This window comes from Lonchura striata, chromosome 4, assembly GCF_050655825.1.
Source record: "Lonchura striata isolate lonStrDom1 chromosome 4, ASM5065582v1, whole genome shotgun sequence".
In the NCBI taxonomy this organism is placed as follows: domain Eukaryota; kingdom Metazoa; phylum Chordata; class Aves; order Passeriformes; family Estrildidae; genus Lonchura; species Lonchura striata.
In genome coordinates this window covers 50,033,382-50,171,467 of record NC_140706.1, presented here as the reverse complement: position 1 = coordinate 50,171,467, position 138,086 = coordinate 50,033,382, and the positions used below count along the sequence as shown (strand labels likewise).

The 138,086-nt window shown below is 42.9% G+C and overlaps 8 protein-coding genes and 2 long non-coding RNA genes across 18 annotated transcripts; 4 read left to right on the top strand and 6 right to left on the bottom strand.

Moving 5' to 3' along the window:
• Positions 1–6,473: 6,473 nt before the first annotated feature.
• METAP1 (methionyl aminopeptidase 1) lies at positions 6,474–33,267 on the top strand. Its single transcript, XM_021550290.3, has 11 exons — positions 6,474–6,609; positions 16,437–16,488; positions 18,504–18,616; positions 19,984–20,044; positions 21,229–21,320; positions 22,037–22,120; positions 23,782–23,920; positions 26,194–26,325; positions 28,742–28,885; positions 30,972–31,037; positions 31,204–33,267. The coding sequence occupies exons 1-11, from the start codon at positions 6,490–6,492 to the stop codon at positions 31,362–31,364; spliced, it is 1,164 nt and encodes a 387-aa protein (XP_021405965.1). The 5' UTR covers positions 6,474–6,489; the 3' UTR covers positions 31,365–33,267.
• A 2,600-nt stretch (positions 33,268–35,867) lies between these two features.
• LOC110481579 (alcohol dehydrogenase class-3) lies at positions 35,868–45,841 on the bottom strand. Of its 2 annotated transcripts, XM_021550293.2 has the most exons (9): positions 45,811–45,841; positions 43,134–43,235; positions 42,117–42,258; positions 41,429–41,516; positions 40,456–40,675; positions 38,968–39,228; positions 38,134–38,269; positions 37,137–37,275; positions 35,868–36,172 (listed from the first exon to the last, which is right to left on the bottom strand). In XM_021550293.2, exons 1-9 carry the CDS (start codon positions 45,820–45,822, stop codon positions 36,148–36,150), a joined length of 1,125 nt encoding a protein of 374 aa, XP_021405968.1. In that variant the 5' UTR covers positions 45,823–45,841; the 3' UTR covers positions 35,868–36,147. The 2 variants fall into 2 exon arrangements, with proteins under 2 accessions (XP_021405968.1, XP_021405969.1); XM_021550294.2 differs by lacking the exon at positions 37,137–37,275.
• LOC146767633 (uncharacterized) lies at positions 45,029–57,042 on the top strand. The gene is made up of 3 exons (XM_085579063.1): positions 45,029–46,494; positions 47,356–47,409; positions 56,903–57,042. The coding sequence occupies exon 1, from the start codon at positions 45,161–45,163 to the stop codon at positions 46,241–46,243; it is 1,083 nt and encodes a 360-aa protein (XP_085435189.1). The 5' UTR covers positions 45,029–45,160; the 3' UTR covers positions 46,244–46,494; positions 47,356–47,409; positions 56,903–57,042.
• On the bottom strand, positions 50,412–54,727 carry LOC110481580 (alcohol dehydrogenase 1). Of its 2 annotated transcripts, XM_021550295.4 has the most exons (9): positions 54,435–54,727; positions 53,426–53,527; positions 53,080–53,221; positions 52,675–52,762; positions 52,343–52,562; positions 51,945–52,205; positions 51,527–51,656; positions 51,070–51,208; positions 50,412–50,659 (listed from the first exon to the last, which is right to left on the bottom strand). In XM_021550295.4, the coding sequence occupies exons 1-9, from the start codon at positions 54,450–54,452 to the stop codon at positions 50,635–50,637; spliced, it is 1,125 nt and encodes a 374-aa protein (XP_021405970.2). In that variant the 5' UTR covers positions 54,453–54,727; the 3' UTR covers positions 50,412–50,634. The 2 variants fall into 2 exon arrangements, with proteins under 2 accessions (XP_021405970.2, XP_085435185.1); XM_085579059.1 differs by having other exon boundaries at positions 51,070–51,656.
• On the bottom strand, positions 55,103–56,004 carry LOC146767634 (uncharacterized). The gene is made up of 2 exons (XR_014955180.1): positions 55,866–56,004; positions 55,103–55,307 (listed from the first exon to the last, which is right to left on the bottom strand). It is a non-coding gene; the product is annotated as an uncharacterized LOC146767634 (long non-coding RNA).
• A 7,620-nt stretch (positions 57,043–64,662) lies between the features above and the next one.
• LOC110481578 (alcohol dehydrogenase 1) lies at positions 64,663–76,210 on the bottom strand. 2 transcript variants are annotated; one of them, XM_031504701.3, is made up of 9 exons: positions 75,835–76,210; positions 72,580–72,681; positions 71,259–71,397; positions 69,087–69,174; positions 68,759–68,978; positions 67,803–68,063; positions 67,187–67,322; positions 65,786–65,924; positions 64,663–64,849 (listed from the first exon to the last, which is right to left on the bottom strand). In XM_031504701.3, exons 1-9 carry the CDS (start codon positions 76,132–76,134, stop codon positions 64,825–64,827), a joined length of 1,410 nt encoding a protein of 469 aa, XP_031360561.2. In that variant the 5' UTR covers positions 76,135–76,210; the 3' UTR covers positions 64,663–64,824. The 2 variants fall into 2 exon arrangements, with proteins under 2 accessions (XP_031360561.2, XP_021405966.1); XM_021550291.4 differs by lacking the exon at positions 75,835–76,210 and adding an exon at positions 75,592–75,737.
• LOC110481582 (uncharacterized) lies at positions 68,866–83,832 on the top strand. The gene is made up of 4 exons (XR_002467271.4): positions 68,866–69,005; positions 72,658–72,842; positions 83,357–83,459; positions 83,594–83,832. It is a non-coding gene; the product is annotated as an uncharacterized LOC110481582 (long non-coding RNA).
• On the bottom strand, positions 81,786–90,117 carry TRMT10A (tRNA methyltransferase 10A). Of its 6 annotated transcripts, none has more exons than XM_021550288.2 (8): positions 90,088–90,117; positions 88,685–88,980; positions 87,547–87,709; positions 87,046–87,117; positions 86,551–86,625; positions 85,441–85,590; positions 84,775–84,880; positions 81,786–83,482 (listed from the first exon to the last, which is right to left on the bottom strand). In XM_021550288.2, the coding sequence occupies exons 2-8, from the start codon at positions 88,903–88,905 to the stop codon at positions 83,316–83,318; spliced, it is 954 nt and encodes a 317-aa protein (XP_021405963.1). In that variant the 5' UTR covers positions 88,906–88,980; positions 90,088–90,117; the 3' UTR covers positions 81,786–83,315. The 6 variants fall into 6 exon arrangements, with proteins under 6 accessions (XP_021405963.1, XP_021405964.1, XP_021405962.3 ...); XM_021550289.2 differs by having other exon boundaries at positions 88,685–88,947; XM_021550287.4 differs by having other exon boundaries at positions 88,685–88,947; positions 89,626–90,112.
• A 3,794-nt stretch (positions 90,118–93,911) lies between these two features.
• On the top strand, positions 93,912–120,828 carry MTTP (microsomal triglyceride transfer protein). The gene is made up of 18 exons (XM_021550285.3): positions 93,912–94,103; positions 98,384–98,571; positions 99,137–99,280; positions 101,787–101,894; positions 102,645–102,761; positions 103,785–103,924; positions 104,796–104,946; positions 108,242–108,399; positions 109,260–109,428; positions 110,018–110,125; positions 111,008–111,220; positions 112,223–112,434; positions 113,046–113,143; positions 113,245–113,366; positions 113,662–113,889; positions 117,645–117,769; positions 118,129–118,299; positions 119,203–120,828. The coding sequence occupies exons 1-18, from the start codon at positions 94,043–94,045 to the stop codon at positions 119,369–119,371; spliced, it is 2,682 nt and encodes an 893-aa protein (XP_021405960.2). The 5' UTR covers positions 93,912–94,042; the 3' UTR covers positions 119,372–120,828.
• A 2,786-nt stretch (positions 120,829–123,614) lies between these two features.
• Positions 123,615–136,070, bottom strand: C4H4orf54 (chromosome 4 C4orf54 homolog). The gene is made up of 2 exons (XM_031504616.3): positions 131,583–136,070; positions 123,615–127,135 (listed from the first exon to the last, which is right to left on the bottom strand). Exon 1 carries the CDS (start codon positions 136,068–136,070, stop codon positions 131,592–131,594), a length of 4,479 nt encoding a protein of 1,492 aa, XP_031360476.2. The 3' UTR covers positions 123,615–127,135; positions 131,583–131,591.
• Between the last annotated feature and the right edge of the window lie 2,016 nt (positions 136,071–138,086).

Here is a 138,086-nt window from a genome sequence, read left to right as displayed (position 1 = left end):
AACATAATCTCTGAAATTTGTACATTCAGAAAGTACATGAAGAAGCAGGGTTTTTTTTACTGGTTTTTTTTTTTTGGTTTTTTTTTTTTTTTTGTTGGGTTTTTTTTTGTTTGGTCTTTTTTCCCAGCATATATATCTATATCTATAGATATGGATATAGATATAGTTCATTTTACCTATTCTGCAAAATTTGATTTCTGGTAATTCTTTATAGACGGTTTGATGCAAAACAGTAATTAATAAATCTTCCTATTTATTTGCCTACTATGCTGCCATATGGATCTTATATTCCACTTTACTTGCTTGGCAGACATGTACATTCTTTGACTACCTGTTCTAATCATGCTTTTAAGGTTCTTAACATAAATAATCAATCCAAAATCATCTTCTTCCCTGATAGTTTTTTTTCATCTTTTTCTGTGTTTAACTTTGTATTTTTATTCTCAAACAGCAAAGTGTACAGTCACACATTTTACAGCCTTGAACATCATTTTACTGAGAAGATCTATAAGTGCGTATTAACCACCAAATTGTATTGAATGTCATATAGCATTTGGCTATTTCATTTCTCTCATGCAAGGCAAGGAGAACAGCATGAAGCCCTCTATAAGTCAGCTATGCTTATTAACAGTTCTTAATTAGCTAGGTGAATATAGCACAGCTGAGCTCAGAACATGGCCTACCTCATTGCCACACAAATGGGAAGCAAGCACGTGTTGTGGTTTGGGATATGCTTTCCTTTGATTTGTTGAGTTTTGGAGGCAAAAAGCCTCTAAAGATTATATCAGAAGTTATCCAACAACTTACAGTAGCAAAGATACGATATAACACACATAGTAGACCAGATGCTCAGAAGTGATGTGGCTGCCTTGCAAGTGGTATAATCTTCAAACTAAAAGGTGATTTAAGATGGAAGGCAAAGAGGTATCACAGATATAGCCAGAAAATCCCACCTTTTGAAGTCATAGTGGAGCAAAGAAGGGGCTGAAGTAAAGAAATGCTGAGTATCTCGTCTTCAGCAGTCCTTCAGGGATTTATCAGTTTCCAGTGTGAATCTAGCTAGTGCTGGGAACATCTCCAATGTGCATCTCCAAGTCAGAGGTGTGTAGGTATGAGCTCGAATTGATCTGCACACTTATATCTCAGTGATTTGAATGAAATAATACTTTTGAATCATCATGTTGTATGTGATTAAAAAGCTGATAATCTAAATTTAATTTTGAAACCTGAAAATAAAAATAATTTTTAATGTCACACAGTATTGTCCATGGTATCTAAAGTGGAAATAAAACACTGATTTTATTTTACTACTGTTAAGTCTATTTTATGGCCCTTTGATGACACAAACTAAACTAAATCTCTTTGGATATCAATAACATTCCTGTTGAATTCAGTTTAATTCTTTGGGCCAGAACTTCACTCCATGACTTCTACTTTTTCTGTAGCAAAGAATAAAATTGTTCTAATCTCCAGACATATTCATGGATTCTTTCAAATATTTCCAGCAATAGAGTTTTTCCCTTTAAGGCTTGCAACTTACTGGTTAAATAGGAATGCTTTTTATAAAAACACCTTTTTTTTTTTTTTTTTTTTACAAAAATGCAGCTTGTTTCCCTTTGATCTTGTCCCATGATAAAACAATCAGTTTCATAGCCATACATTGGAAATTGCTAAAATTTTTGGATACCAGAAGAGTGTTCTTGAATGCACAGAGAGCCATTCTTACATCACAGTGCAAATTTGATGCCCTGTATTAAATACAGACTCTGCAAGAGGCATAAACTTGAACAATCAAATCAAAACAAAACAAAAGAATGCAGGATCTTCCTTTTCACCACAACTAAAGCTTGCTTGGAATTAGCTTTGAGTAAGGCTGCTCCAGCCTGGATTGTGGCTGGAGTGGGCCTTTCAGTAGTTTAGTTTGTATCTGTACCAATGGAGGGGATAAAAGTAATGCAGGGGCTTAAAATACATTGCAACCTCTTTTGACTTAAGAGAATTGGACAGAACTTGAAATCCCGCATGATTTTTCCTTAAAGAGAAAAAAATGGAGGCATGTATTTCTTTAGTGCAACTCTGTTCATACACAAAAGATGTTTACAATGATTTTCCCCCCTATGCTCTTAGTATTTTGCTTTGAGCACAGGTTTGTCTTTTCCTCTGGGTAATGCTTCCTATAGGGCTGTTTTCCATTCACTTTTTGAGGTAGTGCTTTTGTGGCCATCTTTGAGGTGCTTGTGATGGGTTTGCGATTTCTGTTTTTGGCAGACAGACATGCACAACCTACATAACTGTTGCATTTGGTATGAGAAACTCACTAAGTGCCTGTACCATCTGGACAAGCCACAGCAGGGCACATTTGCATGTGGTCTGGCTCCTGGGTGGCATTTTTGCATTGTTTCAGCCCTCCCTAGACAAAGAGGCATTTAATTGTGTCTTCGATGAGCCTGAACAGGAGACAGCTACCAAGAGCTTCATTGGGAAAGGGAGACTGCCCAGCCCCCACTGCTGCAATGTAGAGAAGCAAAGCAAGGAGGGGGACCCATGCTAAGGTGCTCTCTTAATTAAGTAATGTCAAATTCAGTGGCCATTTTCTCCCTAAGCAGCAGCTGTCTCAGCTGCCAGCTGCTCTCGCTTTTCTGCGGCTGCTCTCTGACCCATGAGACATGGCTGACCTCCCCTTTTGCCCTCTTTGCTGCCCTCACATACTCCCAGCCTTGCATCACTTTGGAGGAGTTGGGAGGACAGCAGTGGACACAAATCAAGCATCATGAATGGGCTATAAAATATGTGACTCACGCCCCTCTCTGTGCGTTGGTCTGTAACACAGGGGGACAGGCAGCCAGAAAGGGATGTGAAAAGCCTGACAGAAAAAACACCTCTGCTCAGGTAAGGTAATAGCAAAGGTCAGTGAACTTCCCTGGTGAGAATGAGTGTGCCACCAGATAATGGGAAATGGCAGTGGATAGACCTCCAGGATGGAGGAGTCAGTTCACTTTGTAAATAAGAACATCAAGGCCAAATTGGAAAACAAAAACATTGAAATACCACAGAAACCACATAATTTTTTTATATGGGGAGATGACGTAGGGCTGTTTAAAAACCATTTCAACAGCAAACCCTAGGCCAAATCTTTCAGGGTTTGTTATTCTAGTCTGATCTGCCATTGCAGTCTGTGTTTCTTTCAAAGACTGCAGAGGACAAGTACACATGTTTGCGAATTCCTCAATTAGGGGGCTTGCTGTTCTTTAAATTACACATATATTTAAATTGTTTAATTAATACATGCATCTTTGGCTGTTCTAAGGAAGCAGGGAAACAGCATGCCTTTAATTTGCACTTCAGAAATACAGCAAATAAATGAAATCGAATTACAGCAGGAACCCTGTCTACTAGGTAGAGCAGGAGTCCTCTTTTTTCCTTACATGCCTCCTTGTTGACCGCTACAAAATTAGCACAAGCATATACTGACATTGTCCCAGTAAGGATGAAAGACAAAAATAGAAATACATTGTGAATTTCTATTCAGATGTGAATTTGAATGTGAATTAGATGCTCATAAAATTTAGTAAAGTATCCTAAATTATTAATAACGATTGGACTGAAATCTCATCAAGAAGCAAATGATGACATTTGAGCAGAAGACACTGAAACTAGATCAGCCAGTATATTTCAGTTTTTTATACCATGTCAGTGACAACACATACTTGCAAACCCTGCTTAACCAGGTAAATGATGTCTGCAACTCCTTAGGGTTCCTTAAATGGAACAAAGAGGCAACTGAAGTGTATGAAGGTACCTGTCTTGCTTTGCTTGGTTTGTTTGTTACTTGGAAAAGCAGCACTGATTTTTCACAGCACGGTACCTGATAGCAGATGGGTCATTAAGGAGTGATTCTGCCCATTCCATAACATTTTCCTTTAAGAAGGTTAGAATAAGCACTTAATGATGTGTCCTTTAAAGATATTTCATTATGTTGGTTGGCAGTTTGTTGCCTATCTTCAGAATTTGGACATAAATACTGTCACAGCATGAGCTGCATGAATCAGAACACACCTATTTTCACTTGTTTAAGAAAATAATTATTGTAATCTTTGTGTTTTGCAGGCACCCTAGAAACATTCCTAGTTTGCTCTGACAGTGAATTCATGCTTTCTACAAATGGTAGGCTGATAGAAGTATTATCAGTACTGGAGAAATGAAGGTGAGAACTGTCAGAAACACAGGTGTCCACCTGCAATTACACTTTAGTAATAGCATGGCATCAAATTCCTTTGGTTGATTTGCCATGATAAGTGAAACAGCTCATCACACAGCAAACCTGGATCATGCACTTTATCTGCTGCCCTTGTCCTATGGACACTACTTAGTCACTTTTTGCCAATTAATGCTATCATAATGCATCAAGTAGATTTATATGAATACACTTATTCTGAAAAAATAGGATGTTTGCTTTTCGGTTCTGGGAAAGCAGAAATTTTCACCTAACCTCTAGTCTAGGAGATTAGCTGAAGCTAGGAGATAAAGATTTTTTTTAAATTATTGATATTCTTTATTAAAGATGAGGACAGAAGACCATGGGGAATAAGACAGTTGCAGAAAATACTGAGATTATAGTTTGGATTTTGAATCACACTTTCTGGGGAGTCATCTGGATGCTGGGAAATCAGGAGAATATTTTGTGTACTAATATCAGAATAAGGATTGGTGTAGGTTAATTCCAGTTAATGGCACTGAAGTAGAAAGAAAAACAGAATCTCATCCTGCAAAACTGAAATCATAGTCTGTACTTGCCAGCAGTGGGAAGACAGCTGAAATTCAAACAAGGAGTGGGATCCCAGTACTAATGGCTGGATCTTGCAGATAGATGCTCTGAAGTGTTTTGCAGCTATTCTCCCACCTAATAGGCATCTCCCCATGCTCTTTTTACTGGTTCATGCTTATTGACATGAACCAGTAAAAAGCATCTTGCACAGATACTACATTAGAGATGTTTTAGCACATAGGATAGTGATCCTCTGTGATACTGTTGAGGCTGCACCTCAAATCCCATGTTCACTTCTGAGCCCCTCACTACAAGACGGACATTCAGGTGCTGGAGCAAGCCAGAGAAGGGCAATGGAGCAGAGGAAGGAGCACAGCTCTGGTGAGAGGCAGTTGAAGGAACTGGGGGTGTTTAGTCTGGTGAAAAGGAAGCTCAGGGAGGATCTTATTTTTCTCTATAACTGCCTGAAAGGAGGCTGTAAGCCAAGTGGGGGCTGGTCTCTTCTCCCAGGTAACAAGTGACAGGATAAGAGGAAATGGCCTCAGGTTGTGCCAAGGGAGGTTTAGATTGGATATTAGGAAAATTTTTCTTCATGGAAAGGGCTGTTAAGCATTAGAACAGGCTGCCCAGGGAGGTGGTAGAGTCACCATCCCTGGAAATGTTCAAAAAACATGGGTATGGTACTTGAGGATGTGGTTTGGTGGTCACCATGGTGGTGGAGCAACATTGACAGTTGGACTTGACGATCCTAAAGGTCTTTTCCATCCTTAACAACTCTATGATTCTGCATTGATGCTGAGTTTGACAACACCCAGAGAACGTAAGCACAGTCATCTTGCAGGCACAGGTATCTTTTTTCACTCTCTAACCCATGCAAATGGAAGAAATATAATATGTACATTAATCACATTTATTTTTATGACAGATCATTGGTTTCTAGTCTCTCTCTTTCCAGGAAGACAATCAGCATCTTTCATGTGACAATGCCACCTTGACTCTGCAGCCTATTTTTCTAATTTTAGTTACTGCCTTACTGAATATTGAATTTGTGATGGTTTTACCTGGGCTAAAAATAGAGCAAAAGAATTGTCATAAACCACACAGACAGACCTACATACCACAGCCCACACTCCATAATGAAGAAGATATACCTGGAAAATTTCTTGTACAGCCTCGCAGATGAAAACTACGGGAAGTTCTTCACGGAATCAGTTAGGGTTGGATGGGACCTCTGGAGATCAGCCAGGCAGGTCACCCGGAGCAGGTGACACAGGAGTGCGTCCATGTGGGTCTGGAATGTCTCCAGGGAGGGAGAGTCCATGACCTCCCTGGGCAGCCTGTTATATAATGAGCCTGGGCAGACTCATTATAAAGAACTTCTTCCTCATGTTGAGATGAAACTTCTTGTGCTTTAGTTTATGGCCGTTAACTCCTCATCCCGTCACTGGGCACCATCCTCCTGACACCTATGAGACATTTATGAGATCCCGTCTCTGTTCTCTGGGCTAAACACCCTTCACTGTGAGGGAGGGGAGGGCTGGCACACGCCGCCCAGGGAAGCTGTGGCCGGCAGCGCTCCGGCCCGGCTCGCATGTGGCTCTGAGCCCGCGGCGCCTCCCGCCGCTGCCGCTGCCGCTGCCGCCCCTCCCTCCGTCCCGCTCTCCGCCCGCCCCAGCCGGCGGCAGCTCCGGGCGGCGGCTCCTCCCCCGTGGCCGCCCGGCAGCATGGCGGCGGCGGTGGAGACCCGCCGAGTCTGCGAGACCGCCGGCTGCAGCAGCGAGGCCAAGCTGCAGTGCCCCACCTGCCTCAAGCTGGGCATCCAGGGCTCCTACTTCTGCTCCCAGGTGAGGCTCCCCGCGGCCCAGCCCCTGGCGTGCGGCGCCCGCAGGATCCAGCTCCCCGCGCCGGCTCCCGGCCGCCCGGGCCCGGCCCGGCTCTGCCCGGCTCTGCCCGCTCCCGGCCGGCCCGGGGCAGCAGCGCCCGGCCGGGCAGCCCGCACCGAGTTCGCCCTCGGTGGCTGGAGCCGGGGAGCGGGCTGGCGGCGGGGCAGCAGCCCCGTTTCGCCCCGTGGCCGCGGGCGATGCGGGACCTCAGCGGCACTAAAGCGCAGCGAGGCTCGTGAGAGGGTGCACGGATGTTCTGTGCCTGAAGGTGTGGGTGGTCCCTGTGCTCCCCTCAAAAATAAAGGCTTAGTGAGACAAAGTGAGGACGTGCTCATCACGTTCCAGCGGGTGTGTTTCTCTGCCGGCGTCAACTCTGGAGTTGCTCGCTTTGATAGACGAGGGGAGACTTGTTGCTCTGAAAACAGATTTTCTTTAAGTTATGAGTTTCTGTGAAAATTACTTGATACTCTTCCTTTTTTTATTATTATTCCTTTTGCATTCCTAACTTTTTCTTTTTTTCCCCACTATGTCCTTTGATGTTCTGCTATGAGGGTGCCAAACAGGAAGGTTCAGGTTAGGCCACATGTCATAGGGCAGTCAGCTCCCACATATAAATGTGAGAATTGAACCTGTACTGTGGGCCACAGTGGTAACAGAGTGTGGTCCTTCAATAGAAGGAGCTGTCTGATGAGTGTTGAGTGCGTTTTTTGTTTTGGTCTTGTTTGGTTTTTATTACTAACTTTCAAAATGTACACTGAAATACATAGCCTAATCCTTTGAACTTTTTGATAATTCTATCAAAATCAGTGAGGATGCATGTGTTTAGTTCAGAGATCAACACTGGCTTTCCGTGTCACAATTGTAATTCAGAGTAAAGTCACTGAGCTTTTGTGGATAAACATAAAAAAATAATTCAGTCACTTCAGCTAGATTAATTTATTAATTGGGAAGGAATTTTTTTCTGAGTCAGGATGTAAGCTGATAGTTATGGTTTGCATAGGACTGAGGGAAAATTTCCCACGTGCTTGTGACACACCCACTGCACAGTTTCTGGTACTTTCCCCTGAAGGCTCTGTGCCCTATCCTGGGAGTCTGTGCCAAATTAGAGCAACTGCAAATCAGTATTGTTCTGACAATGCTGTATCTCTAGTTCCCACATGGTGCTTGTGGTTAACTTCTAGGATTTGCTCTGAGTTTCACATTTGCTCTGAGTGTTTTGACATGTCTGATATAAAATCATCGTAAATGCTTCATTGGTATATACAAATACTGGTTGGTGATGACCAAAACATTTGTTAAGAGAACAAGCAGGCCAATGTGAAGAGTTCCATTTGCAGCTTCACTCCCTTCTTCCCATCTCTAACTCCGCTAATTCCATATGGGATGCAGAGATTTTTGTTTTCTATATACTGAGTTAATTATTTGGAAATATCTGCTGCTCTTGTTAGGAAAAAAGGGAATTGCTGTAAATACTTCCTGGCTTGTTAAAGTAGGATGCTGGATAACTGACTACATGCTTGTAAAGCTGTCCTGCTTAGAAAATGAATAGGCAGGAATCCCAGTCAGCTCATTTCTGAGTGACTTGGGGCATGCTGTGCCTTGCTGTGCCAATCAGGAATGTGGGTAAGCACACTGAAGGTGCTTTGGAGGTTTTGGGGCAACCTGTTACAGAGGAGGACATTAGTGGCAGCATGTTATAAAGATGTGCAAGAAATGTCATGCACAGAGAGAAGAGTCCCCATGTTCATCCTGTAGCAAGGACCCTTAGCCTCTCCCAATACCCTGGGTGGGGCCCAGCATGGATGGAACTGTGCCGAGGCTCCAGCTCTCCTTGTCACCTGCTGTGTGCCATGGAGCAGACTTGCTGCAGTCCTGCCCCGGTGTCTGGCAAGCACAGTCAGGAGGGTAGGTGAGATGCTGCTGATAACCTGGCTGCCTCTTCAAATAAGCACATGGCAGGTGAAGGACTCTTATTTTCTCTGAACTTCCAGCAAGTTTCAGCTGACAGCAGTGGACTGGTTAGCATCAGTGAAACTTTTCTGGAGTTCTCTCTTTGGTGGCTTTCTTTCCATTCTGGTCTTATATGCATAAATACCTCCTAGATAAGCTAGTGAGTGGACCTAGGATGTTATTCCACCTCACACCACAGCCTGTGTTGTAGCTGGCTTGGTGCTATTCCCTACGTCTAAGGATGCATGCTTCTACCCTTTCCCTTAGTCTGTCCCTGATTCCTTGGTGAGCCATTTCTAAGGTCTTCAGAGTTTTCTTTTAAATGGAGGAAAAGCAGTGCATTAAGTGTTTCGGGGTTTTTTGCTGGTTTAGCACTGCAGGGTCATGAAACACTTCAGGAGTGTGCTGCTGAAGAGCAAGCTTGCCCACTGTGGCCCAGTTTAGCCCAGTCATAAAGTCAGCCTGTCCTTATGGAATGCACTGGTGTTAGCCAGGTGTGTGGGTGCTTCCTTTGGGCTGAGGGTAGATTAGGAGACACAAGCTGTCTGGCATCTCCTTGACAGATAAAAGCATCTGTATGTGCATGGACACTGGGTAATTAATCTGTTTGGAAGTCTACAATGGCTTTTTCAAATAGCCAAAACTCCAATCAGAGCTAAAACCAAGTTTGTAGGAATTTCTTTTCTCTAGTGCTAAGATTAAACAACCAAAAATTGTGAACTGCAGTAGGATGGTAACCATGTGAAGCCATATGTTTGGATTATAAGTTACTAACCTATCATTTGCTAACAAAAAATTGATATAGGACTGAAAGGTATAGGAGGTATAGGAAGTATAGGGCTGAGAATCCCAATGTAATGTGAAGATTGATTAAAAATTATTTTTCATGACTTCACATAGAGGATTGAAGTGAACTTTCCAAGTAGATTGCATCAAGACAATGATTTCCCTGGTGGATTTACCATTTGTGTTTATCCTTTCCTGGAGAAAAGGTGTTATTCTTCCCTGTTTGCCATGAAAACGTATGCCTCAACAACATGCCCTGGAAATGCTTAGGCTGGAGTAATTTAACATTCTCTGAGATTTCTCTGAGCCAGCACTGTTTCCTCTTTGGCTATTGGGCACCTTGGAAACTGGGTACAGCTGCTAAATAATAGTTGTGCTTGTGGGTCATGGATGGAAAGGGGGCCATGTGGCCGGGTTCTGGCCGAGCAGGGAGGTTTTGAACTGGTCATGGAGACAAGGTAAAAATGTGGTTTAGCAGCAGAGAAGCTCTTGAGGTGGTGTGTTGAACCCTGGCTTGTTTTTTCCCTTTCACTCCAAGGTGTAACAAGATGGTCTGTTCTGTTGAGGGATTCCGTCTGCTGTTAACCCTTAGTAATATTTTAGGCTAGTTAATCAAGTTCTCTTACTACCAGCTGCCTTTTTTCACTATCTTGTTTTATTTTCTTTAGAGACTTACTGCAGTGTTGTGTGTGTTTATCATCTTATGGTAAGATACAGTAATTCAGTCTATCTTCTGAATGTAGAAATCACACAGATGTCCAGCATCACATCTCAGGTGTAGAGTTTCTCTTGCTAAGATGAATTTGTTATTGTGAAATCTGCCTTACAGGTACAGTCACTTGTGTGTACATTGTGCATAGTATACAGAAAGAGTTTGTGTTTAAGAAGACAATTTGCATTTCTTTTATGTCTTCTACAAGTGGCTGAAGGATAAAGAAGTGGAGAATAGTGACTGTTCTTGAGATCTCCAGTTACCATTTTTATATGAGCCTTCTAATTGTGAATGATTCACTTATTAGTAATTTTGTATTGCTTTCCTGAAAAGCTTCCTCTTTCATGCTACTTATATAAGTGTCTTGGACAAAACAGAATAGCTTTGCTGTGGTGTGGACTAGACACTGGTACAGGGCCATTTCTCCAGCCAAATTCAACTTCTTTGTCTGAAGTCAGTGGCCTTTGCTATTTTTGTTTCTCTGAGAGTGGTGGCCATGGGTTGTATCCTAATAGTAGTTGTAACTTACGAAGTGTTACCCCTTCCTGTTTTGTGTGCCCTTGTGTTGTCAGCCCCAGGTGTATGAAGTGGTCTGGTTATGGAGTCAGAAGTGAGGACTGGGGTTATCTGGTGACTGCCATGTCACCAGTGTTTTAGGTCACCACGTCAGTGGTGTTTTAGGTGTTTGAAGGGGTAGCAGTTTCTCTGAACTGTACAGTCAGGGGCAGTGTCTCTCTTGCACTGGTGGGTGCCTCCCAATATCTCGTGATACCTCTTGATATCTGGGGTGGGGTATGACTTGTTCAGTTCCAGCAACAGGAAAGAAATGCTGTTTTGTTCTCTCAGTGAGTTTATATACAATTTACTGCTTTGAGTTTATATACAATTTACTGCTTTCTGCAAGGCACATTTTCACTGACACTCAGCCCTGGGCCCTTGACAGCTTAGGATTTTCATGGTGACAGTAATTTGTGAAAAATTGTGGACCTGAAGAGAAGAATGTTGTGCCATCTCCTGCTTTGCTGTTTCCTTTCACTGTCAATGTGCTATGGATGGGGAGCAGGGAGCAATAGACCTGTAGGAAACTATTTTTTGTCCTCTCTCACATCAGACCATAGGACATCAGTGCAGTGTTTTGTCCTTGGTTCACTGTTCTTTGTGCCTGAAATAGGCTGAAACCAGCTGCTTGGATTCAACTGCAACACATAGGAGTTTCCTCAGGCATAAATGGCACTCAACTGATACCATCGTCTAGAAAATCAGATTTCCTTCGTCAGGAAGCTGACATTCTCAATTGCCTATAAATCACCATGAATACCCGTGTCTGAGGTAAGCACCTGATTGTTGGTGAGATATGAAAGCTGAGCCCTCATGACTTTCTGAAAGGAGAACTTCAAAACTCCTGTAGGCAGACTTGCTGAGCTGGTATTCCATGTACTGACAGGATAGTCCAGTTGGAATTCCTCTGGTCCATTGTTCCTTCACTACTCTCTAAAATCAGTTGTGTATTTCTGTAAATCTGAAGAGCTGCAAAAGCCTTCAAAGGAAGGGCTTGGTCATGAGGGACCCAGGGGTCTCAGGGTAAGATGAGGTCTTAGATGAAGGAGTAAATCCATCTGCTGACACCAAGATTCTGCATGTAGGTACTGCCTTGGCTTTGAAAATCCATATTCTGAAAAGACATATTCAACTCTTCTGAAAAACTGACTATTCATGTATGCTGCTTAGGCTACTTTGGGAATTTTCTACAGAGTTTTTCAGACTGGAGGCTGTCTGGGAGCTTGTACTGCCCTAGAAGGATTTCAGCATGCTGAAAAGAATCAACTGTTTCATTTAACATCAAATGTATTAACACCTTAACATACATGTACTTATGGATAAAATGTGAGTTAATCTATACTGTATTTAATATATATATATAACTGATAGCCTGGTATTAAGCTAAATGTTGTACTTCAGAGGTTTTTTTTGGTCTTCTGTTTTGCATACCTTTAAGGTATTTGGTTAAAAATGAGTTCTCATTATGCAAAATTACATGGTCTCAGGTTAAGCCCCAGACACTTTTACATTCTAAAGGACATTTGTAAATTCTGTGAAAAAGATTGCTCAGAGTATTTTTAACTGCAGTGTGCTGCTTGGCACTTGCAGTTTGTCCGTTGCAGATCAGGGTATATATTATGACATCCAAAGAGACAGTCTGTCCTCACAGTCTTGATTCCGACTTCTTTTTTTTTTTCTGTAAAGTAGATGTTTTTTGAAATTCATTGCAGTGGCTCTAAATGATGACCATAGAAAATGGATGGGGTAATTCTGTGGAAGTTGGACACAAGTTGGCGTGCTGACAGAGGGGTAGCCAGAGCTAACTTGGAAGTGAGCCTTTCCCATGCAATGGTAGTTCAGAAACAGTCTGTCAGCATATCTTGAATTCTGTGCTGTGGTGCCTGTGTAGCTTCCTGGCCTGGCTTGGAAGGGACCTTAAACACCATCTAGTTCCAACCCCCTGCCACGGGCAGGGACACCTTCCACTAGACCAGGTTGTTCAGAGCCATGTCCATCTTGGCTGTGAGCACATCCAGGGATGTGACATCCATGTGTCTGGGTAGCTTATTTAAATCTAGTTTGTTATATCTGTGCTATACAGAGGTTTGTAGTGTAGTAATATCCTAATCTTGAGCATCCTTTTTTCCTGTGGAATTTGCAATTTGCTGTACTTTTCCACCTCTTAATCAGATTGTATGCATACATGAACTGAACAAATAAGAAGCTTTCTGTTATTATTGTAAAAATGACAATAAACATAGCAGAGTTTTTTTTTTCCCTAATTAATTCAATAACTATTTTAAAGGGCTTTGTTCTTTCAATGATTGATTAAAAAAAAACCCTTGAGGAATTTGGTGGTGATCAGTGTGTTCATAGTGAAAGTGAACCATGCTATAAAACAAATGCTGCTATGCCACATGATTCTCTTGATATTGGGTGAGTCCTTAAGGTAAAAATAATTTTCAGAAATAACACAGCTTCTACAAGGAGATCCAACAGGAATATTTTCAAATGGTAATGCTGGTTGTGCCTTTGGTTACCTTTTGATATATTCTGATGAACACCGGGTTGAACTTGTCTCTAAACACAAAACCTGTGGGATTGGCTTAAGAATGTTCTAAAGCCAGAAATGTTGTAGAAGGTTTCAATATAGTGACAGCCTCTGTCTAGAATACACATTGATATTTTTCTTACCGATATAATAGTTGTACCCAGGATTGCCCTAAACAAGTAAAGGATTACTTCTCTGCCTTTTTTTTTTTTGTCATGCATTTGACCTCTCTTCTTGTACAGTCCTCTTCAGTGTTTCCACATGCAATAGGTGAGAAAGCGGGGGATGTTAATATCAGGCATGCTAATGGGATAATGTAGTGCTTGAAATGAAACCCAGGAAGTCCTCCAAGGAACTTGAAGCCAAATTCATATTGTTCCTGTGTACTTTCCCCCTGAAGGTATTTAATGTTTTAATATATACCCATGCAGTATTACCTGTTCCTTTTTTCACTGTATCTGGAAAAACAAAATCTTTATTTTCTTCATTTTAATATTAAAAGTCACCTTGGGTATTTTTCCCTGGATTTTGTTTATTTAATCATTGAAAATTTTCTATCCTGACCTGAGTAGGGCATAGGAACACAGAAGAATTGTTAAGAGACAGGAATGGTGATAGCCAGATTGAAGTAGATGTGTCAGGAGAAGGCTCAGTGAAAAGCATAATTTTCTCCAGCAAAGACTCCAAAAAGTGGCCCAGATGGAGAGAAAGAGGAGGTTTCTTCCATAGCTTGTCAGGAAGTCTGCAGTATAGAAGGTGAGGGTGTTTGCAATGTGCAGTGGTACTTTGGGAGTGCTTTGTTGCCAGAGCTATGATTCTCCACCCTGTGAGATGACAGCTGCCATATTTTTATGTGGAACTGCCAAGGCAGAGCTCTGCAGTCATGTGCAGCAGGTTGTTGAATATAAATAATTTGTATGTACCCGGTAAGTCCAGAGCTCACAGGAAGCGTATGACTGATCCTACACAAAATAGATGGGCTGTAGGTGGATGTGCAGCATGTCTTTAGAGTGCCTTCCAGAAGTGTCAGACCAAGGCAGAGAGACTGATGGATTGAACAGTGCTTTTGTAACAGCCCCTGCTCACAAAAAACACTTTGGATGTACCGTGTGTGCCTGTTGCAGTTGATGGATGTGCACATGGTGCAGGTGTCTGGGTTGTGTCAGGCCACAGCAGCTTTGGAGCTGTGTCCCAGGAGTTCTGGCAGAGCTACTGCTCCTCTGGAGATAGAGGGCAAGTAAAATCTGGGAAACATGTTTGGGAAAACTTAGGCATATGGCAGCCTTATGCAGAATCATCTTAGGTTGTCCACAGCTGCAGGAAATAAAAAGCCAAAAAGGAGCCTCTCAAGTTATGCTACTGTCCCTGGTGCTGTGTTTGCCCAGGTTTTTCTGGTTAAGAGCCAACAGCTGTTGATGTAGGACAAATCAAGGGCATTGGAGAACATCCCCCAAAGTTTCATGGGAAAGCAGAGAATGAATTACAGTCAGTAATTGCCACAGCTGATGTATGTATTCCTTCCCCAAATACTCCTTTATATTCAAAAAAGTGGATTCTAGGTTTGCAGACTTGGTAGCTGCTCTAAGTCCTTAGCTGCTTAGTCCTTCTTTTATGCTTCAGAACAAAGACCTCGTGTTTGAAAGGGGATTAAAACCTTACTGGTTCTTCCGGTGTCCTTGAAATAGCGTTTTTAGAATTTTTTTATTACTTTTTTTTCCCTAAAGTAGGCCTCAGTTAAAACCTCTTCCTTTTCTCCCAGCTCCCCAGCAGAGACCATTGCAGTGCAAAGGTCTGTGTGTGTGTGTGTGCAGTGGGTTGTATAAATGTGACAGTAAAACCTTGGGCTGCTGTTGGAAGTGACATCCTCTTCAGTCACGGGAAGTGTTGGTTCCAGAGCTCCTGGCAGTGCAGTCACTCCTGCTGTGTGAGGTGGCACAGCACAACGAGCAGCTGGTTCTGGTCATGAGGGGTGCAGCACACACACAGCAGGGTCTCTGTGATTGTAGGTGTGCTTGTGCACTCACTGTACTGTGTGTTTGTGGGTGCACTTTGGTACTTACTGGTTGCAAGACTAGTGAGGGAGGAGGGAGAACGTGGCTCAACAGGAACAGACTGCTCAGAGCACTCAAGAGCAACCCTGAAGCAAGGGTAGAATGTTACAAGCTGGGCTCAGTTTGCAGACGTGTTGTCTTGGACTGGTTGAGTGTTGTATACTTTAGGTTGAATCAGTTGTTGGCTCTGGATGGTAGTTTTACAGTGATGATTCAGCATTAGTATTGTTTCTCCTGAAAAAAACAGTTTGCTTCCTGCCTCTTTCTTCAGAAATTCAGCTGTAATTGTCAGTGATTGGAATTAGCAATTTCTTAATTGATGTTTTGAGTGCGCATAGGCATTGATTTAGAATTTCTGCTACAAACCCAAGTAATTTGCTAATTAGCACCTTAAAGGATCACCTTTAATGCTGCCTTCTGCCATTTTTCTACTTAAATCTCTTTTCTTTCATGTCTTTTCTTCATCTTAGTCCTTCTTTATTGTCCAGCTGCTAGTCATTTCCATCGCCCTTTTGCTGATTCTTTGTTCCTTGCATGAGCTGCTCTATTTGTGCTTGGGAAGAAAAGACCAAACTCCTCCACTCCAAGCCACTCTTTGTTTTGATTTCCATTTCAACTTTCTCAATATTGCTTTTTCAATTTCCTATTTTCACTCGGTAGCTCTCATTTCCGCCCTTTAGTCTAGTTCATTAGTTCCCCTGTGGTTGTGCTAATTGGCCTCTGTTGCTTTCCTGTGCTGGAGCAGGAGGCAGAAGGGATGCAATTAGCAGGAGGAGATGGCTTGTAGGAGTTAAGGGAAGACCTTGCTGCTCACTGCAGCACTGTAAGATCAGGTACAGAGATAAGACTCTGCTTCAGTCAACCTGCAGCCACCATGGTGTTTAGTTACTCATTGAAATGATAAGGAGTCAATAATACATGGGATTATGTCAGTGTATTTCACTGCCATAGGTGTTGTCTGTTTGGCTGTGCTTTTTCTGCCTATTCTGATTCATAAACTTCTGAATGCTATGTTTTCTATTGCTAAGACTAGCAGTTACCAGCAGCATTTACTGCATATTGCTGCAAGGGTTAATAAAAACAGTTTTCCAGTTTTCTTTTAAAATACATTTGCTTCTCTATTTTGTCAGCTTGACATGTCTGTCCATGTAAATACTGCTTAAAACATGTATTTATACATTTTTGTTTGCAATTCTAGGAATGCTTTAAGGGAAGCTGGGCCACTCACAAGTTACTACACAAGAAAGCAAGTAAGTACATTACTTTTTAAAATGCATTTTCATAGTTCTTTGAATTTGTTTTGTCCTGTGCAGTGAGCTCCAGATGTCCCTTCCAACCTCTACTGCTCTGTGCTTCTCTGCCCAGGAATGGTATTGGGTTTTTTTTCCAAGATAACTGGCACTGGGTGATGCATATCTGAAATTTTGTCTGGTTCTCAACAATCTGAAGCTCTATGTAAAATTTCAGAGGCAGAGGTTCACAGAAGTGTTTGTTTCTGTTCACTTTTCTATTTACATGAATTATTGCTTGAATTGCATTGCCAGGTATATGAACACAGAAAGAGGGATGCTGAAATAAAGGGCAAGGAGAATAATAAATCACTGTTGTAAGGCAGTGTTCCTTCATAGCATTTTGATGTCTAATGCAGTCAAAGGCAGTACAGTGGGAAAGGTTCTTGCAAAGTCTTTGTGATTAGACACTTGCTGGAACACAAGTGAGTCAGAGTGCAGCTGTTCTGTACATTTTTGGGGAAAAAAGGCAGAATGCTTGTGTACATGCTGCAGCCACTGATAGAGGATGTATCATAGCCAGGATTTTGCTGAGTTCAGTTCAAGGTAATAAGAGTATATGTGTGCCCTAGTGACAGCTGGTAGCTCTAGCATAGAAGCTGAGCTACCATAGTGAAACTATGGGTTTTCACTACTCAGATAAGGCAGAATCTACCAGGAGGCTGGTAGATTCTGCCTTATGAGTAGTGAAAACCCATAGTTTAAAACTAAAGAGAGAGCAGACCTCAGTTCTGCCCCCTTGCCTCCTCTCTGCCACCACCCTGGCTATCTTCATTAAGGCTTGCTGGAAAGGGAGGTAGGATTAAAAAGAGATATGGCAGAAACTCACATCCTCAAATAATTTACCTCCTTTCCTAAAACCCAACAAAGATTCTTTTTCCATGATAAATATTGCATGGTAAATAGGTTGGAGTAGTACAGATAATTACAAATGTTTTCCTTCTTTCTGCATTACCAGTTTAGGGATCTAATAGTTCACACTTGCATTCTGCATCCTATTAATTTGTGTGAATATGAACAGCTTTGGACTTCTAAATTGTTATTTCTCAGTTTCATCTGAACTGAATGTCATTTGAACAGATGTCTCAAATGTCAGCCACAGAAGCTCTGAGGAATTGCCATTAGGGCTTGCAATGGCAGACCTTTTGCTACCTCTTCATCCTTCTGAGATAGCAAAACAGAAAACAAACAAGTTATCCGGTTATGAGTTAAAGATTAATGTTACCATGCTCTTTCTTCACCCTTGCCTTCTCTTTCTGAATAAGTACTTTTCCTTTTGGTATTGCTCAGGATCTGCTTGTTTCAATCCTTTATGTAAACACTTTCAGTTTGCCCTCATAGGAATGTGTTATTTGTGAGTCATCAGACCACGTCAGACTTGAATTTCACAAGTTTGGGACCATCTCCTAAGGTGTGAGCACTGCTTCTCCTGAACTGCAGAAGTGGCAGGACCTGCACTCTCTCCATCAGTTCTGGAGGGGTAGCAGCCTCCATGTGTTGAACCTGACAGTAGGATGGCATCCCTTCCACCTTTGGATGGTCTCCTTCCCACCTCAGGTTATTTCAGTCACTGGGTGCTAAGGGAGATCACAAAAAAGGAATGTTGCCCTGCAGTGCAGGGATGTTAATTGAAGGGATAGTGAGTGCCTCTGTAGAAACAGGCTTTTTTCCCAGGAATGAAAACAAGCACTGCGTTATAAAACTACAAATGAAGAACAACTTAATTATTACACTTCCTTTGTGCATTCAGTCCTGACATTGCCCAGTTTGCTGTTGAATAGGGTAGGAAGAATGTGAATTTGGAATGGACAATACAAAATGATAACTGCTACTTGCATATATCAGTATCTGAAATGCCAGGAATCAGATCTAGATTTATGTACTTCTAAGTCACTTTCTAGACCCCACAGTTCTCATTCTTAGTAGGACAGATGTTGCTGCTGCAACTTTTTTCCCCCTTTTTCTTATTTTTTCAGAAGATGAAAAAGCTAAGCGTGAAGTTTCCTCCTGGAGCCTGGAAGGTGATGTTAACACAAATCCCTGGTCTGGTTATCGATACACTGGGAAACTCAGGCCACACTATCCACTGGTAAGCAAGAGGTGCCACTACTCCTGCACTGCTATGTTCTGTAGCAACTAATGGACCACTCCTGACTTGATGATCTCCCACATTTTTGCTGAGAGAGGAGAGTGTCTTGATCTGAACCTGATGGCAAAGACATGCACGGCTGTCCTTATTGTGGTTCATTTTAGTTTAACTTGTTCTGTCTCCTGGTATATTTATAATTAAGGGAGTGCCTGTGAGCATCAGTAACAGGCTTAAGCTCATACCTTTTGGATGTACACTGTGGCATTTATTCAGCAAAAAAGCTACTGCTAATTCAGATTCTGTCTCCCAGCTGTTTGTTGTCCTCACCCGTTATGGAGCAGTCTGTTTCTAACAAGTTCAGGTGAATTAATATAGAATTTAGATAAATGTTTTTATATTCTATTATGTAAGTGGTTTAAAATAACAATAACCTGGTGAGTGAGCTAGTGAACAGCTGAAAGAACAGAGGTTACAGTAATCTTCTGCACTGGAATAGTGAAGAACAACAGTAGTCAGTAAGATCTTTGGTTGTGAAAGGTGGATTTAGAAGATGATGACATATAACTGTGTATATATATATATATATGTGTGTGTGTGTGTGTTATATATATATATATCTTGCACACCATACAAACGTAACTGTATTTTTAAATTGGTACAAGTTTGTACATGGACTAAGCTGAAGCTTTTTTTTTTTTACAGCAATAATGGTATTTTCTTGACACTTGTCTTTTCTAATTGTCCTGTGCTAGAAAAGCTGCCCCAGTGGCATCCTCTCTCTAGTCTTCTCCATGTTACAGGCTCACTAGAGAACTGAGCCCATGTGTGTTTGTTAGTATTGTTGGAGAAAAAGGTGTTTGAGACATTTCACTGGCTAAGTAATTTAGTTGTGCTACCTTTGAACATTGGCTTTTTTTGTCTTGTGACTGCCGTGAGACTGATGCTAATGAAATTAGGGATTTTGACTAAGGTGATGATTAGAAGTAGCAATCTTTCTAAAGAGAAGAGGGATGTATTTGGAACCAGTGCACTTGCAGTCGGGAAAGTAGAAGAAAAAATGCTACAGTAAGGCATAATACATTATAAAACCAGTTTGATTCACTTGACAATAAAAATTTGATTTTTATGAAGCTCTGCAGTTGGCTATTAAAAGTTGTATAATATGATAGCAATAGAGGGTAAAAGCAGAGTGTCTGGGATTAAAACTTGGAACTTTTGGAGTGTTTACATTGCAACTTCTTCTAAATGGACTTAGCCATATTTCACATGAAGTATTTCATATTGTATTTAATTTTGCTGTGTGACTGTTTTTGTGACTATAATAAGTGTTGTTGCAACCTAACCAGCTTTGCCTGTGATTTATTTAGACGCCAACAAGACCTGTGCCAAGTTATATTCAGAGACCGGATTATGCTGATCACCCACTAGGTAACATGAAACAAATCACAATTTTGAGTGTTATGTTTGCTCTCTATTTTCCTTTTCATTGAAAAAACCTTTAAAGCATGAAGGGCATACATGCTGGAGAAGGGAACCTCTTTTATCTGTTCTCACTTTACTACTTCTCCACAGTAACTTACTGATTTTTTAAAAATAACTGTTGCAAGTATTTTTTGGAAGTCCAAAGTTTGTAATGGGTTATCTTTCAAAGGTGTACAGGAAACTAAGAGTTAGTTAATTTACTTTTGGGGGTTTTTTTATATTAAACATACAAGTCCTAGTTCTGTTGCTAATTTGATAACAAACAGTAATCAGTTGACTGTCACAGATGAATTCTACTAAACCATGATCTGGGGCATCAGTGTATCTGTTGAAAATGTATTACTTTATAACAAAACCAAGAAAACCTTGCAGTATGCAACCCCAAAAAGAAAACTGGAGTATGAATTCCAGCTTTTTTTGAACAGAGAGGGAATGCATTCAAAATTACTTGCTTATTGGGTTGTGTTGGTATTTTCCCCTTTTTATACCAGTATTGGGGCTTTGCATTTCCCCAAAACACTGCTATGAAGTCTGTTAGCATTTTTTTAAATCTTAAGATATTCCAGAGTTATTTTTTAAAAAGTGTAAATATTAAAAAACCACAAAAGACTGGATTTTAGGAGATCGCTCATCTGTAAAGCTGAGATGACAAGATTTTGGTAGGAAGAATTTACATGTTTTTGTCAGCTGGTTGTTGCAGTAGTATAACCAGACATATTCCCAAGCTCATGTAACCCTTTATGACTGTTTTAGAATGTATAATTGTTTTCTAAGAGAAGCTGAAAAGTGCTTTTCTATGAATCAAACAACTGCCTTGTCAACCTGTTATTTAAGTTTGTCTTTTGACTAACTGGACATGGTGGTGTTGTGCAGTAAGTGAAAGGGCTTCCTGAACACGTGGGGCAGTGTGGAATTGTGGAAGACTTAGGAATTCCAATTAATCTGAATAATGATGATAATACTATGGCTTGGTGGGTTTCTTTCTTTATGCTATGATGAGAAAGTCTGTACTTCTATTGCCCTTGGTAAGCTGAGGAAGTTCCTGGATTGGATATATGTAGCGATCATCATCCTTTATAACATGGGGTTTTTTCTTTCTTTTTATAATCCTCTCTCTTTTTTCTTTTCAGGAATGTCTGAATCAGAACAAGCTTTAAAAGGAACCTCTCAAATAAAAATACTGTCATCTGAGGATATAGAAGGGATGCGAGTAGTGTGCAGGGTAAGGGGGTTTTGATTTTTCTTCCAAGATGCCTTTATCTTCTTTAAAAATCTCTAATGATTTTACCACTTCTGGGAGCACATTTGGGAGTACAAACTTTCAAACCACTTTAGAGCACTGAAAAATAGTTTGGGAAGCTTGATATTTTCTGTCTTTTTTCCTTCTTGTGAACCCAATTCCCAGTAAAGTATTTTCTAAACAGAAGGAAGACTTTCATCTGTTTCCTGCATTTTTTATAAGTAGTAAGACAATCTGTGCCTGAAATGTTTTTTCTGTTAAGAACATGTTTTATGAGAACTTTTTCCTCTCCTGGATTTGGTACTAAGAAAAAACTAAAAAGCAGAACAAAGCCCCATCCTTAACAATTTTTGAAAAAGAGCTGTTCAGTTGTAATCACTTCCTTGTGCATAGAGTCAAACTTTGAAATGCATTTAAATTGTCTGATTTAAGATTATGGCATTCAAGGAAAATGTGGTCCAAATCTTAACTGGGGTATTTTCAGCTCTCACAGAGGTGGCTGAGTACATGACCTGCAGGCATCTCAAAGTGTTTCTAGAGCCCAACTCCTCACAGCTTTCCTGGTGATCTCAATGCAGCTGTCAAAACTGGGTTACAAATCTTGCAGAGAGTAGTCCTGGCCTATTTTAAATCAACTTAAATTAAGCCAATAGATCAATTTTAAATCAGTTTTGAATTTCTAATTATTTCATTTGCAGCTTGCTAGAGAAGTATTGGATGTTGCTGCCATGATGGTGAAACCAGGAGTAACTACTGAAGAAATTGATCATGCTGTCCATTTAGTAAGATTAGTTTATTATTCTTCTGGTGTTTACAAATGTTTTTTTTTTTCCATCTCTTTATTTTTAAATTATTATTGTGTGGTTTTCTTTGTTGCATAAATTCCATTTCTTTATTTCAAACTGTTTCCCAGTTTGAAGCTGGTGGGTAGTGCAGATGGCAGAAATGTGCTACATTTCAATGGTAGGTTCAAAGTGATTTTGGAACTCCTGGGCCTCTCTCTGTATCAGTTGCTTCCATATTTCTGGCTTCAGATTTCTTCTAAGTTTCTTCACTTACCTGGTCAATTAACATTGTGTTTTCTTTCTTCTAAACCCTTTTTGCTCCACAGATACCATTATATAAAGAACAGCTTATCTAGGCCATGGACTTCTTGTACTCTGTTGGTTGACTATGACATATATAGGAGAAAGTTAAATTGTTTATAATTGGGAATCGGAACTGAGGTGCCTCAGAGAGAACTGAAACAAATAATAAAATAAAGTAAAGCAAATAAAAACAAAATAAAGCCATAGCCCAGTGAAGTGCTTAAAAAACATGCTCAAGAATGCTTCCTGCCTTAACTATCCATAGATAGTTGAACTGTGTAATTTTTTCCTTTGCTGTCTTAGCTTTATGAATCATGTAATTTGGTACTTGAGGCTACTTCTGTGCATTGTGGGAAAGGAAACAGTTTTGGTATAGTTAAGTTTGTTAGAGAGCTTTCTTTTTATCTGCATCTGCAGCTGTTGAGCCAAGATTGTGTGCTTTCATTAGTCTGGAGACTTCTGTTGAATTGCATTAAGCAGTTCAAAACTCTTAAACATCAAACTGCTACATTAAACATCAAACTACTTGCTTAGGCATAATGTCTAATATGAACAGCTAGGAATTAACATGGAGTTACCCCTCCTCAGCAGTTTATGGAAAATTTGGCAGGTTGTTGATACTGACTGATATCCCTAATTGGTATTTTGCAGTTTTAAAAACAGTATTATTTTTTTTAAATTAAAAAAAAAAAAGTAACACAATATTTTTTTCCAGTACTTTGCTCAGTATGTCGCAAAGTGTGTGTATGTATGTATGTATGTATGTGTAAGTATATATTAAATGTGTCAGTTTTTAAATTAAAAAAAAAAAAGTAACACAATATTTTTTTCCAGTACTTTGCTCAGTATGTCGCAAAGTGTGTGTATGTATGTATGTATGTATGTGTAAGTATATATTAAATGTGTCAGTTTTGCAAAAATACAGAAAGGTTATTACAGTGCAAGGGAAGCAGCCTAAGGTTTTAAAGCTGGGGGAAAACAAGTGCTAAATATTATTTTGTTTAGCTTGTGTGTCTTGCAAAAATCTTGGACTGGATGCTTAAAAGTGGTAATTGAAAATGACATTTTAAAACCAAGTAAATATTGCCATGCATTGTTTCAAACTTGAATAGCTCAGTATTCGCAGTCAAGCATGAATATGAGTAGAAACAAAATTAAAGTAGCTTCAATTTCTTCCTGGTAAGAAATGCAAGGTATAATGAAAACGTTGCCAAGAAATGCTTGAAGAATCTTATTTTCTGAAGTCACTGCTTTTCAGCCTATCATTCTTACTGTAAAGCTGTTGCACATATGTTTTTCACAGTGTTTTTCTTCGTACAAGACTTACCTGTGTAAATTGTATTTTCTCTATTTAGGCTTGTATTGCAAGGAATTGTTATCCTTCCCCTTTGAATTATTATAATTTCCCCAAGTCATGTTGTACGTCAGTGAATGAAGTGATCTGTCATGGAATTCCTGACAGGAGGCCATTGCAGGAGGGAGATATTGTTAATGGTAAGTGCTGTGAAAATTAACCTTCAGCATTTTTACCTTGTGTGCACTTAAACCATGCAGTAAGGTGAGGTTTCAGAAGCAGGTAACATCATTGGAACATCATAGCTTCTTAAGAGAGGCTTTTGTTCTCATTTACCAGTTAGGTTGTTCTCATTTACCTCTGCCCTTTACATACTTTAATTAATATATTTATTTAATAAAATAATTTCAAAAGCTCAGTCTACTTTAAGAGCTTTATAATTCTTCTACCCGGATCTGTGCATTAGTATAGTGCCTGAGTATTCCACTTGTGGGCTAGATTCCAGATGTTTCAGACTGTGTATATATAGTGAATAAAATGTGTATTGAATTATTCAACTGGGTTAGTTCCGTGTGAATTCTTGATTAGATGGCTCTAGATGCTTACAGTTTTGCTGTGCCCATGATGATTATGATGACTGTAAAGAGTCCTAAAGTGGAGGCATTGTATAGGTGCATGTTGGGTTGTAATCTTTCTAGATTATCAGATATTTAATACATATGGGCTTGTAATAATAGCTACTAAGTCTACACCTCAGTGCTGTGGGTGCCAGCCTTTTCAGAACAAGTCTCATGATTGCTGCCCCTGTCTAGGTAAGGTGTGGTCGGTTAAAAGCTCTGAACTTGTAGGGTACATGTAACAATGTATGCCAAAGTTCCTTTATTTTACTTTAATTTCAAAGATAATGCCTTTGCACAGCTCTTTATTATTGCCAGCTATTTCGGCATTGCAGGAGTCCAACCTAAGAAGCCCAACTCACAGAGTTATGGCTTGGGTTGAAACAGACCTTAAAGATCATTTGGCTTCAACCCATGTGCTGTCGACAGGAAACCAGGTTGCTCAAAGCCCCATCCAGCTTGGCCTTGAACATTTCCAGGGATGGGGCATCCACGATTTCTCTGGGCAACCTGTTCCAGTGCCTCACTACTCTCACTATAAAGAATTTTTGTTTAGTATCTAATCTAAACCTACATTCTTTCAGTTTGAATCCATTTCTCCTTCTGACTGTACATTCTTTTGTAAAAGTTTCCTCTCCATCTTTTTTCTTGGTTTAAGTCACCCCAAAGCATTTTCTTTTCCAGGCTGAACAACCTGAATTCTCTCAACTTTTTCTAATTGAAGAGATACTCCAACCTTCTAATCAGCATGGTTGGCTTCATCTACACAGTGCTCTCTGCTATTTGCGTGCCAGGGCTGTACCTCAGCCCTAGAGAACACCTGTAAGAGGCTTTAGTCACACCTTTGTCCACATTCCTGCACTTGATCAAGCTTGGAGCCTTCTGCTTTCATATGATGAGAAAGAACTGGGCTTCTTTTCTGTAAAGTATTGGCTCAAAAGCTTCTTGAAAAGGAGGCCAAAAACAGTTTACAAGGAGGGATAGAAAAGGTACCTTGGAGGGAATGTACCCAATGAACGACTAAAAGGAAGCGTCCATCTTTTATTTTATTTAAAACTTCTTAGCCTGGAAGGCATGCCAAAGTCCAAACAGATTTTTTGAACCACAGGAACATGTTATCCAGAAGCTACCAGCAAGTGATGTCTAGTTGTTGGCACCAAAGTGTTTTTTCCCCACATCTTCCTATCAAGATCGTGTTGGTCTCTCTCAGCAGCTTATGTATGATATTCTTCCAGTATTGTCATTCACTGCAGTTCCCTTCATGACTGTTTACCTGGGAGAGGATTTCGGTATGGGTTTCTTCATGAATAGCAGAGCAATAACTCTTCTAGTGGGTTTGGTGATCTAGTACCAGCTGACCGACAAAGACTTAGAAACAAAAGTTCCTGTTGTGCCATAGCAAGACAACTTGATTTGCAAAACAATGATGACATACCTTTTAAAATTTAATTTCCCCCTATAAGTGCTAGAATTAATTCTGAGAAAGTGCTATAACCAGGTAAATCACCATGGAGCAAAGAGCTTCTCTTTCCCATTTTTGTATTTACCTAAAAACCAATGCTAGCTTGCTGCATCTGTGTTGTGTTGTTGGGGGATTTTTTTTCCTCCCCCTTCTCCTTTCATTTCATTAAATCAAACTGTTCACTAGTGCAACACTAACTTATAAATTATTATATAGAATCTACAGGATAAGCATGAAAGAACTGATTCTGCTGGAAGAGTTTTCTTAGGGAATTCTTGTGAATCATCACTTCATGGTTGGAATCCCCCATTTTTACATGTTTGCTCTTTCACCAATGAAGATGCAGGAAGTGAGGAGCAGGGCACTCATTTCCCGTGTCTGCTCTTGTTTGCAGTGGATATCACCGTCTATCGCAATGGCTACCACGGAGACCTGAATGAGACCTTTTATGTTGGAGAGGTGGACGAGGGTGCCAGGAGGCTTGTCCAGACAACCTACGAGTGCCTAATGCAAGCCATCGATGCGGGTAAGGCACGCCTGCAGCACCAAGCCTTTGGTTCTCAAACGTGCTTGCTCGTATTGCCACTGCTCAGAGGGACTGCTGGTGCAGCACACAGGAGCACTGGTGTGCTGTCACCAGCTGATGGATGGGTGTTGTGTAATGCAGTGGTGCTTCAAATGGCACAGTTCTGTGAGTGGTGGCTGCAACTTCTTTTTAAATGTGGGCTGATGAGGGAAATGTATTTGATGCTGAGCTCATCTGCTAATGATACTGACATGGAAACAGCCTTTTTTTGATCATGGATGAGTAAGACATCCTTGATCTGAGTAACTTAGAGAATGTAACAAGCAAATTATGTTTTGGAAAACCCTACTTTTATAATTTGTATGGTGTTGCACTGCGAACTGGTAAGGCAAAACACTGTGTGAACACCTAAACATATCTCTTAAGCCCTACCAAACCTGATGGCTATTTCATAAAGCTAGTGATGAGCTCTTGCTTTTCTGTGGGAGTGTGCCATAGAAGACAGATCCATATCTTCCAGTACTTACAGAACTTTAATTATCTTGCTTAGTTAACAGTCAGGGCAGCTGCATCAAGATATACAATGAGATAGAAAGGTAGCTGCATGTTTAACTTGAGAAAACAAAAGAAGAGTTTCTTAAGTCCCTGGAAACACTTGTACATCTATAACTTTTATACCCTGCAGCTTCTTAATTTATAATTTAATCACTTCTTGGCCTCTAAAGATTGAAGTTTAGGGTGCTATATATAATACCCTAAGGCTTAAAATTTGCATTTAATGAAAAGTAAATGTAAATAAAAGAAATTAAAATGAACACAATTTGGGTTAATAATTTGGAGATAGCTAGTCCAGCTGGAAAGACAAAAATCCATTGGATTGATGTCTTGTGTATCTATTGTGTGATCAAGAAAATACTGCCAGGTTGGGCTGTGAAGAATAGATATTTCCTGTTTATGTAGGATTACTATTCTGAAATGACCACTTTGTTTTTCAGAGCTAAACCAGACCAGTGTGTATCTTTGGTCCTGTACTTTTTTATAGCAAGTGTTACATGTGTTGTCTCTTATCCTTTGTATCCTGGCTTTGATGCAGAAACTGTGACAGGAATTTCCCTGTGTTTGTTACAATGAGATTAAAATTCTCACTGTAAGTCTTTTTTACCAATTTTTTAGATGCTGTAATGTGTTTTAAAGGGTTTTAGACATTGCATGTGAGTAGGAATTCTGGCAAGCAAGCATCTCTGCTGTTAAAAGGGGGTCACTTCTCCCCTCTTTAAATTCTCTTAATGTTGTGCTGTTGGACCAGCAGAGCTGTAGCTGGGAGAGCTGTATTAAGAGAGAAGCAGAGGGCTCCTTGCTCCATTGAAATGAGCTGGACATGCTGTCAGGGCCATACTTCACAGCTATTTAGCACAAACACAACAGATTAATCTCATAGCCACCCTGTCCTTTTTTAATTTTTGGAGAAGCATGTATATTCCAGTAACAAGTTTCTTGTTATTTTCTGTAAATTCAGCTTTGAGGTTTCAGTTGTAGTTGCTTATATTAGCAGAGAATTGAACTAAGCTTTATGTGAACTCTGATTAAGATGGCTCGACACAACCACACATCTGGCTCCTTAAGGAACAGCATATAATCAGGGAGTTGGGAATAGTCATGGAAAAGCTTGATATTTTGTTTTAAGGGGCTCAAGGTTGTTTTTGGGATGAATCTTTACTAGCTGAATGATGAAACATTGTTGCTTTTATGGTGTTATTACTCCCTTGTCCAAGTGCTCAAAGTGATTTTCTCACACTATTTTCATGTGTTTCAAACTCTCTAACTTGTAAGGCTTCCTAAAGGGATTGTCAAAAAAGTTAAACCCGAATATGAACATTCTTATTTGCTGTAGTGTTATCACCAAGAATCTTGTCTAAGAGTAGAGATACCCATTTTCCTTGTATTTATTTTTCTAAATCTCAGTCTTTTGTGTGCATTTTTCACATAGTAGAGAGATAAGTGTATATTAAAATATAGTTCCTACATTCATTGCAAAAAGCACTGCATCTCAGGGTGTGAAAGCTCACCCTGTACTTTGAAATTCCTTTATTTTTAATGTCAAACTTTGACATCCTTTTAATGTGAGCAGTTGCATCCATGAAAGGAAGAAAGTAGTATTCTTGTGAAAAAGGCATTTTCTTCTCTCTGTTTTTTTTTTTTAATACGAGAGAGTTTCTTCCCTCTCTCAAGTTACTGAACTCACTTACATACTCAGTGGATTAAGTGACCATAGGAAGTTGCATACTGGAACAGATGGACACACATACTGGAACAGATGGACACACAAGTCATGAGTGCTGCAGAGATGGTGTTTGATGGTTAGTTGTGTTGAAGGAAAGCTCTCTAAATTCCCTTCTGTATCTCTTTAATTTTGCAGTAAAACCTGGTGTTCGGTACAGAGAACTGGGGAACATAATTCAGAAACATGCTCAAGCAAATGGATTTTCAGTGGTTCGGAGCTACTGTGGGCATGGAATACATAAACTTTTCCATACGGCTCCTAACGTGCCCCATTATGCCAGTGAGTATTTGTTCCTTTGTGCTATCCTGCAGACAAATGATTTGCACCCAATTTACTTGAGCCATCAAGTTGGCATTTTGACATTTGAGAAATAATTTTTAACTCTGAACCGTAGCATATTTTATGAACCTGTGCTTGCATTATCTGCCCGCACTAATGGCTAGTCTTAGCTCTCATCAGTACTGGGTAAATGCTCAAAGTTTTTGCCTGAATTCCCTTAGACATTCTTGTCTGACATGAACTGCCAAATGTTTCTCTCCTCAGAAGTTCTACACCAAACCTTACTGCCATTAAAGATGCAAATAAAAAGCTCTTTGAATAGTATAGATGGATGTTGTGCCTGAATATGGATCCTGTTTTTTTCACTTTTCTTTGTTTGAGTGTTGTGATTTGGTACTTCTGGAAACTTCATCTTAGTATGTGGCAGAGAAGGAATGAACATTGTCCCAGTAGTGGTAGTTTTTGGAAATGTCCATGGCGCTGCAACAATTTTTCCAGCAAGACTAAGAAACAACATCCACGGAGGCAAAGGATGGAAGGTGCAGTGCCAGTGGACAACTAAGGGCAGAGTAAACCTCATGAAGCAGTGATCAACAGTTCACACTCACTTCAGCTGTAAAGCTGCCCTGACAGTAGGACACTTATTTCCTCAGACCTGACAGGTGCCTCCATCTTCCCATCTCCTAATGAGCTTTAACACATTATGGTTATAGAATATAGTCTAGCAATTCCTGACTTTCCATGTCATCATTTCCCCAAGTTATTTTTCTGACAGTAGAGAAAATCTGTTAATTGCAGGGTAAAAGGGTATAAATTCCTGGTATGTACTTTTTGTTGTGTAAAATGAAGAAAATATGGATTCTTTGGAGGTGGAGAGCTTCTTATACCAATTAAAATCCAATTCAAGACAAAGGAAATTTCTGTCTTTCTGGGTATTTGGAACTTTGAACTTTTTTTTTTTTCCTTAATTGGGCAAATATGTCTGTTCCCAGAAAGAAAGATGCTGGGAATTTTTTCTGGTATTTTTAAATACAGAATCACAGCAAAAGCCAAGTGGAAAGATCTGAGGGATTTAACACATCTTGGCGAAAAAAGAATGCTGCTGCTTATTTCTAGCCTACTGTGAAAGGAGTTTGAAGAGCAAAAAGATAAATTTTCTAAGAAAATGTTCTGTTGCTGTTGCGGCAGCTTGATGTCTGAGATTTTTAAAGCTTTTAGGTGATTTAGACAGTGTAATACATTGATAAAATTACGGTTAGATGGGGGGGATGCAAAATGAATGCAAAATGTGTACAGCAGCAAAGTGGCTTGGAGCTAATGGTTCCTGTGCAGTTCTGGAGTTTGTTCCAGCTCTCAGGCTCAGTTACATCTGAGCTGCACTGTCCTTCCAGGTGAAACAGGACAGAGGAAATGGGCTGAAGCCTTTCTCCAGTCAAACTGCACTCCTGGAGTTATGGTGTCCATCACTTCATGTGCCTCCAGATAAGCATTTTTGGTGTATTTAACAACAAAAAGTTCCTGTGTTATTGTCCTGGATGCCTCAAAATGCTCTGCTATTTTATGTTAGCTAATGAACACAGCATTATCACTCTGGCACTGCTATGACCCCATTATCCAGGGTAATGAGGGGGCAGTGTGTCTTTCATAAATGGAATCATAGGATTACTTAATCACTGTCACATTTTACTATTTATTGAAGCTAATGGCTCAGTGCAAACAAGTAAGGAGATTCCAAGCCTTCTCTGAATATCTTACTTCTGTTGTTTTTTAATTTTGTTTTTCCATTATAGAAGTGTGCAGAAATTCCTGTATTATATTTTTTCAGTGTTTTTATAGAACTAGAGTTGAAATTCCAATTGTTGGAGAGAAAGACAGCAATTAATTTTAAGCTGTTTGAAGTAAGTATTACAGTTTTGCTGAAAAGAGCTAAGGGAAGTCTTTATGTATACATAAAAACGTGATCAGATCATCTCAGATGGACTTTTCTGACTTTACTGTGTTTCTGTTGTATTCTGTTAAGACAAGGATTCGTTCATTTACTAAGATGGTGTTCTTTTTTCTAACTTGAGTGTTTATTTTATTGCAGAAAACAAGGCCGTTGGAGTCATGAAGCCAGGTCATGTATTTACAATTGAACCAATGATCTGTGAAGGTGAGTAGTTTAGCAGGAAAGTAAAATGATTACGCTCCTTTGCTCCTAAGTAGTGATGGAACAGCATGCTGGTTCTATCCTGTAGAGCTGATAGTTTTCATTTCTCTTTGGGGGACTGATACCTGTTATTTAAAAAACTGGCAAGAAGTGATGCTTTCTGTTTTAGGTGGCTGGCAGGATGAGACCTGGCCCGACGGCTGGACTGCGGTGACGAGGGACGGGAAGCGCTCGGCACAGTTTGAACACACGCTGCTGGTCACAGACACGGGCTGCGAGATTCTGACCCGGCGCCTGGACAGCATTTGTCCCCACTTCATGACCCAGTGATAGTCCACACTGAGCAGGTGCATCAGAACGAGAAATATATATATATTTTTTGCCCCTGTACTATGCATTTTTTTAAGAGTACAGAACAGAAAGATTTCACCATTTACGTTGTTCTCAGTGATTGTAGATAAGAGGAATATCTCGAAGAACCTGACCCAATGTCTGCAAAAGCAGAGAATTTAAAGAATTTCCTACTTTCCTCCTACCTACAACACTCACGCTGTACTTTCCTTTTCTCTTCAATTATCTCTTTAGCACCTTTCTTCCAATTAGACCCACAATTGCTTCTGTTGCTGCCATGATATTAGCTAGAAAAGCGTGGGTAAGCTTTCCCACTGGGACTTGATATTTTGGGATTCAGGTTTTTTTCACCATTTCAGCGTGCCCTGTCACTCTTGGTTTGTGAGTGGCACCTGAGACTTTAAGCATTTCTTATTCCAAAGACTTGCTCTTACTTCTGCAGATACTATTTTGGGCCTTGTTTGTTTATCAGTTGAGAAGGGGGCAGAAGGGAGAAAGACATGCACATACAGGAACGGGCTACCTTTAATTCTGCCCTCATCTCTCTGCTGGTGGTGATTGCCACTGTGGGTGGCACTCTTTGTTAATGGCAGGACTTGTTTCTTTTGCTGGAGATTTGATAGGATGCGAAATTAATGAAGTCTGTCTTATATGCAGCTCCCTGGAATAAGCTGCTTTTTGGCAAAGCAGTACTTGCAGGCAGCCTCCTGCACCAAAAGCCTGGTGAAACTGATTATCAGACTTGCCTAGGTAAAGGAGTGAAACAAGAACCAAAAAGATCCCATGATTCATGGGATCCCTATGTCTGTTAACTGTGGGGCATTTTTAAAAAAGTACATCCACAGTAGCTGTGGGGGATTGGATTTGCAAGACTTACAGTGAAGTATCTCAAAACAAGTCTGAGTGTGTGAAAATGAAACATGTTCAACACTGTATTAATTTTCTTTTGGTAATTTTTAAATGGGTCATTTTCTTCCCCTTTGGTTGAATGAGTTTCAGGCTTTGGAAAGTCTTAGGGGAGCAGCTATGAAAAACTGATCTTCCTCAGACAGGGTATAGAGTGGGCAATGGTATATATACCCCTTTATAGTTTGTTAATGGGCCATGGTGAGCTGGAAACAGTTATGTTAAAGAGTGTGGATTGATTAAGCTTCTATTTTCTCTACCCTTTCTTTTTCCATGCCCATTTCCCTTCCATCATCTTTGATGTCTCTGCTGAGGGAATTTATTTTTTCTTCTGAATTGTAATGAAAAAATTTTCAGACCCCATTGTAGACTTCATCTTACACCAGTGTAACACAAGAGATACTTAATCCAACACAGACATTAAATCATACAATCATGGGCATAAAATACACCTTTTATAAAAGGTCTGGTGAATTTGTTGCCACAGATCCAAGAACATGAAGTGCTGCATACCCTTGGCTCCCTGTGGCACTGCAGAATTTAGGTGGGGGAAAGGGATTAGTGCTTCACAGAACTGGAGTAGTCTACTTCCAAATTTGCCAGAAAACATCTTCTCTGCCCTGAGTGCCTCAGACCTCTGTTGCTGTATCACTGCAATGTTTTCATTACTTTATTCATGTTTTAATTATGCAGTAAAGTGACCTGAAACGATGCACAGAGAGCGCATGTGCGTGTGTATGCGTGTGTGTGTGTGTGTAGAGATTTTTAACAAAACAGCCTGTAGTACTTGAGTGGGATTACCTGTGCTGAATGAACTGTGTTGAGGAGATGCCTGTCCTGGAGGTTTGCCCACCATATCCTTCACTTGAATGGTTACAATGGTCTTGACTTTTCTATGTGTGTGTGTATGATGCGTGGGGTGGGGGGCTTCATTTTTGGTCTATGAAATAAAAGTTGCAGCTGCTTTTAACAGAAATAACTTTTTGTCTTGTAATCCAAACCCAGACATAGAATTTTCAATTACATCCAGATTTGCTTGCAGTAGTGTAAGCCCCACTGGTAGATGCATGCAGCCAGTTAGAACTCACACTTAAACCCACACACATGCCACCTGGATACCTCTTTGTTGTTGCACTGATACAACCAAATTTTGCACATTTTTAATGCAGGTAATCTATGATGCTATGCATTTCTGTCTATAAACTGAAATCACAGCATGGTAACTGCTTATAGTGAGTTCATACTACTGCAGTATTTTTAAATCAGTGGTAAGCTTAGTTAGCATCTACACCAGATCTTTCAACATAAGAGGGCACATCAGCCTTGAGAACAAAATTTATTAAATAAAAATATTGAGAAAAGCTATTTTTTCACCTATGAAGCTGTGTCTTTGCTTGAACATGATATACTAGACTTGTGCTGACTGGATTGTGGAAATTAACTGGTTTTGATCCTTACATAAGTTGCTATCCACTTATATAAAAGATCCCAACTTAAATCTCCTTTTTAATGACATTTTTAGCAATTGTATACACTTCTACCAAAACCACAATCCTGCAATTAGTTCCGAATCAATCTCTTAATGTATTTTCCCTTTACTGTGGTAAAGGGAAAACACAATAAAATTACTTACTTTACTGTAAGTCAGTGTGGAAATTCTTCATGCTGTTTCTGCAACTTGAGTATTTAAGGAGAGAAGGTTTGGTAGATGGTGTTGAGTAAGAATAACAGCAGGAGGAGAGTGGCCAGCCTACATGTTTTATATGACAGTATGTTTTATATGACAGTATGTGCACATTGCATTCACAGTGGATGGTGCAGTTCAATGCAGTACCGCGATCACCAAAAATGGGGTAGAAACTCTTGGTTTTGAGTCCTTCTGTTTGCCAAACAACTTTAAAAAACCCTATTTCAAAAAAACCCTATTTCAAACATGCTCCATTCAGTCAAAAGCTCTGCAGGACAAAGTAGTGGCTGGGACATCAACTCTTCAGGCTGGGAAGAATCTGCAAGTCTTTGACCCAAGTGCTCTGGTATCACTAATTTATTTGTTGTTGGTATTACAGCCTGGCTTCCCACAAGCACTCCAAGATGCAGATTCTCTGAAGTAATAATGTAATGCAGACAAGATTGTGTGGTCTTGATCTAGTCTGTGCAGCATAGAGAAGCAGCTGTTCCAGTTAAGTATGTTAACTCTGTTAGATCCAGCTGGGGGGCGATGTGCCAGGTTAGCTAGTATTGTATTGATACCATCCTCAAATTATGAAGTACTCTTACTGGAACAGCTTAACAGCAGGTTTTCTACTGGATTTTCTGATGTTCAGCCAGCCTTCCTGGAGCTACAAGGTACTGAGATTCACCTCATTGCTGGGCTAAAGGGCTCAGTCAGTTTCTTGTTACCAGTTCAGTTTTTATTTCCTCCTGATGCTCAAAATTGAATTTTTATGACATTCATATTTGCTCTTCACTGTCTGAAATGAAGTAAAAATGCAGTACCTTAACTATTTTCAGAATGCTGTAGGGTATATTAATGAGAGATGGAAAAGATGTAATTGTTCCAGTTGTATAGCACTGACTTGGAGTAATTGTAGTGGCGAGAGGGAGTTTCTTCTAATAAGATGACTCTCTGCATTCTGTGTTCTCTGCTAGAAGTTGTTTTGACTAGGGTTCTTTAAAACGTGGAACTTCTCACCTAATCAGTGTCCTTGGTTCACTGAAAAACACTGAGTTTCTATGTATTTTTTTTTTTTTTAACTGGCTGGGCTTTCTGCCTCTGCTTTGCAGTCTGTTTTCTGCTATTTCTCTGTTTTTCTGGATGTGAGGCACTGATTCCAGGTTTCAATACAAAAATGGCCTTATCTAGTCAGCTCACTTCACCTAGAGTTAAGAAAACCTGCAACTCCAAAACTGAGACTTAAGCCCTCCTCCTCCAACAAAAAACTCCCAGAAAATCCTGAAGGCATCATCATACAATGCTCTTTGCTGTTCCCCTGAAGCCCTCAAGAGCAGACTTGCTCTAATAGTAGTATTTCCTGCTTCAATGGCATGATCAGCTTTCTAACTAGAGGTAATCCCACGCTGTTTGTTTTTGCAGTGTTGGCTGCAAAGTTTACTTCATTTGCCAGAAAGTTAAGGAAATGGGACAATTGTCCTACTGAAGCCTTGAAGGACACTACTAGAGCAAGTGACCAGAAGAGTTTGTGCCATGATCTTTACAACAGGCCTGCCAAAGAGACCAATGAGAAATAAGGCAGAACATGGACCAGCCCAGTGGACATGGGTATGCCATGACATCAAAATCTGTGCTCTGTATTTGGCTTCAGGGTTGACCTGGATGCTGCAATCCACTGTAGCCCTAGAACAGCTTCAGGAACTTGACAAGTTCTGGCCCTTCTCTCAGTGCAGTTGCAGCAAATGCATGCTGCTTCTCACCCCTGTGCTTAGCTGTGCCTTGTGCAGTGAATCCCCCATTGTCATAAACTCTGCTGAACACTCCCTCTGTCACAGTGGAATCACTAGAGGACAACAAGTAAGACACAGCAGTCACAGTCACTCTTAACTAAATAATTCCAACACTGGGTTTAGAAACAAGCTTTTATTAAGTAGATTAAGTTAGCTACTACTGAATTTGAGGAATGAGTATAGAAAGAAGTTCCATAAGCAGGACTAATTCCGTACTGCTATTCAGTAGTTAACATTTTTTTATTATTTAGTACCCAGAATGCTCACCCTAAAATACATGGTGTCTTCTAGTCCCAGTGAATTTTCAGTTGCTTGATTCTATCTTCTATCAAAAATTCCATTATAAAAAGGCAGTTAGCATGGTGCTGGCCAATTAGAAGGTCCTCATTTGGCTCTAAAATTTTAGGACAGTTCGAATGCTTAAAATAAAAAAGAAAAAAAAATTACCAAGAAGTCAATTTACTCCCCATCTCTCCCTTTCATAGCTGAGACATATTTTAACTTCTGTCTTTTGTAACAAATGAAGTCATGCTTATGCCTGTAATATTTATTAAAAATCCAGGATAATGCTTGTTCTTTTCAGGCTTTTTTTGGTCTCTCCTCCAATAAAATAAATTCTAAATGAACTATTTTTCAAACTAGATGTCAGCTTTCAGTAGCTAGCCAAGATTGATCAGGAGCAGTAATATTTACAGGCATTCTCCCTTTTTTCTGTTTGGAAAATGCTAGGCAGCTTTCATTATTAGTTTCCTAGGACATGCTCATGTATGAATAAAGCACTGAAATGATACTGAAGTTTGTAACTGAGATAGGGATCAACTGCTGGATGCAATTTGCATAAATGCAGTGTTTCCAGTTGTAACAAATACAGTCAACTGATTTATCCAAAATAGAATCCGTATGAGCTAAAGCAGATAGAGCTCTTCAGAGCTCTAGATACTTTCTCCAAAGTTATATACAATAGATACATATAGATTGAGATCAAACAAAAAGACTATGCCAGTTTCTGGAGATAATGGTCATAACTATTTATCTATCTGCAGAGGAACCTAAATATTACTAAATATGTAATCTTCAGTCTCTTACATTCCTTATTATAAGGGAGAATTTTTTAACAGTGGTGAAAGACTGAGATTGACCCGTCTATCAGCTTTTTATTTCTATTTCTCTTTTACACTGTTGCTTGCTTTTTACTGCGTGCCTATGTTTTGGCACATGCCTAGAAGGCCAGAGAAGTGTGTTTGTATCTGAATAATACAAAAATGTGGTATATGTCACCCTTTAGCTTCCCTGTTTAAAACATGCCAATGGGCAGGGAACCTGTACTTTGACAGTGTCTGATCAAGAAGTGTCTTGTATACCTTTCAATATTATGAACATTACCTTTTTCCTGAATGCATCAACTCAAAAGCCTCATTAATTTTGTCAAAAGGCAGCGTGTGAGTCACAAATTCATCAACCTTGATCTTTTTGGACATGTATTCAGTCACCAGTTTCGGTACATTGTCTACACTCTTCCAGCCTGAAAGAAGGAAAATGTGCCTTGTTTCCCTTTTCCACCCATCTCAGAGAATTAAAAATGCAGCCCTAACACAAAACTTGTATGATAATAGGAAAAGGAGAAGAGATGAGTGACATGTTTGTCTCTCCTGTGGACGTCTGGCAAAAGCACACATTATCCAAACACACACAAATGTTGATGAAAAATCTTTCATGAATGCTGTTCCAGCATTCAACATTAACAGCAGCCCTCACCTAGGAAACTATACACAAGGCATCTCTGTCAGGCCCCCTGCATATCTTTATAACCCACCCAGTAAGTTTTGTATTGCTTGGACAAAGAGCAGTGTAATAATTCGAAGTCTGAAATTGAACTTCCATCAACTTCAGCAATTACTGAATTCCCAAAAAAAAAGAACTCAATGTGGTTTTGAGTTGGCAGCAGAAAATGTGTATCAAACATTTGTTCCCTTGTCATTTTAAAGGCATTTAGAGCACATTGTCATGTTGGCCCCAAAATTTACTTAGTGGTTAAGCAGAACAAACATACTGATGTGAGTTCCTATCTCCCCAAAGACTAGTTCCTTTCACTGGACCAAACTGAACCAAACCTTCACTTGGTGGTAATGCAGTTTCCCTATCCCACTCCTTTAGTACTGAGTAGGATATAGATATTTTCTCTCTTCAAAATAAGTTAGATATTATGCCAATGTGTTAAACTGTACCCTGTCTGTAGGAATAACAGATTTTAAGAGTCTTTATCTTAAAAGCCAACATAGCATTTATGAATAGCCTGTCAATAGTACATTTCTTGCAAAAGCAAAGCCAAGGGGGTGTGTTCTTCCAAATTATTTTTATCCCCACAGCAAGAAAGAGTTACCTCCAAATGCGGTTCCTTTCCATGTCCGCCCAGTTACTAGCTGGAATGGCCGTGTGGAGATCTCCTGGCCAGCAGCAGCCACTCCGACTATCACACTGACTCCCCAGCCTTTGTGGCAGGCTTCCAGGGCAGCCCTCTTCATGGACAGACAGGACAAAGCAGAGTGTTTTATTACTAAGGTTTACACTGCCTGGACTGGTAGCACATCCTTTACCCCAGCTAATGAATCACCACATCAGCATTTAAGGAACAATAAATACACTGAAAATTACATTGTCTTTTCCATTGGTTCAGATTCCCTTACACTGTTAAAGGTTCACTTTGTACTTTTTTATCCTATCTAGCTTTCAGAGAAGTCACCCTGAACTCCCACCGAGAGTCAGGATAAACTGTAATCACAGACCATATTGCCAACAGTTAGTAATGCTACTGTAATTCCTAAAAAACTAGCCTTACATTCAGTAATACTTCTGCATTTCCAAAGGTGAAATTAATTTCTTGAGAAATTAAGGAAATACTGAGTGATCCTTGACATTTTACTGTTCATTGCACAATATATTTTATGTGAGTTTTGTTAATTTTAACTGTCAGCACAGAGAAACTCAGGATCTCAAAAAAGTCTCATTAAGGAAAAAACATTTGCAAGTGCCATTTTCAACCCAAGAAGTAGTAGCTGCTTTCATTTCATAATTAGGACTGAGTGTAAATTGTCCTTTTTATTAAGAAAAAAAAGGGTTAGTGAGTGTGGCATGTTTTGTGTCAAGAAAGCAGTTGATCTTGCTCTGAGCTGAACTGGTCCCTCCCTGTACATGCTCCTGGTGGTCAAGCACTCACCATGACTCCGACATTTCCAATGCACTCAAAGGAGTAGTCCACACCCCCATCGGTCATCTCAACCAGAACCTCCTGGATGGGCTTCTTGGAGTCTTGGGGGCTGATGCACTCAGTAGCTCCAAACTCTTTGGCTTTGGCATACTTATCCTTGTTAATGTCAATGCCAATGATCCGGGATGCTCCTGCTATTTTGCAGCCCATAATAACCGCCAGCCCAACTCCTCCCAAACCAAACACGGCACATGTAGAGCCAGGCTCCACCTAGGTGTAAGAAAGAAGTCATGAGTTGTGAGAACCCTGGGCTTAGTCTGGGGTCTCATATGGTGGTGAAGTCTCTCCTCCAACCCATGCATCCAAAGGAAAACTCCGCAGCCTCTTGTTGTTCTGTCTCAAGGCAGTTTATTGCGAGTTATCTAACAGATTGTGTTCTTGGGCTGCGGCTGTTTGTTCAGCAGCCCAGGCAGAGACACACACACACCCTGACACCCTGACTGTGTGGTGTCTTCTTCTTGTCTCTCCCTGCCCAGGGCTGCTGCTATCTTTTATATGATATATTACATATAACATGTTTGCAGTTATTCCCCAATACCTACTACCTATATTACCAAGTACTTTTCTACTCTAAACCAATTTGTGAGTGCCAACATCACCAAGAACATGGAGGTAAGGAAGAAGAAGGAGGAAGAACAGGATCAGCCCACTTTCCTCCATCTTAGAACTTCTGACCCCCATGTACAAAGTGAAAACCCCCCTGTACATGTGCTAAAACCCCCCTGTACAATACTAAAAAAATTCCCCTCTGTTTTATAACTACTTTTACTATACTATCTAACCCTTTGTGACTGCTTGTTCCACCTTTAAAGTTGGTAATCCATGCCATGGCTCAAACTCAAAATCACAGCTATTTCCAGCTGCCTGCTGGGGTCTAGAATGCTTCTGACCAAGGCCTGGAAATCTCTAAAAATGTCTGAGAGACATTTTGAGTTCCCACAATGAGTAGAAGAAGAAAAATTTGTCCTTCCATGGGAAGAGGAAATGCAGATTAAGGAGGCTGTAATAACGGGAAAAATGGAAGCAAATATACATGGCTATGAGATTTTATAGACAAGGGAAACTACACAGAAATTTAAAAGCTCTTTAGGTACTCATTAGGTACTCAGCTTTTCCTTTTGCCCTAAAACTCCTGCCCGCACATCTACCACTTCTGTCTCACCTGAGTTTCAGACTATCAGAATGACTTGCAGCAAGATGAACGTGAACAGAAAAGTAATTAGTATACAGCTGCTACCAAAAAGGGGGTGCAGAATACTCCACCTGAATTTCCTACAAAGGGCAACAGGTTCTTCTAACCTGATGAGGCCTCTTATGGGGAATTTAGAAATTCTTAGCTGAACTTCATCAGTTGAAGAGGAAACACAGATTTGGTACATCACATTTACAGTCCTAGTGTAGCTGCTAAACTGTGCATGCCACAAGTCCAGCCTTTACCTTAGCAGTGTTGACAGCAGCCCCATAGCCTGTGGAGATGCCACAGCCCAGCAGGCACACTTTATCCAGAGGTGCTGCAGCATCTATCTTGGCTACAGAGATATCAGCCACCACGGTGTACTCAGAGAAGGTGCTGGTCCCCATGAAGTGGTAAATCTGCTTCCCCTTGCAGGTGAATCTGCTGGTACCATCAGGCATGACTCCTTTCCCTTGAGTAACTCTTGAGGCAAAGACAGGAAAGTGCAGAGTTTTAAGCTGCAAATACTCTCACCAGACAGAATCACAAAGCAGCACAGAGAGGCACCTGCATATTTGCACCTTTATATTCTGACTACTTCCATAAATCTAGGAGTTCACAAAAGTGAGATGCTAAACTCCTAAAACTTTATGCAGTTGGAGTTTACTCACATGTAGACATTGTTAGTTACCAGGGCTAACTTTGTGCCACAGCACCACCACTGTCTTGGCCTCCTTCAGCACCCTCCCCGTGAATAGCACCTGTCAGTTATGTCACTGGGGCTTTTTTTGAGTTTGGGAGACTTTTTCAGAGCAGGATGTGCAAATTTATCTGGGAAGCAAGTGTTAAGGAGAAAAGAAAGCTGTATGATTTTGTACCAATTGAAAGCTTTGGTGTTCACTCCCAAGAGCTAAATTTCCTGAAGTGCTTCCCTGAAGTACGGATTAAATATGGAGTCAGAACATTTATGTTTTCCAACCTGTGGACACAAGGTAGTACTTTGCACCTTCACATACATGAAAAGAGAGAAAGTTTTATTTAAAGGAAGAACAGAAATTTTAAGGAAGACTGCAAAAAAAATGAATAAGTGACTCCTGAAACACCTACTTTCCAAGTCATTAAATGATGCATCAACAGATTTATTTTCTTCAAAGAAAACTCCTATCAATTACTTTTGCTAACTACAGCAGGAATACATTGAACAAATACTACAGCATGTGTCAAAGTCATACGGACCTTATCTTCTGGCATAGGTTTGTTTTAGGATTCTTACAGAACTTGCACTCTCCACACTGAGGGATGTATAGAGGGATAACAGTGTCCCCTAAAGAAAAAAATATTCTGTGTCTAGTTACTGAGTTAAGCAAGGCATTTTTTAAAAAATGAAGTTACTTGATTCTGCATGTTTTTCCATGAGCTTAAGTTCATTTAAAACCTTTGTGTGCTACAAGCTGTTTATAGGATACAGAGGTATTATAGAGTGCTAGATAAACCACTTTAATCCTGGCTGAGCAGACAGCCTATCTGAAATTCATCATTCCAGAACAAATAGCAATGATACTGTAAAACAAAACAACCCCAAATCAACAGTGAACAACATGACTAAACACTTTAAGCCTTTTAATTAAACCAGCAGATAAAAACTATAATTTGAAAAAATAATAGACTCCCGACACTCTTCTAACTATATACTGATCCGATTTCAAGTAAAACAATGCTGTTCTGGGCTCTTTCAAGCTTTAAATCAAGAGCTTATTGAATGGATTAGTGTTGTGTCTCACAGACCACAGAAATCTACACAGGTATACATCCCAGAACAAAATATTGTATTAACTCCTTAAATATTGCACCCAATTTGACAGTTAGTCTTCAAATAAAGTAACACTTTCAAGGAAAGCAGAAAACTTGTAAGGTATTTGCTCACCCTTCTTTACTTTTGTTACTCCTTCCCCAACACTCTCTACAATGCCTGCTCCTTCATGTCCCAGGATCACAGGGAAACATCCTTCAGGGTCAGCACCACTCAGAGTATAGGCATCAGTGTGACAGACAGCAGTGGCAACTATCTGTGAAGAAATAAATAATCTGAGACACCCCAAAGAACAGAATAGTAACACAGATCTAAATAATTCCTTTTGGTCAGAAATTAAGAACAATTGCCAGGTCAAAGTTCTGGCAGCATTCAGGATTTGGGCAACATACTTCCAATTTCTGGCAAGGCAGTTTTTCTTATTTTGAAAAAGCAAAATCATGACAGTACATTTTTATCATTTCCACTAACCAAAATGTGACACTGAAAGGGATAAAAGATGACCTGTCTTTTCCTATAGCTAGAAATCGGTGCTCCAAGTTATCTCACATTAGTTTAGCATCTCAGATTGGAAGTAAGTTAAGACTCAGAAGATTTCCAGAGAGACCATGCAGAACTCAGTACTGCATAAATCCTGCTTAAGTCATCAGCACCACGCAGAAATCCTTTCCACAGGGATAAATTTCACAGTAATGTATACTTTTTGGCAGATACAGGGTCCTGGAAAGTCCTGATGAAATCAGAAACTTGGATATAGCGAATGCAAGAGACCAATCCCAGCTCAGCAGCCAGTACTTATGGCCACAAATGACAAATTGTCCTTCAAACAAGATAAAGGTGTTCCGAGTTTAGACGTTTTTAGAGAACTTGGTCTGTAACAACTGGAACTGATCCTCAAGATTAGCCATAATCCTCACACCAGACTGTGAAGTGAGACTAGTAGAAATTAAAAGTGCTTTTCATAAACAGAAGATATAAATACTGTAATTTTCTTCTCTGTAAAGCCAGCTGAGATACTAATGAACTAATGATACCTATTCAACATTTCTTCTGTTGGCAAACAAACTATTAATCTTCAACATTCAGTCTTCCTAAAATAGAAAACATATAGATAAGAATTGATGTAATTACCTTGATACGAACTTCATGAGCTTTTGGTGGAGCAACCTCCACCTCCTCAATAGAGAGAGGTTTACCTGCCTCCCAGGCAACAGCAGCCTTGCATTTAATAACCTAAAAGACACAAACAAGAAGAAAAAAATAGGACATCTGTTGTATGCTTCATTTGAAATAATTCTTGTTCAGCCAAGTGAGAAAATAAAAACAGCACTACTAGCTTTTGGAAAGAATCCCAGATCTGAAATCCATAATTTCAACACAAAGGCTTAATTGTCCCACATTTGCTTTCAAGAAGCTAAACAATAATGGGTAAGCCAAGATCTGAAATTTGGTTGTCATTCTCTTACTGTGTAAAAAATATAAGCCTGGGAATGCTTGCGAGACATGCTGTAGTGAAGGGAGCAACATGAGTGGAAAAGTTGCTAATAAAAATGGTGGTTTAAAATCAAAGACTGCCATTCATTTCAGGTATGTTCATTAAACACAGTGTTTGAAGTTGGAAAGATCAGAACGGAAACTGTGGAGACCCACATCAAGATTGAATTTCCTGTTCCTGATCAGGATGGTTTTCAAGTAGGATTCCAGCAAGGAGATGCAGCTGACATGCAGAGGCGCCCAGTGATGCAGAGGGACCAGAGGGACTTTGCTGTAAGGCTCCAACACCTCTGCAGTGGCCACAGGGATCACTGTTAGCAAGTCTTCATTCACTGCTCTCAGTGCCACAACAAATCCTGCTCTGCAACCACACTTAAACAACCTGAGAAGTTTTTCAATCCCAACGGTAAGAGCCTGGATAAGAGAGCAGGATTTCTGCACCTGTAAACCCTACTGACAGGTACATACAATTGACTGAGAAAATCAGCAGGCATTACAGCCATACACTCTAGAGCTTTGGGATAAGCATCTGGATTACCCTCAGCAGTTGGTTTCATGAAGATGACAAGGTCTAAACCATTGCTATTAGGAACATAAACCAAGAGAAGAACATAACATTTTGTGTGTTCAAAATAGCTGTGGTGCTCCCATGGAATGCTTGAAAGAAAAAGGATTAATATAAATTCCCAAGATCAGCAATACAGTCACTCAGCCTTTTTGAAATTTCACTTGCTGTTAGAAATAACAGTGCCAAGACCACCTTTTGAGCTCGCCAGGTCTGATTCATCACCTGTGATGAGGAGAAAATAATGGCTAGTCTGTGCCTTTCTGTAGTATTTCTGTTGTACAATAAACACTATTAGGCTTTGCTAGAGCCAGTTAAAATCCTCACTGTACCTGTAATAGCAGAACTTAGATACTTACTTTGGCTTAAATTTGGTAAAATAAATACTTCAGACCCAAAAAGTTTTGTTAACAGAAAACAGGTACCTATTCCAACAGCCAGCAGAAGTCTAAATTAGACAGAAACGCCCCTAACTAGAACCATGAAATCTTCTTGTCCTGCTTTTCAACCAGGGTAAATATTACAAAAAAATATGGAATGTGCCATAGTAACTAACTGTGGAATCACAGTGTGAGCCATCAGTCAATCTCTAAATCTACCAAAGATTTTGCCAGAAAATCTAAATTCAAAGCACAAAGTGCAAGAGGAGCCATCGTTCAGTAAATCATTTACTGGTTTTCAATCCATCCCCCTCATTAAATCATCACTTGTTCTTGCATGGGAGACTGCGCATTCCTAAAACTTGGTTTCCACAAGCTTAGTTAAATACAAAACTAAAGACAGAGAGGAAAAAAAAGATCTCCTTACAGAATAAATTCTGATCATCTAAAACTAACAGCATGCATCTAGAAGCACATTTTGAAATAGCAATTTCCGATTCAGTTCATACAACCACAAAAGACCCCGAACTATTCAGCGTGGGTATCAGGAAAGCCCCATCTTTTTCTGCCTTCTTATTATTCATAGCTTTCCGCTGTTGCTTTGCTTAAAATCTGGAAGCCAACAGCTGGAAATAAAAACCAAAACACCAGCTTCCAGCAGTTCATTTCCTCTATTACTATGCTAGCACCGGAGCACGGCTGTTGGGCTGCTTGTGGCTATGTACACCATCCGCTATTTCAGTGGGGATGAAGCCGAGCTCTGGCAATGCCAGAAGCTGCTCCAAACCCAGGGCCAGCCTGGAGCAGCTTCAGCGTCCGGACAAGCGCGGCCACCGAGCCGCTCGGCCCCGGGCCCTGACCGCCTGCGCAGAGTTAGAGAAACAGCGGCTGAAGGTCCGGGCTATCGCGCTGTTCCCACAGCCAGGCAGCAGTCGTGCCAGGCAATGGCTTCTGCGCAGGCCGGTTCTTGTTTAACCCCTTCTTTCGGCCGATTCGGTCGCAGCTGCCCGCAGCCCACAGGAAACCACCCAAAGCTCAAGGTCTGCTCGTTCCTCCGCCGCCGCGACCCGGGCAGGAGCGGCGGGAGCGCAGCGCTCAGCCCCGCAGGACGCGCACGGGGCTCAGTACGACACACGGCGGGGAGCACACGCGTGTTTGCTTCCCCCTCCTGCGAACACCCACAGCGGGAGCCTCCCACGCCTAAACAGCGGCACCGGCTGCGCCGCACGCCCCACACGCGTGGGGCAAGAGCGCGGAGGCGCCCGGAGGGGAGGGCAGGGCAGGGAGGACTCGCCCGCCTCGTCCTGCCCAGCGCGGGACCCTCCGCCCGGCCCTGGAGAACTTCCCGCCGCGGAGCGCAGACGCTCACCCCGCTCGCCATCGCGCACGGCTGCGGCTGCGGCGGAAGGAGAAGGAGAGCCCGCCTCCTTCTCCGCCGCCTCTCACCCCGCCTCCCTCTCAGGGGCGGGCGAACGAATTGGCTCCTTCCTCCCTTTTTCGCCTCCCACTCTTGCAGGGCCGGGGCGTGCTGGGCGGTCGCCCCCTGTAGCGCTTTTCTTCCCGCAGACCGCGGTGCGGGCCAAGGTCTCTCTGTTTCCCGAGGCGCCCGCAGTGTCGCCTTGCCGTGTGGCCGCGTTTGTGGCTGCTGGCGGCTGCGCCAGTGCCTCCCATCACCTCCCATCGCGGCTCCTCCAGTCCGGCCGGCAGATGGACATCGCTGTGCCCGTGAGGCGACGGGCCCGCTGTCCTGGCCGGTGGCCTGTTCCTGCCGACACCAGCTTGCCCAGATTCCTTCCCACTAACGGGACGCCACGGCCTCTGCGCCACTCCCTGAGGGCAGCAGTAGTTGGTGGTGGATGTGCCTGCCTTTCCCATGTGGGGAGTTCCGTTCTGGAGTGCTTGGTACCGCCTGTGTCCCGCCTGGGCACAGGGGGAAGCTGACCATGTCCTTCGCGCCTGAATCTGTTCTTGGCTGGATAAACTGCAGTGCTGCAGGCTTTACTGGGTGGCAGTGTGAACATTACAGACGAGGTGAAGGCAGCCCGCTGCCAGGGTAGGTGAAGGGATCTGCGGTGGGATGGAAATTTTGACTGGGCTTCTTGGCATTCCATCCAAGAGCCTTTGAAGCAAAGGAGCTATTGCTGCAAGATGGGATCATTCACTGCCTCATACTGTTTCATTTTCCAAAAAACCGTTTTTCTCCAGGCAGGATAAGAATGGCTTCTTGTGAGGTCTGCAGACATGATTGTGTAAGATGGGGGGAACAGTTCTGCCGTGAGCTGTTGGGATTTTCCACAGAAGGTAATGATGCTTGAGGAATGGCAGGGTGTAACTAAGTTCCCCTCAGTAAGAAAGGGAATTTTTATTTTCCAGTGTCATGCTAACAAAAGCTTAGCAAATACCACAGATAGATAACAGCACCAGCATGTGGAAAATTAATAATAGGACATAAGCAACTGTGGCATTTAGTAAATAACATGAAAACAACATAGCATTTAATAACAAAACTAAAATAAGAAACACAATTTGATTAGGCTCATTAAAGCTGACATGGAACTAGAAGGTAATTTGGCCAGTGAGGGTGTTGTACATGTTACACACCTTGTTGTTGAAATCAACACAGCCCTTGTCCATTTCCTCAGTTAAATTCAGTTCTGCCAGCCTCTCCTGCGAACTTCATACTCTTGACCACCCCTAGTTTGTGAGTGCTTCCAAAAAGCCTCCAAATATTTTATGTTTAGCTAAACTCCACAGATGCTCTGCTTTTTTTAGTATCTTTGACATTCTGAGCATTGTAGGCACTGATTCTGGTGGACAAAGGGACAGATATATCAATCGGATCTCTTTAACACTCATTGTCCAGTTTCAGCGATGAAAGAAGTTGTTTGTTTATTCATCTTTCCTTCACTTGCAGTTTTGTGATGCTGCCCCCAGTGTTGCTGTGTACTTTTGGAAGACCCTGGATACTGTAAGTGGTTTTGCAACTTTCTTTCTGTTCTCAACACCATGCAAACAAATCAAGTTACCACTCCATGATCTTGAGTAAACTATCCATGCTTTGTCACATGTTTCAGGTTTATGTAAGTTCTGTAGGGGAGGACTTCCACTGCTGCTTTTGATTTTATATTTGTTTGGTTTTGGTGTTGTTCTATCAGGTGTTACATGTTAATCAGGAACATCAGCTTGGATCAGGAAAAGAGGAGGGCTTGGAAGCACTCTGAGCACATGGGAGGGAGACATGGCAATCATGTTCTTGTTTGGGGATGTGGTCTGTTTTGTGTGCCAAGTGGGGAGAAAAGTCCAAAACAACTAGAGATCTGTATTACTTTTTTTTCCTTTTTAAATTTTTTAAAACTGTATTATTATGCTTACCCTAGAGGCATTCGTTTTTTAGTGAGGCTTTTTCTGTACCTTAGTTTAACTTTGAAGCACAAGAAGACGTGAGGGAAGAAATCACTTGCAGGCTTGGCAGGCAGCCTATGGCTGAATGAAGATGCAAGTGATCTGCCAGGGTGCCTATCCTGGGACAGTGTGAGTGCCAGTGGCAGAAGCTGGCTGTGTGCCCCCTCAGAAGGAGGAGCTGGTGCTTTGGCACTGGAACTGCTGGCTGCAGACTCACATACTGGTGACAGATTGGCAAGGCATAGGGAAGCTGGAGCAGACTGACAAGTCTACCCAGAAGCAAAACTGAAATGCATTAATACAAACGTTGCCTGGTTTGTTTTCCCCAAGCAGATATGGTTCTAGACTGACCCACAGGTAGTTTTCCTTCTATTAATACTGTAAATTTTCCAAATAAAACCAGTAGTTTTGATAGAAATATTTCATTAGAGCTACCCTCTTAGAGCTGGGATAACCCGTGCACTCATTACAGCACTGGATGCTTGAGTGTAACTCTCTTTTCATGGGGCATTGCTATCAAAACCATCCTTTTGAATTCTGATTTAAGTTTCCTACATTTTCTGTGGAGTACTGAAGGATAATACTTGTGCTCAAAAATGCTCAAAGCTGGTTGGTATTTCTTTGGATAATTCTTAGGTAGTTGCAATATAAATATAAATATAAATATAAATATAAATATAAATATAAATATAAATATAAATATAAATATAAATATAAATATAAATATAAATATAAATATAATCTGTTAATTCAATAAACGGTTGGTTCCAAGGAAAAAGCTTTAGGAATAATTTCACTAATTGATCCAGGTATAATTCTAAAGTATACTAGAGTAAAATAACTTTTCAAAAAAAATGTGATGTACTCAAAGTAAGTGTGAAAGCACCCTTGACAATTTTGCAGTAGAGACGCATGAAGTTGGGATGCTGAAAGATGTTTAATATTTTAGATATGGAAATAAGTAATTTGGGGAGTTTTGCAATTGAACATTCAATTAAATATTCTCAGGTATCTGCATTCATTGAAAACCAAATAAAACACAAAAAGCTGATCCAATATGTGCTGATTTTAATATGGTAATATTAAACTAACTATACAAGGGAAATTTGAAAGATGAAAGTATGGAATTGGGCTGTCACCTCCTTCTTTGCACTTGGCAGCATTTTATTCTGGTTTGTATAAATGTCTTTGCTTTCAAATATAATTATTTGGCCAGCTGTGAAGCAAGTGATGTTGTAGGAATCAAGCAGAATTTGAGGAGCTCTCAAATTATCTGCTAAAGTCTGAAGTCCTGCCCAGTTAGTGATTGTTGCCAAAGGGGCAGGAGGATCTCCGAGATCCAGGGCAGCGTGCCCGGAGACAGGGACAGGCGACCACCAGGTGGCCCTGCTGTAGCAGAGAGTTCCTCAGTACTCACAAGGGCTTATGCAATTTTTTCATGTAACAACAGTCCAAAAGAATTGGTAAAGTGCAATTTACAATTTACTTCAGGCAGAAGTTTTTTATAGTGATCCAACTTTTTTTTTCACCTAGGTTTAGATTTTTTCCAAAAAGAAAAACATTTTTTCCAATAAAATATTTTTTTTCCAAAAAGGAAAAAATTATTATATTTTGTCCCAATCCTGCACAGATTTCTGTGTTTATATTTGTTAGATAGATACTTGGCAAATTGATTACATTTTTGAGACTTGTCACTTGTATAGAATTAAGACTCTGCAGATGCATGTGCAGTATTATAAAAACATTGTTTATTGGAAGTTCTTGGATTTTTCTCAGTAGGGAAGTTCTAGAACTCAGTTAATTAACATTTAATGAATTATACTAGTGTTAACTCATTACTGGCATTCTTATTGTCTGACATTTTAAAAGTAGTTAGAAGAATTATAGCTAACTTTTATGTCATGGCAGAGTGATACATGTAGAAGCTACTAAAAATGGGTGGACTGGATGGAATTTGTTTACCTTTCATACCTCATTTGTGTGTTCATGATATTCTGTGTAATTGCTGATTGTGCTTAGCGGTTTCCAGAAGTTCAAAGGGCTGTGGGATGTGATAAGTGTTGCACAAAAGAGGTCAAGAGGCAGGTAGTGTTATGAGTCCAATGTTCAGCACTAAAAGAAGGATCTGTTTTGCAGAATGACCATCTTGGAGTGAAAATTCTTTTCTTTGGGGTAGATTTTTCAGAGTGGTAGTGTAATGTAGTGTAATGGTGTGGAAAATATATTAAAAGTCCAATAGCATTTGCCAAAATGAAACCACATCCATGGATGCTGTATGAGTGTTACATTATTTTCAGAAAGTTATCTACTGCTTTATATAATATGCTTCAGAGCAGCAGCAGCAGGGCTGGGCTTTGCTGGAAGATGCAGCATTCACCCAGGTGAGACAGGGGCAGACAGGAGAGGGCCCAGTTCACTGAGGCAGATGAAGGTGGGAGGCAGCAAAAGAGGAGGGGCAAAGGCCAGTGCTCACTACTGAGAGCAAGGGTGTGGTGTGAGGGCCTTCAGTGTGAGGGGGAGCTCCCTCTGTCCTCTGGAAAAACTTTTGATTGAATGCACTGCATGGGATGAGTTGGACAGAAACACTTTATTAGTAAAAGGATTTTCCTGGGAAAGTCATCTGTCTGGATTTTATCCAGGCACAGCAGGACCAGCAGTGACTCCAGCACAGGCGAGTTCCTCATTCTCTTTTCCTGGTGCCCCACAAGGAGGGGTGCTGGTTGAGAAGGGCCTGGGCCAGGAGAGCATCTGCTGCGCTGGTCCCTCTGCTCGGCTTCCTTGGCTGTGTCCTTCAGAAGAGCAGGACAGTGCGGATACTGCAAAGTGGAAGGGAAGGGAGGGATTGCTGCAGCTCAGGGGCAGGCAGTGTGGCAGGCAGGTGTGCCTGGGGACCGGCCACCTTCCTTGTCATCCAGCCTCTTCCTGACTGAGCTGCCTGGGGCGGGCAGCAGCGGGGCAGCCTTCAAATCCCTGCTGAGGGGAACCCATCAGGGAATAAGGCCACAGGATGTGTGCTGAGCTGAACCATGAGCAGGAGGGTTCCCTGTGCTGAACATGGGCTCTTCCCTCTGGGCTATGGCAGATCTTGCCGGCATTCAGCTGTGAGGCCCTGCTTCCTCAAAAGGCTCACATGCTCTTTGGGAAGCCAGTGTTGCATGCTCTACCTGTTGGAATTTTAGGAGGAGGTGCTGAGGTTTGCTGAGGCTCCTGCTGGTCAGGGTCTCACCTTTTTCCTGCACGTAACAACTCAAATCCCTCATTCACTTTAGCGAATGGCAGCGTGTGCGTGATCAGCAAGTCTGAATTGAATTTCCCCTCCAAGTAGCTGGAAACTAATTTGGGGATACATTCTCTTGTCTTCCAGCCTAGAAAAAGGACAAAGCAGGTGCATGAATAATGGTAGAAAGACTGTTTTGGTAAGGTAGTGTTACTGTGAGGGTCAGGACTGAGTGACCAGTGCTGGTGCCACACACTTGTGAGATGTTTTCTGCTCTTGAGGATGAGTGGGTTACTGTGTGAAACAGGTAGAGGTTTATTTGCATGTCTAATGCTAATGTTCAATGCAGGCAATGCAGTACTCCTCTTTAGTTGTCTTTTACTTGAAAACCCTCTTTTACTATGACATGTCAACCACCATGAAAGGAAAAGCTGAAATATTAACACTGTATTCTTAAATCTCATACCTCCAAGCATAGTCCCCTTCCATGTACGCCCAGTCAGCAGAAGCACAGGATCAATGGAAATCTCTGAATCCAGTACCCCAACCATCACACAGACACCAGTGTTTGTATTGCAGGAAGCCAAGGCAGCAATCTGATGGAACAGACAGGAGAATTAGAGAAAGCCCTGATGGGTTGGTCAGAGGAGGGCTCTTTTTGTGCATTTTCCTGCTCCTCCCTGGTAATCTGAAAACACACATCCCGCTTTGTGGAGGAGACCTGGAGAGCTTGTGGCCTCTTTTAAGATTCATGTTATTTTCTCTCACAAAGTTATACCCAGCAGTGCAGGCAGTAGGTGAGGAAGTTCCCGTGGGGGTAAACTTTGCCCTGAGGGAGCCTGTGATGATCTGGGAGGGAGGACAGGTGCTGGAGGGACACCTACCATGGTGTCCGTGTGCCCAATGGCCTCAAAGGAGTAGTCCACGCCCTGCCCGGTCATCTCAGTGAGCACCTCCTGGATGGGCTTCTTGAAGTCTCGAGGGTTGATGCAGTCAGTGGCTCCCAGCTCCTTGGCCTTGGCAAACTTGTCACTGTTGATGTCCACGGCAATGATGCGGGCAGCTCCAGCTGCCTTGCAGCCCATGACAACAGAGAGGCCGACTCCTCCGAGGCCGAAGACCGCACAGGTGGAGCCTGGTTTTACCTGCACAGATGGCACTCTTGTGAGTCTCCAGTGGGAAGAAGAGGAGGAAGAAGAGGGGGAGGGGAAGATTTCTTTTGCACAGGATTGATGAGGTTGTGAGGGTGGCCTTGGGCTGCTAAACACACCTGAATACCAACCTTGGCTGTGTTGAGGGCAGCCCCATAGCCTGTGGAAAACCCACAGCCGATCAAGCAGACTTTGTCCAGAGGTGCCGCAGCATCTATCTTGGCAACAGCGTATTCTGGGACCACGGTGTATTCTGCAAAGGTGCTGACCCACAGGAAGTGGTGGATCTGCTTCCCTTTGCAAGAGAAGCGGCTGGTCTTGTCCGGCAGCAGGTTTTGTGGTTCAGAGAAACTGTGGGGGAGATGCAAGTATTTGTATTTGATTGACTGAAGCACTGATGGGGGTATGAGATTTCTCATAAAGTCAATCCCATGTAGGTGTAGGGCAAGGAAAGTAAACTTACTGGGTCTTCTGGCAGTAGTTGGATTCAGGATTCTGGCAGAAGCTGCATTCCCCACACTGAGGGAGGCAAAGTGGGATCACTTTGTCTCCTGCAACAAAGGGGATCTCTGTTAGGTGCCTTTTGCTCCACAGGCCCTGAGGGCATTGCTTGTTGAATCACCTCTGCTGAGCTTTCTGATAGAAGGACCCCTACCATGAACGTTCTGCTTTCCCTGTCAGGATGAATGCTCCAGGCCTCAGTCGTCTACATGGGGAACATATTGGAAAAGTGGACGTAAGAGTCCAGTGCAATGAGTGTGCACTTTGTTTTTTAGCCATTGACTCTGGAGCAGGGGGAAGTTTCTGAGCTCTTGGCAGAGCTTTGAGGCCTGAATCCTGAGCATGTGTTTGAGTGTGTTTTGGTTACCTGGTTTCACAGAGGTCACTCCTTGTCCAATGCTTTCCACAATCCCAGCTCCTTCATGGCCAGGGATAACTGGGAATTCCACATTAGGCAAGGAACCTTTCAAAATATGATCGTCTGTGTGACAGATGCCTGTGGCCACAATCTGTTTTGAGAGGAAAGAGTAAATGGTGATTTCTAGAAATAGTCCAGCCACTGTTTATCTCAGTTTGTGGAAGGATTTTTCACAGAATTTCTCTGGACAGTTAAGGCACATGGGTGGACAAAGGTCACTTGGTTTTATCCAAGCTACAGCCACAAGATGAGCAACTCTCACAAGGGAGAAAAAGTTATTGAAATGTATTTTTACCTTGATCCGGACTTCCCCTGCCTTTGGGGGTGCAACTTCCACCTCCTCAACAGACAGTGGTTTGCCTGGGGCCCAGGCAACAGCAGCCTTGCACCTGATAACCTGGAAACAACCAAGAGGAATGCATTGCAGGGGGAGATTCACCTTTGACAAAAGCCCAGGACAGCTGACCTACAATCACCAAAGCCAGAGCTGAACAACACATTTCTCTGCACACTACAACACACACTTCTAGAGCTACACAACTGTCCTGTGCTGTTTTCTGAGAGTTGCTGGTTGGGTGGGATTTGGTGGGAGAGCAGAAACATTGGACTACTCAGCTGTATGCAAAGCCAAAAAATGTTCAGTAAACACTGGCTTTGTGTGAAGTGTGAAATACGAAATGAAGTGATTGGTTTATCTAGTGTATGGGTCAAACGTGGCAGCTTAAGGTAAGCAAGACAGAACTTGAAGTTTCAGTGGGCAGAAGGTACCTAAAGAGAGGTTACAAAATCAGCCCCAGCCTAGCTGACAACTGGATAATTTCTCTCCTTGCCAAAAGGATGATTTATGTGTGACATGGCACAAACCCTTCCCCAATCAACTCAAAGCAATTTGGCATCAGCAAAATGGGGCTTGCAGCTTGAAAAGGGAACTGCCATGGACAAGGCTGAGTGCAGGAGGTGAGCGGCCGAAGAGAACAACACTGAAGAGCTGCATTTGCTGCCAGAGCAGAAGCAAAGAGTGGGACTGAGCAGGAGATTGTTTTTCAGAGCAGCACAATTCCGTATTTTGTTTCCTGAGGGGCTGGGCAGGACAGAGGGGGAATGCACAACCTAATGCAGGTGTGGACACGGGCAGTTGCCTGAGAGCAGAATCCGGTGAAATTCACAGGGCGTTGGAAGAGGTGGGGGAGCAAGGTCGGAGGAAAGAGGGCGTTCAGAGCGGTGTGCAGGCTGAACCTTTTGCAGCGCATTTCGCCAGGAGCAGGGCACCTCGGAAAGGAGGATGGGAAAAGCGTTGTCCTTACTTTTCCCGCAGTGGCCATGCGGTCTTAGCAGAGCTGTCGCTGTCGCAGGCTGGAGGGAAGCTGCTGCCCCCGCGTGTTGCAGAATCCCCCAGGAGAGGAGCGGGAGCAGCCCCGGTGCGGCACCGTCCTGCAGAGCGCTGGTTAAGCTGTGCCAGGCGCTGGATGCTGGGCGGCACCGCGAGTGCCGAGGGGAGGAGCTGGGTAGCGGCGGGGAGATGGATGGGAGCAGAAGGCCTCCGGGGAGGCTTTTATCAGTGACTCTGTCCTTGGGTCAATCCCTGCCCTCCCTGCCTGAAAGTCAGAGTGCTCAGAGAGATTTTTTTTTCCCCTCCAATTGCTGCCTTCAGGTGTGGAGGGAGGCAATTTGTGGCACTGCTGGGGCTTCCTTGGTATCCCCTTTTTGCCAGGTTGGAGCATTTGTCCTGGTGGCCATTCACACCACAATATTTGCAAAGAGGTTAAAAATTAAAAAAAAAAAAAACAACCCAAACAAAAAAAAAAAAAAAACCAACCAACCAACCAACCAAAAAAAAAACCCGAAAAAACACCCCCCCAAAAAAAAAAAAAAAACAAACAAAAAAAAAAAACCACAAAAAACCCAAACAGAAAAACCAAAAAACCAAATAAAGGCTGTGAAAATGTGGTGCGGTGGACAAAGATGCATCACCTTCTGGGTTGAAGCTTTACTGTCTGTGGTATTGAAGCTATTTTCGCCAGAGCAGTTAGGGGAGGGTCTGTCAAGAAAGGATTTTTTATTTTTTTCCAAGGACGCTTTTCCTTCACTCCTGTGTAACCAGGTTTGTGGGTTCACACCCCCTGGGCTCTTCAGGTTCCCCCAGAGCTGTTTTCTGCTGCGGCATTGGGCAAGGTGATCTGTAGGAGAGACAGGATGAGCAAGAGCTTGTTGGAGGACCAGGCTAAGATCAGCACCGTGTGTGTTTGGGAACTTGTTTCTATGTTTGGGAAGACGTCAGCCCCAGGTTTTGTGTTCTGCAGACTGCCCACAGAGGTTTGTGTTGGTGCTTGCTATTTAATGACCCAGCCCTGTTTCACGGTAGCAGCTGCAAGATTCAGAGTTGGCCAGCCAAGCCCCCAGCTCTCAAGTTCCCTGAACCTGTCTCCAGCTGCAGGGATGCAGACCAGCTGTTCTATCCTGCCCCAGCAGCTGTTTGAGTTCTTGCACAGAGCATGGCAGCCCTGTGGTGTGACAGTGGTCCCAGCCACATGGATGTGCTGCTTGGAATTCAGTTCCACAGCCCTGGTGGCCAACCCAACCTCTAGGTGATGACATGCTCCTGTCTTGGAGGTGAGCAGCTGGCTCTAGAGCAGACATGCACTTGTGGATAATTTTTATCTGTATTTCAGGTAAACAGGGATGTTTATCAGTTTTTCCCAAGAAATTTCTACTTTTTCATGCATTTGTTTGCATACCTCTGGTAGCCTCAATCAGACCATGAATGATGATGATGCATAATTTCCCAGGAATAAGGAGTTTTAGAATGAAGTTTTAAAGATTTTCAGTATTCAGCCTGGTCAACCTGTTGCATTAAAAAAGAAATAAATCTATCATGACTTCTAGTATGATTTGTGTATCCTGTTAGAGAAAAAAATCTTTCATAGGCTTGTTGTCTCCCAGGTATCTGTGTAGCACAGTTGTTTTTATTACTGGGATCTGTGGTCTTCATCTGATAACCTGGAATCATTGGAGGGAATTATGTTGTGTGGGAATGATCATTTGGCCTTGAAGCACTGTCAAGGAGCATGATCTTAAAAGAATGTAAAAATAGAGCTGCACACTGGAGCATGTGCCATTTCCTGGGGGAGTGTCTGGGTGGGTGGGGTGTGGTGGGAGAGCAGCAACATGGGAGTGCTCAGCTGTACACAAAGCCAAGTGATGTTCCGTTGAACACTGCCCATAGTTCAAGGTCTGAGGAAACACCAGTTGTCTTTGTCTCGTAGTTAGTTTGCTTCTTGGGAAGTTACTGGATTTTTCGCGTCTTTTGTGGATTTTCTGTGGTGTCATCATGTGGTAGTGGACAGCTGGTGTTCTGATGGGGCATGTGGTCTCTACTTACTCCCAGGAAAGCTGCTAGATGGAGGCTTACACAGAGCTGTGCAAGAGCTGTCCAGAGGTATCCAACACTCCTGGACCCCCCTGGAGTACCTCAGGGCCAGAGAGTTATTAGGAAGGGCCATCAGAACCCTTCTGTCCAAGCTATACAATCACACAAACAAATTCATCTTCAGCTGAGTGTTGATGAGGGTCTGCAGGGCAGAACACTCTAGCAAAGTATGAACTTCTTGTTGTTTCCCAGTCAGAATACACTTCATTCCTCCATGTGAAGACAGATCTAGATGGCTGTCTTATAAAATATCCCTAATAAAAATGGTTTAATGACTTATTGTTTTGGACTTCAGAAACTATTGTACTAAAGATACTAACAGCTGGTGTTTACTATGCTTGGCAGATGACAACCAGAAAAACGGGCTTTACACCATCCTGAAGAGGATAGAAGTGAGGTTTGTTGTACTTTAGGTCTTTTACACTAAAGACGGAAGTTCAACTCTCAATTGTTGTGCAAATTTAGTTTATAGACGTGTTTAAGGTTAAACTGTAGTCTCTTGATTCTCAAATCATTAAACTGTGATCTCTTGTCCTCAAATCGTGAAACTAGCTGAGCCACTCGGACTCTTTCTGCTGACACAAACAGGTAAGTAAGTAATCTGTAGCACAGTCCCCTTGCTTCACAGGCTCTTCTACCCAGCTGCCATGCGTGTGAGTGCCTGCGAGCTCTGATTAGTCCATGCTAAAGATATGTCAATGTGGACTATATTTGTCAGATAGAAATAGCCTCTGTTTCTGTTTCTACATTGCAAATTCAGAAATCAGTAAGATGCTTTATGTTTGGGTTGTTGCAAACTGTTACCAGTCACCTGTTTCTTTCCATTTATTCTCTATTCATACTTAAGAAATCAAGGAGCTTCCACTTTGTATAGTGGGAACAAATAACAGTACTTGATGCACATTTGTATTTCTTCACACTGCTTCCCAAACATCAGAGGCATTTGTATAAATTGACCAAAAGTCTTAAACCACACTGATCAACAACTAAATCAACCCTAAGAAAGAGGCATAAAGGTAAAAAGAACCCAAAACACCAAATACCAACCACTATACAGAACAATGTTACACCAGTTTTACATGAAATATTTAGGAGTGTTAATCTGGTAAAATATTGAGTGGTGAGACATTCTCCAGTACTTAAGTCTATGATTTACTTAAATTATTAATTCAAACACATGGTCACCATAAATTTTAATTTCTGCTATATCATTCCTTGCTTATTAGGCACTGGAATGATACATACATTCAGGATGGATACACAGAGTTCTAGCCTAGAGTTTTACTGTGCTGAGCTGCATGTAGAAATTTCTTAAGCTTGCAGTGTTATGGAAACCTAAAAAAGCCAGTTTCCTTCCTTTTTATTTTATTAAAAGATTATTATAAGTAATTTTTAAAAATCCTAACTTTTTAGAACACCTGTGACAGGAGCAAGTCCTGTAATTCATAACTGGCTATTAAAGAAATTGCAGCACAATATAAAGGATTTAAAACAAGAATGATGAGAAAGAGATAGAAGGAAAAAGATGGTTTTATCTATAAATTATTGTCCTGGGTTGTAAAATAAGCTTGTATTCTATTTGCCATCCGTCGAAGGCAAAACCTGTCGGACAGGTTTCGTTATCTCTCTCAAAGACAATGGTTTGCCCCGTAAAGGCAATGGTTTGTTTATACACTATTGACTGACTCCCTGCCGGGCTGGTAAGTGAGGGGGGTCCCGCCCAGAGGGGGAAGCAAGCACTCTATTATGGTTTAAAAGGGGTAGCTTTTGGGGAGAGAGGCAGCTCGCTCGCTCTCTTCGCGGGATTCCCGGAGAAGCAGCTCTCTTCGGCGGCACTCGCAGCGAAGCAGCCGGCGCGTTGAGCCGACGGCGGCGGAGCTCAGAGGCAACCCCGGCGCAGAGGAAGACCGGCCCCACTGCCACCAGATCTTCAGAGGGAAACTATACCCTTCTAGAGATCACCACTGCAGCTACAATTCACCAGCCACTGCAAGGGAAGCAAATTGTCCCAGTAGAACTGATACTGGCACCCCGCAGGTTCTGGACTTTTTTCTTTCACTGGTTTTGTTTGTACCGATTGCATTTGCCTTTTTAAATTGTTGTCTAGTTTTCTCCTAGTAAAGAATTGTTACTCCCACTCCCATATCTTTGCCTGAGAGCCTTTTAATTTAAAAATCCTGGTAATTCAGAGGGAGGGGGGTTTGCCGTTCTCCATTGCACAGGAGGCTTTGCCCTCTTTCACAGACTCCTGTCTTGTCGAACCAAGACAGAATTTGGCGCCCAACGTGGGGCCCGAGGGCATTGAGAGGGAAAAAGGATTAACAGTTCTTAAGTAATTTGGTTTTGTCGTGTGTAAAAACATCTTCAGCATCACCATGTGGTCTAGTTTACCTTGGTTTGGGTGGCATGTGATCGTAGCTATACTTTTCCCATTTGCAGACCCTTATCTAAAAATGGGTCCTATAACTAAGGCTACGGTGTCTGTTATCAAGTTTGGCTTCTGGGTTAATTGGGTGAAAAATTCATGGATCTTTAATTTCCTCTGGAAGGCAGGTACATGGATTCATAGCTATCACACGTTAACTGTATGTTTTTGGGGTTACTTTAATAACAGTACCTACTGCGAGGAAATAGCACCTGGGCAAACTTTCTCTCAACCTTTTAACCATCTTTTTGGGTCTGCTCCACCAGTTCTCAAAGGGTTAAGATCCTTTATAAGTGCTAATGATACCATACAATGGGTGGTGTTGCTGATAGTCCTGTTATATTTAGCATTCAGAGATAAGGGAAGATTAACCTGGATAACTACCCTCACACCTACACCACAGACTCGAAATGCTGCTGCTCCAGAGCCTGACCCTGCCCCACAGCCCACCTCAGAAATGAACCGCCCAGATTGGGTGAGGGTTCTGGTTAAGGAGATACGAGAGATGCTGAAGGAGTGCATTTCCCCAGCTGGTGAGAAACCGGCCCTCTGCCTTGAGGAGGGACAGTCTAATAGTACAGCTGTGGAACCCACTAATGTTACAACTGTCCAGGTTCCAGCTGAACCACAAAGGCAGTCACGGTCAGCAGCAGTGGCCCCGGTAGAAACAAGGAAGTCTAAGGTGAAAGCAGAGCACCCTGCAGATAGAGACAGGAATGGAGGAACCTCACAACCCACAGGGGAGCCAGAGATTGCTATCATCACCGAGTCCCTGACGTACGAAAGTCTTCGCAATCTGCATAAAGACATTGTGCGACGAGGGCGTGAGGCTTATGCTACCTGGCTACTCCGGGTTTGGGATCTTATGGGTACAGGCGTGCAGCTGGACGGTGGTGAGGCAAGAAACTTGGGACCCTTGACCCAGGACTCAGGTATAAATCAGGTTTTTGTAAGGGAACCAGGGTCCCTTTCTCTCTGGGAGCGGCTCTTAATGAGTGTCAGGGAGAGGTTTATCCACAGAGAGAGAATGCAAGAGCACCATCATAGAATGCGCTGGAAGACCCTCGAGGAAGGGATCCAACAGCTGAGAGAAGTGGCAGTATTGGAGGTACTCTTTGGGAGGGATGGACGACACAATAATGATCCTGACAAGGTCAGGTGTACGGGACAAATGCTGTGGAGTCTGGCAAATCTTGGGCCATCTCAATACGCCACCTTCATTGCAACGATCAATGCTGACACCCACCGGGAGACAATAGGTTCTGTTGCCAACAAACTTAGGAATTATGAGAGTATGATTAATGGCCCAATGCAGGCTCATATCTCAGCTGTGATTAAGGAGTTTAAAGAAGAGATGAGGGAGGAGATAAGGAAGGTTAATACAGCACCCGTGAGAGTCACAGGCCCCAGAATCAGCACCCAACAATCCCCAGCTAGAGAGAGAGGGTACACCCCAAGGGCTAATCTGTGGTTCTTCCTGCATGACCATGGGGAAGACATGGGGAGGTGGGATGGGAAACCCACTTCTGTCCTGGCAGCACGGGTCCGTCAACTCAAGGAGGGAAACTCTAACCGGGGGAGTTCCACCAAAGTGAAGGTAGCCTCAGCCTCCCATGACCAAGCTTGTAGGTACGATCTGTCAGACCCCCTTGAAGGGACCTCTAGTATGTATGCCCAGGGAAGGAATGATAACCAGTGTTAGAGGGGCCCTGTCTCTAGCCAGGGAGAGGCACGGGAAAACCGGATCTTCTGGACAGTGTAGATCCAATGGCCTGGCACATCAGAGCCACAAAAATATGATGCTTTAGTTGATACTGGTGCACAGTGTACTCTGATACCATCGGGACATGTGGGGGCAGAGCCTGTTTCCATTGCTGGTGTGACAGGGGGATCACAACAATTGACTCTGGTGGAAGCTGAGGTGAGCCTGACTGGGAAGGAGTGGAAGAAACATCCTATAGTGACTGGCCCAGATGCTCCGTGTATCCTAGGCATAGACTTCCTCCGGAACGGATATTACAAAGACCCAAAGAGACTCAGGTGGGCTTTTGGAATAGCCGCTGTAGAAGCAAAAGACATTAAGCAATTGAACACCTTGCCTGGACTGTCAGAAAACCCCTCTGCAGTAGGACTCCTAAGGGTGGAAGAACAACGCGTGCCAATTGCGACCTCGACAGTGCACCGCCGGCAGTATCGGACGGATCGAGATGCCGTGATCCCCATCCACAAAATGATTCGGGAGCTGAAGAGCCAAGGGGTGGTCAGCAAAACCCACTCACCCTTCAACAGCCCCATCTGGCCTGTGCGCAAATCTGACAAAGAATGGAGATTGACTGTGGACTATCGTGGCTTAAATGAAGTGACTCCACCGCTGAGCGCTGCTGTGCCGGACATGCTGGAACTCCAGTACGAGCTAGAGTCCAAGGCAGCAAAGTGGTATGCCACCATTGATATTGCTAATGCGTTTTTCTCCATTCCTCTGGCAGCAGAATGCAGGCCTCAGTTTGCTTTCACCTGGAGGGGCGTGCAGTACACCTAGAACCGACTGCCCCAGGGGTGGAAACACAGCCCCACCATCTGCCATGGACTGATCCAGACTGCACTGAAAAAGGGTGAGGCTCCAGAACACCTGCAATACATTGATGACATCATTGTGTGGGGGAGCACAGCGGCAGAAGTGTTTGAGAAAGGTGAGAGGATCATCCAGATACTACTAGAAGCTGGCTTTGCCATCAAGAAGAGCAAAGTCAAGGGACCTGCCCGAGAGATCCAGTTCCTGGGAGTGAAATGGCAAGATGGACGGCGCCAGATTCCCACTGAGGTCATCAACAAGATCACAGCTATGTCCCCACCAACCAGCAAAAAGGAAACACAAGCTTTCCTGGGTGCCATAGGTTTCTGGAGAATGCACATTCCTGAGTATAACCAGATTGTGAGCCCTCTTTATCTGGTTACCCGAAAGAAGAATGATTTCCACTGGGGCCCTGAGCAGCAACAAGCCTTCACCCAGATCAAGCAGGAAATCGCTCATGCTGTAGCCCTTGGCCCAGTCAGAACGGGACCAGAGGTCAAGAATGTGCTCTACTCTGCAGCCGGGAACCATGGGTTGTCCTAGAGCCTTTGGCAGAAAGTGCCTGGGGAGACTCGAGGCCGACCACTGGGATTCTGGAGCCGAAGTTACAGAGGGTCTGAAGCCAACTACACTCCCACAGAGAAGGAAATCTTGGCTGCCTTTGAAGGAGTTCAAGCCGCCTCGGAGGTAATTGGCACAGAAACACAACTCCTCCTGGCACCCCGACTACCAGTGCTGGGGTGGATGTTTAAAGGAAAGGTTCCTACTACCCACCATGCCACTGACGCAACATGGAGCAAATGGATTGCCCTCATCACTCAACGCGCCCGTATTGGAAACCTGAATCGCCCTGGGATTTTGGAGATAATTACGAACTGGCCAGAAGGTGAAAACTTTGGTCTCACTGATGATGAAGAGCAGGTACAAGTGACAAGGGCTGAAGAGGCTCCACCATACAACCAACTACCAGCAGAAGAGACCTGCTACGCTCTTTTCACTGATGGTTCCTGTCGCATTGTAGAGATAAACCGGAAGTGGAAAGCAGCCGTATGGAGCCCCACACGCCAAGTTGCACAAGCTACCGAAAGAGAAGGTGGATCGAGCCAACTCGCCGAACTCAAGGCCGTTCAGCTGGCTCTGGACATTGCTGAAAAGGAGAAGTGGCCAAAGCTCTACCTTTATACTGATTCGTGGATGGTAGCCAATGCTCTGTGGGGCTGGCTGGGAAGGTGGAGGAAGGCCAACTGGCAACGTAGAGGAAAGCCAATCTGGGCTGCTGATATATGGAAAGACATTGCCTCTCGGGTGGAAAAGCTGACGGTGAAAGTCCGTCATGTAGATGCCCATGTCCCCAAAAGTCAGGCTAATAAAGAGCACCGAAACAACGAGCAGGTAGATCAGGCAGCAAAAATAAAAGTGTCAAAGATAGACTTAGATTAGCACCATAAGGGGGAGTTGTTCCTGGCTCGATGGGCTCATGATGCCTCAGGTCATCAAGACAGAGATGCCACCTACAAGTGGGCACGAGACCGAGGGGTGGATCTAACCATGGACAGTGTTTCCCAGGTTATCCATGACTGTGAGACGTGTGCTGCCATCAAACAGGCCAAGAGAGTAAAGCCCCTATGGTATGGTGGGCGGTGGTCCAAGTACAAGTATGGGGAGGCCTGGCAAATTGACTATATCACACTGCCCCAGACACGCCAAGGCAAGCGCTACGTGCTAACCATGGTGGAAGCCACCACTGGATGGCTGGAGACTTTCCCTGTACCTCATGCCACTGCCCGGAACACCATCTTAGGCTTGGAAAAGCAAGTCCTGTGGAGACACGGCACCCCTGAGAGAATTGAGTCTGACAACGGCACCCATTTCAAGAACAGCCTTATCAACACCTGGGCCAGAGAACATGGTATCGAATGGATATATCATATTCCCTATCATGCTCCAGCTGCCGGCAAAGTTGAACGGTGCAACGGACTCCTTAAGACTACCCTGAAGGCACTTGGTGGGGGAACATTTAAAAACTGGAAAATTAACCTGGCAAAAGCAACCTGGATGGTCAACACCCGGAGGTCTGTCAATAGAGCTGGCCCTGCTCAGTCAAAACCCTTACACGCAGTAAATGGAAATAAAGTCCCTGTAGTACATATGAAAGGTATTTTAAGGAAAACTGTTTGGATTAATCCCACCTCAGGCAAAGACCAACCCATTCGTGGGATTGTCTTTGCTCAAGAACCTGGTTACACTTGGTGGGTAATGCAGAAAAATAGGGAGACCCGCTGTGTACCACAGGGAAACTTGGTCTTAAAAGAGAACTGGGTGTAAAATTTCATGGTGTACAGATGGAAATAGAATAAGGGGTGGATAATGTCCTGGGTTGTAAAATAAGCTTGTATTCTATTTGCCATCCGTCGAAGGCAAAACCTGTCGGACAGGTTTCGTTATCTCTCTCAAAGACAATGGTTTGCCCCGTAAAGGCAATGGTTTGTTTATACACTATTGACTGACTCCCTGCCGGGCTGGTAAGTGAGGGGGGTCCCGCCCAGAGGGGGAAGCAAGCACTCTATTATGGTTTAAAAGGGGTAGCTTTTGGGGAGAGAGGCAGCTCGCTCGCTCTCTTCGCGGGATTCCCGGAGAAGCAGCTCTCTTCGGCGGCACTCGCAGCGAAGCAGCCGGCGCGTTGAGCCGACGGCGGCGGAGCTCAGAGGCAACCCCGGCGCAGAGGAAGACCGGCCCCACTGCCACCAGATCTTCAGAGGGAAACTATACCCTTCTAGAGATCACCACTGCAGCTACAATTCACCAGCCACTGCAAGGGAAGCAAATTGTCCCAGTAGAACTGATACTGGCACCCCGCAGGTTCTGGACTTTTTTCTTTCACTGGTTTTGTTTGTACCGATTGCATTTGCCTTTTTAAATTGTTGTCTAGTTTTCTCCTAGTAAAGAATTGTTACTCCCACTCCCATATCTTTGCCTGAGAGCCTTTTAATTTAAAAATCCTGGTAATTCAGAGGGAGGGGGGTTTGCCGTTCTCCATTGCACAGGAGGCTTTGCCCTCTTTCACAGACTCCTGTCTTGTCGAACCAAGACAATTATGTGCTTGAAATGTGGGGTTTTAGTTTGATTCTTTTATTCAAGGGTAGTGGTAGATCTTTCAGGAAAATCTTACAAAATCTTACAAATCTTGATTTGTGCATCATGTAAGTTGTATTGGTGGATGGTGAAGTTAGTACTGGTGCTGAGCCATCTGCAGGTTAATGTCTGGGAATCCTAAAATGTCAGGACACTGCGGATGCTGCAATATAAAATGACAAGTTAGTGACTAGAAAATCCCCAGGGCTGGCATCAGCAGAGCACTGCTGTTTTCTCTGATAATCTGTGCTATTGCTGTCAAACAGGTACTCCCTCCCTGCCTGCCCCCACCCCAGCTTGCAGCAAAATGACAGAACAGATGTGCAAACTTTGCTGCAGATGTAGAGAACAAAATTCCCAGAAGACTGCAAAGCCTTCACTGATGATGCCCAGGGCTCCTGGTAATTAATTACCAGCTACAGCCAGAGAAGTTCCTCAGAGAGGGGCTTAGACACATCTTTCCAATTACAGAGTAACTGGTACAGCTTATTCTGCTCTGAAACACTGAAGTATTATACTCCATAAAAATTATAAACTGCAATGTGCCTCCATCTTCAAGCTGATTATCGGTATCTTAGCAAAGCTGCTGGAATCTCTGTCCTCACCACTTTCTTGTTTGTTATACTAAAAACTAAAACTAGCATTTGTAAACTATGTAAAATAAAGACAATCAAAGATGAAGTGTGTGCTGCATCATTAGAATCTGAGAACAAACCTCGGGGCTGAAATTCTTCTGTTACTTGCTTTTTATATTCAGAGCAAGGAACATCTAAAACAACTGCTAGCAAATGACAATGAAAAGAAAACATTAATGTAATTCTCCAGACTCTGTACATCTAGAACTTTCAAAAAGGGTAGTCGCCAAACATACTAAGATATACAAATATATTTCCTACTTCTGCTAAGGACAATTTTTCAATTCCCATGGTAAGCTTTGTCAAATGTCTCTGTCAAAAAATATTTCCAATTCCATTACCCTGTGAAAACAGTCTGAGCTGAATTTTCACAATATTTGAGGAAAGCACAAGTTAGACTTTGTCTTACCACACATCTCCTTTAGGTTCGTTATACAGAACCTTTACAATGAAATGATGTTTACCTCTTTCCTGTCCTTAGAAGATCAAATCCTTCATTGATCTTTGCCAAAGTTAGTGTGTGGGTTATTAATGGGTCCAGAACAAACTTTTTCTTCATATAGTCAGCAACCAGTTTGGGAACTGCATCTTTACTCTTCCAGCCTGAAAAAAAAACCAAAAAAACACAGAAAATGCATAATGAAATTAAATGCTTCTGAAAGTACATAAAACCCAGAGCAGCTTAAATTTTTAGATAAACTTTATATAGCAGCGTAATAGGATGAAATATGGCAGCATGGCTTTACCTTTTTAACACAGGTGCCAGCAGAAAACATGGGATAAAGTGCAGCTATTCCACATATGACAAACGCAGCAGAAGACCAGTACAAATGTCAGTCTTTACAGAATCCAAACTTTCCCCCATATCAAACACTGTTTCAACTTAATCACATTTCATACAAAAGCCAGAGCACCATCATCCATGTTGGTAAGTTGAAACTTGATTGTCTGCTCAATATTGGGGAGTGGGTGGTGGATGTTTCTCTCTTTTATTAAAAGCACCACTATATAAAGCTGTCATAAATAGTAGAACGCGCTTCCAGAGGATCCTGATTTGTCTCTGCTATTTTATTCAGGTATCTTTTGATTACATGAGGGGACCAGGTTACAAGTGAGAAAACCTGTTATTGGAAACAAGTTTTCTGTGGCCTTTGAGTTGAGCAAGCTAGGACTTGCTGAGTGTGGGACTACTGAGAGAGCTCCAAAAAGAGAAAGACTGGGAAGGGAGTATTGGCAGCTGGCCAGGGGCTAAGCTGGGGTCTGACCTCTGTGGAAATCAGCTGAGTGTAAGCCCTGATGCCCTTTACAGTCCTGAATCTCCATCTCTCCCACTATTTTTCTCTCTTTCTATTGCTCTCATTCTCCTTTTTGCACTTGATCTTTTTCTCCCCTCCCTCTGTCCTCTCTCTTTATGATTTTCTCTTCTTTTTTTGCTTTATCTTCTATCCTTTTTCTCCTCTTATCTCTCTCCTTATCATTTTTTCTCATCTTGTTTTTTAATCCAACCTCCTCCCTCCCCTCCCCCTCATTTTATTTTTTGCTTCTCTCCCTTATTTCTCATTTTCCTTTCTTCTTTCTCCTTTCTTTCCTCCCTCTTTTTCGCTATTTTGTGTCTTTTTATGTCTCTTTCTTTCTGTCTCTTATTCTCTTCCCTTTCTTCCCCCTCCCTCCCCAGTTTTTTCCTTCCTTCACTTGCCATTATAGTTCCTATAATTAATTCCTTTTCAACTTCTTTATAAGCAAAACAGCTAGCAGTACTGCTTCCAATAACACAGCCTAAGCAATTAATTTGATGTATCCTATTTCATTCATGATGATTTACAAGTTTCTCAAGCCAGTTGAATCACATCTTTCCAAGTCCTGACCTCCAAAGACGGAGCCTTTCCAGCTGCGACCAGTGAAGAGGAGCATGGGATCAAAGGTGATATTTTGTGCTGCAGGGGGCACTCCCACAATCACACTGACTCCGTAGTTACACTGACAACAGGCCAAGGCTGCAGTCTGCATTAGAAACAGAGGGACACGCAGAGTCAGGCAACATTTGTCCTTGGGGCACAGAAATTTGAACTCCATCTCCTCTTCTCAGGGCTATGCTTGCAATTAATTTTTTGTAACTGAAACCTCATTAAAAATTGTTCATTGTATCTGCTCACACCATTGTATCTGCTCTCACTGGTTAAGTATATCCTAGCTTTGCTCTTGTTGCCCATTTTGTCTAAACTATTAGTGATAAGCCACTTTTGGAGAGCATGTGAAATATGTGACATGTAGCCACCCTGGTTTGGCCAGGACACTAAAGTGAAGTTCCCTTTCCTAAATTTCTGAGCATGCTTCTGTCCCTGCATCTAGTGGCTGACAGCTACACTTAGCAGGTTTGAAGTTAGCCTGGTACTCGGCCAGTGGCTTCCTGCTCCTCTTTGGTGCTTGGCAGCTTGGTGAAGGGAGAGCTAACGGGTCTCACCTCATCTTTTGATTGCATACCATGGTATCCGTACGGCCGATGACCTCGAAGGAGTAGTCCACACCCTCGCCGGTCATGTCCATCAGCACTTGGTGGATGGGCTTGTTGAAATCTTTAGGGTTGACGCAGTCAGTGGCTCCCAGCTCCTTGGCCTTGGCAAACTTGTCACTGTTGATGTCCACGGCAATGATGCGGGCAGCTCCAGCTGCCTTGCAGCCCATGATAACAGAGAGGCCGACTCCTCCGAGGCCGAAGACCGCACAGGTGGAGCCTGGTTCCACCTATAATAAGAACCATGTAAACATGGCATATTGTTGCAGGCTAGGGAAAGTACCATGCATTTCCTCATTATCAGCATGATTTCACTTAAGCCACTTCTTGCAATTTAGAGATTACCTGCTGAGAAGGAATTTGCACATGGATACCTGCTAGTGCAGTAACCAGCTGTACTGTTATAATGCTACATGTGACTAAAAGAAATTCCCCCTGACATACATTTCTGAGATCAAGTTTTCATTATATGCCTCAGCTTCAGGTTTAGACACACCTTTTTTTAATGATATTCCAGTGGTGTTAAGGTTTGTAGTGTCAATCAACTGGAGACAGCACCAGCTCTAAAACTCACATTCATATATTGCTACAATTGTGAGTGTTGCCTATATGTATTGCTTCTATGAATTCCTAGACTTCAGTTATAATAAAAAAAAGAACTCTGTTGCAACATTTTTCTAGCGGTGATAAAGCACTGAGGCAAAACATTATAGATGGAAATAAGCAATTTTACTGGATTTTGAGTTGAAGACTTCTGAGTAACATAGAGACAGAATCTGAAGAAAGCAAAGAACTAGTATCTTATTTCCACGCTGAACTAAACAGAGTCTGTACCTCCTCACTTCCATGATGACAGTCCACTCACAGGCTACACAATATTGAACAGACACCATAAAATATCAGAAACACCCACCACAATATTTACCTTGGCAGTCTGAAGAGCAGCCCCGTAACCAGTTGAAAATCCACAGCCAATTAGACAAACTTTTTCCAGAGGAGCAGCAGAATCGATTTTAGCTACAGCAGATTCATGCAGTACTGTGTATTCAGTGAAGGTACTTGTACCAATAAAATGGTAAATTGCTTTTCCTTTACAGGTGAATCTGGTGGTGCCATCAGGCATTAATCCAGCACCTGTAGCAAGGCTGTTTGAAAGATGACCAGAAATAAAGGCAAGTGAAATCTGTTGCTTGTAATCAGTTTTGGATAAAGTCAAATCAAATTAGGGTTGCAAGTAATCCAAGAAAACTCACTCAGTTTTACTGCACAGGTTACCCTTGGTGTTTAAGCAGCTCTTGCACTCCCCACATTGTGGAACAAAGAGTGGAATAACCTTGTCTCCTAGAAATAAAACAGTAATGACAGAGGATTAAAAAAAGAAAACAAGATGCATGCAGGTAAAAACATGAAGCAAGTGTATTTAATCCCCAGGCAAGCATACACTAGGAATGCAGTGATGGTTTTATTTCTGCTGCATTTGTAAGATAAACCATCTCTCTGTGTTTTATATGAAAGACATAATTAGGGCAAAGTTATGACAACTTATTTCTATATGCAAAATTTCTGGTGTCTTTCAACAGAACTGAGTCAGACCTATGTCATAAAACCATGCTATCTACTGACACTTCTAAAGTACTTATTCAGCAGTTCATTGCATGTCCTGTGTAAAAAGAAGGTAGTAATACACCTTCTTTCATTAAAGAAACTGAGATAAAAATTGACATCCACTAGGACAGCAGATTGGAGTGCCAAGATAACAGGGCTGTAAACCATGCATACAAAGAATGGGGAATTAAACATTAATTTGCCAGTCTTTTTTAACATCTTTATATAGCAGTCTATTACTGCTATATAGCAGTCCTATTAGTGTTCTGTTGAGTAAAGGTAGGTAAAATACTTGTCTGAGAAGCAGTGGCACACACAGTCTAAGCCAGCATCTCTAATTCTCTAGCACAATTATGTGATTAACAAAGTGGAATATAGCTTCCCAGTGTAATTTTTTACTCCTATGCAATTTCCACAGCAATGATATATCGTAAATGCCCAATAATCTCTAAACAGGTATTTCCTAATGCATATCAGTTTATAATTTTTCAGTTTTAAAATGTGGCTAATCCTTGACACACTGAGAGTCAAGGGAAATTTTTGATTTCCACCAAAAAATGAAAAATACCTACAGAACATTAAACACCACCACTACCCCGACCCTGAGTTAATTTAGAACTGTGTTATGGTCTTAGTAATCATTTTGCTAAAGGGATGTTGCACAAGTGGAAGCCTTTTTTTCAGAACTTGGAGGTGTAAATTAAGCAACATCTGAGAAATGTGATTTTGTGCATCTATGTGTTCAGGCCTGCTATTTCAGCTCACTTGGAAACACAGGGCAGCAAGAATCAGACAACAGAGAGATTTATGAACCCAGACATAACAGAAAGTACAGCTAGAGCTGTAACTGAAATTTGCAATATACATATGTGTTTGAAGTTAAAGCAGAAATCTCTAATAAATTTTTTTGTTATACATGCCAACCTGCTTTGGACAGACTTCATACTTGTCAGTATGGACAAAGATACTGGAAGTACAGAGGTGTTAAGAGTGGGCTACTAAGGTATCATAACAAACTGCCTGGAAATTGAGTGATTCTGTGTAGATTTTTTTCACTGCATACTTTCTCTTAATAATTTAGCCCTTGTTAGAATTTTTTCAGTCCTATAAAAGTGTAGAGGAATCCCATCTCATCTTACAGCACTTGGCTGAAAATTGACATTTTTCACTATCTATGCACTGTGGTTCAAAGAGAACACAGGGAGATGAGCAGCTGGTCCAGATGAGTGTCCTCAGAGCAATCCAGTCTGCTCAGGGAGCAGTGCTGCCTCACCTGCAATGGTGCAGCCCACATACAAAGCCTGCACCAGCGTGGGCACCCCAGTTGTGCCCAGATGCTTTTAAAGTGAAGTAAGATCTAAGTTCAGATCAACTGAAGTCAATGGATTATTTAGCTGTTAAGAGAATTAAATGGTGCTTTGACACGTTTGTCATCTAGTGCTTTGCTTTGCCTTATTCTTGAAAAAGGTGAGCTGTATCAACTGTGTTTCAGAGAACCTGCAGCTAATGCCTGATTTCATATGAACAAGAGCAATGACTCTATGTTCCTAGTCCCACAACAGGAAAAGCAGTATGTAGGTGGAAAGCAAGCTGCAGATATTTTTTGCCAAAAGCAAAAGAAATTGAGTAGAAAATCTGAAAGTATGTTGGGGACACAGAAAGGCGTAAACAGCAGATTTATATCCTTTGAGGTATCCTTGATAATGTTTAAATTGGAATATTTTTCCGTACAGTAAAAATACTCACAAAAGAAATAATCTTTGACTTAAGGAGGAGTCTGGAAACTCAGCACAGGATTTGTTTTCAGTGCTGTTTCATACCTGGCTTGACTGAAGTCACTCCCTGCCCAACACTCTCCACAACACCAGCTGCTTCATGTCCAAGAATTATTGGAAAAGGCATAACCAGTGCACCAGTTATCACATGGTCATCGGAGCGGCAGATCCCAGTGGCCATGATCTGATTCACAGGAAAGACAAGGATATTTCTGCATTAAACTGTGTCATGTTATATGTGAAAGTGAAATTATATTCTACATTTGGAGAAGCCACTTGCTTCTCTCCAAAATCCAATCTGCACACAATGAATCTACAGGTAAAACAAATTTAGCTGTCTGATTTAAGATTTTCTTGGTGTTTATTAGTCTTTAATCTATAGGGCAAAGCTCCCTTGTGAATGTTTGCTATGCAGTACTGAGCTCTACAGGGAGTCCGAAGACTTTCTGTATTTTCTGTAGAACTAATGTTCTAGCGAGACAATTATATAGGGAGAACAGAATAAATTAAATTATTCCTATTATTTATGTATAAATACTTAAAAAGAAAACTGTGAAATATTTTATAAAATTATAATATTATGTAAATACAAATTAACCATCACATATTATTTATAATCATAGAAATATTGTGTATATTTTGTATTTATTACATTTAGGTTATATGACAATATATAATAGATATTATATATAAATGATGCATTATAGAATGATTTTATATTATAGATAATTCCACAATAATTATATTATTGTGCTGCGTATATATTTTAAATATTCGTATATAGAACATGAAAAAAAAATTAAGCTACATAGTGTTTTATATGACATTTTGCCCTTTCTTCCAGCTAGAACAGCACTATTTATTTTGAAATATTCATGTATGTGTTTACAACTTTTATTCTGACAAATGGATTTGTCAACCCCATGAGAGGGTTTTCCTCACATGTGTAACACTTGAAACTGCTCAAAAATTAAGGCAGCTCCTAAATTCCACTGAGGGTAATATCCAGGTAAAAAAGGAAGCTCCCAGGCCTAATGAGCTATTTCCTAGCACAGATTTAAACAAAGTAAAAGACATTTTCTTGCTCCACACTACAGGAAATTCTGATTTTTGCCTTGTGCTGTAATTTTTTCAGCCTATTAGAAAAACAGATGTCGGTAAACACAAAATACAACCCTAAAAATATATTTTTTTAAAGAACCTCATTATCAAATTAAGGACTTGTTTCATAGGAGCTCACTGATTAGTTACTACTTTCTAGTAGAATGTTTTCTGACTGGGTCTTAAAAAATTACAAAACTAATTCTGATTAAAAGCAAGATATAATGCAAGTCATAGGAGTTGTTTTAAATTTTATTTTCAGTACCTTTACGCGAACTTCATGTTCTTTTGGTGGGGCAACTTCCACTTCCTCAATACTGAATGGTTTATTGGCTTCCCACAGCACTGCTGCCTTGCATTTAATAACCTGCAAACAGAGCAAAGAAAATGAGAATGGCATTTCATTTTCAAGTCACCACACAGATTCTTCCCTTTTTGCATGTGAAACTCCTGCTCATATCTGTGGAGATGAGAGGGAAACTACAGGAAAGAAAACCAAACCAAACAACAACAAAGTCAACACCAAAGGTCAGTGTGTTGTAAGCCTGTTTTTCCCCCCACCAAGGTAATGTCTGATTTTGCTCATCATTCTGTCACATCAAGTTTTCACCTGCATGTGTAATAGTCTCCTAGGCAGGTAGGTAATGGGATACCTCACTCATTCTCATTGCTCCTTTGTTAACTTCCTTGGGCAATTTCTTTTGCCGTGTTGGATTACTTGTCTGCATTTGTATCTTCTTGAAGATGGCACACTAAATGATGTCACTTAACAGGCTGTGATGAAGTCTGTATTGTCGAGAACTGTCTGTGTTGGGAACTGACAAAATTGCTAAAAATTTAATTGAGAGCCTAGTACAGATTTATAAACATTCTAGTAGAGCCCAAGTTCAGCCATGAAGTGATGGCTGAAAGGACCTCTGTAAAGTGATGTAGCACAACACAGAGGTAATCTTGAACAGTCCCTTTAAGTGCAGTATTATCCATGCTAAGGTACCCCGTTCTCAGAAGGGATGTTTAATTCAGGTGGATTTACTACCCTGTGAGAAGATTAATCTATCCTCTGCAACACTACCCAACTATCCAACATAGTTTGTTTTTTTTTTTTTTCCATCTCTTAGACTGAAGTTTGCCCATTAACTCTTCCGGCTTTGTCCTGGTAATGACAGGCCTTAGGGCTCCTCTGACCATCTGCCACTGAAAGAAAAATCCCTTCAGAAAAGAGAAGAGCATTGTCCACACCTCATCCCAGTCTCTCAAACCGGTTTCCTCCCTGCAAGCTCAATCCTAGTATATTCAAAAGCAGTGGGACCTCTCTGTCCCCATAATTGCTATTCCTCCTTGGAGATGTTTAAAGATCCCATCGTTGGTCTTTAAACAACCCCAGTCACTGAAATATGATTTTCCTGGGTGACACACTATAAAGTCCTCAGTCATTCTGTTAAGTCTACTGACTGCAAGTGTTCAGGTGGCATTATCTTGAGAAGGAAACAGAGGGGAATCAAATCCAGGATGCAAAAAGTTCAGCACATGCATATGTATCCTGTGTGACAACTTAACACCAGTGTACTGCAAAAGTCACAGGGGAAAACAACAAACAAACAATTTTTTTTTTTTAAGTAGAAGTAGAAATAATGTCTGATTATCCACAAACTGAAAACTGGTTACAAAGAAAATAATTACTAGGAAATTCTAAACACATGAAATAAAATAGAAAACTTCTAGCAGCTAGACACAGAAGTGGGATGGGCACAGTGCTTTGAAAAAAAGTGCATCAAGAGATATTTGCACTAAATTTAATGTTTAGATACAAGTGTGATTAGTGAAAAATTCACAAGTGTGGCCAAAAATCACATTTCAAAGGGCACCAACTTACTTTAAAAAAGGCAGTATATATATATTTATATTGCATCCCACATAACACAGTGATGATTCCATGACTTGCACATGCTAAGCACATGTAGTGTTTCTAAGAACAAAGGTGGCCAAGGAGTGTGGATTGCCGAGAACAAACAAATCTCTCCATAATAAGACATTAGTTAACGGTGTGTTTTTCTGACTGTTTAGTCCCTGTGAGCTTTTATGGATTGCAACAGGATCCCACAGATGCAGCAGCAGCGCATTATCACCCACTTCATCTGCTAAAACAAGCACTGCCTTAATAGTTGTTTTTCTGCTCGTGTGTTCTGCCAGCCCTGTGAGTTACTGCAGTGGGGGAGGGCAGGTGTAGAAACGCACCCTTTTACAGGACAAAAGGATTATGCTTCTTGGCTACATAGATTGTAACTCTCGTGTTATTCCAAGTTAAACATGGTGAAATCAAAGCAATTAAGCTACATCAAAACTCTTCATTTACTGTGCTGCATCCAATGCTGAGTAGAGCACTGAACTTGGTGAATTTACCTACAGTAAGCTACAATTAATTCTGCACTTGCAGTATCTCAAACAGCATTTTTTCCCTTTCTCTCTTGGTTTTAGAATAGTGAACACAACTGGCAGTAACAGCAAATGATCTTGGTACTATCTTAAGGCACGTTCTAGAAAGGCACATACTTTCAGTTGTTTTCCATTTCTAGTTGCTTGTCCCTTAATCCCTCTTGCAGGTCACTGTTAGCATCTTGCCAGCAGTGCAAGAAGGAACATGTATTGGTATCAACCTCCATTTCTCTCTTGCCATCTAATTTCTAGCAAAGATGTAACTACTCACTTCAATCCCAGCTCAGTATTGCATTGTATGTGAAATTTACTTCTGATCTTCATTAACTAACGCTTGAGACTTGTTATATGCATATCCAAATGTAATGACTGTCCTAATACCAGCACAATTCACCCTGAAATTTAACCCAATATTAGCTATATCTTCTTTTTAGAAAACAAACTGATAGAATTATAAATAAACTAAAAATAGTTTAAACTTCTGTAGGATCTCAGAATGGAAACTGGTAGATAAATACATTGATCTAAACACTTAGTACATTCTGTCATATTTTAAACTATCCAATCAGAGATTAAAACAGCTTGCTAACCCAAACAGAATGTTATTCTAGCGCTGTTATTTCATGTTGCCTCAAATAAACTATTGCCTTGAAGAGTTAACAACCATTTCCTAGGAATCTACGACAGCCTGCAAATAAAGGCAGCTCTTCTGTACCAGTTTCATCCTAAACTCTAATCGGTGCTATACCACCGGGATTTACAGTGTTCCTGCCAAGAGTTCACATTTAAAAATGCATTACTCAGCTGCAGCAAAGAAATTTTCCTAATACAAACTGTTGCTTACTTTGCCTGCCGTGCTCATGTTGACTGGTGTGTCAGCTTCAAATCTTGCCACCGCTGATTTCTTGCACCAAGAACTGAGTCACCCCCAGAGCAGCTGGGTTGCTGGTACCACAAGTCGTCTCCAGCACACTGGAGCCTGAAGCACTCCTGCAAGCGGACTGCTCTGATCTTTTAGCCAAGCCTCCCAGCTCAGAGTCCCACCCCTTAATCAGAAAAAGTGTTAGAATGAGAGTGAACCACTCACCTGATGAAACCTCACTCTTTCAGTGCCTCCATCTTCACTGACTCCTTTGTTGTGCTCTTCCCTACCATTTTTTGCAGCCCACTCGTGGTTGCTCAAAAGCAACAGCCCTGGCTGGAAGCTATTTCCCTTTTTCCACCCCCCTGGAAGCTCATCTCCAAACCCAGTACTCTCAGAGGCACTGTAGGTGCAAAGAGAAATGCAGAGAGTGGCTCTTGAATTCACAGCAGCAGGGACACAGTGAGAACATGAAAGCTTTGCTGATGAACTTTGCTGACACTTGTAAGAGCCCAGCTCACCCATTAAAACATGGGATTGTGCAAGCTGCTTAAGAAACACACTGATGGTATGACTGTGGCTGTATCTCACTGAATACTCCTGAATACTCCAGAATTCTTAGTTTTACAGCCTGGCTACTCATTAATCTGTTGGAATGGCCTTACTTTTTTTTTTTTTTTTTTTTTTTTTTTTTTAACATAGAGATATTTTTGTTGTTGCTAAGCATGGTTTATAGAGCTAAGACCTTTTATGTGTTTCATATGGCCACACTGATGAGGAAATTGGGGGTGGTGCATGGGCAGCTGGGAGGAGACATAGCCCAGACAGGTGACCCAAACTGACCAAAGGGCTGTACCAGACCACATGACATCATGCTCAGTATATAAAGTGAGGGAAGAAGGAGGAAGGTGTGGACATTTGGAGTGATGGCATTTGTCTTCCCAAGTTACCATTACACAGGATGGGGCCCTGCTCCCGTTAATGTATTTATAGAAACATTTTTTATTGTCTTTAATGGCAGTAGCCAGATTTAGTTCTTGTTGGGCTTTAACCCTTCTAATTTTCTCCTTGCAAAAACTCATAACATCCTTGTAATCCTCCTGAGCTCTCAGCCCTTTCTTCTAATGGCCATAAACTCTCCTTTTTTGTTCCGAATTCCAGCCAAAGCTCTCCAGTACTCTCAGAAGGTACAACCTAGTCATTTGCACTTCCTAAAATAACTTGTATCAGAATGAAGTATTTCTAGTCCACTCTATTCCTTGATGTTTATCTTTCTCCTTGCCTCCCTTCTTTTGTACTTGATTATTTTAGAGGTCTTTTCAAACCATTCCCATTCCTTTTCCTTACTGGTTTATTTCTCATATCCCTTTATGTTTCCTTTCCCCTCAAAACTTTCCTCAAATCTTTAGCTATATGCATATCAAGGCCATGACTTTTTTTACTCCAACTGAGAACACTGGATCCTGTCTGCAGCCTGTGCAGGGATAGGTGTCATGGTCTTTAGGCAAAAGGTGAGAAGAAAAGAGGCTGCACAGGGTTCCAGCGAACCACGAGCAGACTTGCATAACCATGTTGCAAAAGTTGCTTTATTTGCCTTGCTCTGCCCGGTTCTTAAAGATAAATGAGGGTGAGGCTCCAGCTCAGGGCATGCAGTGGCCTGGCATGCAGGGAAACCACAGTGCTATCCCTTTACAACTTGCTTGCACAGACCCTCGGCTGAACCCTTTGCTAGAAAATACTTAGCTGATCCCTAGACCTCTCCACTTTTAGGGCTGTTCACTATGAAGAGAATTTTTCTCTACGTTTATCTGCATGTTGTGCAATTTAAATCTCTTCTTTCGGGTGACCAGTGACATGACCCAAGGGGATGGCATGAAGCTGTGTCAGGGGAGGTTTAAGTTGAATATTAGGAAAAGGTTTTTCAGCTAAAGGATAGTTGGGCACTTGAATAGGCTCCCCAAGGCAGTGGTCGCAGCACCAGACTGACAGAGTTCAAGAAGGGTTTGGATAATTCTGTCAGACACAGGGTGTGACTCTTAGGGCTGCCCTGTGCAGGGCCAGGAGTTGGACTTGGATGCAGGTCCCTTCCAACTCAGGATAGCCTATAATTCTATGGAGATATGATGCATAATTCCTTTATTGTTTTTTTATCTCACTTTATCCAACTGAACATGATGCAGTAATATCCCCTCTCCAGTGATTTATTAACCTCAGCAGATGCTAGTGAAATGTGTGTCAGAGGCTGAAGACAACATACTGGAAGTGTTCATGGCTGGTGAGCCTGCACACAGAAATTAGAAGCAGTGGGCAAAGGCCAGTTTTTGCAACTCTGGGTTATCTTCACTTGGGAACTGTAATTTGGCAAATGTTATGAAACATTGACCACGCTCAACACATTGTAGCCATAGCTACAGTTTCTGACTACAAGGCACTTTGTAGGGGAAAGTGGATCTTTACTGCCACTTCACAGGCAGCACAGGCTGCTTTGCACTCCTTACTCCGGCCAGGGCTGAGCAACCTTGCATTCACTGCTTGCCTGAAGCAGTGCATGATGTTGACTCCAGCTGAAGAGAGCTAGTGCTTTCTGAAACAGCTTTCTTTTAATGGAAAAATAGTTCTGCACTGCACTTGGCTCTATTTAACAGGAAACTACTTTAACTACAGCTCAAGTTAAATATACCTAACTCTTTAGAGGAAAAAAAAGCTTTTAATGGCAGTTATGCATCACAGATTTTACTGACAACTATACATTCTGTCCTACAAATAATAAAATGCATACTAGCTTTAGCTAAAACTTTAGTGTTTCTAAAAATAGGCTGCTTCTTCCTTATCTACCATGTTGATATTTAAGTTTACCAAGGTACCTTTCTTTCTTCCAGACAGTGAAGTTAGCTGTTAAGAAAAATAAACCTTCTGGAGGGTGTTTAAATTGAAAATCCAGCATTTCTTCCTACTGTGTGATAGCAATTTCCAAGTTACCCTCTTATGAGTCACTTCTGAAGAATGTGGTAACACAAAAGCTCTGGGACACACATGTTAGTAGAAGATAGGAAAAAAAGCAACATTTCTGAAGTCACACCCTACACAGTATAGAAGTTGTGATTGCTTCAATCCCTTTGTATTTTTCCATCTTCACATTTAAGGATGTCCAAAAGATTAGGTTTACAAAATACAAAACCCTGCAAGTGCTCATTGTTATTGAAGCACAGAGATTGAGCAGAACTAGCTGGCAGGACAGGTTATGACCTTCAAAAAGTTTAGGGATCATATCTGAAGATTATACAAATGTGCATGACACAACAATGAAGCTGAATTAAGCACATATAGGATGACATCCAGTTTTGTGAGAACATGAACAAAGACATGAAAAATAACACAAAGGAAATAAATCAAACATGCACAGGAAATAAATCAACTGCTCACAGGACAATGCCTTATTCATTTTAGTAAGCTGAAGAAATGCTAAAGGTGAAAGATGTAAATTAGCTTGTGGGTTTAGAGCAAGTATTAGAAGAATTTGAATGGGAAAATAATATCCAAGGGGAGTACTCAACCAAGCATGAACACACCTTTTTAAAATAATGTCATGTCTTCCTTTTAGGTCTCTCATCACAGCCAAACATGGCAAACAAGAAATTAAAAAGCATGTCTTACATTACTTGAAGTAAAAATGCAGCAAAAGGGAATGACTATGAATCAAACATTTGATTATTTGGCTTTAGGATTGTCAGTAGTAGATGCTGTTGTTCCAACTAACAAAGTCACATTTTTGGAAGAGAGACAATTAAGGTACACATTTCAAAGATGGACCAAAGTTTATTCAGCTTTAGATTTCAAAGTCACACTGAAGTCCATCTCTGCTTTTCAAAATAACTTATGGTAAGAAGAATGTGTGCTTACTGATAGCTTATTTTAAAACCCTCCTGCAGAATAAATGGATACCTCACAATAATATGAACCTGTGATCTTCAGTGTGATCTACAGCACAGTCTGAGCAATAAAAAGTTCTGTTTAAATCAAAGAAACACTGAACCCTTCAAACTTCCCTGACCTTATCCTCAAGCTTTAAGGATTTTAGGAATGCCACATCCTGCTCTCCTGCAGCTGGCAGTCACACTGCCCCAAGACTGCCCTGAGTGCATGTGCCTTGTCATGCACACAGGCTTTTGGAATAACCATCAGCATAGATCCCCTTGGACAGCTACACCCTCTGCAGCATGCCAGTGTGCACTGCAAAACCCACCATCGTTGTCAACTTTGTGACCAAAAGCCTCTGAGACAGGGCAGTTCAGAGACGATCTTTTCTACTCAGATGCTCTTCTGCAGAGTCGTGTCTAGAATCAAACACTACTGCTCCATAAGCAAACATAGGGTCAATGAACATATATTATGGCATGGGACCTGTGGAAGCCAAAGCAAGGGCAGATTGACCCGAATCCAGGAAATGGACAAGAAGGGGGAAAGTACAGTAACCTGCAGCAGTAGTGTTTGGGAAATTGTCACAACATGGATGCACATAAACAGTGCTGAGGTTCTTGACTTCAGAAATCTGAGCCAAGGGGATTGAGGCTCAGTTGGAAGGGAACAAAACAACATGATTACATATGGCACCTTGCTGTGACCTCCCCACTGCATGCCACTAAAAGAAAGTTTGCCCATTTCAGTCAGAAAGTTTGACTTCATATTTTCTTTTCAGGTTCCTTGAGCCATACCTTCTTTATTGCCTTTTTAATGCTTCACTACACAGGTTTAAAGATCTCTGGATGTATTCTGCTACCCAGCATTGCTGAGCAATAGTTCTGGCAGTACCTGAAACTTTACAAAGCTTAGTGATGGAAATCAGAGCTTTCCTAAGCTCAGCAATGACGCCTGGTGGTGAAACACAGGGATCCTGTTCTAGAGCTTCTGTGCAGATTGTCTTTTTAATGTTCCCTTCTTCAGCATCGTGGCCCGGGAACAAATCACATTGGAGGTCTCTAAGTCTTGGTTAGACAAGCATGTCAGAGCTGACCTTCCCTGAGGACAGCAGGGTGAAGCGGAGAACTTCCCAGTGTGTTTTCTTAGTTTCATTAACTTCATACAGCTAAAGCTGGTTCAAAGAAAGATCTTTCTGTAAGAAGTGCCCTAAAGCACTGAATGTAAATTCCTTGTCTTATTATAAAACAGTACAGTGATTTATCTCTGCTTCCAGTGTAATGCATTAGTGGGCCATGCCTGAAACATGCAAGTAACCATATTGAAAATACTAAGAACGGCCAGGCCTGTAGATTGAAAATGGAGAATAAATTTGCTTTCTTAAGTAGCATGTCACAAGCTAGAACACCAGAATGCCAAACAGGGCTATAACTTGTATAGAATATGTAAATCCAAAATGAAAAACAATTAAAAGTCCTCATCCTCACAGTGAAGAATTTCTTCTAATAATCTAACCTAAAGCCACCCTCTGTCAGTTAAAAGCCACTCCCCCTTGTCCTATCACTACCTGTCCCTGTAAAAAGTCCCTCTACAGCTTTCCTGTAGGCCCCCTTCAGGGACTGGAAGATGCTGTAAGGTCTCTCCAGAGCCTTCTCTTCTCCTGGGTTGAACAGCCCCAGCTCTCCCAGCCTGTCTGCAGGAGAGGTGCTCTGACACTCCGAGCATCTTCATGGCCTCCTCTGGACCTGCTCAAACACAGGTCCATGGGCTTCATATATCATGAGCCCCAGCTTTGGCCACAGCAGTCCAGGTGGGCTCATCAGAGCAGAGCAGGAGGATCACCTCCCTTGAGCTGCTGATGGAGGACAGGAAGACCCCATTGTGTGGGTGAGACAAGCAACGTGGATGAACAGGCAACAGCCACTGAGCTGTTGTGACACAGGGCAGTTGGCATGAACAACCTCTGAACAGGAACACACCCCAGACCATGTTTTCATTCTATTTCACCATAGACAGGTAAGATTTAAACAAATGGATTAAAAAACACCTGTATGTGTGTGGGTGTGTGTATCTAATGTCACTGGTAAAGTTGTAAGGCTGTGTTTTAAGTTGTACAACAGTTTTGTAAGATGCTTTGGAACCCTTTCAGCATGTCTCTAGAAGTCCCCAGTTTGTCTGTGCCATATGCTCCTTTACTCTCAAGCCTGAGTAAATGAGGCACATGTATGAAATGGTCTTAAGGAAACCTTGGACAGACTAAGGAGTCTTAGATCAGGTTTAATGGTGCTACATGCATTAACATGAGGTTCTCTCAGCTGTAGAGGTGTAATTCCTTGCAATTTTACACATTTCAGTTAGAGAATCAGTGTAATACATACTGGGTACACTGATGCTACCTTTTTTTGTTACAGAAACAAAACCAGCAATGTTTTTATGAAAAGCCCTGTGGAACTTCAGCAAACTACAATCCATCCCTTTAACAGAAGAAACTTTTCTATTGCCCTTTTAGAAAGTGTAGAGAGAAGTGCACTAAGTGTTTAAGTCATAAGCAGTTGGGTGTCAAGCCTTTACAGACCATAGGGACTCACAGGGATCCCACTTGCAGTCTCCATTTGAAAGCAGTAACAACGAAGGAAAGGAGAAAAATGGGCACAAGGCAAATCATACTTGAATCAGCCCTCTGACTGCAGCTCAGCAGAGAGGAACACTAAGGATGCCATGACCTCATGCTCTTCAGGCATGAGAAACCTGTATGAGAGCTGCACTTATTCGGGCACTGCAGCTACCTGGCTACTCCCTAGAGGAGAAAGGGATAGGCAGGCTCACAGGGCTGAAGCAAAGCCTCACTTCCAAGATGTCCACTACTCTGTCTGAGTAGTCCACAGCACTGAAGTCAGCTGATGAATCAGAACATCCAGCCAAGACTAATATTATGACTTTTTTTTAAAGGGAAAATATTTGATAGACAATATACAATACATACAGGATCCTGTGATTACACAGTAATACTGAATTTGAGTGACCTGTAAGGAAGAGTTCCTCTCTCTTGGTGTTGTTCTGAGGCTGTGTGATAAATTTTGCTGAGAACATGAAGAAATAATCAAAAGTGATTGAGTCACTTCAGTGTGCACCGTGTGCCCACCAAGGCACATGATTTGTGCCTGTGCTAATACCCATCCCTCTTAAGCTCAAGTATAAACCACTGACTTAACCCCACATTCATACTTCACCTACTGACCCCAGCTAACTAAATACAATATATAAATCAGGCGGTTCAGTTGCTTGTGATTGTCTGTTGAGATGCTCAGGAAAATCAGAATTTTTGTTTTGAGTGTTCATGCACACTTTGCAACAGGCACTAATGGTACAGGTTTTGGAACCAAAGGAACACTTGTCATTCGTTGCTTTTAAGAAAACCTTTGAACAGAAATGGAGACAAGAATGTATACAATAAAATATTAACTACTAATGCTCTTGGCATTTACAACCAACTTGGTATGTATAAAAAATAATATTAAAAAAATTAAACAGCTTCCCTGGGAAAAAAAGAAATGCTGCATTTTTAATGAATTTTTTTTCTCTCTTTAAAAAGCTATTATATTGACATTTCAGGGTAGAAACCTGCATTTAACTTAACCCTTCATGGACAGAAACTGCTCTGAGACTACCAAGCACTGAGACAATTCAGCATTACAAGGGCCACAGATGGCCTTTGAAGTAAAACTACTTAATGTCCCAGTTTTATTCCACTAACTGCATGTCTCATCTTTCCCACCATCCAATTCTGAAGCCTAATTGCTGTCCGAGTCATTGTCTTCATCTTCTTTTCCAGACAGAGCATGTTTGGATGAATCATTGGCTTCTCCCAAAGGAACAGCCCCTTTCCTTTGTGGCAGGATACTGAAGAAGGCCTCCTTCCAGTCTCTCTTCTCCAGGTATGCAAGGATGATCTCAAACACTGCAACATCAGAAAAGCCCATCAGCTCTTTTACAGGGAGGTAAGTGAATTGCTGATAGCAACACACCCCCAAATCCATCTTTACAGAGGTTTGTGTGCGTTCTCTTGTAGCATCTTCAGAGCAGAGCTGATGGAATGCAGGCATGAATAGACACTGCAATTCTGCTACTCCTGCAGCCTGAAGCCAAGACCATCCCGAGTCTCCAGCTGCATGACAGTATTTCTCTCAGGGACTGAGACAAATACTTCAGTCTCAGCAGTGCCTTCTGTACAGGCACCAATGCTTTCTCATGTTTGACAGGAATCCTGCTGTGGATGTACTTTAATAAATATTTTGACCCCTCCTATAATTAGCTCTTCCTTTCTATATAAAGCAACAGTGAAAGATCCAAATTTAGAAACACATAACATCTTACAAACACATAGGGTTTGATAATTTTTAAGTCCTGTGCCATACTATATTCTCTTCCATGCTTAAATAATCTTTATTATCATGCAAATACCAGCCTCATTAATACGGCACTTTCAGAAAATAAAGTTACCATTGAGCAATGTGTTACATAAAAAAATAAACTTGAAATAAAGCAGCGTAAGATAAGCTAAAGAATCTGCAGTGGGGCACAATAAAGACTTTGACACCATGTCAAAAATTTCCATGAAGGTCTGAGTAGGGTCCATTTTGCATGTATTTTTGTTTAATGACACTGAAAGACAGTCTAATAATAAAGCTAGAAGTTTAAAAGGAGCAAGGAATCAAGGCTTGGTTAAGCAATTGAATACTTCAGTCAGAACCAGGAAAATACAGTTATTAAAGTTCAGTAGTTGGAGTACTGCTGATACCAACTGAGGAAAGTCTACAGGTGCTGAGGCAGTTACTGCTGAACAAAGCTGTTGAAATGTTGAAAGAGGTGTAAACATCAAACGTTCATCCTCCCTTGGCATAAAATGTGTACCCTACAATAAGCTACAATATTGGATAGTTTCCAACATTTTACTCACTTATACAGTAAACCTGGAAACAAGACCAGGACGGTAAGAAAGCCACAAGTAATCCTCAGACAAGCCAGCAAGATACAATGTTCACTTCTAAACGGCTAAGACACCATTATTTGCATTTAACCATATCTATAATATTTAGGGCAATTAGTATATTCTGTAGGCAACTAAATTCAAGAAATATCAACATAATAAAACAAGGTTTAGTCATCTGCACTACAGTGCAGAGGGTTCAAACTGTAACTATTACAGGTATATTATAAAATAATGTAATTATTTAATGATTTAGAACTTACCATGATTGACAGCTAACACTTTCCGACTGTTCATTTTGACAAAGTTTCCAAGTGGCAGCTGTGCATGACCAATTCCCTGCTCTACAGCTTTTCGGTAAGTAATTCCCTGGGGAAAAGATAGCAAAACAAGTGAATTGAGAATTACTGTTTCAGATCAGCCAGTACAAATTTACTACAAGTATCATTTTCTGACAAGAGTTTTGCCTATGCTGCCATGATGTTGCTTTAGAAGTTGGTTACAAAAAGAAACTTAACCTGATTGGACAGTACCTTCCTCAAGGGCTACTACCTCTGGAAAACTCACTACTTTCAATTTATGTCGCACTATGACCTGTGGTCAAAAGGATTGTAAATGAAACCTGTTCATGCAGCTGCAGCTCTAGAACCATCAGCGGTTGCCTGTTTTAAAGGTAAGCTTATGTTAAAGTACAAAGTTATTCAGGTTGTAGTCACTTGCTGTTTTTTCAGAGAAGAGTAAAGGATAAGAAAACTCTGGAACACAAGCCACTGATGCCACCACAAGTTTTTCCATATTTCTTCAACATTTTTTGAATTCTCTTTTGAGGAAGAGTTCTCATTATTAATTATGTTAGTTTACACATGAACAGCAATCATGTCAAATAAGGTGCCAAAAAACAGCTGCTAAGAAACAGACCCACAGTTTACCTTGTGGTGATTGTGATCCACCAGTCCTCCAATCACATAGGCTTTCTTCTCATCAAGCTCTCTGAGAACGTCTGGGGAATCTGAGGTAAGATATACTAGATCTTCTTTCTTTATTAGCTCACTATAGTGCTCTGTTCTAATTTGGATATCCTAAAAAAAAGGTAGTTAAAAGAAGTTACATTCAACTGATGAATTGCTGACCAAGCTTTACAGACCCAAGATGGGACTGGCAAAATAAATCCAACAGTATGTGGTCATTCCAAATTCCTCCTTCACGTTCAAATACATAGCGCATTGCAGATTAATTTTCTGTGTAAACAATCCAGTCCCTAGAGCACTGATTTGTAAAAATCAGCAGGAAATTTTCTGAAGCCCAAAATAACTTTATAAATCCTTAAGTTCTTGTGATTCCCTTCAAACGTTGCTGTATTTCTCCTATGGATCCGAGTAGTTTTTAAGTCCATTAAAAAAAGCGAACCCAGAAGCAAACACTTAGTTTACATTAATTTTTCAGTTAGATAAGTTTATGCTAAACTCTCATGAAGCAGCTATTGCACAAGAACTGTTGGAAACGGGACTGTTTTTATTTGTTCTAAGTGCTCTTCCTTTGGAGTTGTTGGAATAGTGGCTTAACAGGGAGTTGCAAGGAAAACCAACAGGAGCTTGACCATAAGAGAAACTACTTCTCTCCAGAACATTTCAGTGCTGAGAGGCAACGTGATGAAAGTGCACACCAGAGAATCACATGCCAACTGGTAAATCTTATTTTGGGCATGGATAAAAGAGCACTGTCAAGAAGAACAACTGATGGAACTGCTTAAATCAAGGAGTCCTGTTTAGTCTATCAAGAATGAAATTAGTTCAGTGAAAATAAGTGAAAATGGATCTGTGTGTAGTTTTTCAAGCAAGATTCAAATCTAGATCCAAGAGAAGCAGTCTTTGGCTTACTTAAGTTAAATAAATTAAAAGGACAAAAAGCTTTTTGAAACATGCTATTGCTCACATGTATTAGAAATATCCACATGGAAAAAAATGTTCTTCACAACTAACAATATAGTTAACAACTACAATCAAAACTGTAACTTTATACAGAAATACTAAATTATTCACCTTCCAATTCACCCATCCTTTGTCATTTTCGTTCATGTTGGTCTTCAACTGTCCCCCATGGCTGGTCAAGTAAAACTTCAAACAGAACAAACAAGATGTACAAAATACAGAAACATCAACTTGCCACAATCTGTTTCCTCTCTTCCCACACAGTTAGCTAAAACTTTTAATATTTTTTAGATGGAAGTGGTATTAGGACCATATTCATATAGTTTGGGATACATTTAAAAGACAAATTCAGACTTATAGTGACTTTTTAAAAAATCTGCCACAGCTAAAACCAAGTGTATTGACAGCCTCTTACTGGCACACCTGGATCTGGCACTTTTCATCTGCATGCACATACTGTTCCATATACAGGGGTATCCTTATAACGTGGGTGTTACAATAAAAGTAATTTCTTATGAAAGAGGCAGCTTAAATATTTTCTTTTCCTACTACAGTTCTCATGTTTGGTACTTAGCAACAGTCAGTGTTCAGTTTGTTCAAACATACCTGCACAGGATGAAATGCCTTGCGGTTTTCTGCATAACATCTCTGAATCTGCTTGTGAAGCTTCTTAACGTCCTGTACACAACACAGTTTGTTTTTATTTAGTCCTTCATACAGACCATCACAAAATGCTTTATCATGAGCCAGTCAGAAGCTAAAGAGAGAGAAAGGAAGCTTTTAACTGGCAAAAGTGACTACTCAAAGAGTGTGGGCATCAGATCCTGAGAGGAAAAAACACCCACTGTGAGGGGATTATGCTGACAAGGAGACATAAACATCTTCCACACAGGTGTACTTAGACACCTCTATGCATGTGCTTGATTTACATTATTCTAGGGAAAAAAAATCACAGGGCTTTGATTGACATACAAAATTAATCTGAGGAATCAAAGAGGTTTATGACTGTGACAACACTTGGTCCGTAATCCATGGGAAAATCCTGAGAACATATAGTCTGTATTTAAGAAGATTAAATATACCTAGTTAATCTGAAGTTCCTTTTACCTTTAACACCATCAGGTCATCAAAGCTGCAGTCCACGATGAGGCGAAGTGTGCTAGGAACAACTTCCCTGCGCATGCACTTTCTGTCATTCCCCTCACTACTGGAATCCAATTTTGACTGACGTTCTAGTTTTCTCTTCTGGCGTTTTTCTTTTCGTTTCTGCCTAAGTAAACAAACAAATCAATCCTCAAAAAGTGCTGCCAGCTCTGCTGAGGTACTGTGTTATGCAAACAAATGCAGATTTCTAGGACCAAAGTGGTTGTCCTGTGACTGTGATAGTTTAAACTCAGCCTGTTGCCTGCATTTGTGCCACACTGAGACCAGCACAAAACATCCCCCTGCCTTTGTGAAGTTCTGTAAATACCTACAAAGACAGACATCTGACACAAATGTAATTTACTCAATACTGGGGAGTCTCACGGATTTAAGGGTGCTCTGAGAAAAGTCTAGTAACAGAACCAACCAAAAAGTGATTAGTTTACACATGAACAGCAATCACAGTATTAGAATGAGGAAGGCAATTTACATCCTGTTGCACTGAACAGTTTCTCAAAAGGCTTCTGAAGAAATTGTTCCATCCTCCAGTCCTCCTGAGAGGAGCAGGCAGTTGGGAGATCAAATTTCAGAGACAGCAACAACCACTGTCTTGGAAAGGAGCAGCCGACAGTCTGGGATAAGAATAGACCACCATCACTGCATTTGCAGATACACTTTCACTCAACACAACAAAACAGAAGCTCTGTAACTTGTAGCACAGCACTTCACATGTCAAATGTAGCTGCTTTTATTCAGTGTCTTTGTAAGATTCTCAAGTCTGACAGCACCAGGAAGAGAGGAACAAGGCCACACTTTCTGTCTCCCTTCTGACAAATGAAGAACATGCACGTTTGAATCCCTCCTGACATCCTCTTGAAGCCGAGGAACAATTCTAGTATGAGGAGGGGATGCTTACCTCTACAGCCTCTTCAAGTGCAGATGAAGTAGCCTGGGGCTACTGCTTTAAACCTGGTGTGGGAGAAAACTGGTTCAACTGCCTTGATTTGATGAAGCAATTCACAATCAAATTCTGCTGACACATCGTTATTATTAGCACTAAATATTATGTGGGAACCATGGGAAGCCGCTTTGCAAACCATACCTCCGTAGATCTTTCTGTTCTTCCCACTGCTTCTGCTTCAACAGCTTCTTCCTTTGCCTCTTGGACATGGACTCAAGGCATTCTTCCTTGCCTGAGCTTGCCTCCAGTCTCTCTATTAGACTGTCATTTGACTTTGCCTTTCCTTCCACGTCAGGAACTTCAGGGAACGGGGTGTTTTCCATTAGCACCTCTGGACTGTCTCTGGGTGTTTCAGACGACATTAGCTTTTGGCTGGCTTTTCTGACTTTGTCTCTCAGCACACGCTGAAATGAAAAACAAATCTGCTCACCAGTTCTCTAGGAAACAAAGTGATATAAGCGTCATTAACAAGATGCTCAACTAGAACAAACACCACTCAACAGCTACTATAAGCCTGAATAAAGAATAAGAGACAGCCTTTTTTTGTTTGTTTAAAGCCTCTGCAAATAGTAACAGAGAACATTCTAAAAATACTATAACCTATATTCTGAGAGTCTAAAAGTCTGCCTGCTAGATCTGCAGGTAGTGAATATTTTAATTTAAAACTTTGCAAAAGAACAACAGCATAAAATTAGGGAATCATAGTGAATCAAATGTAATAGGAAAAAAAAGCATTAGCAGTGCGTGTACAGGAACACAAAAAATTAAAGCAATATACTGCAATATAACTACAGCAGCATGTTAGAGAAATGTAATTTTAAAGTGACTAAAGCCATTTGGGTGAAAATAAAAAGAAGTGTGAACAAGCTGTACTCCTTTAAAATTAATCTTTATTTCTCCTGAATACAGAAGACATTGGACAGTAGCAGACACCAGCCACTGTCGGTAGACAAAAACAAGCAAAAGGGTGAACAATTGTTACTCAGCAAAACACTCTCGGTTCAAATCAATTACAATTATAACCACTCCTTTCCAACGGCAAGCACGATCCGCACTAACAGCTCCCTGTGCCCGACACCCACACAACTCCCCAAGGACAACTCCACCGGAGAAACAGGCAGGAAACAGCACCGCCCTGGCTTCCTGCAGCGGCAGCAGGCACAGGAAACGCACAGGAAACACACAGGACACCAGAAAAGCAGCGGCGTTGTGCTGCCACATCGCGATTTCCCTGTCTGAGGGCGCTCACACACCCGCGTGCGCGTATTTACGCGCACGGACGCATATACACACGCACACACGCACACACGCACACACACACACACACACACACGCACACACGCGAGCACACGCGCGCGCACACACGCGAGCACACGCACACACGCACACACACACGCACACACGCGAGCACACGCGTATCTCTCTGCACACGGACACGCCACACGCCCCTCACGGCTGCAGAGGCCGAGCCCGCCCCGGCGGCGGGGCCGCGCGGATCCCCCGGCCGCCGCCATGTTCCCCCGCCCCGAGGGGCCGCAACGTACCGCGAGCCGCCCGCGCGCCCGGCCTGCCAGGGGCGGGGCCGGGCGGCGGTCACGTGGGGCCGCCGGGCAGGGCGCCCCCCAGCGGCGGGCGGTGTGGGGGCCAGCCCCGCGCGCCCTCAGCCGTGGCTCTGGGGGCTCCGCGGGGGTAAAGGGCAGCGAAAAGGAAAAGAAAAGCTTATTTTTATCTCAGCACCGCTGAGTTCACGCAGGGGCCAGCGGAGTGTTTTTAGCTGGTGGCATTCCTGAGGGCAGATTTGTAGCTGCAGAGGTCCCCGGCAGTGTCGTGCTCCCCCCGCCTCCCAAAAGCGAGGGACGCGCCTTCGCGCTTCCTATTTTTAAAGGCCACCGACAATTAGCTTTTTAAACTCCGGTGTCAATGCCCAGCCAAGGGCAGCGTTCTTTCGCCGCCAGATAACTTCACGAAGGAATGCTGCCCTATTAGAGGAGTCGTTCTGGAGACTGGGATTATATTCTATGGGAACAATGTATTTTGGGCAGCCTGAGTATGTAGATGTCTGTTTGCCCCTGGTTAACGAGGCGCACAAAGTTAGCAAACACACGAGCGTGCGCTGCCATAATCCCCTTTTCGTGTGCATCGGTGTTTATCTCAGGTTTCACTGGTGCCAGATATACACACTCGTACAGTTTTAGTGCTGGTTTCAGGTTCGCTACAGCTGTGTTGCACTCACAAAACTGTGTGGTGTCACTATAGCGAGACACTGACCTTTCGACTGCTGCTGGAATTTAATATTTGCTGTAGTATTTGATCTAATTTGTGATTCCTATTCAGTGCATTACTTTAAAAATAGCTAGATTTGCATTTGCTGGGGTCTATTCAAAACCTCATTCACGTTACTATTAATATCCAGCTTGACACGCCAGCATCATAAAAGCCCAAATGCTCCAGTCTCCCTGTGGAGAATCCTTTGGTGTTTTTTGGTCACTGAAAGGCAGCAGACGAGTTACTGATAGATGCCCTTTTTTAAAAAAAAGCAAAAGACATCTGACAAAGTGTAATACTCAGATGTGCTTTTTCCTAGAATGAGGAAGCTGCTTACGCAGTTGTTTTTGTTTTTCTCACAGTGCCCTCTGCAAAGCGTCAGTGTTGCTCATCCAGCCCCCTGTGTCCTCAGACACCAACAGAGCGTAATGAAATGTTTTCTGAAGTCTGCCAAGTGCCAACTGGTGACAAAGTGAAATGAAGAACTGAGCAGTTGCAAATATTGAGAAAGAGCTGTCTAAATTTCATTATTTTTATGGGGCCTTAACATGACTTTTTCAAGATGCTGATCCGAATGGTTCGTCACCTTCCCCCCACCAGCAACAGAAAGAACAAAATATTCCACAGGTTAAAGCTGCAACTCAAGAGGCAGACTGGAGAAGAAAAAAGATACTCAGGGGAGGCTCAGTTGTGGACAATGACATTACTCTCTGTGGGCTGGGTCTGACTGCAGCACTCTTGAGGAAGGCTTAGGGTGCAAATTGGCTTTGGCCAGTGGCTTGGATAGGTATCTCTGACCCCCTGCCCCCTGTGGCAGAAACAGGGGGTCTTATTCACCCAAAGCCTGGGAGCTGGGAGCAAAGATGCACTTGAGTACTTTGGTGCTCACACCTGAAGGTTTGAGTTGAAAAGCAAGATCTTTGTGCTGTTGCTTGAGAAGAGAAGGCAGAAAGAAACATTTTGTTGACCTCAGAACATGGGAGGAAATCTCATTAATTTTATTAGGCTGTATAAAGATATGAGCTCTTCAGTTTGGACTCTGGAAAATGTGCAGCAGCAGGAATACTTTGACCCCAGTCTATATGCCAGCATGGCGTGAAGCATCCATGAGGGGCTGATCCCACAGCCTGTACGTGGTGTGGACTTTGGTGGGCACAGCACCGTTTTCACTGGTGTAATCTGACTGAAAGGAAGTCACTGCTGATTAACTCTGGCCATAACCGAGTGAGGCTCAGGCCTCCTTTTTGTAGGATGTCTGAAGAGCACCCCAGCTCTGTGTTATATGCCTATGGAGGTAGAAATGTGTGTGCACATGGATATGGATGTACAGAATTTCTCCACATGGCAGTTACATCCTTAGCTCTGTAATTGACACAGCTACAGTGGTGTCCAAAGAGAGATGTGGATTTACATCAGCAGGGGATCTGGCCAGGGATATTCTAACAGAGGCATTTTTAAAAAATATTTTATTTGGAAGAAGAAATAAATTTCTTGTGTCTCAAGAGCATAGAAATAGGATAATTGCTCTTGTTTAGATTTCAGGCCAACATCACCTTCCCCCTCTGAGTAAAATGTCAATGGTGCTTTTCTGAAGCAGGATTCATATCTCTGGTCTTACTCTAGATGGAGTTGGTTTTGCACCAATATAGTGTTCTTTTTTCCAAAACAGCACAGAAAGCCTGGCAAGCTCCTTGTTTACTAAATGCAGCAAAAGGAGTCCTCTGCCTCAGCCCCTTGAATTCAGGATCGTGTCACAACCTGTGCTGAGAAAGCAGCATTACCAACCACAAATGAGGAAGAAACAATACCAGACCCCTGGCATTTCCTAATCTCCCTCCCACGTGTGCACACACACAAACAAAATATAGGAAGAGGCCCAGGGAGAGCTCCCACAAGGTGCAGATGAGCATGGGGGAGAAGCTGTGGCATGGACCTGTTGTTTCCCACTGCTTGGCAATGATTGACATCCACAGTGTTCACTCGACTTCTCTTTTATCACAAAAAAACAGTGGAGGCATTTATACAACTCAAGGTGAAGGCTGTTCTCACTTTACCATCCCTTACAGAGAATGTGGCCCTCTGGGAGCATCTAATTGCAATGCATCTAATTGCAGCCTGGGGTGGCACTTGCTGAGTTGGGGTGTTCAGATCGCAGTCACATGAAAGCAACTAGTGGAATTGAAGTGGAAGACTGTGTTGATGGCTCACTTGTGTGTTTCCTTTACTGGCAGGAGTAGATCTTGTCTCCTCACAGAGCTGGGAGGGCTTTTTGTGCTGGGAGAGAAGCATACAGCCTTGCAGGCTGTGTGCCAGGGCATGCCAAGAAACATGGAGGGCTGGCCTGCTGCCCCACTGACACCTGAGGGACAGCTGAAGGACATCCTTTAACCAGCCCTGTGGCTGTGAGGTTGGTGTGAGAGGGCCTGGCATTTACTGTCAGAGGAAAAGGGAAGCATGTGGGTTAGTCATCCAGGACCTTTTCAAGGGAGGTGGTGAAGTAAGCACAAGAAAAGGGGAAAGGGTTTGGTTTGCCCTACTCCCAGACCTTGCCAAGCAGGTACCCTTCACGGAGATGGGACAAAATATCTTGTTCTATCTCATCTTTCAGGCTCTAACCTCTGCCACTGCAATGATGTAAGATGGGGATGCTGAAACAAAGAACATTGATTTAGCATGGTACAATGCAGCAGGCACTGACATCACATCTGAATCTGTAATGAAGTAGGATCAGTTTTTGGGATGGCACTGGTAAATCCCATGTATTTCTGCTTCCAAGGAAGACCATTAAAAAACCTCTGCTTCTGCGGTTGTTCAGAGATGATGACAGATGATGCAAGACAGTAGAAACAGTGGTCAGGATCTGGCCCCTGGCAGCAACAGACCCCATCACCCTTTCAGAGAGAGGAGTAGTGGCAGGATCTCCTGGTTCTTCTAGCACTGGATGTGGGCTCTGCTGCTCAGAAATGGGTCTGTATGGGCTCAGTATTCAAAAATGAAAGCTGAGGTGATTGATAAAATGGGGTAGAAACTGCCAGTTACCTTAGTTCTTAATAATTAACTGGAAGTCCTTTAATGAACTTAGTACCTGAGTGTGGAATTTGGAATCTGACCTTTACTATATCTAGATAAACAGTGTGGCTGAGCCTGTGCCTCTCTCTGCAAGCTCCACTCTCAGCTCACTTCTTGGAGGTTCTCACACTTCATGCTGCAGTCAGGAGCTCAACAGAGTACAGCATGATTCTTCTCACTGTGCTGTTCCTTTGCATCATTTCCACCTACTCAGCCTCTGTTAAAGGTAGGTCTGTACTGGGCTTGGTTCAGCTTCTGCCTCAGCAGAGGCAAAACCAGTGTGTGTATGCAGATTGCTGTTTTCCCTCAAAAATTATCAGCTTTACTCAGACATGCTTGAGTAATACAAGATGCATTTAGCAGCTAGGTTTAAGTGCTTGTGGCATTCCTCTCAGCAGAGGTGATGGAGGAGATGATGTTTTCAAGTGCACAGGGCCGGTGGTGTGACCAGGAGATCAGAGATCTTGAACTTGCTTAATCAGGATATAATGTGGGGGCACTGACTTCAAAGGGACTTTTCACACGCTCAGAAGTTAAACACATGGAATGCTCTGTGGAGCAGAGCCAGGAAGTCCTCAGGGCTGTCCAGGTTTCAGCTTCTGAGCAGTTGACTCAGCTACCACTGAAGCCAGTAAGAAGCACCCTGTTAGTTTCATGAGAACATTGCTCTGTAGTAAGTCTTGAAAATATGAATGTCTGCAGAAATCCTATGAGCAGAGCTTTACTCAGGTGTCCTGACAAAGTCAAGGGTATGAAATCTTGGAGACTGTCTGCTTCAGCAGTGCCAATGTATGAAGCAAGGAAAGGTGTCTGTAGTAGCGACTCTTCATGTACAACTTCATATTAAATTTAGAGCAACAGCAGCCTTATAACATGAGTTTTTAGTTTAATGAGGATGTCTTCATCATGAGGGGAAGCAGGGGAAGCACACCATCCCGGGTTAAGCTGTTATAAAGGCTGTAGAGATGCCCTCATGGGTGCCACCTCCTGCGTTCTTCAGGGAATCTAGGACACTGTGTAAGCACAGAGCAGCAACCTTCCTTCTTCCCTGCCTCTATATACCCTCAGGAGTTATAGAGGAGAGAAATTTACAAACAGTGCCTTTACCTGTGAGTTTATTTCATGAGACTGCCACATTCAGTTTATGGCTAGGTACCAATATGCCACATTTCTGGTGTCTGATCTTCCCAGCTTCCCCTTAATATCAATTAAGCAAAGCTTCTTGATGTGAAGTAATATTTGCTTGTCAGATTCCCCAGGATACTGAGCAAGCATTTTCTCTTTAATTAGTCATCCCTTCAGCTCTGCCAGATTTCCTCTGTCTCTTGTGCAGAGAGATTGAGAGCTAAATTACTGGCCCAAAGACCATTTAGAGCCTCATTGTGAGAGCTGGGATTAGGATTAGTGTTTTACCCTTTCATCAGGCCATGCTGCCTTTTGGAAATACTGAAACATTATTGTGTTCAATTCAGGTAGGTCAGCACACGTAAAACTTTCCTACTGCAGTTCCACTTGAAAAATATTTTCAAATAAGTGGATGGGATTTGCTTTTTAAAGCTATCTGGTGTCAGAGATAGTGGCAAATATGATTTATGAAGGTAGAGCTAGCAAGTAGTTAGAGACACACATGCTGCGCATGCCATATGTATTAATAAAAGGCACAGGACTTGACAGCTGTCTCTACTCATGCAGTGTAACCTTCTGTATAATACAGTATCATGATTTAATTATAGACTTGGCATGTTACCCTTAATGACAGACACTTAACATTACTAGTCAAACTATGTGTTATGCACTCCACCTTGGAAGCAGCACTTCTGACCCCCAGAGAGCTTGGCTGGGCTGATGGCAGTCTGTGTGTCCATCTCTCCTTCCTTCTCAGCAAGTGGGACACTTGCCATCAGCTGAAATGTCAATGGCTGCACAGGCAGCAAGGATTCCAGTGCTGTGCTGAATACAAAGGAAGGAGCTTCTAAAAGTGTGACTTTCTATTTAGAAAAGTTTATATCAGAAAGGTTTTGCAGTATTCCTGTTAAAAAGTACTGGTGCTTTCTTCATGGAAGTTGGCATGAAAATTTAGTTGTGTTGTTTTGAGAACTGGTTCTGGTCAGTGACCCTGTGCCTCTGTCTGTCATCTGTCAAGATCTCCCTTGCCTCTCAGCCTGACCACTCTATTCAGTTGTCTCTCTTGGGTTCCCCATTTCCACAGGGATAAGTGCTAACTCTTTGGGACTACTTTCAATACTGCCTCATCCCTGCTGCTTATCATGGTCCACTCTTGGCCTACCCTTTCCCAGTCTGGCAAACTAAGGGTGTGTTCTGTCCTGGCTCCTGCAGTGTTTTCTATGTGTGAATTGGTGACAGCTTTCAAAACCTCATGTTCTTCTAGCTCCCAGGAATACTTTGCAATTATTCACTTCTTTCATGATACTTGTAAGAAGCTTCTTCATCATTTGCTCATATGTTTCGTTTAGGATGGAGCAGCTCTATTGTATGTGGGGACAAGCAAATGCTAAAAGGGAGGAGGAGGGAAGGAACTCTTACAAAGGAATAAAACCATTTATATGTTAAGCTGTGGGGAAAGGAAGAGGGTAGGTGAAAGGTGCTTTTAACTGAGAATAGGGAGGAAGCAAAACCACAACATGCGCCTTAACTAATAAGAGACTTGTTGCTGAGCACCCAGATAATTTCTCTTGGATGTGCTATTCCCCTACTTTTTTCCTTTAGATAGGACTGTGTTTAGAATGCACCTAGCGGGTGGTATTCCTAAAATCTCAGTCAATAATAAGTCCTTTGCACTGCAGTTTCTGCTGCAAATGAAGGACATTTTGAACTAAGAAGCAACTGGCTCCAAGGGACTGCAGGGAACCTGGGGTGTCCCTGAAAGGTATAGCCACTTCTGAGCAGGCACTGAGCACCCTCTGCTCTCAAGGGTAAATTAGCTTCAAAGCAGGTTATTGGGGAAGGAAATTGGATAGGGAGTTCACAGTAAACCTCCAGGAAGTGTTGCATGCCTCTTGGTGACTTTGTTTTGTAACAGACACACAAGACATGCAAAAGCAGACAAGCCCCATTGTGCCAACATGAATCCTTCAACCTCCCTGGGAAACAGTCAATAATTACAGCTTTAGCCTCTCACATGTGAACAGGCTGAGCCCATTGGGATCACCAGACCTGCAGCACCACATCCCCAGCTGGCATAAAGTCTATTTAGTTCTGTAGCTTTGCCAACTTACACAACCAACAGATTAAACTTGCTGGAGTGTCCATTTTGCTTAGGGAAAGGTTCTTTGAAGCTGACCTTAATCCACTGCAATGGTATCTGAGTCAACAGGGGAATTATGTGAGCAAAGTTTTAATGAAGCAGGGATTTTGGACTCTTTAAGAACTGCAGAATGTATCCATCCAGCCATGATAGAACTACCCGGTGCACCCACCTAAGTGGGCTTTAAAATATTAAAGTGAAAGAAGACTGATTTTCCTTTCTATCAATGCAGTGATTTGAAATTTATTTGAGTCAGATAAAACAGAGGGATATAACATAAATCAGCATAGCCTGATGAATCTCTGCAGGGGACTTTGAAGACACTGATTCCATTACAGCATGCTTAAGAATTTTTCTGAGATGTTATGAGAGATTTTTCTTCTTTCCCTTGCCCTTCCCTGCACTTGTCATAAGACTATGATGCATCTCCCTGAGGACAGCACTTTGTGTTTCTTAGATTAACTCTGTTGTGAACTTGTTTCTTCTCTGTACCTCCTGAACTCCATGAAGAAATTTCCAGTGCACTCAGTGGTGCAGCATTTGGGTGTGTGAAGCTGGTGCTGTACTGCTTACAGATAGCACCTAAGGTCACTCTGTGTGTGTTTGCTTTGAGAATGTTAAGAGCACTTAGTGTACAGCCAGCTTATTTTCCCTTCTCTTCCCTTTTGCATTCCTTAAAATATATAAATTAACATCATAGACACAGTTATGGGAACAATTATTTAATTGAAAGAACAATAGCTTAATTATTTTATATAAAAAATACATTCTTAATGTTTTCATCAAATTCATGTCACCCTTGGGCAAGACTCAATGGAAAGATTCCCAATAAATGTTCAAAAGATGAGGAGAATGATTTGGCTCCAACAAATCACATCAGTGCATTTCACATTGCTAAGCACACAAATTATGTGATTACTAACAGTATTTTGAGTTGCAAGTAATTTTGGATTAATTTGTAATACTAACATAGCTGAAGAAAAGAATCTGACAGTCTTAAAGAGCTAGAACAAAGGATTTTGTTACCTTTCTTATGTTAAATATGTATGATCAGTGTCAATCACAAAAAACCCCAGCTGCTTCAGAGAGACAGCCTCTGTAATCAAGAGTAGCAGGATCAGTCCCATAAACCTTTTGCTTGTAATTAAATTTTTAATTTTTCTATAGATTTTTTAGAGAAAATGGTGAATTGTGTGAGTTGGTAAATTCTAAAATGCTATTTGTTTTTGCTTTCCAAACAGGGCACACTACTGGGCCAAGCCTAAATAATGACAAGCTATATAAGTTTGCTTACTCAGCTGAAGTCTATGTTGATCGGGTGAAAGCATCACTGCAGAGAAGTGCAGGATATCGGATTTCTTCTGGTGTGGATGTCAACCTCTTATGGAGAAATCCTGACAATGATGATGACCAGCTGGTCAAAATTACGGTAATTATTGCCATCAGACAACTTAAAACATACACAATGTTTTCTGCACTTATCTAGCTGCTAATCTAATCTCAGAGAACTCACTTTCAGAACATGAGCTAAGCCTTTTCTTTTCCAGTCTCATCAACTAAACCCAGCTGCTTTGATGATCTAATTCCTATAGAATAAGATTTCACAAATATCTATCTAACATCATAAGCCAGAACTTCAGAATATCTCCTGTATTTAGAAATTGCTTCATACAGCACCTATAGCTTCAAACAACTGGTGTGCAAGCCCTTACCCAAGGGGCAATATATTGTCCTCAGTTGTAGCTGCAAGTATTTCTAAATAGAAACTGGGTTTGGTGCTTCGCTTTCTGATGAGATTTTCTGGCACTTATTTCCCCAGTGGAGAGCACTGTCTTCTTTTGTAAACTTTGACATAGTAATCGTGGGAGATTAATAATTAGAACCAGAAATGCAGAAATAAAGAACATTTATTATGTGATTTAGTCTATCTAGTCTACTCCAGGCCAATTCTACACTGCTCTCTACATTAATTTTCTCTGCTTTTACTTTGCTAGATGAAGGATGTTCAGGTTGAAAACGTGAATGAACGTGCAGCTGCTAAAAACATATTCAAAGGAAAAAGCACGGAGAAGATCATCGGGAAAGAGTATCTGGAGGCTTTACAGAGGCCCATATTGATTGAGCTAGTCCGTGGAAAAGTAAGAGCCTGTCTTTTAAAATTCAGTCCCTAAGTGTTGGGAAGGATGGATAAATATAATTTTTCATAATAATACAGCCAGGATGAAAACAATCCTCCGTACTGGCTGGACAGTATCCTTACCTACAGATAAGTCCAAAAGTCAAATGGACTGTTCCATCTCACCCCCAAAACGTATGGTTCACCCCGCACCTGTAACCCTCCCCTAAAACATCAAGTGTCTGTAACCCCATTGGCCCAAGCCTTGTTCCAGCCCACCCTGAAGCCCCCTGATAAGGGGTCTCCGAGGGGCCAGATGCTCTTTCGGAACTCCCCCTCCTCTTGGAACTTCCCCTCTCTTGGATCTTCCCCCCTCATAGGACCTCCACCCCCTCCTAGAGCATCCTTTTGTCTCTCCCCTCCCCCATCCCCTCCAAGCAGGACCTTTCTCCATCCCTAATAAACCTCATATCCCAAGAGCAGCCTTCAGAGATTTCTCATCTCCATTCACCTAAACCATCCTGGAGCCCAACGCTCCCTACACCTAAGGAAACACGACCCATAACTTTTGTAACAGACTTGAAGAATTTACCAGTTCACTATTCACTCAGTGTTTTTAATAACCCTTTGTGTCCTATCATTCTGTGTGAAATACAGTAGTTTAGAACAGACTGTGATTTACCTTCTAGCCCAAGCCTATTGTGTATTGAGAACACCACACAATGGGTAAGTAAAGAGCAGATTGTCCACAAAGATAGGTACACATGTGGATACATGCACAATTGCTGTGTGGGATTTGTGCTATTGACTTCAGCAAGGGTAGGATTTTGTCCAAGATCTGAAGGCAGAAAAGAAGATAGAATTTTTCATGAGGGATGTTCGACTGAGTCTGTGAGGAACAATTTAAATAACTTGAAACCATTATCAAGTATTTTTTTTACCAGCATTGCTTTTCCCAGCTCTTTGGTTTTCTTACTTCTGTGTCACCTGCAGTTTCAATGGTGCCAAATTAATGAGCTTGATGCTGAAAGAGCTACAGCCTTACATATTTTTCCCCCAATCCAAAGATCAGAAGAGAATGGTCAGAGAGCAGATGTGTCTCAATATGTGCCTGGGTTTTATATCCTGTCCTGAGAGAACACTGTCCCAGCACAGGAGCACCCATGTTCATTTGTAGCTCTCAGTGTCCCCATTCCTCTGACACACTTTCTCTGAGAAGGAGATTCAAGTACATCCATCCCACTCTCTTTTTCCCTGCAGAGCTGCTTATGAGAGCTGCCCTTGTACTCAGCCTGCTCTTTTGGCCAGGGAGTGGTGAGGCTTGAGCCATGGCTGTTCCTGCCTCCTGCCCCTGGTCCTTCACCCTCCTGTTGCTTGTGGCATTAGGCCAAGAGCCCCATTTCCCCCCCTGCACCCAAGCATTGCTTGGCAGGTGGGGCATGGGCAGAGGGGCTGTGAGAAAGAAGGAAGGTTGAAGGTCACACTCCCTTTTCCCATCTGCAGGGTAGAGTGAGGGCTGTGACACTCTATCCCAGCAGGATCTTTACCTCCTGCTGTAAATAGGCACTGAGCACATACCCTGGCCACCAGCTCAGCCTGCTGAATTGCAGCTGCTATCAGACCTGCTCAGTAACTTTCAGACTCAGCCTTGTCATCACTTTTACACAACATAAAAAGAAACAGGACAGTGCTGGCTGTGAACTGTACACATCCCTACATGAGAACAGAGGTACCAGAAGAACACATTCAGAATGCATCTGCTCCTCATACATTGCACACTTTCACATGCTGAGGCTAAGATGTAGTATTAAAACCTGGGTTTTTTCTCAGGTAGTAGGGTCTATAGACTCCTTTTATGATTTCTTTGTGGTATGACAATTTCATCCCTGGCACAGTAATTTCACTTTTCAGGGTTACCCCAAGATAACACACTGATTATAGTTACAGTTCCAGATAAAGGGGCACTTTTAAAGCATCTTGAATGCAAAGTGGAGGTGCAAAGTCTCCTTACCAGAGGAGAGGCTCAAGCACAATAGTTGACCCATGAAGTGCAAAGGTTGTGATATGTTTGACACGTCATTGAAGTCGTTCTATCTGTGATTTACCTATGATTCATCCTGAGTTTTTGTAACTTGTGATTAAAGTGCAACAGATATTATGCCCCTGTGGGGAGTGATTACCTGAGGATGATGCAGAAAAATGAGTTGCCTGTGAAATTATGAAAAGTTTCCCATTTCCCATCTAAATTCTCTCTAATTCCAGGAGGAGAGATGCTCACTGCACTGAAATTGTACTTAGGTTGAGCTGAAGGCCAAAACATGTTTGTACAGTTATTGTCAGGCCCTGCAGCCTCTGCAGTTTGCTCAAAATAAGCAAATAACAGATCCAAATTCAACTTCCTAATGAGAAAAGAAAAAAATAAAGGTAGTTTTTCTAGAGTGGATCTTCAATATTCCTTTCTAATTTAACGAGATTTGTTGTACACTTTTGAATGCTTTTTATATACTTTTTTCCCTCCATTCCTACAGGTCAAAACCTTCTACTCATATCAAAATGAACCTGGTTTTACTCAGAACATTAAGAGAGGTCTGGCTAGCCTTTTCCAGCTACAGCTGCACTCTGGCTCTTCTCGTGAGGTATGGTGCTCTATCAGGCAAGATTATCATCACCTGAGGAACAGGCAGAGTCTGATCTGCTCTGGAAGGCAGACCTGTGGCTTCTGCTGACTTCAGAAAGAGTGAACTGTGATAGAAATCAGTGCTTTGATCACATATGAGGTCAGGGATGTAAAGACAGTCTTCTGAATATTTGGTGACACAAATCAAATTGCTGCAATTAGCATAAAGTAGTGCAATTCATTTGATTTAAAATGCCTTTATAAATTTAGCACAATTTGGTAATAAACCACCTTAAACCAGGTCACTATAAAAGTGATTATGCTGCCGTTTAAAGGTGGTTGATTCCTAAATTCAACTCAGTGGAGTCCCATTCTAAATCCAAGTACCCACACAAAGTCAGCACTGATTTAGCTGCATCCATTTAAGTTGCCTTCCATTGTTAAATTTCTAAGTCTGTCCCCTTGAAGAAAGCTCGAATTTAACTCAAATTTGTGAGTATAGTGTGAGCTACCTGGTATTTCCTAATTATTTTGTTTAAACAACCATTGTTACTTTTCTTCCTAGCCATCTAATGAACAGTACCCCTGCTAATCCAAAGCAGATTGTTAGAACCACTGACAACCTCAAAACTGTTAAATAAACCCAAGCAGTGCAGCATCTCAGGTCCAGGATTCCAACAGTGGAGAAAATGCTTCATCTTTGGAAGGTGTTGTGGGGGTCCCAAAGATAAATTCAAGAAATTGTGCTAATCTAACTCTGTTTTCCAAGGTGGACATTTCTGGGAAATGCAGTACTACTTACCATGTGCGGCAAGATCAAGTGACTAAAATAAAAGACCTGGACTCCTGTGAAATAGAAAAGAAAATATTTACCAGCCACAGCCGGGTATGATTTCTTTAACAAAATAAAATCTATTCTTCCTATTTGAAATATATTCTAGCAGTTACTACTCATCTTCTCAGAAGTCTTTCTTGCATTAGAGTAAGCAATTTCTATATGTAAATTTTGTAATTTTACTAGCCCAAATGTCATATGTAGTTTCCAAGGAGAGAACAGGGAATGGATTCTCCTGTGGTGTAAACCACTTAGGCTCAGCTGATACAGGTGCAGTCATAGTGATAATAGTAACCTTTTCCCCATCTACTGTAAGTGCCAGGCAAGATGCTGACTCCTGAATGGAGCCTGGTCAGGCTTGCTGGGAAGGTCAAAGGCTTCCCTAATGCACAGGTGTAATACAGGGGATGTGCCATAGATGTAACTGAAGCCCTACTACAGCACTAGTGGTCCTCCACTGTTAGTAAATGTCTTTCTACGTAGTCACTGCTGAGGGCAGGCTGGACACCTGCTGAAGGCACTGAGATTCTCCACATCAGAAACTGACCTTTCTCAGAGAAGTACAAAGACAGCACACACTCTCTTAATAAAACTGCGTTAACACTATGACTTGGTTCCCAATTTTTACACTTACCACAAAGACATAATCTTGTTTACAAAGCAACAAGCAAAGCAAATCATCTTGTTTGATCTGAGTGTTAGCATGACAATGTCATTTACAAGACATTTCTCTAGAAAAAAATTCTTGTCTTATTTAAAGCATATCTTAAACTAAATATAGTACTGGATGTTTTCTCAGTTGCAGCCTGCTCCATAGCTTCCTGTCCTGCTCCTACTGTCTTTTACCCTCTTACATACTAAATTGGAAGCACATTGTAGAAGTGAGTGACTTCTTACTGCAGAGGGAATACTTGAAAACCCGGTTCATAGGCTTAATTTGAGAGGCCAGCCTATATGCATCTTCCTCATATGGCTCTACTTCAAGTCTTGCCCTCATTTGGAATGGTGAGCTCTTTTCTGATTCATTGTTTGTTGAATACCTCTCTTCCTGTTTTATATTTTAATTACTTTCAGATCTTGGATGTCAGTACAAAAGCCACATCTGCTACAGTTTATGTGCTGGAAGACAGTTTCATTAAATCCATTAAGGCAGAAGAAAATTTCGCTTTCGTTGTGAATTACCGACGAAAAACAGGTGCCAAAATAGTTTCAAAGTAAGTTGGGCAATTGGACTGTCATTGATGGTAGCAGGACTAGTGGTTCAAGTCAGGTTATATGTGTAGGTCTTCTAGGATTGAGATCGAAGGCTGTGAACTCTCCAGGTAAGGATTTAGGTCTCCTTTTTATCCATATACTGGTCCAACTGTGCCAAGTATCAGGTCGAACTTCAATTAAGGGTTTTACCACACTGCAAATAATAAATAATGGCATCTATAAGAAGCTAACAGGGAACAGCAGGAATTGGCCAAACCCTTTTAATCTACCCATTACTGCTATAGGTGTTCTGTCTTCTCAGTTCTCAAGAAATACTTCTGATGGATTTCCATTTCTAGCATGTGAGAGTTTAGAAGTATAGAAAATAAAATCTACTGCATAGAAAGGAAACAACAGTGAAACCTAGATCTGTGTTAGACTCCAGACTCCAAAGCACTGAAAGTGTGGAAATGCTCATACAAGATAAATGATTCAGGCATCTCAGAAACAGTAGATATTTAAAAAAAAAAGTACATTCAAAAATCTCACTTTCCAGATCTTTTAAGAGCAAATATACGCAACATTTCAGAATATATGTGAATACTGAAGGCTGTTTATCAAGTGTTATAAATCTGTGCTTTAGAAAGTCTCTCATACGGGTATTTTATTGCACATAACTCTAGCAGTAGTTTTGCTGGTATCAGCTATTTCTGTTACCTTAAAAACCCCACAGACTTGCCATGTTTTGAACATTTTAAAATAAGACTTCAATCAGTCTGTATTCTATATTTTTTTGTCTGTGGAGGGGTTTTTTGTTTCTCTTGGTGTGATTTTTGCATCTCTGTGCTGATGGTTGGGCTCTAATGGTCTCCTCACTGTGTGGATGTACAGGCAGAGGCTGGAACTGAAGTCAGTCCAAGCTGGGATGGGACTGATCGCTGCAAAGCAAGTCGCTGGTGTGATCAAGACCTTGGACCCCAAATATGTTGCTGTGCCCCTGGAAGCAGAGCCAGTGAAATCTGAATGCAAAAAGTGCCCTTCAGTAAGTAAACACAGGTTCATTGGACATCGGGTTGCTTAGCTGAGCAGGACAAGTGTGAAAGCAAATTTTCTGTTCAAGCAGAACTAGGACAGGTCCAGCATAGCAATATAAATTACATTCTGGAGTAGGGATTAGGAAGTGTTGCAATGGTGCTCACCCCATAAGAGTGTCGTAAGACCTACCACTAAAAGTACCAACCTTTTTGCTCTCTTTTAAAGACTGCAATATTTCTCCAGATCACTAGAAAATACAACACCCTGTTGTTTTATCTCACCTTTGTCAGCCTTGAGCTGGCAGAAGCATATTTCCTCTGGATGGAAAATTAATTTTTAGATGGCTGACTGGTGTTTGTAAACAGTTCTGTCATGGAGGAGCTGAACTGTTCCTATGAATTCAAGTTCATTAGCCATTCCTCAGGCAGGATAAGCATTTTTTGGTAATATATTTAACCTCTTCTGACCCCGAGGAAGTATTTTGTTTAAAGGATTTTATAGGTATTTTGCAAGTATAAAATGGGGCTTTAGTATTCTTGGGAAGTCCAATAATGTTCTCATTTTTTCCTGGGAAACACATTGCCTTGTTTTTTTTATATTTAAGACATCTGAAGGCTAAGAGCATGGTACTGTAAATGCATCAACTTTTGTTTTACTAATGATGTTCATCATAAGCTAAATAGATTACTACAGTGACTGTGAGCAAACAGTATTAATGCTATTACCTCTGAGGAATCAATGGGAACATTACATTAAGGACCATTATTCTCTGGTGTTGATAAGCAAGATACAGCTTCTATTCAGCACACATAATTTTAGTCCTCCAGAGATACACTTTATGAGCACAAATATGTTCCTGTATTGGAACTTTTGCTAGTTATTTGGAAGTAGTATTACACTGTGATATTTTTTCTTGTCTAATTCTTGTGGAGCCACGGAGAAGACCAAAAACACATATTTGGGGAACATAGAAATGATGCTGCACGTGCACTGGAGGAGTTCTGAGCATGGACTATCAAGGCATCCTAAACAGTTTAAGGACAGGTGGTTTTTCCCTGACTCTGCCTGTTGGTGTTTGTGCTGACCAATTTGTCACTTGGGACTGAGTTTGTCATAACAGTTACAATTTTCAGACCAAAATAACAAACACAGGGTATAATTCCCCACTGCCTGGGGACTGAGCTATGTCATTATAAACCTAATGGCATGAGGAGAATGAAGTTCTGCTTTCTCACTGTATTTTTCAGTAACTGCTATGAAAAGATGGGCTCTATAAACAGAACACTGTATCCAAAGCAGCAACATAGCATATGGTACTTATATTTCATAGTATACATTAATGCCCTGCTGACATGCTGTGCCTTAGAGTTTTACATTTTCAAAGCCCTTTTAAAATTGTAACAGGTCTTATATCTATCTTTATGAATTTGATAAAATAACCATTACTACCCTCATTTCCCAGACAGCAGCACTAGCTTCTCTGAGGTTATGGCAAATGTTTGCACTTAAAATTAGGTCTAGGTTTCTGTGTTTAGACAATATAAAGCATCCTCTTTTCAGAAGAGCTCATGTATCTTACACTCTTTTATGCTCATGGTTCATATGGGGAAAGATTCTTGCCCCTTGTGAAGGTGAGGTGGGTTTGTTCTGTCTTGTGCAGCCACCCTTTGTACATTGGTAAACAGCTGTCATGCACTGACATTCAAAATCAACTCCTATTTGGTTTAGAACCTCTTGATTTGGCTGGAGTTTTCCTAGAATGCCCACAAGACTTCTGTTCTGATCTCTGTCAGAGAAACACAGGTCTGTGTCCCTGCTGAGTTGCCGTGTGGAAGTGTGTGCATCTTGTGGCTGAATGTTTGTGTTATTAAATCCAAACTGCCTGACGTGCACATCAGGAGAATGAGGGCCCTCAGAAAAGTCAACTGTGAACAGTGTTTTTAATGCCATGGTCACTGCAGGAGATGGCAGCTGCTCCTGAGCACCCCCAAAAGGAAGGCTTGGTCTCCACTCTCCTTTTCTTGAGATGGCTCCAGCTTGCATCTCTCACCTTGCTTGTCTCTAGGGTATGGGCCAAACTGACTAAGAGCAGCCCACACAGCTGGGCTCTGCACAGGAGAAAATATAGGAGTAATGAGGTTAAAGGGTTTCTTTTCTGGACTGTGGTGCAACTTCAACAGGGGGAATAAAAAGTGACCTATATATTTATCCAATTTCATTCAGTAATAGCAACACTGACCTTGGTGCTAAGCACTAATTACCAGTTGTGGTTAAAAGACCCATCTGTGCCTCAGAACATGAGCTCCTCCCAGATGGTCATTAATCCACAGGAAATATCCTATGTCTCAATCATTGTTGCCTAATTATTGTTTGTTACAGTCAATAGAAGTTGCACTCTGTACTGATGAATGATAGTTCTAATTGCCAGCAGGTTCAAGTGCTATTGCCCAACACAAAATCCACAGAGAGGAACAATTTTAGTGAAGGTCAGATGGGTGCTACTGTTATTTCCCACTCAGGAAAACTGCAGTAAAGACTGCTGCAAAGAACAGCTGAGTTTTCACCTAGGAATGTGGATAACTTGAGATAACAGAGGCAAAGGCGAGGGAGAGAAGAAAGGTCAAAATACTGGCACCAGTTTCTTTTGGGAGTGTATGTGGAAGGACAGATATGAGTGCTTTGCTACCATGTTGGCTCGTTCAGGTAAAAGATGCGGTATAGGAATAAATACAGCAACCATCATTTTACCTTTCATTTTGTACAATAGCTACAAATCTCTTTGTATGAAAGTTTATGAATAAAAAATGGGAATAACTTCTTGGACATTTAGTCCTGTTCTGTACTAACCCAAAATTACCATCTTCTCAAAAAACATGATTAATTGGTGAACTGGGGATTATGCATCTTCCTTTTTAAGAAAAAAATCTACTTAGGAAAAAATGGGAACATAAGGAAAACACCATATTTACCAGAAAGCATAGTAAATTTGCAAGAGAAAATAATTCACTTTATTCCAGTTACAGTAGAAATAAATTTTATTGCACCAAAAGAGATTGCAGTTAAGATCATGTACAACATCAGGAAAATACTAAAGAGTTGGAAGAGAGACAGCTATAGAAATATTTCTAAGATATTTGTGCTGGGATATCATAAATTACCTAATACTGAGCTAAAGGATCATCAGTCTGTTGGATTTCAGCTACTTTGAGCAACAGCTGGCCTACATATCTGGATTTATTTAGTCTGATTTTGAGAAATGAAACCACAATCTGAGATTTGACATAATATGAATTGTTTTGCAGCTTTCTGAGCACTGGCAGAGCATCAGAGAACAAATGCATCCTGACAAAATTTCCAAACCTGAAGCAGCAAAAAGCTTTTTGTCCTTCATTCAGAACATCAGAAAAGCTACAAAAGAGGAGATACTGAAAATTATTAAAAGTGAAAATAAAGAATATCTGTAAGTTACCATGAACAAGCTTTTTCAAATTTTAAATTGCTGGAAAATGCAGAAGGGCAAATTGCATACAGAGATTGAGTTCTACTGGTGATGTCCTAGCAATGCAAACCCAGTGTTCAGTACTGTCTACAGGAAAAGGATTTTTTTTTTACGTTTTGTTTGTTCTTGTATAATAATAAATTTTCAGTACACCCTTCAGCCACCAGGGTTGTATCTACAGTGCAAGGCCAACATGCTTTGTAGTTTAGCCAAAGGTTCTCAAACCAAATGGTTGTTCTGAAACAGTCTATAACTTGTTCTAGACTTCCCATTTGTTTCCTTCAATAGGAAATACAACAAACAAGGGGAACATTGATGCCTGGGAATTGTCCTAGTATTAGAGTTTGGTTGTAAACTGCATGCACACTGAAACTTGAGAGTTGAAAAGCATTTCTGAGTAATATGGTAGAGATCTTTCAAATAAATTGTAGCAGTTGTTAGCAATGGAGATAAACCTGAGAGTGACTCAGGTAGCATAGAAGCCTTTTCTCTATGTGTCACTGTACATGCAGTACTAAAACACATCTTTATATGTACAACCTTTTCCTGTAAAGTTCAATACATTTGTGATAGTTGAGTTTTTAATACTTTTTGGTCTCCTATTTGCATAAGTTCAAATACTATCCATGGGTTTGAGTTTGTGTACCATTTTGAGGTGAAAGTTCAGGGACAATTTTCCAACAAGAATAAAAGGTTCTCTTACTTGCAATGAAGAGCTGTTTCAGTACATTAGTATCTTTCTCCCAATATGCAGCCAAGTCTTTTCAGTATTGACTGGCTCATTGCAATGATAATGTTCATTTATTTGCACTTCTTTGTAGTCCACAGGTGGTGGATGCTGTAACCTCAGCTCAGACACCAGAATCACTGGAAGCTGTACTGGAGTTTCTTGACTTTAAGGATGCAAGCACTTTTATCCTGCAGGAGCGGTTCCTGTATGCCTGTGGATTTGCTTCTCGCCCCAGTGAAACGCTCCTGAAATCGTTAACTGTAAGCCCAAGGACACAACAAATAGAGCTAATGCTCTTATGCCTTGTTCCAGTCAAAGGGGAAGACAAGAAACAACTGTTGCTGTTTCTAATTTTCCTTTCTTTATGCCTTCCAGGGTTTCCTATAAGTTTGCTATTAACATAGAGCCTGCAAACTACAGACATTCCTAGGTCCAGACTGAAAGTCTATTTACTTTGTAAAGTATTTCCAGAATCCATTACTTGAAAAAGAAACATAATACTGAATGTTAGGAAAATAATTTGAGGATTGTTTGATTATTGCCTTATGAAAGTCCTGTAATCAGAATTGTAAATCCCTTCCCCCCCCCCCGGCCCCCCCCCCCACCCCCAAGATGAATCTACTTGAAACACTGAATGTAACTGAAGGTGAAAATGGCACTGAGTTATTATATGTAATATATGTAATGATAGAGCTGTGCTGTGCTTAGCCTGGGCCCTGGCCATCGTGGTAATCACTGTCCTTGCATTGCATTAATGTTCACAGAAAGTGAGGGAGCTTATTGAACCCACAGCAGCGTGGCTTTCTTTTTTACACTGAGACACTAAACAGCTTTGCTTTTGCATGACAGGAGAAGTTCAAGGGGGATGTTGCCAGTCAAGAAATCAGAGAAACTCTTGTCATTGTCATGGGAGCGCTCATTAGAAAGCTGTGTGACAGGGAAGGCTGCAAGCTGCCAGTGAGTATCTGATGGTCACTGCTACCCAAATTCTGGTCTGCAACACATGGGACTGATCCCTGGTGACATTACTGGGAGAGCATGACAGACATGGGAAGCATATTCTCCCACTTAAAATAAGTCCATGAACTCCTATGTATGATAGAGGATTGTATTTTTTTAATAATGACTTCTACTTTGTCAGATTTAGGCTTTTCCCATTTCTGTAGCTAAACCTGTCAGCAGAAGGAGTGCTTGTGCTGCCTTGTCCAAAAGCTTTGCATATCCTCAGAGAAACACTGGCAAACTCGGGATCTGTTTATTGTTTGCAATCACCTTAGGTTATTTCACCTGGGTGAAGAAAATTCATTGATTCGAGTACTCAACTGTGCCCCAAACATGCATAGAAGACTTTTACTCTGAGCATGAACTGAGTAGATGCTGGTGTTAGATGATGAGAATGATCAGACAAGACTGCTGGGTCAATGTTGTTCAGCACTGCAGCACACTGCTGAAAAGATACAGAGCCCTTTTAATTACCTGAACAGACCCTTCTAATTTCCCTTGTTAATTGCCAAGTAGTTGTATAACATTATGTTATGAAGCACTGAAGAACACTTCCCTTGCCTTTTTTTGTGGGGACTTGTTGGCCCCACAAGGAAGACCTGTGAAGTCCCTGAAACAGGTCAGGAGCAGCTGGCAAGTGATAAAACTTTGGATCAGGTGTCACTGTGGCTGCAGTCACTTTGGTTATGCTTGAAGGAAGCCATCAATGTACAAATGAAACCTTTGCTAACCCTGTGCCACAAAAACATGCCAGAACTCAGCCCTGCCCCTTCTACTCCTGCAAGGGGAAAAAGGGAGGTTTATGATCACCATTTAATGTGCTGTTGATTTTGTTAGGCTGTTGTGGAAGCCAAAAGGTTGATTCTAAATAGACTGGAGAAGGCCAAGAAAGACGACAATGTGCAGATGTACCTGCTGGCACTGAAGAACGCGCTTCTTCCCGAAGCAATTCCAGTACTCCTGAAGTATGCTGAGTCAGGAGAAGGGCCCATTAGCAGCCTTGCTGCCACTGTCTTGCAGAGATACGATCCCTCTTTTCTCACCAAAGAGGTAAGAAAATATACTGCCCAAGAGAAGAAGTGCAGGAGACTGTATTAAAGAGTGAATTAAGAGTTCATTTCTTGTTATCAGCAACGTGGACAGTGAGGTTGAGTACAGATTCAGTAAGTTTGCTGGTGGCACCAAGCTGTGTGGTGTAGTCGACATGCTGAAGACAAGGAATGGACTGGTGGACTGTCAGCCTTCGGCTCCAGGGTCACACACAGCCACCAAAGGTGGCATGCAGTCTGCGGGGAAACCGAGCTCTGCTCACCAGAGGGAGCACTTGGACACCTGTGCAACCCTTGTTCCTTCTTGTGCTTTCATACAGGGAGAGCACACAAACTAAGAGAAGGGTAAAACAGCTGCATTTTAACCTGCAGCCTCCAAGAATTGGAAAATACATAGAAAATAGTGGGACAAGAGGTCCTGCCTCTGCTGCATTACCTTGCATTCCATTTCATCCCTGCTGCCAGGCCATCAGGATTGAGGGCTGTTGGGGTGCTGCTCTGCAATGAGCATGCTGGAGGCCATTCAGTGGGACTATGTGGCTTTCCACAGACTCCCCTGTAATGAAGATGTGTCACAATCTTCTCAGGGACACACCATCACAGGCACTATCTAGAAAATTATAATAACAAGATTCCTGGTTTTTAAAGTACATGTTTCCTTAACAGTCAAGAAAATGCCTGTCTTATCTATAACACATTTGTTCTTAGTGCTGCTACCTATTTACAGCCCTGCTTTGAAAACCAGTGTGTAAGGCTGTATTTGGTCTATGGCTGAGAGAACATAACAGATGTCCCACTTGTCCTTGTGGTCACTGAGCTATACATGTCTCAACATTCCAAAAGGACCATGAAAAACATGATGCTGAAAATATATCCTTATGTATTAGTCTTAGCTATGGAGCTAACTAAGCTAACTTAAGCTGATATTATAAATGAGATTCCAATCTGTACTTTTCCTAGTCATCTGCATGAGCACTGAGTGAATAATGTGTTTCCTGACCAGGTGAAGGAAACAATGAACAGGATATACCACCAGACTCGCAAAGTCCATGAAAAGACAGTGAGAACCACAGCAGCTGCCATCATCTTAAACAGTAACCCATCCTACATGGAAGTGAAAAACATCCTGCTCTCCATTGGGGAACTGCCTATGGAAATGAACAAGTACATGCTCTCCATGATCCAAGATATACTGCGCTTTGAAATGCCTGCAAGGTACATTAAGTTCAGTGTAAATAAGCACAGCCTTCCTTACAAAGAACACATAGGTTCTCATTAATTACTAAAACTTAAGGAGAGTATAAAAGGATATCTTATTTTTATGTCCCTTGTATTGTTATTTCAGAATAAATCCCTTAATTTCAATATAATTATTTTAACAGATATTCACATTTCACAGGTACAAAAAAATAATTGGGCATCTGACTTGCATTACTGTGAAAAATGTCTTCTGTTGATCTTACTTCTCTCAATGGGTCCCTTGCTTTTATATTTTCAGAACCAGTGATGTGGAAAAATTTTAAACATCACAGTCTGAGAACAAAAATAATCAATATATATCTTCTCATTAAAACCATTAATTTTCAAGCAAGACCTTTGCTTGCCTTTCTTTCTATGACTGCAGGGAGTACCTGAAATTGAAAGAGAGACTCCAGGTTAGGGCAGATTTTTAGTGGGAAAAGGTAAGGGTTTTGAAGACCCTCTTTCCTACTGGGAGATTCACCCTCTCTCAAATTTGATCTTTCTATCAAAAAGTAATACATTTGGTACTGTAACATTTTTATACCTCAAAAATTGTTTTGTTTGTTTGTTTTCAAATCCCACAGCAAAACAGTTCGGCAAGTTCTGAAGGACATGCGTGCCCATAACTACGATCGCTTCTCCAAGATGGGCTCTTCCTCTGCCTACACTGGATATATCACTCGTATGTAACCATGAGACTGCCTTTAAACCCTCTTTGTGTTCCCAAACATTTCATTAATCCACTAGTGTAGTCACAGGTATCTTCTTTCTTTTTTAATTAAGGTGGTCCTGATGTGTCATCCACATACAGCCTCGACATCCTCTACTCTGGCTCTGGCATTTTACGGAGAAGTAACATGAACATCCGTGTTTTCGACAGAAGCACTGAACTTCATGCCATCCAGGTAACTGCCACACTGTGAAAATGTGTTTGAAAGAAAACTAATCTCAGGCTAGTGATCTGCATGTGGGTAAATTCTGCTCAGCACCTAAAGGGCAAAAACATGGCATGAGATTATTTTATTTTCCATTTTACTAAGTGCTCTTCCTAGTTCCATTAAGTCTTAACCTCATACCTTCTCCACTACAACTACATAAATTAGAATTAGGCATTTGGACATTAAGAAAATATGTGGTGTTGTTAATAGACTGAGTCAGGCAGGATTTTTTCATTGATTCTATATCACTGTTCCTTCATAGGTGGTTCTCGAAGCTCAGGGCCTGGAGTCCATAATAGCTGCAACTCCTGATGAAGGCGAGGAAAACCTGGACTCCTTTGCTGGCATGTCAGCCATTCTGTTTGATTTCCAGCTCAGGCCAGTGACATTTTTCCAAGGGTATGGTGATCTAATGTCTAAAATGCTCTCAGCAACTGGAGATCCCATGAATGTGGTGAAAGGACTTGTCCTCCTCACAGATTTCTTACAGGTACTAACAGCACACTATTTGCTTCTTTTTCTGTCTCTTAAGCACAGATGGTTCCTCCCCCACTCTGCTATTGTAGGACACCTTATTTTCTTTATTCTCAATGCTGATAAACCTGACCAGTCTTACACAGGCTGTATTTATTAGGGGAGCAATAGAAAAGTAATGAGTATTAAAAACCATAATGAAATTACGTGAAAAGCAACCTAGAATGAAGGTGAGAACAGATATTCTAGAAAATAAAACAGAAACTTAACAAAAGCAAATCCAACTGAGTTTCCTGTTGAGAACTCATATTGCTCTCACCTATGACCTCCCCTCCTACAGTTTCTTGTAATACAGTATTGTCCCATGTGGTCACCTAAGTTTTCCTCTTCACCAGTTGTCCAGGGACCTTGTGTCCAGTTAGGCAATAATTGTCAGGTGAATGCATCAGAGAACTTTCCTTCAAAGAGCAATGCTAAGAAGTCCGAATTTCAACTGTTTATTTCTAGGCAAAACAAGGAATTAAAATGAGGATTATACAGTTTTTATGCAACTGTCACCCCAAATGATTTGCTAATTTTGTGCTGAAATAGATTCACATATAAATATAACTGGCTACATAATGTGTTATTGGAGGACTAAGAATCTAGACATCTCTCTTGAAGTGCAGGGTCAGCACTTGGTTTGATATCTTTGCTCTTCCCAAGCTGGTATCTCCTTATAACATGTGGATTTAACAGCTGTACTCAGCTCACTAAACACCTGCAGTCTCAAACTTTACTTTTGGCTTTTCCCATTTAATTCTCAGCAAAAGAAAATGCCAAAAGTAGATTATGAGAAATCCACTCTGTGCAAAATTACACAGAAACACCCTCTGCACATTATAGGTTTCTCCATCCAGAACCCAGCTCAGCTCCTTCTAATGGTATTTTAAGTCCAAAGGGCTTCCCAAGTAGTGCCCAAAATGGCTAACTAAAGCTCATTCCAACAGTGCTTTACAGTTCACACGCAGATTATGGGCAAAAACTTTACTGTGACCTATTTAACAAACAGACCGCAGAGGTGAGAAAGATAATCATGTCTAGTCCTGAGCATAGGGAGCATTTAGAGAACTAAATATTTCCAACTGCTGTGCATGCACGAAGCTCCAGACATACTCAGGCTGAATCAGCTGGCTGGGCACCCCTAGAGCTCTGTCCGCCAGCAAATTGTCCATTCCTTGCCTTTGGAGAACCTCTCAAATGTTTGGGGCAGCCAGGGCTGGGACTGTGTGCCATTTTTAACAATTTCATGGTGCAGTGTTTTCAGTCAGCCACTGCCTTTTTGGGAGCCTTGGCAGCAGTCTTATCTCCACACCACACAAGGGCAGGAATGGTTTAAAGTGCTACTAAGCACAGCTTTAGGCTAAGCTGCCTTTTAAGCACAGTCCATCTTTCTAAGAAGGTCTTATAGCTACACTCCAACTCAACAGCACATCAACATGATTTTGGCACTTCGTGTGGCCACAGTGTTGTTTGAGGGCTAAGAATAACCAGAAGTTCTGTTCCTGCTATAAAATAAACAGCTCTCATAAAACTGTTTTCGAGACTCCTAAGTCATCTGCATTAAAGTTTAGCAGTGTTAATAGTTCTCCTAGGCAACACACCTGCCAGAAGCCCAGAGAAATTAAATACTGTATTAATAGGTCAGAGAAGCCACTGAAAGCCAGAGTCCAGTGGAAGGTAGCCAGTTCCCAGAGAAGTGCTTGTTGCAGCCATCTTTGTGTTGCATTACAGTAAGACTGCAGTACATAAAGACACTTTCTTATTGAAACACGGCACATTTCAGCATTTCAACATTTTAAACAGTAACTGATTCTGATCGTTTGGGTTATATTTTCCACTGCAAATGAGACACAAAGTTTAAAATAGGAAAGCAAAGGAAAATACTTCTCTTTAGGAGGCTGGGTCCCTGTGATTTACACCTCCCATCAGCCTGGATTGGATTTGCACATGAGACGAAGGACAGGGCTGAGCTATAAATAAGGAAATAGATGAGCTAGTAAAACACAAGACAAGTGCTCCTTAGCTTCTCTGCTGGTTTCAGTGACAAATACAGCTTGATTCTAGGTAGCATTTAAGTCTTGAACTGTGCAGCCTTTGTAAATCCAGCCTTCTTTAATATTCTTGGGTGCAATTTGACAATACATCTAAAAATATCTGCTCCTCTGGTTGTGTGTACATATCTCTGCCAGCATGTATACTGTTACCTCCTGACTCATTAGCAGCTACCCACCAATCCAGTCCCAATTAAAAGTAAAGTAGAATAAAGTAAAACAAGCTTTATGTCCACACCTAAACAGATCAACAAGGGAAGTATTTTATACCCAGTTGCAGTCAGTATAAAACTCCCTTTGATTTCAGAAAGATTTCAATTTTGATCCATGATTTTAACTTGGATGAAAATAAGAAATCAGAGCATCATATGACCACACTTGCTGGGGTCACGCTGTATTTGTAAGCCCCAGCCAGCCCACTGCATTCTTTAAATCTCAAGCCCACTTTAGCAGCAACTGACTGCCAAGATGGCTCTGCCAAGCTGATTCTGTCAAGGAAATAATTTCAAGGATAATTAACTTACCCTAAAAGGTGAAGTAACCATGTACAGCTACCATAATTATCCGAGTCTTCGATTACAGCCAGATAACTTTAATGTTCTGAACAAAAACCTTCCCTGATGTTGCTTCTTGCTGTAGGGATAAGGAAGCTAGACTGACTCTCTGCTTCCTTCTTTCTTAAATCTTGGGACAGCATTAGTTGGAGCCACTGGACTACTGAATAGCTAAGAAGAGAATAGAGACTTCTAGAGTGCCTGGATATCAAAAAGGGGCAGGGAATTCACATCCCCACATGTCCTATAAAGGCCTGCAACATTACAGGTGCTGAGAATACCACAGGCACAGAAACCTGAGAGGAGGGAGAAAACCATCTGTGAGACTGGAGAAGGTGTCCTGTATGTGAGGCACATGATCAAAATAAGCTTTTCCCAAATTAATATTTATTTTAAAATGGTGAATTAATCCACTGCTTCTTAGGGAAGCAGGACAACTATATAAAGAGAGCTAGATTGCCAAGCTGGGTGAACCTTGAAATCTTGGCTGTGTGTCAAACCTTAAAAGGAATGAACTGCCATGACCCTGAGCTATATTACCACTTCCGAAATTGACTTTATGGATGTGTATCCAGTCCAGCCTTGCAAGTTTCATGAAGCCATAAGCACATTTGATATATGATGGAAAATGCCTTAAATGCAAATTAAGGTGTCACCCAGCCGCTGAAGACATAACTCCTGTAATATGGTGGGGTTGGAACCACTACACAAGTGGCAGCCACCTACTGCCAGTGCAGGTCTGCTCAGGGGTGCTGCACTGCAGCTGTGCTGGGCTGCCAGCAAGGAGTTCAATGGGATTTAGCTGGACTGCTGTCACAGCCTCGGTGGGGCTTGTGTGGTAGCACTTGGAGACATGATATTCCCTGCAGTGACACATTTCTTTGTGCAGAAATTATGCCAGCTGGCACACAGAGTACAGGGAAAGGATGCAAGGTACCTTGCTGTAGCTTCATCCCATTTTTGAGTGAGGGAGGTGCATCAGGATGTTTTGTCCATCCTTTCAGAAAATCCCTCTATTCCTTCTTGTTCCTGCAAAACGACATGTGGTGTAAATGCGTCCCCAAAGGGAATAAGGACACCTCTGAGGTCTGCAGTCAGTAACCTGTGCTTTCCCATGGCTCCAGGAGATCCAGCTGCAGTCTGGGCCCACAGCCAGTGCAGAGTTCCTGGGTGGACTGGCCATCGACATCTCCGGAGGGATGGAGTTCAGCCTGTGGTACCGCGAATCCAAAACCAACGTCAAGAACCGGTGAGCTACTCCCAGCACATGCTGTAGCTATAGACAGCTCAGGCTTCTGAGCCATAGTAGCACCAATGAGATGAATTCAAGTATAAAAGACCTAGTAGATGAGTTAGAAATATGCAATTAAATAAATAGAATTAAATAGTTATGTGCACGGGAGAATGTCTGTACCTCTCTTTTCCTTTCCACCTGGATAATACCAGTTTCTACTGGCCTCATGTGAATTTATATACCTTTACATCAAGAACAGTCTCTTTTGAGGGCATGTATGCATTTTATGTATGTATGGTAGGACTGTTTGTAATTCAATTTCCTCTTTTTTAATGTGCTTTGAAACAACTGTAATGCTTAATTTTTTTTTGTAGGGTAGCCATATTTATAGCTGGTAACACCGAGGTGGATTCCTTCTTTGTAAAAACTGGTATGGAAACCACTTTGGAAACAGAAACAGCTTTAGACTTCATCTCCACGGTGCAGTTTTCACAGTACCCATTTTTGGTCTGTATGCAGATGGATAGAGTGGACTCTCCATTCAGGTAAGAACTAAGAACACACACTTTCTGAGGTGTCCTCCAGCCAGCTGCTGGAACTTTTGGTTTTCATAGACATAAAATTAACCACTGATGCCAAATTCCAGCCTAACAGGATCAGGTGCAGTGCAGGCTGTTACACGCACTGACCTCTCTGCTGACCTGTTCCTCTCTGGCCCTCACCCCTGAGATTCAGAAATAATATTTCTGAAGATCACAACTGATCAGCTCTGAATGTGCATTTCAGTCCAATTTTTTAATTTGATTTTGCAAGTGAACTTACTTAAGTGGCAGGACAGTAGTGTCCTCGTGTACAATCAGATCTGATGGTGACCTCAGGCTTTGCCAGCAGTAGTTCTCTGTTATGCTGTTGAGAAAGGAAGTGCAAAGCCTTCATGAGCTGAAGTGGAAAGTTTTCTTTATCATCTGCTATTTACTTGTGTCAACAAAAGTACCTGGTCTGGTACTCCTGCAGCCATTGTGTTCTATCATACTTTATTAAGGCACCAGTTTTCCTGAAAACTGAACAACTGTGCAGTAAGGTTAAAAAGATGCTCTTCGGTAGTCAAAGAATAGTAATTAAATTGGTTTTATTTGATATACTGCTCTCTCCTAATCCCTATTTGCTAAGACCTAAGGAAGATAACATTTGCAGAGCCTGTGCCAGATTTCCATTCAGATTTTTCTCATCCAAAAGATGATTAAAAACCTGAGAGGATTTAAAGACCTTGAGAGTCTCCAGGAAATCCTAAGAAAACAGTGTCTGCTATTCTGCAGCGACTAGCACATCTGCTGACTATGTCTGCTCGCTGTGGAAGGGCCACCTCGCCTGTGTGCGAGGTGTTTGTAACGGGGTGCAAGCTCTGCGTAAACCTGCTGATGGCAGAGCGCGGTGCTGTGTCTTTGCAGGACTCACACGAGCAAGTACGAGAGCCTGCCCTCTGGCAGGCGCTACACTGCCAGCAGCGGGAGGGCAGCCACGCTGGCAGGGAACGAATACCCTCTCCACCAGGAAAACTCCAACATGTGCAAGAAGGTGTTCGGCGCGAAGTCTGACTCCGCTGGCAGCTGGTTTTGAAAGCAGCACCTGGGATCCTGCTTTCCTGAATCCCTCAATGACTTAGGCCTGCACACACTTTACCAACATGGAGCTTGACCTTGCACTGCTGCATTAATGGGAAATTTGCCATTGATTTCAACGGGCCAGGATCAAACTCTCAGTGCGTGCACAGTGTTTACATATTAACCTATATTTAAAACTTTTGTAAAAAAAAACCCTAAGGCAAATAAAGACCAATTTGGTAGCATTCTGTGCACTCCCGTTAGGGTGGTGCCCATTTTTCATTTTTACTTTTTTGTGCCAAAAGCAAAAGTAATCCTTCTTTTTTTTTTTTTTTTTCTTGGGGAATACAGAAGTCTGTGTTTTTGATGTCTGGGAAGAACAATTATGTATAAAGAATGATTATTTATAAATGTATTTTAAAGTATTTCAGTGTTTTAGGCCTATGGCCAATCCCTGTAGAAATATTCAAGTACAATTAACATCCAGATAGGATCATGAATTCCTGCTTACTCAGTATTGCCTGTTTACAAAAAAGCAGATTTTATTTTACATGATTTCAAAGGATTTTGTGAGGTTTTTTTAAGCAGGCAGAACTTGATTATTATTATTTATCTTTTGGAGTTTTTTTTATTAACTCCTGTAGTTAAATACAATTGATTAACAATATGGGGTTATGTTTCCAGAAGGAACTTACAGTTGCCTTAATTCTGTTCTCATTGAAATCAATGGTGCAATTTCTGTAGCTACCAGAAGCAGGAGCAGAGTTAAGCCAATACTGGTGGCTCATCAAGGTTGTGTCTTAAAAATGTCTCCCTATGTGTAATCAAGGCAGGTGCATTTCAAAAAATGAGCATGCACTAAGGCAATTCTGAACTATAAAGAAGGAAAGGATTTTGAAAGAAATAGATTTTGGATGCACAGTCTAGCAAAGCCTGTGCAGAGCCAGAATGTTTTCTTCTAGGTAAGTTAGGCTTATATTTCAACACAAAAAATAATAACTACTCAGACAGGCCCTCTTATTAAAATTACTTACACACTTCAAGCAGTGTCTTCATAGGATCAGTGAAAAAAAAAGTTTTGATTATTGCAGATTAAAAAAGAATATACCCCATCCCAGCTCAGCTGATCTCTGATCCATCTGATTTAATTTCTACAGGACAAGGTGGGCAAGTGCTGTTCACAAAAAAAAAAAAAAAAAAGAAAAGAAAAAGAAAGAAGTAAAATAAAAAGCCAAGAATAATTGTTTATTTTTAAAAAACCCAAACACAAAAGCAGGCAGGAAAAACTCATAAATTGCCATGAAAAAAATTTTATTACAAGATTAAGAAAAAAATCCAAACTCTTTTGTGTTGTAAAAAACCAAGAGTGCAGAAATCTGCAAAAATCAAACTGTCAGTGGGATGAAATGGTCTGCTTGTTGTCTTTCCAGAAAATGCCCTAAATAAAACAGGTAAAATACAGTGTAAAGAAAATTGTTTCCAGTCTTATTGTCTGTTACTTTTTGGGTAGGGAAAGCTTCTCACTGGGGAAGGAATGCTGTTTTTTGTGGTCAGAGGAACCATTTTACTCTATATGAAGCAATATATGAAGCAATAACTTAAATGGGCGCTCAGGTCCTGGGCTCCCTCCTAATCAGGAGATTAGATGAGGATGCACCATGGGCTGGAGGTGCCTGCCCAAACCCTCTCCTCAGAGGAGTGGTAAGACCCAGGCACTCCTGGGTCAATACTGCCTTCAGCATCCACTCACAGTCTGCACCCTGTTGTAGACCTCCACTACTGTTTCAGGAACACACTGAAGGCAAGCCTTTGCATTTGTTATTAATACTTGCTCTTTGTGTCACACTAAACAAAAATAAAAGCAGAGCTACCTACTCAGTCACCTAGCAAGAGGCAGTCTCCTCCTGGAGTGACCTGACACCCTAAAGACAGAAGGTGGACAATTAAATAGCTGCCATCACTCTTTTACTTGGAAAGAGTCAGGATATCTACAGATGACACCTTAGCCCCACTTTGCCAGGCTTGCCTATCAATTTACAACCCAAAATCAGAATAAAAAGTTCTAGATAATGCAATTTATAGCTGTAAGATCTTTGTTTGATAGCAGCAATCCTTACACCTTAACAGCAAGGCTTACCCCTTCTCAGTTGTATCAAATTGAAGAACCAGCCTGTGAAGGGCAATTGTGGACCTCCCACAGCTTTGACACTTAAACAGAGCCCCTGAGACCCACATTGCTCCTTCAGAAGGGACACGTGTCATCCTGGATACCCCCTGGCACGGCAGCAGATGCTTCTGAAGCTATCTGACCCCAACAGCTGGACATAATGGGGATTCCAGGAAAGGTTTAGTCCAGCAGCTGGGTAATGGAGGGCCATGGCTTCCTTACTTGGGCTCCATAGCTACAGAAACAACAAAAGTAACAAACTTCTAAAAATAAGGTGAAATTAATACACTGCTCAAGCCTGCATTTGAAGAGAAAACACATTTAGGGCTACAAACAAAGCAAATGCTCTGTTTATCCAATCAGTGGGGGTTAATCAAGATGTAAAATATGTATTTAATAATGGTATTACACGTACTTTTAAGTAATCAGCAGTGGTAGCAATTAAACAATAATTCATATATGAAGTTTAGAGAAGCAAACAAATGCTTAGTCTTTTCTAGTTGGAAGCCACAGAAGGAACAATGCAATGATAATCCAGCTAAGTCCAAAAAGCAGCCCACTTGCAATGGAGACTTGAAAACTTTCCCATTCAGGTGTCCAGGAATGCTAATTTTTAAAGAGTGTTTTTCATCTACTCTTAAAAAAATATTCATATATATGGATACTAGTTTGGGTTTGGCAGGCAGATTACATGTTCTCAATAGTAACAAGCCGAGGGGTCAGCAATTCTAATATAGGTGCCTATTTTTGTTTTTTATTTTTTAGATTTTTTAAATGTTATGTTCTATGTTTAGATAACTTGTTTATAACAGCTTCTCGTTTTACTTTGTTCCTACTCCTTTTCACAATAGAGTTGCACTTTTACCATCATTCCCACCAGTGATATTTTAATGACTATGTAGAAACTTACAAGATTTTCTCCAACAATCCTTGCAAATCCAAGACATATTCCAACTTTCAGTTCATTTAAGGTATCGTATGAAAACCTCATACTTTAATTTCAGTGGATTTGTGTGGTGTGAGGTACTTTGTGGCTGGGCAAACATTGGTTGCATTACTGGGCTTCTTAAGGAAAGGTTAAAGTTCATGTTTCTCAGTTTATTTACTTTTAACCTCTCTTTTGTGGATGTTTCAGCTTCAGTTTTCCCTCTATTGTGAGAAACCAGCAGTGCTGTGAAAATCTTGTAACAGCTCCACTGAAATCAGGTCCAGGAACTCTCCTTTAGGAAAAGCAGAGTTCCCAAATTTTCCCGTTCACAACCCCAGGTCCCTTTGCAATTTCAGACTTCTCTGATTTTATCAAAGTGAACCAAGGCCTATCTCTCTGCTCTGCACACTCACTATTATTTTGTGTCTGTTTTGGTCATCCTTTATCTCCTGGTGACCCAACTTGCTTCAGTTTTCCTTTAAGCAAAAGTGGTCTTTTCAACTGCAAAAGTAATACTTTAGTTTTCAAGTCTATTTGGGGATTTTTTTGGTGTTTGACTCATGCTTTTTTAAACACTTGGACTTAACAACAAAAACCTTTTCAATCTTCATGAAGACAGAAGGAACACACTAAAGCAGCAAAAGCTTTTTCCTAGTAATAGTTCAAGCAATAATGCTATCCACTAATAAACTCATCTTATCTTTGCTTGTATTGCAATATTAGGCAATGAAGGTAACATAGAGAATGAGCAGAAAAAAGTTGTTCACCCTACCAATTGCTCTCTCTGAACACATTAAAACAGACAAAGATGCAGTTCTTTGGATACCCAAACCCATTCACCAGTCAAAGTTAGTTCACTGAAGCTGGGGAGTTCTTTCTTAAATTATATTTGGGTAAAAAAACAAAGCAATGCCAACTTCCTTTTGTTGTAAGAGGAAAGAATAAAGAGAGATCAGGTCAGAAAGAGACTTACAATACTGGGATAAACTCAGGGAGACTCTGAGTGCAGCATTTTTGATCTGCTCTCTGGTGTAATTCTTTCTTCTGTTGCTGTTTACAGGTTGAACCAAGTAGTGCCTCTGTTTTCACTTCTTCTGCACAACAGCCAAGGTAACATTGCAAATATACAACCAAGCAGAACTGCAGGCTTATTTGCAGTGTGTCTTTTACTGAAAAATACATTTTATTTATCATAACATTCAAGAGAAAAAACAAAAACAAAACAAACCCCAACATAATACAAATGTCAACTCATTCAGTTACAAACTTTGGTACATGGCAGTTCCAGACACTCTGTTCTCACGTGGCTGTGACGCTCTGAAGTGTTCCCACTGTGCAATTCCCAGAGCAACTCTGTTGTCCTTCAATCCCAGGCCCACAGCACCCTGCAGTGGGATCACTTTTGGTTTCAGCTACACTCTTGCCACACTGTTGTCTCCATTAAGAGCAGCTCAAAGAGTCCATTCCTCTCCAGTTTGACATCTTCTGTTTCTTAATTCTTCCTTCACAGGCAACAGTCATCAACACGATGCATTCACGGCATTTTCCCCTTTGCCTTACAGCCCACGCCTCTCTCATCAGACATAGCACCCACATCCTCTTAACAATCATTAGCCTTACTTCACATTTGCACTTTTAAATATCTTTACACCGATAACTAACCCACTCTTTTAAAAATTAGAGGAAAAAGAAAGGGGTGGTGGGGAGGAGGGGGAAGAAGAAATAAAAAAAAAGAAATAGGTGAAAAAAAGCACAAGCATTTTTGAAGTATGTGTTCTCAGGTAGCCACAAGTTAATGGCAATATGTAAGCATAAGGAATGACACTTTGGCCATCAACACTACACTAAAGAATAAAGGTAGCATTGAATATAGACAAGGGGGGAAACCACCCCACACAACCCATAAATACATTTCAAATCATTCACCAGTTGATTCACCAAGGGCTAAATTTGATACTGAGTGAAACCAACCCTGTTGCAGAAGACCAAAACAACATTCTGGTGCATCACTCTAGTCCCACTCAAACTTTTAATTGGATCCTGACCTAAAATGCATGTACAGTTGGCTGGTGCAGCCCTCAAACCCTGACAGCAGAGCTGGGGGGGAACTTGAGTGGTGCACAGGATTTTGGCCTGCTTTGCACATGGGGTGAATTTCAGCTGTAACATACTATGACTGCACCGTGAAACATATAATACTAGCAGCTTGTGAGCCCTGACATGGAGGGCTTGACTCTAATCCAAGATATGTGGTTACACATCACCCCATCCACTGGAGAAATTCACCACTGGGTATACACAGAGGAGCACCATATTACCAGAGTTTTTTTCTGGTGACTTTTTATGGCATTATCTGCTGGGTCCGGCTTGACTCAAGCCCAGAGATCGGATTCTGTGAAGTGAAGAACCTGGTGCTCAGGTCTGCAAGGCATTCAGCACTCTGGGATGAGTTCAGCAAAGCTTTGCATAGATGGGTGAAGGAAAAAATCCTTCCACTGTAGTCCCCAGGAATCTGCTTAAATATCTGAAGTTGGAGATGCATGTGAAAGCTTTGCTGGGTTAGCAAAGTGAAGCACCTTGCAAAACTGACCTCTTGATGCAAACAAGAAGTCTTTTTAGTAATAGACAAAATCAAGTAAACACTGTTTGACTTCACTGTCTCTGTTTGACTTGAAATCCTGGGCAGTTGTTTTCTGTGCATTTTTTTTTCCTTTCAAGTACACCGGGTGAAACTGTAAACCTGAGGTTGTGTGTGCAAACCTATATCTTGTAAACTGCAACATGAAACTCCGCTCCGAGCACCGATATAGGAAAAGGTAGGACAGGAACATTGTGGAACAGGGATGCTAGTATCATACTGAACGTCCTGCACACGTGTATGTCACAGGGAACCTCCTACTCTGGTACCTGCACTGTCCTGCAGTCCCAAGTACTGTTCTGTTTAACACTGATGCTCTAATCACAACACCTACAGACCTATCAGCCATGGGAAAGGTGGAGAAGCATTCATCTCCTTTAAGAGGCAGTCAGCCCAAATCCCAGAGGGAAGTTAAAGCCTGTAATGCAGACTGTACAGTTGAAGAGCACAGGGATTAGTCTTACACAGTCTGTGCTCTAGATGGGCACACCAAGCTCTTTAAAAAGGGTTAGAATATTCACTGGATTTCCACAATGATGAAAATGAGTGAGAAGATACATGAGAAATCATTCGTGATCTGCACACTCGTAGTGCATTTAATCCTGAGGGCAATTACAATTTATGCCTGTAAACAAATAAATTGCATTGAAATACAATCTCACACATATGGTTAAAGACAGTTCTACCTGACTTTTTCTGTACCTTGTGAGTTACTCAGGAAAATGAAAACCCAGGGTTTTTTTAAAAATGGGAAACACTGAAACTTTCCTAGCTGCAGGAATAGGTGGAGAAAAATCCTGCCTGTGGGCAAATGCTTAAATAAAGACTTTTGGCGTTTGCATTTAGACTTTCAAATTCTAATCTGTTACCTCAAGAAAGCTCTATATAGTTTAGGTGTGACCTTACATTTATTTGCTTCCCAAAGTGCTTCACTTAACCAAAATTTTGGGCAGGGAACAAACTACTGAATTTTAATTTTACTGTCATAATAATAACTCTCTTTTGCTGAGACAAACTAGTTGCTGGTAATGAAACAATCAGTTTGAGTAGAGTTGGACATACAAATCACTGCACTGTCAGTAATCTTATTGCATATTTTTTGTTCAAAAGGTAAATATTCTCTTAGTAAATTGTAATTGTAGCCCTCAGATAAAACTGTCAAACAGCTAAAGAAACAACTGCATAGTACTGAGGCTGTAACATTTAAAAATTAATCTCACAGGACAATGACTAGGATTATGTTTTCAAGAATGTTGCAATTTAAGGAAGAATGGACTGCAGTCTTAAAGGAAAATAAATGTTGTTCTCTCCTTTAGAACCAGGATTTTAAAATATTACATTCAATTTCTGGTTTCCCAGTATTTAAACGCTGTCCTAATTAAGGCAACTTGTGATATTCAACACAGTACAGAGGAGCAAACAAATGAAAGCAATCAAATGTGTTTTCTGACATATACACAGTTTGTTTTGAACCATGGCAAAATTTAACACCAAAGACAAATTTAACACTACAGCTCTCTTCATTTGCAATTCCAAATGAGAAGTAGAGAGTACAAAAACCCATCTGATTGCAAATTGTGACTAAAACCTATATGGAAGAGCCTCATTTACTGCAATAGAAGAGAGCTGAGGGCTTTATTTCATTTCTGAAGAGCTGCAGGGCTGCACTGGATCATCACAACACATTTCAGGGACCTGAATGAAGCTGTGTGGTGATCCACACTGAAACACTGCTGCATTTACACCCTGCATTTTACAGCTACCATTAACTACCAGCACAGAGGCAATGCCTAAAACCTGCAGAGTGGCTTCAGTACAAAAAGAACTTCGCATAAAGTAATGAAGTAATTTAGTGCTGCTCACATAATTAAATGTAGGCATACTCCAAAACAGGGGGGCATTTAGAAGAAAACAAGAAACTTACATGCTTGTTTTGTATGATGAAGCAAAAAAATTGAGAAAACTGTAGAAGCAGTTTTTAGGATTAATGTTGAAGAGTTACCAAGTGTATTTCATATTAAAGAAGCATAATTCTTCTTCTTTATCCCTGTGGAAAAACAAACAAAACCAGAAAAGCATCATTAATACAGATTGTTAGAGAGCTGCCACAGCAATCTGAACAATTTTTTATTCCTCTAGAGAAGTGCATAAATACCTCCTTTGTCATCACACTACTTTTCCTCCTCATCTCCTAAGCTACCACCAACAATCAGCCAAGGGCACCCAGGTTTTCAGACCGAGTCAGTTGTTGGGCAGCCCTGGTGTTTTGAGCAGAACCCATCCTTGCTGCTCAAGGTGTGGAATGTGCTGTGCCTTACAAGCCCATGGCTCCCAGCAGACTGGTCCTGGGGAAGCCAATGGACATTGGTGGAAAGAGGGCAATGTGAGCTCTGTGGGATTTAAGTGATCCATCTGCTCAGTTAAAGACCTGGGCACTTTCCTACCAACACAGCATGCAGCATGGAATACACCAGGAAAAGGGAAACAACCCATACCCGTGTGCTCTAAGATTTGTGCAGTTAACACTTAAATACTGGCTCAGGAAATCATCCTGGGCAGGAGGAGTCATTAAGGCCACCATGAACTTCTACTGGTACCAAGGCTCAGCACTATTGAAATGTTTCCTAAGTAGCCACAGTTTTGTACACAAGGTCATGTTTATTTCCATTTGTAGACTGATTTAGTAGATCAAATGTTAGAGCCTGTTTGGTTCTTGGAATATTCCAGTATTTCCCACTAAAACTGGATAAATTCTTTACTAAATTCTCAGCAAAGGCATCAGCATAATTAAGTCCTAAGTACTGCATTTTACACTGTAAGTTGACTTCTTGACTTAGTAATGTGGAACATACATCCTGCTGAACAGGGAACAACTAAAAGTGTAAAAATACCAATTTATGAGGATTTAAAATCATTTTTATATACTATTCACACAAAATTAATTTTTAAAGGAAACCATAGATTATGTGATAGCAGTTAGGAAGAAAACACAACTGATAAGTATATTTGCATATGTATTCCTGTACCTGTAAGATGTCTATGCTCATGGTTTAAACAGAACAATGAAAAATACCCTTCTAATATTGTCAGTACAGTTTCCTACAGTTGCTTTCTACTTTGCTACCTGTTCCTTTCTCATTTATTTACCTAATACGAGGCAGCAACTCCAGAGAGTAAAACATAGGAATAGATACAAAAGTTAAAAACACATTTTCATTCACTCATACTGGGAATGAGCTCCTGTCAGTCAGTTCACTCTCTTACAGGTCAGTTCTGTTTAGGCTTGGATGCAAGTTTATTTGAACTGAAAATCAGCATCAAGGAAGAAGTGCAGCAGGCAAGGATGATGTTGCTAAAGTTTCCCATTTACTGTGAGTGAAGAAGATGAAGGAGAGGAGCAACCTTAAGATATCACTCAGAATTGTGCACATATTTTCCACTATTTTCTGCATATCAAAAACTCAAGAATAGTTCAGAAATGGTAGCTTGGATTTTGTCAGAACACAAATTGATGGGATCAATTTTATCCCAATGATTATGCAGAAAAGAGCATCAGATACAAAGGGAAATGCTGGAAGAGCAGCAGATGTAGAGAGGATATGGTGTCAATCCACCACAGGCATCAGACCATTACCAAAACTTCAGGACACACTGACCTCCCACAGGTGACAGAGACCAAGATGGAGCAGTCCTTGACACAGTGATACAGTTTGTGAACGAAATTGTGAAAGAAATAGAGCAAAGAAAGGAAGAAGAGAACATGTGCAGTGCAGAAAGGAACTGAGGAGTGGAGAAAAAGAGCATTCATCCAACTCATTTTGCCTAGTTAAAAAAAAAGGGACCTGATAGGACAGTACTTTATTCAACTCTTGCACTCAAAGGATGAAATCTGGCTGGTTTTAAATCCATTTTAGGATCTGCACAGCACTGCTGCAAACTAAACACCCTGGTCTGGTGTGAAAGCAACTAACTGGAATTAAAAAGTTAACAACAGTTCACCCTTAGATTCACATGAAATTATACTGCTGCTCTTGGGGAAAAACACCATGCTGTTAGGGGGAAAACAGCACAATGAGCAAAGAAAGGCTTTTGATTAGGAGTGGAATGACAAAAGATAGAGAAAAATAATGGAAAACAAAAGTAGACATCAAAGGAGAGAAGAAGAGGAAAAAATTATCCACAGGAACATGGAAGTTATGTAGGTGAATGAAAATAACAGGAAGAAAAATGCTACAGATGTGATTCTCCTGTGGCATATATGTAATTTTCCACTGAGAGACAAGATACAGGAATAACCAAAGTCTAATGACAAGTTAAACACAACCTGCAGCATGCAGTTAAAATTATTTCTTTTAAGACTGTCAGAACAGGTCAAGGGAAAAAAGTGCATCCATTGTCCAACAGCAGGACACGTCCCTCAGCAGGTCTGAAGCAGCCCAGAGGGGGCACCCCTGTCTGTATGAGACAACAAACGCCTTGGCATGATCAAAGATTGAAAGGATGGTAAAATGAAACTCAAGTCTGCACACTGCTGAATTACCTTCTGTACTGAGTATGCACCACAAGTCTTCTGAGGCAGCTTTCACACAGTTCTGCAGTGGTAGAGCCCTGACACAGCACAACAAAGCAGGGCTGCTTTAACTTCCCAGTGAGAAAGGGCAATTTGGTGACAGCATCACCTGCCTCACCAGGCACTGAAGACAAGCTAAATACAAGGTAACAGGATAACCCTTTGGGAACTGAGGGGCAGGGCACACCAGGAAATACGATGTTTTTCACTTTCAAAGAGTGAAAAAGACACAAGAAAAGCTGCACATTTTTGTTTAAATAGCTACTGTTACAAGTGCATCTACTATTTACCCCACCTTTTCAAAAATGTTGTCTAATCTGAAATCTAACAAATTCCTTCTGCTAGCTATCTCAGCTCAGCCTCCAGCCAAATGGAAAATAATGAACTACTTTTTGCCATTTCATCTAGGTTCTCTGACTTTACTGGCAAGATGAACTCAAGTAGCTCAGCAGAGCTCAAGTTAAACTGGCATGTTGCCTGTCCTGAGTGACCCATAAAGGCCAATGAAAACAACTTCATCCACAGCCAGGATAAAATAATGGAACTTTCAAGATAAAATAATTACAAGCAGAGAAGTAAGTGTATAAATCTCATCAATAAGGTTTCATTCAACAAATAATCTACTATGTAGTAGATGCTGCAAACTAAAAAAAAAAAAAGAAAAAAAAAAGAAAAATAAATAACCCAAGTACTGGAAGACAAAATTTATCTTCAAGCATGCAACTGGACAAAGCACAGCACAAACTGGTGACCAGCCCAAGCTTCTGTCTGTTGCCACTCTTCCACTCTTTCTATTTGCCTTTTCATATGCACCAAAAATACCCAGCTCTGTGAATCCTTGGTAAGCCATGGAAGATGGCAGTTCTGCCTAATACTGCACGTGATAAAGATGAGCCACGCATTCTAATGCAAGAGACAGAAGGAGCAGGGACGCCAGTCCTGAAGGCACTTCTGTAACATTTCAGGTGTTTTAAAATAATGAAATGTCATCATCCCTTGGTTATTTTGCGCAGGACACACTACACCACACTGGTTTCAGTGCATGTTGTATGCCCAGTCCTGCGCCCTCCTCCTCGCTCCAGGACAGGTACTCAGTGTCCCTGCATGCACATCCCTTACTTTGGAGGCTGGCCCTGGGTGACAGCCCCAGGTATCTGGACACTGTCAGGACTCTGGCAATACAAGCTCAGAGTTGCTGTGTAAAACTGCCTTGCAGCAGTGCCCTGGGGAGCCCTCCTGCAGCACAGGCAGCTGTGGGCACCTCTGCCCTGCCAGTACCCCCACGGCTCCAGGAGAGCACACCTGGGACTGCTGCATGTATCCTGCTCCCTCACCCCACTAACAACAAGGACCCAAAATAAGGGTTTGCTTCCATTAACTCCTCTCCCACTCTTCTTTGAGGCTGGGGAGAAACAGATACAGGGGAAAGAGAGAGGTGATCACCTCCCCTTGGGAGGAAGAGGTGAGATGTGAGACAAGAGGAGGATGTGATGCCAAGGCGAAGGTGCTCTTTCATGACTTGCAAGATGGGTCCAGATGCCAAGGCGAAGGTGCTCTTTCATGGCTTGCAAGATGGGTCCAGATGATGGGTCCAGAGATGCCCAACCACACTGATATCCCCAGGAGCAATGGGAGGTGCCCCAGCCACGGGGCTACACAAATACATGTTGTGTGATGAGTGGCTATGGCGTGCTTCTCTGAAACTGCCAAAAAAAAAAAAAAAAGAAAAGAAGCTCCAAAGACTATTGAACTGCACCGAGGGGTATACCTAGCCTTTCTATATTTTACACGCTGGTGAGGGCCCCTCCGTGGACCCTCTCTCCTCTGAGGAGAAGCTGTGGCACTGCTGTCATTTGGCAATTAACCCGCTCTGCCCTGACCCATCAGCGGTGACTGCCGGGCCCGACAGGCAGCACCCACTCACCCGCGCTCTTCACCGGTGCTCCACCACAAAGCGCATGGTGGTGCCGTCGAAGGAGGGCGGCGCGACGATGCGAGGGCCGGTGGCCGGCGCTGTGATGCTGATGACCGGCTTCGCCTCGGCCGCCCCGTGCCGCGGCGGCGGCGGGCCCTTGCTCGTAGCCACGTAGTAGGGGCTCTCGGCAAAAGCTGCCTCCGGCGCGGCGGGGCTGCCGGGCTCCGCCGGGGCGCTGCCGTCGCTGCCCGAGTGGGACAGAGGGCGCTGCAGGGCGCCGGCGGGCAGCACGGTGGCGGCGGGCAGGAGCCCGGGGTAGAGCATGTACGTGGCGCCATAGGCACCGGCATTGAGGGCGAGGGGCGAGAGGGGCAGCGGGACGGGAGCCACGGCCGGCTGCTGGGGCACCGGCACCTCCACGTACTGCCCGGTCTCGGGGTCGAAGAGGCGCCGCTTGAGGGGCTGCTGCACGGGCGTGTCCACCAGGTAGTACTGCCCGGTGCTCACGTCCAGCAGCACCTTGCGCTGCGTCTGCGGGAAGGGCTCGGTCGCTGTGGCCGCGGCGGGCACGGAGGGCGAGAAGCAGAGCAGCGGCGGCGGCGCGGCGCCGGGCAGGGCGGCGAAGGGCAGCGGCGGGCGGTACAGGGCGGCGGGCGGACCCTCGGCGGGCGGCGGAGCGGCGGCGGGGGGCTCCTCGGCGGGCGGGGGTCCGGGGGGCGGTCTGGGGCTGCCGGAGGGCTTGGACGTGCCGAAGGGCTGCAGGCTGCACAGCGCTGCCGCGGCCGCCGCGGCCGACACCGGGCTGGGGCGGACGCCGCCGCCCTCCGTCGTCCCCGCGGACGGGGGGGAGCCGGGCTCGGCGGCCGCCTTCAGCGGCAGGGACAGATAGTTCCCGCAGTCGGCGCCGCGCTCGGCATCGCCGCCGCCGCCGCCCCCGGGCAGCCGAGGGGAGCGCGGCGGTGCCGGACCCCGCAGGCCGCCCTCGGAGTGGAGCTTGGCCGGCGCGGGGGCTGCGGCTCCGCCCGCCCCGCGGAGCGTGAGGAGGGCGCGGGGGGCGGCGGAGGGCTCGGCGCGGGGCGCCGGCGGGCCGCGCTGCCGCTGCCGGGCCAGGCTCTCGAAGGCGGCCGCCTTGGCCGAGACCTTGTCGGCGGTGCTGTTGGAGAGGCGGCGGGGCAGCCGCTCGCTGCTCGGCCCCTTGCCCGACGGCTCCTCCGCCTTGTCCGCCGGCGGCGGCGGGGGCGGAGCGGCTGCGGCGGCGGGTCGGGACCCGACACCCCGCTCCTGGCTGGCGATAAGGGAGAGAACGTGGCTGTCGGTGATGGGCAGAGGGTCGCTCTTGCGCTTCCACTCGCGCTTGTTGAAGCTGTAGAGCTCCTCCATGCTCCTCACCGCCGCCGTCAGCTTCTCCAGCGCGTTCTGCACCGGCGCTGCCTTGCTTTCCTCCCGCGGGTCCTCCTCCGGTGCCCGGCCCCTCTCGGGGGGCGGCGGCGGCGGCGGCTGGTGCCGCCAGGGCGCGGCGGATTTGGAAACGATCTTGAGCACAGCCGGCTGGCGAGCATCGCTCTTGTTGGGGGCGATGGTGGCCACTGGCAGCCTGCCCGAGGTGCGGTGCACCAGCACGGTGCCCTCCGGAGGGCAGGCGGGCGCCTTGCCCGTCGCCTTGGCCCCCGCCTCGGTGGGCTTGTTGCCGGTGTGGCCGACCGCCTGGCAGGTGATGACCACGGGGGAGAGCGACCGGGGGACACCGGCGATGACCAGCTGCTGCTGCTGCTGCTGCTGGGGCTTCTGCTCCGGGCCGCCTTGCTCGGAGGCGCCGCTGCCCTTGTCGCTGCTGTTATCTCCCGAATCAGCGCTGTAGGAGCTTTTGATGAGCTTCCGCACGTCCCGTACCTGGTGGAGGATCCCCTGGGCTCTGTACTTGCTGTCCCTCACGTCGCGCACCAGGAACTGTGGCACTTTGTCGGGGCCGTCGCCGGCCTTGAGAGGCTTGAGCGGCAGTCCCCTGCCCTCCTCCGGCGGCCGGCCTGCGATCTGCGGCGTCAGCAGCTGGGCGATGCTGAAAGCGGCGTCCCGGGGCTGCTGCAGGCTGCCCAAGCTGATCTTGATCTCGGGGGCTTTGGGCTTGGCGGCGGGGGGCGAGGTGGCGGCGGCGCCGCCGGCGGCCGAGGACACGGCGGCGGCACCGCCGGCGGCCGAGGACACGGCGGCGGCCGCGGCGGAACACTTGGTCGCCCTCTTGCCGGGTTCCTTCTCCCGAGGGGTGTGCTGAATGGCGGGGACGAACAGGCGGGACATCTTGGTGGACTTGCCGGCAGAGATCTCGCCCAGGTCGGCTCGCCAGTCGTGCTTGGGAGAGAGTTTCAGCTTACCGACGGGCGCCCTCTCCTCCTTCCTTTCCGCCTCCCGCTCCTTCCAGGACCTGAAGGCGCTGTTCTGGCTGCGGAGGAAGGTGGCCTTGATGGCCTCCGAGGCGCTGCGCTTCACCTCGCACAGCTCCTCCGACAGCGCCCGGTCCAGGCTGCGGTTCCCCTCGCGGGGCGTCGACGCCTTGGAGGCCGGAGAGGGGCCCCCGCCGCCCTCGGCCGCATCCTCCGCCGGCGCCGCGGTGCAGTCCGAGCCGCCCTCCGAGTGCCGGGAGTTCTGTCGCTGCACGCCACCCTCCCGATGCCGCTCCCGGCCGGCGCTGCCGCCGGTGGGTTCAGGCTCCCGGCCCGCGCCCGGCCCGGTGTAGGAGGTGTCGGTGATCTCGCCCCGCTCCATCTTGAATTCGTGCTCCAGCTGCATCTTCTTGGAGATGACGTTTTTGAGGAGGCTGGAGGCGAACCTGGACTTCTTGCTGGACCCCTTCCCGCCGCCCTCCACCGCCGGCGGCTCCCCGGCCTCGGCGGCATCGCCGAGGTCCAGCAGGGTCACCACCCGGGAGCCCGCCCGCAGCCGCCGCGGCGTTTCGACATGGGCGATCTCCCCGTCGAGCTTGCTGACCACGAACTCGAGGGCTTTGGTCTGCGAGCGGCCGGAGCGCAGCAGGCTGGGCTCGGCTCTCGGCCCCAGACTGCCGCACTTGAGGTCCAGGTAGGTGGACCAGCGGTTGATGCCCAGGGCATTGTCGGATAGGGAGGCGGAGGAGGCGCGGGAGCCGGGGCGCAGGGTGTCGAAATAGGGGTACGCCAGGCTGCGGAAAGCCCTGGCCGTAAGATTTCGCACCTCTTTGTCGGCATCGTCCAGCTCGCTGACGGCGCTGGAGGCGCCGCTCGAGTGCTCCCCTGCCCTGGCGGCCCCGCACCGCGTCTGCAGCCGCGCGGGCACCGCGATGAACTTTTTCGCGTGGTCGCGGACCGCATCCTGTTTTAAACTCGCGCTGCGGTCGGGAGCCGCGGCGACACGGAGACTCATGTCGCCTTCATGCTTGGCAGCGTAAACAGTGTTTTGCTTTCCGTGCACGTTGCTAGACTCATTTATAGCCCGGGAAGCGGCTTTGATTGATAGGAGAAGCTGGGCGCCCGGGCTCCCGCCGGGGCGGCCGGGCTGCTTGGACCGGCTTTCCCCGGAGCTGGCGCGCTTGTCCCCGCCGGGGGTGTCGTGCTCGGAGGTAAGGCTGACGATCTCGGTGCTGCTGGTGTTGTCGATGCTGTCCGTCTGGTTGTTGGGGTCGCTGGTGGTCGTGCTAAGGTAGCAGCTATTCTCCTCCTCCTCCGTCAGGGTGTCCCCCGGGGTCTCGTCGCTCCCGAAGGAGGCGTAGTCAACGAAGGAGTAGATCACGTTGTTATCCTCGAAGTCCCAGCGGGCGGCCAGCCCCGCGTCGAAGTCCATGTCGTGGTCCACCTCGCTGAGCTGGATCTCCTGCGTGCTGATATAGTGCGCCTCATCGCGGCCGCCGCCGGGAGGGGTGCCCGGGGGGGCGCCGGGGGGAGTCGCCTTGCGCCCCGCGACCTCATCCTCCACTTCGCTTTCGTAGCCGAAGGACGACGAGGAGGTTTTGCCCTCCGTCGACATAGGGTCGCCCATTGCGGGAAAGTCGTCCGCTTTGGTCACGGGCGAAGGGCAGGAGGAAGAGGAGGACTCCGGGCAGCCCCCCGCCTCCAGCGTCCCGCCGCTCCCCGCCGCCTCCACGAAGCCGGGGCCGGTGTCAGCGCCGCATTCCGCCGCCGCCGGGGAAGGAGGGCGATCCCGCCCGTGGTCCAAGGATGCTGGCCCCGCTTTCTCTCCCGGGGGTCCGCCGCTCGCCGAGTCGCCATCCCCGATGCCCCCCGCTCCGCTGTCCGGTGCGGGACCGGACGCTCCCTCCGCGCCGCCGGCCGGGGCCAGTTCGGGCTTCTGGCAGCTCTCCTCCGGCTCCTGCGGCGAGCCGCGGATCTCCACGTACGCCGCCTCCTCCTCCTCCTGGATGGTCGCCTCCGGGCCAGGGTTGGAGCTCGGGCTTGTGCTCGGGTCCCGCTCGGCCGGCGCGCCCTCCGGGCCGGCTAGGGGGCCGGCGGGCCGCTGGCCGGGCGCGTCCATGCCGGGGCCGTCGGGGCGCGGCAGTGGCCCGCGGGGGCGGGCCGGCACGTGCCGCCGGGACGGGGGGGCAGCGGCCGCCCACGCCCTCCCCCCCTCCTCGCCCTCCCCTCCCCTCCTCTCTCGTCCCCTCCTCCGCCCGGCGCGGCGGCTCCCGGCCCGGGCGAGCATCGCCGCCGGGGGGCGGAGGGGTCGGGTCGGGCTCAGCTCCCCCCGCAGCCCGCCGGCACAGGGCGGCCGGTCTGGCCACCGCGAGGGAGCTGGCCCTGCACATCCCGGGACGGGCCCGGGTCCTGCGGGTTTTCCGAGATGGTCTTCACTCGGACGGCCCCAGGCGCGGACTATACATAGAGCCGGCGTCACTTTGGCCGGCTGAAATCCTATTTTAAACGTGCGTGTTTGCCGGAATAAAGGCGTCCGGACACCCCTTGGAAGAGGAGAGCTGTCCATGCCTACAGAGATGCTGCCACTGCCCAGCCCCCCGGGGAGCCGGCGGCACAGGCTGCTGGAGACAACTCCCAGGGCACCGGCTGAGCACGCAGCGTGTCAACAGCAAGTGCACCCTCGTTCTACACGCAGCAGTGGCTAAACAGCTATTTTCTTCTCTAAATTATTCCTCTGCACCCTGTGTCCCCATGCAGGCTGTGTGGTTGCATAGGGACACCCTATGGATGGCAGCCTGGCCCTGCACCTTTACAGTAATCCAGAGAGCCACTGGTGTCCCAAGAAACCTTTTTCCAAGAAATGCCGGTTTAGACACAACCAGCACTTAAGACCTATTAATAGGCATTTCTGTGGCATGCCTGACCTTTGGCAGCTGAGAGCTTTACTGAGCAGTCCCCAAGATGACAAACCAAAAATCAGTCCAGCGCCATGGAAGTTTTGAAAAGGCAAGCTGTTAAACACTGAGGAGGAGAAACAAAGGAAAGCGAGCAATGTTGAGAAGCAGCCCACAGGCATACAATGCAGATAACATCCTAAAGTCACAGCTTAAAAAACAACATCCCAAATTTAGAGTGCTTGAACACTAAGGTGAGAAAGTTGGCATTGAGCTGGTAACACTGAACTGAGGTGCAGGAGAGTTGTGGAAATCCCTAAAGTGATTACCAGGATCCAGGATCTTACAGCTGCATGCACTGGCAAGGTGTGCAGCTCTGCCAGGGATGCCAGAGGAACAGAGGAGCCAAGATGCAAAGCTGACACCATCCCAGAAGTCTTCCCAGCACTGTCCATGTCAAAACAAGTGTTTCCCAGTGCTCCCAGCTCCTCATCCCACCCTGTAGACAGGCAGGTCTGCTGCCATCCACCCACTCTTCCTGCTGCCTCCAGGAAAAATGACCTGCCTTCTTTACTGAACCCAAATGGAGCCTTGTGAGGCTCTCTGCAGCAAGGGCAGGTTCATAGCCTGCTTCAGATAAGGGTTCTCTGCTGCCTGGAGGAAAACAAGTGAGGTGGCTCCAGTTTTTAGTACTCTATAGGCCATGGTAATTTCTTAGGCTGTAGATTGACAGGATAGAAAATATTACTGAAGCACCATGTGATATTTTAACAGAAAGACACATCCTCCAAACCTGGAGGGTTTGTACCAAGTCAGGTCACATGCAGTGAGGCTCTCCCCAGGCAGCAGGGATAACTGATTTCCATCATTACTGAGTCTGTCCTGCCTCCAGTGTGCTGTTAATGAGAAGCTGGGCACCAGGTTTTATGGGTACTGGGCTTCCTCAGCCTCAGTCTTAGCCCAGGTTTATGTAGCTTCAACTCCCCTGGTACATACAGCGACTGCAGTTCTCCACAGAGCTGTGGAAAGTGGCATCCTCATCCCCAAACAAAAGTCACTGGCTTTTGTGTCCCATCCACACATATTACAGGCTTGCCCCTCTGTCTCAAGCAGATGCAATAAAATTGTGACATAACTAGAGAAAGACAATATTTTAGCACATTATTAAGAGACATCTTAGTTTCAATTGGTGAGGGGCTAAGACTAGATCCTCAAAAGCAGTCCTTTCCAAATGCCTGGGA

What these genes read in the sequence shown, in the direction of transcription:
- LOC110481578 (XM_031504701.3), bottom strand. Translation starts at nt 76,134, where the DNA reads ATGGGTGAGCTGGGCTCTTACAAGTGTCAGCAAAGTTCATCAGCAAAG. An exon ending in AAAGAGTGAGGTTTCATCAG is followed by an intron (nt 72,682 to 75,834) that starts GTGAGTGGTTCA and finishes CTCTGTTTGCAG; the next exon opens with GTTATTAAATGCAAGGCAGC. An exon ending in CTTCTAAGGACAGGAAAGAG is followed by an intron (nt 64,850 to 65,785) that starts GTAAACATCATT and finishes TTTATATTGCAG; the next exon opens with CATCCGCAGTGTCCTGACAT.
- LOC110481580 (XM_085579059.1), bottom strand. An exon ending in AGTGACCTCTGTGAAACCAG is followed by an intron (nt 52,763 to 53,079) that starts GTAACCAAAACA and finishes CCTTTGTTGCAG; the next exon opens with GAGACAAAGTGATCCCACTT. An exon ending in TTGTTACGTGCAGGAAAAAG is followed by an intron (nt 50,660 to 51,069) that starts GTGAGACCCTGA and finishes TCCACTTTGCAG; the next exon opens with TATCCGCACTGTCCTGCTCT.
- LOC146767633 (XM_085579063.1), top strand. Translation starts at nt 45,161, where the DNA reads ATGTACACCATCCGCTATTTCAGTGGGGATGAAGCCGAGCTCTGGCAA.
- C4H4orf54 (XM_031504616.3), bottom strand. Translation starts at nt 136,070, where the DNA reads ATGGACGCGCCCGGCCAGCGGCCCGCCGGCCCCCTAGCCGGCCCGGAG.
- TRMT10A (XM_021550287.4), bottom strand. Translation starts at nt 90,057, where the DNA reads ATGGCGGCGGCCGGGGGATCCGCGCGGCCCCGCCGCCGGGGCGGGCTC. An exon ending in ATGACCTGATGGTGTTAAAG is followed by an intron (nt 87,118 to 87,546) that starts GTAAAAGGAACT and finishes TGTTGTGTACAG; the next exon opens with GACGTTAAGAAGCTTCACAA. An exon ending in TGGATCACAATCACCACAAG is followed by an intron (nt 84,881 to 85,440) that starts GTAAACTGTGGG and finishes TCTTTTCCCCAG; the next exon opens with GGAATTACTTACCGAAAAGC.
- METAP1 (XM_021550290.3), top strand. Translation starts at nt 6,490, where the DNA reads ATGGCGGCGGCGGTGGAGACCCGCCGAGTCTGCGAGACCGCCGGCTGC. An exon ending in GGATGCGAGTAGTGTGCAGG is followed by an intron (nt 21,321 to 22,036) that starts GTAAGGGGGTTT and finishes TTTCATTTGCAG; the next exon opens with CTTGCTAGAGAAGTATTGGA. An exon ending in TGAACCAATGATCTGTGAAG is followed by an intron (nt 31,038 to 31,203) that starts GTGAGTAGTTTA and finishes TTTCTGTTTTAG; the next exon opens with GTGGCTGGCAGGATGAGACC.
- MTTP (XM_021550285.3), top strand. Translation starts at nt 94,043, where the DNA reads ATGATTCTTCTCACTGTGCTGTTCCTTTGCATCATTTCCACCTACTCA. An exon ending in AGTGAAAATAAAGAATATCT is followed by an intron (nt 108,400 to 109,259) that starts GTAAGTTACCAT and finishes ACTTCTTTGTAG; the next exon opens with TCCACAGGTGGTGGATGCTG. An exon ending in CCTCTTTTCTCACCAAAGAG is followed by an intron (nt 111,221 to 112,222) that starts GTAAGAAAATAT and finishes TTTCCTGACCAG; the next exon opens with GTGAAGGAAACAATGAACAG.
- LOC110481579 (XM_021550293.2), bottom strand. An exon ending in TTGGAAATGTCGGAGTCATG is followed by an intron (nt 38,270 to 38,967) that starts GTGAGTGCTTGA and finishes CTGTCCATGAAG; the next exon opens with AGGGCTGCCCTGGAAGCCTG. An exon ending in GAAAGGAACCGCATTTGGAG is followed by an intron (nt 37,276 to 38,133) that starts GTAACTCTTTCT and finishes TCCTTCTTTCAG; the next exon opens with GCTGGAAGAGTGTAGACAAT.